The 144,179-nt window shown below is 41.4% G+C and overlaps 4 protein-coding genes across 4 annotated transcripts; 2 read left to right on the top strand and 2 right to left on the bottom strand.

Annotated features, from left to right (window-relative positions):
• The first annotated feature begins 35,690 nt into the window (after positions 1–35,690).
• Positions 35,691–57,672, top strand: LOC308377064 (solute carrier family 41 member 1). Its single transcript, XM_080853612.1, has 11 exons — positions 35,691–35,852; positions 39,518–39,844; positions 49,019–49,126; positions 51,969–52,040; positions 52,465–52,609; positions 52,878–53,024; positions 53,515–53,659; positions 53,832–53,911; positions 55,259–55,393; positions 55,813–55,961; positions 56,396–57,672. Exons 2-11 carry the CDS (start codon positions 39,542–39,544, stop codon positions 56,567–56,569), a joined length of 1,458 nt encoding a protein of 485 aa, XP_080709738.1. The 5' UTR covers positions 35,691–35,852; positions 39,518–39,541; the 3' UTR covers positions 56,570–57,672.
• A 1,395-nt stretch (positions 57,673–59,067) lies between these two features.
• On the bottom strand, positions 59,068–67,206 carry LOC308376895 (carbohydrate sulfotransferase 11-like; the record flags this gene model as incomplete). Its single annotated transcript, XM_080853387.1, has 3 exons — positions 59,068–59,913; positions 61,276–61,358; positions 67,113–67,206. 3 exons carry the CDS (start codon positions 67,204–67,206, stop codon positions 59,068–59,070), a joined length of 1,023 nt encoding a protein of 340 aa, XP_080709513.1.
• Positions 67,207–86,249: 19,043 nt separating this feature from the next.
• Positions 86,250–114,403, top strand: kntc1 (kinetochore associated 1; the record flags this gene model as incomplete). Its single annotated transcript, XM_080854351.1, has 61 exons — positions 86,250–86,366; positions 86,490–86,610; positions 86,946–87,055; positions 87,210–87,288; positions 87,620–87,697; positions 87,819–87,853; positions 88,177–88,287; positions 88,743–88,836; positions 88,958–89,010; positions 89,119–89,237; positions 89,319–89,373; positions 89,467–89,565; positions 91,281–91,324; positions 91,467–91,529; positions 91,637–91,712; positions 91,882–91,995; positions 92,109–92,275; positions 92,540–92,651; positions 92,911–93,054; positions 93,181–93,237; positions 93,439–93,507; positions 94,384–94,503; positions 94,919–95,062; positions 95,186–95,281; positions 95,521–95,628; positions 95,990–96,082; positions 96,204–96,338; positions 96,460–96,579; positions 96,831–96,903; positions 96,985–97,055; positions 97,161–97,495; positions 97,740–97,912; positions 98,029–98,129; positions 98,290–98,431; positions 98,904–98,960; positions 99,114–99,277; positions 99,786–99,890; positions 100,175–100,303; positions 100,386–100,499; positions 100,594–100,703; positions 101,275–101,494; positions 104,622–104,711; positions 104,847–105,015; positions 105,261–105,319; positions 105,433–105,649; positions 107,601–107,674; positions 107,757–107,967; positions 108,410–108,522; positions 108,808–108,863; positions 109,692–109,770; positions 109,879–110,003; positions 110,176–110,311; positions 110,814–110,909; positions 111,040–111,096; positions 111,198–111,252; positions 112,047–112,110; positions 112,462–112,591; positions 113,024–113,113; positions 113,227–113,381; positions 113,789–113,879; positions 114,330–114,403. The coding sequence occupies 61 exons, from the start codon at positions 86,250–86,252 to the stop codon at positions 114,378–114,380; spliced, it is 6,645 nt and encodes a 2,214-aa protein (XP_080710477.1). The 3' UTR covers positions 114,381–114,403.
• A 719-nt stretch (positions 114,404–115,122) lies between these two features.
• Positions 115,123–116,091, bottom strand: LOC308377247 (hydroxycarboxylic acid receptor 3-like; the record flags this gene model as incomplete). Its single annotated transcript, XM_080853831.1, has 1 exon — positions 115,123–116,091. The coding sequence occupies one exon, from the start codon at positions 116,089–116,091 to the stop codon at positions 115,123–115,125; it is 969 nt and encodes a 322-aa protein (XP_080709957.1).
• Positions 116,092–144,179: the final 28,088 nt, after the last annotated feature.

The following is a 144,179-nucleotide window of genomic DNA, read 5'->3' as shown; positions in this document are numbered from 1 at the left end:
CATGGGCACCACTGGTCAAAAGTTCTGTTACTGTGAAGAGCGAAACAAGTAAAAGATGACCTGATTTCCAAAGGACCCCGTATGCTCTGTACTTAGTAACACTCCCTTTGGCAAGTATCACAGCTTGTAAATGCTTTTTGTATCCAGCTCCATAAAGTTTTTAGTTTTTCCTTGCAAAAGACTTCTAGTTCTGTGAGATTCTTGGGCCATCTTGCCCTGCTTTTTGATGATGTCGGTGGGCCATGCAAAATCTTCCGTTTGTGCCTGTTGATTGTAAATTGTTAGATGTGTTTAGGATCATTATCCTGTTTTAGAGGCCATCCTGTTTTTTACAGACAGTTTGATGTTTCCCTCCAGAATTTACTGGCATTTAATTGAATCCGTTCTTCCCTCTACCAGAGAAATGTTCCCTGCGCAACTGGCTGCCGCACAAGCCCAAAGCATGATCACTCCACCTCTTTGCTGCAACACAGGCCCAAAGCAGGATCACTCCACCTCTTGGCTGCAACACAGGCCCAAAGCAGGATCACTCCACCTCCATGCCTAGTAGTTAGGGAGCTGTTCTTTTTACGACATTCTGCACCCCTTTCCAGAGGACTTGTTTCCTAAATGCATCAGAAGCCTGCTAGGCCTCTCAATATGCAGGGGACAATAATCAGCAGTCTCACTGAACATATAATCTGCTTAGCCTCTTTATGAGCAGAGGACAATCATTTGCAGTACCAAGGTCTACATAGATGCACATACCTGCTCACAAGAAGACTTAACTTAAGACTTCCCCTAAACAGAACAATGAACATACAGCCGCGGAAAAAATTAAGAGACCACTTCAAAATTATCAGTTTCTCTGGTTTTACTATTTATTGGTATGTGTTAAAGTCTCCTAGTTCGTCTTCTCTGATGAGTCCAATTTCACAGTAGGTGCAAGACTCTGTGGCTTGTAGGCCTCTCCAGGTCTCCGTCTAACTATCAGACGACCATGTGTTGGGCAAAGCTGAAAATTGGACTCATCAGAGAAGACGAACTAGGAGACCCTCCAGTCCGCTTTGGTTCAATCCTTATGGTCTTTTACAAACCTCAGCCAGGCAAAGTACAACGTTGTCCCGGAAGAAAAACTTGCTTCCTTTTGCTCTGACAATGTTCCCCAACTCTGAGAAGTGTTTTTCTCAGCAGGGCAATGCTCCATGCCACACAGCCAGGCCAGTAAAGGTGTGGATGGAGTATCACCAGATCAGGGCCCTGTCATGGCCAGCCCAATTTCGAGACCTGAATCCCATAAAAAAAACCTCTGAAATGTGATCAAGAGGAAGATGGATGGTCACAAGCCATGAAAAGAAGCCGAGCTGCTTGAATTCTTGCGCCAGGAGTAGCATAAAGTCACCCAACAGCAATGTGAAAGACTGGTGGAGAGCATGCCAAGACACATGAAAGTTGTGATTTTAAATCAAGGTTATTCCACCAAATATTGATTTCTGAACTCTTCCTAAGTTAAAGCATTAGTATTGTGTAGTTTAAAAATGAATATGAGCTTGTTTTCTTTGCATTATTCGAGATCTGAAGACACTGCATCTTTTTTGCTATTTTGACCAATTGTCATTTTTCTGCAAATAAATGATCTAAATGACAATATTTTTATTTGAAATTTGGTAGGAATGTTGCCAGTGGGTAATAGAATAAAACAAAAATGTACATTTTACTTTAACACATACCAATAAATAGTAAAACCAGAGAAACTGATAATTTTGAAGTGGTCTCTTAATTTTTTCCGCGGCTGTATATAGGAGGTGGCGAGCACCATTTCACAAAAATCAAACAATACACAGATGACAAGACAGACCCTGAAACATAAACATAGTATTCCTCTACATGCTAAAAAAAACCACCTTAACACCTCTGGCCCAGACCATTCCCAGTGTCCCTGCTGCCAGTCCAGGCAATTAGCAGTGTAATTCAGCTAACAACCAAAATAAATGTTCTGCTTTTCTCCAAGTGCTTCTTTGTGTCGGACATTGGTAATACATTTCAGTATTCAATTACACCCCAACTTTGAAGCAATCAGCTGTGGGTTTGATTGTGTGTGCAAAACTATGTGTGTTTGTGTGCACTAGCGGTCGCTCACACAGGGCCGGAGTGTGACCTTCCTGTGCGGTCGCACCACGAACGTGACAGTGTTCCTTTATTTATTTTTTAAGTGGAAATTAGACCATTAACACTAATAATGTAGATGTGGTTTATAATAAACACACTTGGCAAGAGACCCATTTTCAACATATCAAAGGGATAGGATATCATATAATATAGCACCCGGGCCCCATGACCAATCACACTCTTTATATATGTTATGATGGAATATTCAATGCTATTGGAATCAGAATGGAATAAGAAACCCTCAAACGATGGTAATGAGCCATTGGTTTGCCCGTGTGCATTTATCCCCGCAATATCACTACCCTTTTTTTAAGTAACTATGACAGGAAGCATTACAAATTCTGACAGAAGAGAATGAACAAAGTACAGCAATCATTATATGTGCAGTGAAATAGAACAGTATGCAGAAATACTGGATCTGTTACGCCAAATTGTCTGCCTCATGTTGGGCTTTTTCCTCTGCTATCTGTAATGTTCCTCATCTTCAATGTGAGCCGCAATGAATTCAACAGCTGCATTTGGCTTGCACAGCCAGTCTCAGTCTGAGCATGTGTTCCCTGACATTTTGCTGAGTCATTCTTTATGAGGAACACATGAGAGAACCTCTCCATGCAATGCTGCTACATGATGCAGCAGTGTTTATGGCTAACACTTGAGATTTAGAATGTTCCCCTTCCAACCCCCCGCGATCCGTGACAGCTCTTGAAATGACAGTTACAGGAATTACAGGATGCAAGAGAAGACAATTAAGGCCATCTGCCTGCAACCCCTGTGGTGTACAACATTCCTGAGGCAGAGAATTAAGAAGACATATAAGTTGACTTTGACATATTCATGAACTAAAGACTGGTGGCCTTGCTATTTGGATGGAAGATGATTTTGACTGCTTACCAGTAATGACATGACACATCAGATGTTACATATAATAGTAATATTTTCTCAATTACATTATATCCTTTTTTTCTGCAGTGTTAAAAACCAAAGTAGTTTCTTTATGTATCACATGAAACCAACTGTACAGCAAAGTTACCTGTTTCTAAAGCTACTGTCAAATTCAAAGATTCCAACCGTTGTGTTGATTCCAGCAGTTGTGTTGATAACTCTCCAAGCACAAATACAAGATTCTCTAATTGTGCAGGCGGTGTGTGTGGCGACTTCTGTAGTGATTGAGAAACTTTGCTGCTAATTCACAGAATTAACCAAGTAGCCCATCACAACTTGCAGCTGTCAATATCTAAAGCAAAATGAAGAAAAACCCAGTGAGTGAACACGAGTCCCCTTGTGGGCAGTTATGTGGAGCATGTTGTATGTGCTCATGATCTGTCTCAGTTTAGCTCCTCATGGCGTGGCTAAGCCAAAAGGTTACCCGAGTACAAGATCCTACTGAGTAAATCAGCCCTGGTGTCACCCTTCCTCTGCAAAGTCAAACAGCGCTGTGATTAATGAGAGGCTCAACTGTCAAACGCCCTTGTCTACAACCTTAGCAGGACGCCATTAAGCAAGAGTTTGAGCCTGGACTCTAGAAAGACGTGAAATAACTTTGCATATTCTTGGTTCAGTGCTAACAGGACGGTTCCCCTGCCACACTGCATGGTCTTGGTTCAGTGCTAACAGGACGGTTCCCCTGCCACACTGCATGGTCTTGGTTCAGTGCTAACAGGACGGTTCCCCTGCCACACTGTGGAAGTGCCACTGTAACCTGTACCTGTTTGAGCCAGAATACAGCTCTGATACAACAGATCCAGATCCCACGTCAACATTACTACTGCTGCTGAAATAATACATTCTCCAGAACGAAATGTCTTGAGCAGCTAGTTGTTATCATAGTTATATGTTTCTACAGAAAATGCATGAATAGCACGCTGAATTTGGTCTTCAAAATTATGAACCTAGAACCTCGTTTAAATGGGAGTAAAACATGAAATACCTAGAAACACAACAACAATGACCAATGTACTGCAGGGGCAGGCTTTAAACAGGTACTGGAGCACAGGTTCAACTCTGTTTTGGGAACATCTGGTAACAAAGACACTTTTGTGTTCCATAAATACGTGCTTCCCTGTTATGTGGTTGAAAGGGCAGACAGTTTATTATGGCAGCATATCAATAAACTGGGCTGAGGATTAAAGCCCAGCCCAGTTATGTATCAGATAATTGAAAGGACATTCCATAGTACAGAGTCTTAAAACAATATAAAGTGTGCTTACAACAATACAGCAATCAGCATGCACACAAGGCAATGGTTTAAAGTGCTAGACATTGTAAGAGAGGAGTGAAGTATGACGTCATTTGTCCATTCGTATTTTGTGTGTTTAACCTATCCATACCTGTTTGGTTAACATAGACCTTAAGAGGTAGGTCAGACCATTTACTGGTATTTAGTCATTGACACAGCTTGATTATATTGGTTAAATCATGCAATGCTTTACAAAGTCAGTTCAGTGTAGACAGAAGTCTCATCTGCAGATGGATCCCACAGCACAGTATATAAAACAATTACTAGCTTTAATTAACAACTTTGTATTTCAACAGAGAAATCTGTACTAAATGCGCAGATGGGATGCAGATGTGTGTGTGTGTGTGTGTGTGTGTGTGTGTGTGTGTGTGTGTGTGTGTGTGTGTGTGTGTGTGTGTGTGTTTGTGTGTGTCTGTGTGTGTGTGTGTGTGTGTGTGTGTGTGTTTGTGTGTGTGTGTGTGTGTGTGTGTGTGTGTGTGAGAGGGGGGGGGGGGGTGTTCCTAAAACATTGACAATACAGGACAAGTTAAAATGTTAAAGTTTGATTTATTACCTGCCTCCTTTAAATTCTGCTATAACTCCATTTTTATTCATTGAGCAAGTTGTTGCTAATATTCAACTACTGGATCCAAAACTCTGTTATTCTTACAGAACTGAGAAATTATGTTTAATAGACAGTACAAAACTGGAAATTGGTGCCAGCATAAAGATAAGCGTCCACCATTAATAACATACGGCTAGTGAGGCTTAGTAAAGAGGCTGATTTGTGTGTGTTTTGTTCCAGATTATCTCTTCTTTACTCAATGGGAGTAGTGCTATGTAGTATTGCTAATGTTTGGCTCAAAAGGAACACCTTATTAAGAGATCCAACTCCACATCATATGATGTTGCTTTCTTTTCTGAGCCAAAACTGAAAGGGTATGGAAACAGAAATATGGGGAATGGTCTGTTTGCGGTTGAAGGAGAACCCACAGAAGTTTATGTAAATCCTCCATGAAGCTGATGAGGTGCAGCTTGAATCTTTGAAGAGGCTATTTGAGGATGACACAACGGCAATTATTCAAAAGAGTGGACTCTCATTTTTCACATTTGTGGCTTTTCAAAGCAATGCTCATGTAACTCCTAAAGCCTAGAGGTTGTGCCAGATGCGTTGGAGTCACAGTCAGAGCATCTTTTTATAAAACAGACCTCAACCTGTATTTCCCACCATTTCTTTTGTTCAGTTTGTTTGCCAGTGCAGGTCAATAAAGAAGCTTTAGAAGCACAGGTCAGTTAAAGGTGTAAAAGGTAGGAGCTAGAGCCAAAGGTGTTAAATATTAATTCAAAGGTACCAACATATTTATCAAAACTGGTTGGTGAATTCCGATAGGTGCGTGTGTGTGTGTGTGTGTGTGTGTGTGTGTGTGTGTGTGTGTGTGTGTGTGTGTGTATGTGTGTGTGTTCCGATGGGTGCGTGTGTGTGTGTGTGTGTGTGTGTGTGTGTGTGTGTGTGTGTGTGTGTGTGTGTGTGTGTGTGTTAGTATACATGTACAGTATGTATGTATGGATGTATGTATGTATGTTTGTATGTATTTATGTATGTGTGCATGTATGTATGTACAGTATGTATGTATGTTTGTATGAGCTTTTGAGCTTGTAACATACATCTCATTAAAAATATATTAGCTCATATGAATGGCTCATACTAATTTACATTTAGAAGTTAGCTTCTGAAATACCTCAGCTGAGCTGGGGTGTCTGCCAGACTTTCAACTTCTCCTGATGGACATACATTCTGAGTTGAGCATAGTGCAGAGTTGAGACTTGAGTCTGCTTTTTATTGAGCTCCATAAGGAATATTAACTTATGCATCTATGGTATTTTTCAGTTCATTGAAAGGTTTTACCACCGCTGAGGCTAAGACAGGCTCTACATACTGTATGTGACTGTATGGCAGTCAAGAACGGCAGTCAAGCTTAGCATCAGAATGAGGCGTAAAGTGGCCAAGGCTTCAAAAGCCCAAGCCCAAGCCCAAGGCACACACACATACAGTGTATAAATTATGAACCTATTATATACTGCACAATAAGTGCATGGAATAATTTACATATTTTGGCTTTTCAATACTATTGTCTAATTAAATGTGCAAACAAATTGATTTAGAACCCTTTTTCCTTCATAGTTTTTTCTGTGCCTTTGATGGTCACAGTGGATTTCCTTTCCTTGACTTAGTTCTATGTGTGTCCTTACTCTTGGTTGGCCAAATCATTTCCATGACTTTCCATGACACTGGAAACTGAATAAAAAAAAAAAACATCACAGAATAGAAGGCGTAGAGGCAAGACAGTGGTTGCAAATCCCCATAACACGAGCAGTGAGGGCTCTCCTCTGCCTTGAACAGAAGGAAAAAGCTGAGCTCAACCTTGGCTTCTTTCTTCCCACTGTAATGGCGCTCGAGCCTCCAGGGGAGTTCTGATCTCTTTAATCAAGACTGGGATCTCTGTTGCAGAGACACGAAGCAGAACAGAGTAATGCGAGTGAGCCAGTGTGCCTGCCTGCGGAACATTACCCAAAGTTGTGTAACCTTACACAAAAGGCACACCAGCAGGAATAAACAGCTCTTCTCTCTGACTTCCCAGAATCACTTGCACACTAATGATTAATTTCCTTACCATTGGAGATACCTAATATGCTTTTAATTTCCATCCTATGTTGTCTCGGAGTGAAGTTTTGGAAAGAGAGTCCAAGTTTTTCTTTTAATGGTAATCCATGTTATTAGCCCAAGTGCTGATTCTTAAAAGCTCTTCCTGATTGTAAAGCTGCACGCATGACTCAAGCGATACACATTGTATTGTAGGTTTTAGGCCCAATTGTACATTTAAGTTACTGCCGTTTGTGAGTAAAAAATCTGAGTATACTCACTACATTCACTTCTACACTGGTGCATGTACAAGCAGGGGGTTGACTTTACCATGTAAGACGATTTAAAGTCAAGTTAAGCAAACACAGCTTTACAATAACACTCAAATTTGCCTAGAAGCCATAACACATTACTGTCCTTGAATTACGGTCCAAAATGCACACTGGACTAAATGTTCACCTTAAAACAAAGACTGATATCACCTTTGAGGCCATGAAACCTTGGTCTAAAATGGCAGTCCATGATTGTTCCAGCACAGCAGGCCCCTGTGTTTTTCATGATGGTACATCACTAAAGAAGAAGCATGAAAAACTTTGTGATAATTTTTTCTTTACCTATTTTCTTTATTCTTGATTTTTAAATAAATATCCCTGCAGAAAGTTTCTCTTCCCTAGAAATATGGACACTGCCACTGACACCAATTACCAATTGTACAGTGTTAAAATACACGCATTGTGAAAAGGGGGTGCGCTAAGTGATCAATCCCCAGATGGATGTGTGCTCACTCTTTAGTCTCATCATCGCAAAAATACTTTGTGCTTTCTCAGCGAGAAACAAAGGCTCCACTTGTCCCAGGAATAGCAGCAGGACAAAGACAATGTTGAAAAGCAGACTGTCCATTTGATCCTAACCCAGTTTACGTGCCTCCTCCAGACCTCATCAGACTGGGCGCTCCGTGCTTAGGTGGTCGTTATGGCCACAGACCTACCCCCGTCCAGTGAACTGGAGCATGGAATGGTGAGAAGAGTCAGCGGACAGCGACAGCTTGGCACAGAGACAGCCAGTGGGAACAATAGCAGTCTCTTCTCATCAGATAGCAGCCACGTTGAGCTGGATAACACTGCCCATCACCCACGTACATGCATAGTTCTGATGCAGAAAAGTCATGGCACCAGCCAGGGAACATGTTTTGTCTGGTTATCAAAATACTTCATTAGGACGAAATGTATGGATGAAACTGTTTATGTGGCTGGTGTAGAACTAGTGGGAGAGCTTGTCATCTAAAGCCACCTTTCTCTTTGCTGCTAATATTGACATCGCATCAGTAAGCAATGCAGAATGCAGGGTGTTCACCTGTCCTTCTACTGGCATTCTATTGGTACACTCTGGGCCATTCTTAACTGTACAATGTCTTTTGCAATATCAAGTATTAAGGTCGGGTCTAACAAATCAAACATCTTTTAAATGAATGCTGTTTAACAGAATTTTCCATGAACAGAATAAAATGATCAACTATGGAAACAAATATTTGTATTCAGCACCCTGAAAGATACATCACATAGGGGTCGCTCCAGATGGACTACAGGAAGCTGGAGAACTGGATAGACTGTCATAACCATGGAGGTCAATGTCCGTGGTTGTTGTTATGCTAGCAAATGCAGCTTAGGAAATGCAAAAATATGTGCTGACATATCATCACATTTAATGTTACAAACATCTCATGACCGCCCGGTGACCATATAGTTACCAAAAAACCTAGCGCCTAAGACTAGCATATTGACACAGAGTTACAGCCTATGGAAGCAATTGAAACCAGCCTATGGAAACAAAGCACATTTGTGCAACTGTCAAAGACCACCCAAAAAGCATTGTTGGTAGTGATTTTTCGAAAAAAAGAATGAAGCCATGATCACTCCCTTAGTTACACACAAATGCATACAGTCACCACTACAGTCACTACCACCACATCTACTACAGAAACACACAAACACACATCCACACAGTCACTATCATCACCTCTACTTCACAAACCAACAAACACACAGACACTATCCCCACCTCTACTACACAAACACACAAACACACAGTCACTATCAACACCTCTACTACACAAACACACAGACACTATCCCCACCTCTACTACACAAACACACAAACACACAGTCACTATCAACACCTCTACTACACAAACACACAAACACTATCCCCACCTCTACTACACAAACCAACAAACACACAGACACTATTCCCACCTCCACTACACAAACACACATCTATCCTCACACATGCCACATATTGTTATTATTGTTCCTCAAATTTAAGTTGGGTGATATTGCACTGAGAGAGAGAGAGTGAGAGAGATAAATCACGTCACACATCCATATGGTATACATCTTGGGCAGACATGGTCAGACTTAATATGAGACTGCCATTCTTATTTGACAGAGACATATTTTGTTGCTGGTTGTTGCCCTTCTCCCCTACCATAATGCCTTGCAGGAGGCATATACATAGGCCTAATAGAAAAAAAACATCATGCTTTTACTCATACACAGAACTATTTTCATGATTATATTTACAGGATCACGATTTGCAGGGACAGCATGTTTCTAGCTTAGCCAACATATTCTGACTACACTTGGCCAAGAGAGCCTTAATGGTTGCATCGCTCATTCGTCCATATTCAAAACCACAGAGCATGCTTTGGCCAGTTAGCAACCCTCTATGCAAAATCAGCAGCCCTCCAGGATCTCTGTTAAATGAGGCTGTCCCCCAAATCCTCACAGGAGGTCATTTAGGTTTTGCAGAAGAATGGCAGAGCCCAACCCCACATACCCCATCTTTGCCTCTGGGCTCCCGCCTCCTGCGGTTGACTTTATGCTCTTCACGTTTTGGAATGTGGACTGGGTCTCTCTCGTTGGGGCGCCTCTTTGATGGATGCTAAGCGGATCCTTGTGGATTTAAAGGCCCTCTGCTGTTTTCTTTTTTTTTTTTACCAGTGCTGAAGGCGTGCCACGACCAGACTATGTGAGGATGAAACCGCAGTGTTAAACATGGCGCTGTGTGATTTTGCATATTGGACATGGAGTATATTACGACATTGTGTATTGGACATGCAAAGGTTTATTATAGAACTGAAATAAGGAAAAACAGTGTCTGCTGTAAGGCTTTTGTTGTTTTATGGTACATGCTACATAATAGATTATCATTAATTGTTTCAGAGGCAGATTCTTAATATTATACCTTTAACACTACAAAAATATTTGTGGTCTCCTTCAGCCTTTAAGGTATTTTAAGTGGTTTTCCTGGCCAGTCAGAGTCCATTATTGCAATGCATGGAAAATCCTGTCATTCTCCTGTTGGTTTGTTTCCCTTTTCAGCCTTGTGTGAAGCCCTCGTTTTTGGGCTCAGTGCCATATGTTCCTACAACAGCTTCTTTTTACAGCTCAGGATTTGATATTTAAGTCCTGCCCTTCTCTCTCATTCACTGCACGCATTCCTGCACTCTCTCTCTCTCTCACTCACTTTATCTCTTTCACACAGACATGAACACACACACACACACACACACACACACACACACACACACACACACACACACACACACACACACACACACACACACACACACACACACACACACACATACATGCATTGTGTAATTTTACTACCAGAAACCTGTTACTACCATTTGATGTTGGTGTTTTACATTTTTCGTGTTTGCTGGCATTGTATGTTGAGTTTGTAGTTGTGTTACCAGTTCATGATTTCAACATTAAAAGTGTGCAAGCACATATTTGATACACAACTTGTACAAAAAGTATACAAACTGTGTGTGTTTGTTTCCACACAATCACAGCTTTCACAGCCATAGCCTCTTTCAGAGCTAGGCTTGTCTACACAAGCAGTAAGCCCTCTTAAGATATCGCATACAATATAGTGGTGACATACTTGGTTCAAATTCTATCAGAAAGAAAAGGCATCTATCTGTTTGTACCACAGATTCAGAGATTCAGGTGAGGTCATACCTGGGTGTCCATAGGCATGCCTCTTTTCTTAAAGGTTGCCCATGACAGAGGTGGCCATTTAAAAAGGAACATTTCAAAAGTGAATAATGAAAATAAAAACTGATTTCAAGTGAGAGTAGAAACGTGAGGAAACTTTGACCTTTTTGGGGGGGATGGGATTGGCAGTGGGGGATTGGCCTCTTGGTAGCTGTGGATACGGTAACCAATAACAAAAACAAGTGCCAGGAAAGCAAGATATCCCTACCCCAGCTTCAGAGATGGAGAATAGTGGCTCAGGGTTTCATAACATGAGACGAGAGGGATCAGGGGGGGTGGGAGCATGGCTGCTAAATCATCAGGGGCTGTGGAATGCCTGTAAAATCTGTGCATTAACTGCAACAAAACTCATTCTGCTCTCATTATTTACAGGCTTGGGGAGCCAGAGGTACCCTATACTGGCCTGGCCAGGCCTTTCTGACCTCCTTGAACATGACTTGGTCTGTTACAAGTTGGAGAAACTACATACGCTTGTAAATAAAATGAAAACACTCAGAGTGAGGCATTTGTCTGAAACGATGCGTTTCTGTTTTTGGCCTGGAGAGGTTCATAAATATATAACATTTAGTGTGTAGAGTGTTGCACTTTCACAGGAGTGGTGTGTACCTGCTGTGCACACCTCAACAGGAAACATATAAAAAACACATAACAAGTTTTACAACTCTGTTTTTTTTTTGTTGCAGAGATTGATTACATGTGTTTGTCCTATGGTTGTACAATAAGATTTAGCCCAGGGCTGGTTGTTGACTTCAAATGTTGGTTTTGTAGAACCCAATTATTGTTTTGCATTTATGATTACTGGATGTCTGGCGGGTATTTAGCAACTGTAAAAAAAAAAATGGTAACTGTTTTCATCCATGCAAGAATCTGAACCTGTGGTTTCCTGAAGTCAGCTTATTTGTCCAGAACAGTTTGTGTATTCGGTGGAAAATAAAAGTAGGAACAGAGCCTTCTTTCACTGCGCCCTGAGAGAGTGTGCTTGTTTGTTTATTTCTTCTGTGTAAGAGGGACAGGAAGAGAGAGAGAGGGAGAGAGGGAGAGAGAGAGAGAGAAAAAGAGAGAGTGTGTGTTTATGTGCAATGTTTTCAAATCATGTCATAAGGACACTGGCAAACACATAACTCTGAATTGCTTATTATAAAGTCTCTCACATGTCAGACCTTGTGCCTACAATGCATCCGTTCAAAACACCCTACTACTTTTATAAATAGTACTTTAACATAAGTTTATATTCTACTCACCATAGAAACACTTTAGCCCCTGCACCCTGCACAGCAAAGCAGGGTCAGAGGGTTCACACGGACTTCCAAGTTATCTCCTGGGGCCCATTAGGTGGAGCTGCATTCTGTGATACTCAATTAGATCCAGATTACTTGCAAAACCCCTGAACAAGGTCTCAAGAGTGGCATTAGTTCTTCTTTTGGTGTCGTAAGTATGAAACCCTGTGGAACAGTTTGACACAGAGGCTATGTCAGTGTTTAGACGGGCAGATTAGTTCCACTTTACGGGAAATACATTACAAGCTGGGGATGGTCATTTGACAAATGTAAATTACTTTTCAAAATGTCCCTTTTTAAAAGGGAAAAGACCTTTCCAAAGCATCAACATGTGCGTAAATTACAACAAGTGTACACAACACATCTGACTCAGGCAACACCCTTTTCAAACTTGCAGACATATTTAACCTGCTCTGTGTGCTTCAGTGCTTGCACGCATGCATTGTTCTTGTCTGTTGGGGTGTACTCTGAAGTATTCATTCATATAGATGTTGACTTTTGTCACTTAATGAAGTGAAACTTATTTAAACCAACAAAGCCACTCCTCTACTTCTGTTGAGAAAAGTTCATGTTATGATTTCACAGCAAACATTGCAGGCATTCATATACTGTAGATGACTGTGTACAACTGCTACCTAAAATGATCGAGTTACACCTTTCCTCAGAGGAAGTGGGCACACTTTAGTTCACCTCAATCCATGACTGTGTAATGGGTGTGTTTATTGAAAGCTACTACTTCAAAAAGCCTAATAGGAGGAATTATTGAAGATTGCATTAATCACGGCCAATCACTGCCACCTTTAGTCAAACCAGCTCCTGCTTGGCATCGCTGTCTCTCTTGAGGGTGTGATTAATTGAAGTTTAAACATTCCCAATCAAATGTAAATAACTGAACTCTAACTCTGAGACCGATTAAGCTCTAACAGAAGAGCTCTGTGACACAGAGGATTAGTGTTTGTGCTGTTTATTTTGCATGACAAACTGCGCAAGTGTCCTTGAGCCAGGGTGCCACTCATGTCAGCTCAGAGGGCCTCTGCAATGTAAACTTGAGTAAATACGTGGTCATAAATGCTAACACGCTGACAGCTGTGCAGAGATGCTCCCCCCGGATGAGTCAGTGTGCAATGCCAAGCTCCCATTGTATGAGCGCAGCATTGCAGCAAAGTTGAGCAATGTCAAGGGAGAAGTGCGAAAACAAGAGCTAATTAGCTTTGAGTTTATGCCAAAAATAATACATTGTTTTTTGTCTGGAACTCTGAGGAAAAGTGGGACCTCATAGTCAAGTCCACTGTACTGTGGGCGTTGACAGTCCAGTCTTTGTCAGGTGACTGTGCACTGGTGGCAGCTGACTGGCACACATGTTGACAGATGGTACTCAGCGAGCAGAGCAGAGCTAAGGAGAGGTTTTGTGACAGTCAGCTGATACACAGAGGGGTGGGCCATCAACTTTTCAGAAGCTTAGCACAGGCAGGTCGGCCCAAGTTTCCATCAGGTCACTGACCGCAGGCCAGGAACATCAGCAGAGTGGAGCCAGGACCCGGTGGCTCTATCTCACTGCTACACGGCCTCGTTGATGACCCCTGTCTATATTTATCATGACATAGTGGCAAAGTACATTAACTGAGACACTTATATTCCCCCTGCTACTCTTTGGCTGCATGTTCACAAGTTAAAAAAAAAAAACTAAAGAAATCCTTTCAAAAAGTTGAATGATAATGTTGTGACATAGTGACAGAACTGCTATATTGTGTTCTTTGTGGTAATTTGATGATATTGTACGTGTTCAGGCAGCAAGCATATCGTAAGACAAACATGACCAAAAAGTTGCCAGAAAATGATCTTAGAGTGGATTTCCATAAAATAGCAAGCACCTCAGATTATATTGGACTTTCCCATATTTTGTGGTTTGGTTTCACCAAGATTTGCAAGCTAAAATAAGATATGCTTGCAACCCAAGGAGGTCATAATTTTAAAATTATAGACTGGTTTTGGGCAATATCAGTGTAATAGAAGGCCTATCATTGCGATAGTGATTCTCTTAATCATGGCCCTGTGTTACTTGAGACAAAAGAAGGCTGTGGAGTGCTTTGCTTGTTGACATATTCATAAAAAAAGATACCTGAGATTACATTGGCACTGGGCAAACCTTGGCTACTCCAGTTATACCATTGTGTGCTGCAACCACATGTGCACACACACGGACACACACACACAGAGTCAGACAGACAGAAACATGCACGCGCACACACGGACACACACACACACACACACAGAGTCAGAGAGACAGAAACATGCACGCACACACAGAGACCCACACAGAGTCAGACACAAACAGAAACATCCACACATAAGCATGTGGCACACTCTCAGGCCAGTTACAATTCTAAAAAGTTCTATTTGTCTGTATAAAAGGACATGAGGAAGTAAGACAATAGGAGGAGGGTTAAGGTGTTCAAAGGAACAGTCAGTGTTTAAAGTGGTGACACCCAACAAAGCATAGCTGTGACTCACTAGAGGCAGATGAGTAGGTCTGAGCTGCATGGCCTGACCTGGGGAAGTGCAGGGGGACATTCTCTGGGGATCCAAGCCTATACTGTCTGAAACATTTTTGGAAAAAGATCAGGAAATGACAACTGCAAGTTGAATGCTAGACAAAATAAAGATTAATAACATACAATTTGTACTTTGGATGGACAGTGTATTTATAGACATTATGAAAATATTTGACTGTAATACTAGGGAGCTGTATCAAGCCTAGGTGACTCTCAGTATGGTTATTTAGGGAACTGCCTTGCTTGTCAAGCAAGTCAAACTTAGAGCTGGTCCAGGCCAACAGCACTAGCGGTAGCATAGATCAAGTCACTTGAGGTAGGCCAGTTTGTTCCAGGTGCCTCTGGTCCACTGGTCCGCTAAGAGGAGCCTCTTTATCATGACTGCCATACATGTGGAACTCTGGAATGCCAAGAGCCCCTACCTCCAGACATCAGAGCCACTGAGGTGTGGAGCCAAGCAGAACAGTCCACTGCCAGAGTAATGACTGGACTTATGTGTTGGATCATCTGCCCAGCTCCCCAGATCAACACTGTAAAGATGTCTGAATTAGGCTGTGCTTATATATCTTCAGATGGCTCTCGAGGAACAGAGTAATGTACACTGCAGAGCCGCCCCTGTAGGTCCAGTGCAGTCTTTTGTGGTTTGATCAACTGAGGCTGCATGTCTGAGTGAAGTTCAGAATAGCAGACAAAAATATAGCTGACATAATTTCAAGGTACAAAAATGTAGACTTTTAAACCATTTTATTTTAGTCATTTGTGTTTGTAACTACAGAAAATAAAAATACATCTGAAGAAATGGTTTGGAAATAATCTGTTCATAAGTTTCGTCAAATAATGATGATTATTTTCTTTTTTGATGACAGAACATATAAAAGAACACGATGATTTTAGCAGTTCAACAAGTGTGAAAAGTTGAAATAGATGGTCATCAGGTCAAACCGTTGTCATTTATGGCAGTGACAGCTTCGCAGTGAACAACCGAGTGAACACATGCTCTTAATCTGTGGATTTCTAAATAGGATTTTGTGTTCTGATCATGAACTCAGAAGGGGTGGGAGTGGGTGGGGGGTGACTTTAAACCTATTTTCGGATGCACTTCTGCTCTGCATAAATGAGTTTGTAATAAAAAACATAAGTTAATGTATTACAAGGTTCCAGACTGTAGGACACATGCAGCACAACATGTCTGTGTCCATGGGGCAGTGGATTCAGACCATGTTTACCAGGATACACATTGTATGTGCCAGATTGATTTTCTGTCAAATAAATATATTTTAGTCATTGTGTCTGGAATAAATTCTGTCTTCCATGGTGAAAGTATTGTGTGTCATTCAGTGAGTCTCTCCTGTCAGCTTTGTCTCCTCTTGTGCTGCCTCCTTGCTGCCCCTGCTCTATGTGTGTGTGTGTGTGTGTGTGTGTGTGTGTGCGCGTGTGTGTGTGCGTGTGTGTGTGAGTGTGAGTGTGGGTTTGTGTGTGTGTGCCCCTCTAGTCAAAACGCTCTAATGTCTTTTGTCAAATTACAGAATCATTTCCATTTGTTCTCGTGCTCAGAGGATATGAACAGTGGCTTTTTTCATTCTTCTTGTTTGGAGTAAAGGCACTATCCTTCTTAAGATGCCAACACTATTATACCTTTTGGAATGTGATACCGGTTTTTCTGTTTTGTCTCCTTTTTATTACACACACACACACGCTCACACACTTAAATGTACCTATTCTTGTGTACACATGACTCATTGATGGTTTGTGTCTATACACTGTCCAAACCAAAGATCCTCACAAAGCAACAAACAAAGCAAGACTTTAAATGCTCCTGCAATGTCACTGTGGTACCATACAAGCTTTATGTGACACATAGTGTCTGTACTCTCCTTCTCACCGGATGACACCTTATAGCTTCCCCTTAGTCAGCATGCCAATCTTTGTGTTCTGGCAGAGCTCTGAGTGTCTCCTGGGCTCGCTTTCATTTGATCACAATACATTCACTATTCATCCTTCTAAATAACCCAGAACTTAATGGACATAGCAGGGATGTTGAAAAATAATGGGGAACATTATGGGCCTGAGAAGAAAGAAAGTAGAGAAGACAGAAAAAGTGCCAAAACGGTCTGCCTGAAATGCGGCCAGAAAAGCCCTGGGAGGAATCTCTGGGGGTGAATGTAAACCACGGAGGAACGCAAACACAGAGGTTTTCGCTGGCCTTCTTAACATATTATTTGTGGTCAAACCTCGAAAAAATCGGGCCCCCTCAGAACTCTGGCTCCAAGGGGATGTGTAAACAGGCCTGGCCTGTGGCTGGTATGGAATGGTGGTGTTTGGGGTTGGGGTGGGTGGGTTATGAAGTGGGATGGAGGATGGTGGCATGGAGAAGGGAAGCAGGGAGGAAACCAAACATCCTGGGAAATGATGTGGCATTTATATACATGCGTTTTTATGTACCTTTGGGATCTTGGTCAATTTTAAACTTCATTTGGGAGCCACCAGAAGCTATTCTTTCATTGCTCATTTTCATTGGGGAACTCTCCTTCAGCTCACCACACTCAGTATGAGTAGAGTAGTGTTATACAGTCTATTGCACTTGGGTCCACCCATGATGGCTTCCCTGTATGTTTAAATGCCCAGTTCCAATCCCATGAATACACTTCATGTACCAAAGTAACCAAAGTAATTTATGCCAAGACACAATAAGAGTTGTAAATGTATGGTAAGTACACACATTCCTATCTGTCTCACACCAATGTTCTCTCCTGTGCTGTTTTAAAGTCCTGGGCTCAGATGAGATGTTTTTTTCTGGTTTTCTACAGGACCTTGTAAAATAATCAGTATTACATTTGGCGCCATCAGACTGGCAGAGAAATGTTGCTTTGAGACAAATCCCAAACAGCTTCTTAGGCTCTCTTTTAATTCATGCTACCTACATAATATACAAATGTGAAAGAAGACTTCATTGTCCCTGATCCTGGAGCAGTTTAAATGAATGTGTCAACAAGGGAACAAGAATAAGAGCGCTGAAAATCTGACTTCCTTGTCTTATCTTTTTCACTGAAGCATGTACTGATCTGATCTATTTCAAAAGGCGATAAGTGAGCGCTGCACTGTCATGCACTGCCGTGTCCATAACTGTGAGTGCCTGCCTTGTCTGTGGTCCAGCACACTGCTCTGCCAGTTCCCACAGCCATCATCGCTTGCCAACACAGCCCACCATTAGGCCTGCCTTTCTAATGTACTCAGCATCTATAATGAACTGCGCTCTCTTTTCATAGCTTTTGGCACAGACTCTGGGCCACTACTGAAATTAACTGAAGCACATTCAACAACCATTCCTCTCTTATTCTCTAATGGCTGGTACCACACTAAGTTTATTAGACATTCAAATGGACTTTAAATTGTATTCATTACTATTCCAGATGCAGATGGAATCAGTAATTCTAGGTCTGTTTACTATGTTCAAGCCCAAAGGGCTGTGATGGAGTCAGTAATTCTAGGTCTGTTTACTATGTTCAAGCCCAAAGGGCTGTGATGGAGTCAGTAATTCTAGGTCTGTTTACTATGTTCAGGCCCAAAGGGCTGTGATGGAGTCAGTAATTCTAGGTCTGTTTACTATGTTCAGGCCCAAAGGGCTGTGATGGAGTCAGTAATTCTAGGTCTGTTTACTATGTTCAGGCCCAAAGAGCTCTGATGGACATGGACATTTTCAAGTAATGACCCATGAGTATATTTGGTTTGGTTAACCCACACTTGCAGTAACACAAGTAGGAAACTCATTGATTATTAGGCCATCCGTACCCAACAGGGAAGCATAAAGTTTGTAAATGTCACATTGTGTAGCAGCCTAAGGCTTTCATAGTTAATTTAATATTTCTATTACACTGTGCACTTCATATACCGTACAGTTTTACAACAATTTACTCTGTTAAGAATCAGTTCTGGGAGGCCGTGTGAGTTGATCTATCTCAAGGAACCCAAAATTTGGAAATGCGCCTTCTTGGTGACTAGTGCTAGTGCCCAGGACAGTTCATACGGTGTAAGTATTGACTTATTTTTGTTACGTCATGGCTTTCCTTGTTATTGCTGTAGGGTTAGACACTCTTAATATTAGGGTTTGTAGTTGAGCATCTTATACCACAGGTGTAGCATCACATTGGCTGTATTGTTCCCTTAAGGTGCCTAAGAAGAGGCTATGGCTTGTATCCCAGCCTTATTGTTAAACCCTGATCAGGATTCATATCTCTGGAGGACTATGCTATCCCCTTACTCATTCCTGCTCATATCTCAGGTTTGACCCTGGTCAATGGGGCATCATTCTCAAGTGTGCTTTCCCACCCCCACCTCATTTAATGCTGTGTGATCTGTGGCATGACATATGGTGTGATTTGTGATTAGATTTGATTCAGATTATTTCTTTAGGTTAGAGAGGACTTCCCTAAGGAATTTAAGCAACCCAAAAAGAACAGGGCCCATTTTATGGTTACGGGTTTGTTTATAAATGACTTGTGGATTATGAGTTGTTGACAAATACATTTATGTTGAAAGTTCAAAGAATATTTGTTAAGAAGTTATTGTCGTTTTATTGGCTTTCCTTAATGGGCCATCAAAATAAAGCATCACATTTTCAATAACTCTATTACACCTCATCGGATGTTCTGGCATTTTTATTAGAGGCCCTTGTTGGAAGGATGATATATATGAGTTGAAGCAAATCTTGTGAAAGTCATTGGCTGACTGAATTTTAGCCATGCTCTGCCAAATCCAGCAAAGGCTGCCAGATCCCTCTGACAACATGGTGATAGTTCATGTCTGTTATTCTCATGGCAGTTTGTTTTTGACCCATTGTTCTATTTTAAGTTAGTTTCCCAAGCAGGGGAAATGATAAGAGTTTCTTAAAAATAAACTACTTGAGAACATTACATCTGACTCTTGAATAAAGAACTGCCATTGTAAAAATTCTAACCTCATACACCGTTAGCCATGTATGAATGTTGAGCAAACTGTACTGTCCTTACAGCTAACAGGATAACATCTCAGTTACGTATGTAACCTTGGTTCCCTGAGCATGGACCAGATGTAACAGATGGGACATGACTCTGTCAGGGACCAATCGAAGCACTATATACGGAAGGCTGAGATGTGTCCAATCGTCATCCTGCGCCCGCCCCCTCAGGAGTAGGGTTGGGTACCGAGAACCGGTAGCAATACGGCACCGGTTCCATACAACCGGTACCTACCCGGACCGAAATGCAACGCAGATTTCGGTGCTTCCTTTCGGTGCCTGAGCAGATTTTTTTTATTTATTTATTTTTTTTTATTAAAAAATTAATAATTTAACAAAACTAGCGATAGCTAACGAGAAGTAACTTTAGTGGCGTAGATCTTTCTGAGTAAGATCTGTATACTTTTTTGTGTTGCTAACAGATTTCGTGGGGCACATATAAAACTGCTCCATCTCCCAATGTAGACTCTCGCCTGTGTCGCTCACGCTCATTGCTGATAATGTAGCATTCCATATGGGACTAGTGGAAACGGGATTTGTGTTGAGGAGTTGCCATGGTAATGGGTTGACTTGTGTGTGGTTTCGGTTTCAAGATAAGTGTGGTTGTTCTAAGCAGAAGTTGGATACGCATTATTAAATGGAGAGCTACCGTCTCATCCAAAGATATTCCTTCTCAATGTGAGTTCTTAAGAGAGCACTAACTCGGACGCTACAATAACATTGCAACAGTCTAATGACAGCGAAGAGCAGGCAGCCTTGCACAGAGCAAGCACAAATAGAGCTAGCCATCAATATAACGGAGAAAATGCCAAAAGGTAAACGATCAAAAGTGTGGCTGTATTTTGCACAAAAAGATTCAAACAACGCGACGTGCAGCATATGCAACAACAAAATTGCGTGTAAATGGGGGAGAGAACTCAAGAGGCCCTGAACCTAAACTCTTAAAGGGGCAGTACACATTCACGAAACCAGTGGGTTTAAATAAATGCAAACAAAGTAATATTTTTTTTACTCTGAAGGCAAACATGCTCATATTTCTGCAAAAGAATTATTGAAGTGTGAAGTGTGTGTACAGAGTGTGTTATGTATTTATTTATATTTATTTAAGTATACTGTAAACAGTTGTTATAAGTTAATGTATTGTTCATAGTTTGAAGTTAAAAGGTTTGAAGCCAAGTGTTTTGTATTTATTTTTATTTATAGTATACCTTAAACAGTTAATATATTGTTAAATTTGAAGAAAACTATTTGCCTAGGCAATAAATAAGCCTTTAATGTCTTTAATAAAAAATAAAAAAGTATCGGTTCTGGCACCGTTTAGGCACCGATATCGTTTTAAAAGTATCGGTTGTGTACCGGTATCGGAAAAAACCCAAACGATACCCATCCCTACTCAGGAGCCCTTAAGTAAGGGAGAACGATTACGCAATGTCTTGGAAGACTCTGAGCGTAGAACACAACCAAGAGTAAGACACTGTACACGCAACGCTTGTTACATCTGGTCCCTGCTCAGGGAGCCGAGGTTTCATACGTAACCGAGATGTTCCCTAATCGCAGTTGGACTGCGATGTTACAGATGGGACCGTGTCCATTCATGCGTTTAACAGTGTTGGCCAACAAACACACACCAACTTTATTGGCTTTTGCCATTAGAGAGGTTCAAACAGCAGTTGGTGGTGCACATTATAGGGTATTTATTCAGCAAAAGGTTAAGGGAATCACTGATCCCCTGCCTATGGAATAACCCATCAATCTGGTTCATTCACATGTTAATACATAGAGGGTGATGAACACATAAATAAACACACATTCACAGGCTCCGTGGAATCACAGATCGCCTGCCTGCAGAGCCTCTGTAGGCAACTAGGCTCTGCCACATCTTACATAAAGTATTTAATGAAGGTGTGGCGAGAGCCCCAGCTCGCAGCTTTGCAAATGTCATCAACTGAAACTCCCTTGAATAGGGCCCAGGAAGATGAGACCCCCTGAGTAGAGTGCGCACGCAGCTTTTCCGGGGGATCTAAGGACAAACTCGTATATGACAAAGTGATAGCCTCCACTAACCAACGGGAGAGGCTCAACTTTGGTAAAGGTTTGCCTTTTGCACGTGCACCAAAGCACACGAACAGCTGATCAGATTGTCCGAATGTCCCGGTGCACTCTATGAAGCAACGAAGAGGGCGCACCGGGCACAGTTTATGTAAGCGCTGACGTGAATGGAGGAGGCGAGAATACTGCCAACTCAATTACCTGATTGCGGAATTGAGTTGTCACCACTTTAGGTGTGGATGCAGCATTAGGTCGCATCACCACCCTGTCACCAGCGATCGAGAATTGAAGGCACGATGGGCTGACAGACAGGGCTTGCATATCACTGAAGCGCTTTGCTGACACTAGTGCCAGAAGCAGCGCAGTCTTTAAAGATACAAACTTTATGTCCACCATCTCCAGGGGCTCGAATGGAGGCCCAGTGAGAGCACGCAACACAATAAGCAGATCACTCCGGCCATAAAGCGTGGCGCTAATGGGTGGTTGCCCGGGGAGATGGCCGCCAGGCGTACTTTGATAGTAGAAGCCGCCTTCCCCTCAACAAACAACTGCTGTAAGAATTCTAGAATGACGCCCAGTGCGCAGTTGATGGGGTTGCGATGCACCAGCGATGCACCAGCGCTAAAACATGCGCCACTTGAGTGTATACAGAGATCGGGTAGACGTTGCCCAAGCGCTCTGTATCGTAGCCACCACTGAGTCTGACAGAACTGTAGCTAGGTGCCGGCTCCTTTCAGGTGCCAGGCTCTGAGCTGCCACAGCTCTGGTCGGGGATGCCAGATCGTTCCGTGCACCTGCGAGAGGTCTCTCCGAAGAGGCAGTTCCCAGGGAGGTTGCACCGACATTGTGACCAGATCCGCCAACCACGGCTGATTGGGCCAGTGGGGGGCCACCAATATGAATTCAATGCCCTCGTCCGCTATCCTGCACACCACTTGCTGGAGGAGAGGGATTGGGGGAATGCGTAATGACGCAGGTTCAGCCACTGTTGGCTCAGTGCGTCTATGCCTAATGGCGGGTCGTCGCCCCCCAACGAAAACCACAGAGGGCAGCAGGAGTTCTGCCTGTTGGCGAACAGGTCTACCTGAGCTCTTTAAAACCGAAGCCATATCTGGTCGACCACCTGACGGTGGAGGCACCAGTCCGCTGCTTGAGGGTTGCCCCTCGATAACAGGTCCGCCCCGTATTTGAGGTGGGCTGGAATGTGAACTGCCATGAGAGAACGAATATGGTCCGCTGCCCACAGGAGCAGGCGGTTTGCCCAATGATATAGCGCTGGGGAGCACACTCCCCCCTGGCGGTTAATGTATGCCATGGCAGTGTGTTGTGTTGTCTGTCCTTACGTGGGCAGAAAGTGCCGCAGCGCTAGGAAGATCGCTTGCAGTTCTTATACATTTATAGGTGACAGCGACACAGATCACAGTTCACAGATTTCCTTTCGCAGATCGCACCCCAGCCCTTCTTGAAGGAGTCTGTGGTCAACACTATACGGCGCGTCTCTGTGCCCAGTGGGCCGCCACTGAGAGGAAATGTGGTGTTCGCCAGATAGCCAGGGTTTTCCAGCATCTGTGGTTCACCGATATCATGTGGAACTTGTCCTTGGTAGAGCTGAGTCTCAAGGAAAGATACCACCTCTGAAACGGCCTTGCATGCAACATTCCCAGAGGAAGAGCTAGAGCGGCGGCCGGCATCATTCCCAACAGTTTCTGGCAGCAAAGAGAAGTGACTCTGTGCCCTAGCCTGAACTGCTGCACGCATGCCCTGATGGCATTTATTCGGTCCTGAGATAGACTGACCTTCATTGAAGTAGAGTCTAGCGTCATGCTTAGGAAATGAGCAGTTGGTTGTGGGCACAACACGCTTTTTTCCTTGTTCAAGACAAATCCGAGGCGATGCAAGTGTGTCACCACCAGGTAGCACTCTCGTATCGCCTCTGCCCTTGAGCGAGAGCATAGAATCCAATCGTCCAGATAATGGAAAAGGCGTACGCCTTGCTTTTGTAATGGGGCGATGGCGGCTTCTACACACTTTGTTAAAATCCTCGGTGCCAGGGACAGGCTGAATGGGAGTGCGTGAAATTGCAAAATCTCAGATATCTTTGATGTCTGGAATGAATCCGTAGTTAGGTAGCATTGCCCAGGTCAATCGTTTTTTTTGTCGTCAATATTTTAGTTTTGCCACGAAAACGCAATTGCAACTTTCAAACCCTATTTTGCCGTGTAAGGCCGCGTTAACACTAGACTTCTTTTTTTAGAAAAAAGCGCCGCCTTTGGCGCCTTTTTACATGCAACTCTATGGTAAAAGGCAAAAGGTGGACGCCTTTTCAAAAAGCGGTCGCCTTTTAAAAACTTCAAAAAAAGCGCAACCTCCGACGCCTTTTTGAGTTCAATTTTCTTAACTTTTCAGAAAAGCGCCGGGTGACCTCAAGCGCCTTTTTGACAGCTGACCAATCAGGACGAGGAGGATACGTAGTCGCGTACCTTCCCTAGTAACCTTCAACCTTAGTTTAAAAATTGCCGACCAAACGCCGTGGATCATCGTATTTGAACCTAGAAGTTCTTAGTTTGACTTTTTTTGCTTAGATTTTTAGGAAGTTACCGAGAAATAGACACTGTACAATTTAAAAACCACATTATTGTAACTGAAAAATACGTCTAAGAGGATTTGCGAGGTGTCTGAGCTACCAATCTAATGTTAGCATGCTACTAGCCGTTAGCGATTAACTGTTTTTTTGCAAAGCATTTGCCCCAATAGTTTTTCAACTTGTCAGTGGGCACTACTTCATGGCCCCTTAGCATATCATATAGAATGGAAACTGTGCACCTGCTTCCTGGCGTTGAAGACTGTCCAGTGTGTTGTGTTTGGGCATATGCTTGTAGTGTGGTAGATGAGTCTTGATGTAATTCCTAATCTGGAGGAACCTGAAGAAGTGTGCAGACGGTAAATCGTAGGTCTGTTGTAGTTGTTGAAATGACATTAGGTTACCTTCAGAGTACAGATCCCTTACAAACACAATATTTTTGTCTTTCCATCTGGAAAAGGCTAGATCCATCAAAGCAGGTGTGAAAGCATGGTTGTGACAAATTTGACTGTCTATGTAGACTTTGGGTATATCAAGAAAAGATTGAATTTGTATCCAAATTCTTAAGGAGTGAAGGATTACAGGGTTATTTATATAGGGAGGTGTTTTTATTTTTGCTGGGTTATTAAGAAGTGCTGGAAGGGAGGTGGCGCCACATGAGGATATTTCTATCTGAAGCCATGAGGACACGTCCCCTTGACTACTGGCGGTTGGCATACCATCTTTCCAGTATAGTAGCGCATTCAGATTAGCGGCCAAATAGTATAGCTTAAAGTTTGGCAACCCAAAACCTCCTTCTGCCCGACACCTCCAGTGTCATTCTCTGTGATAAAGTGAGAAATCTGAACTTGAAGGTGGTTAGTAAACTGTTCGTCCGCTAAAAGTGTGGGGTCAAATCGCCACTGATTGCGTTGAGCTCTACCTACCCCTATTTTGAGTACCATGGATATTGGCGCATGATCTGATATTACACTAGGTTGGTATGTTACAGTTTCCACATTTGATAACAGTTTTGAGACGAGTAAAAAATAATCAATACGGGAGTATGACTTATGCACTGGAGAGAAGAAGGAATAGTCCCTCACTGTTGGATTTAGGCATTAGCCATTGGATTTTGGCATTAGCCTCCATATGTCCACTAGGTTGAGATTGTCCGCCAAAGTGTTTAGGCGAATACAGGAGTTTGATTTTTTAAGGGATTTGGAAAACTGTTTATCCAGAAGAGTGTCTAACACGCAGTTAAAGTCCCACCCTAGTATAATATTAGTACTGGAGATGTCTGGAATCAAATTAAAGACCTTCTGAAAGAAGTCTGGGTTGTCAAAATTAGGTGCATAAAGGTTGACAAGTGTTATTGGAACAGAGTTTAGGGTTCCAGACACTATAGCTATAATGTAGTTATTAAGCATTTTGGTGTATTTGGACAGCCTGACATACTTTTTTTATTCCAAGATGCATAGCTCTTGATTAGTTCAATCATGTCTAATTAAACTGTCTAGCTCGCTCCACCGAAACTAATATGGTTATGATTACTTAAATTTGTATTTCATGACACATCGAAAATTACGCAAATTGCGGTAGCCTACAGCTGAACTTGAACTGATGTTTAGACTGAATGGCAATAACAATGAACGTCACAAGTCACTGGCTAGCTAGCGTTACAACACTTGGATTTTTACCAGTATTCCTCACTTGTTGACAAATTGTCGTGTTTGTCTTCCTTAATGGGTGTGCTATGCAACGAGTAAGATATTTGTAGTGTTGTTGCACTGGCTATTGGCTTTATACTGAGCGTCGTGGAGTTCTTTGCCCCGCATCGTCCATTATCTTTGTAGAACTGTACAGCTCGTCGGCCGTTATCCCTTACATATACCCGCCTCTGTAAAATCCTTAAAGAACTACCGGTATGTGACAGGGAGTAGGAAAACTTTCAATGATAAGGTACATCTTTTCTTCTAAACTACACTTAAGTGCCTGGGGCAATTCACGCAGTCATTAACGTTTTCTCATCAGGAATTCATTCTAGGCTAAGAACAGGATTTAAAGATTTACCTTTCTCATTGGCACGTTTCTCTTCTTCTTCCTTTCTGTTCGTCTTAAATTGCACCCCAGATGGCTATTGCCTCGTTATTATTCCGTTCTTCAAAGTTTCTTGAACACACACACACTAACTAACGAAACACCTCACTGTGCTAGCATGTTCTGACAACCCCAAGGAGGTACGTACCCATTCCGCTTATACCCTAATGTTAGATGATTTTTTTTATTGGCAAAATATTGTTTGTTGCGCAAAAATGTTTTTTTGTTGTTGTTGTTGGGCGCAGTTTTTGGCGCCCCCCTCTGAGTGGCGCCCTAGGCGACCGCCTATACCGCCTGTAGGAAAGGCCGCCCCTGACAACGTAGCACGTTGAATAGCAAGAGCTAGCAGGCTTAGACTGAGCGTGATAACCAGCTAAGATAGTAACTTTACTTAGACGCTGTAATTATCCTTGTAGCACTCAGAGCTAGTAAGGGTCAACTCACCAACTCAACCGAGTAAGAAAAAGCACACAAAGGGAAGAACAGCAAGAATGAGCGTAGAGAATATATGCCGAGGTCTTGACGCCAGTACGCGAAGAGTTGGAAAAGAGAGTGCATCATTGTTCTCCCTTACTTAAGGGCTCCTGAGGGGGGGGGGGGGGGGGGGGGCTCAGGATGACGATTGGACGCATCTTGGCCTTCTGGCGTTAATATATAGTGCTTCGATTGGTCCCTGACAGAGTCACGTCCAACTGTGACTAGCAGGGAACAACGACAATCCAACAGCCGAGTGCACCTCTTCGCAAATGTTACAGACATTATGTAACCTTATCAGTGTCATCCCTGTCTCATGGACCTTTGTGGTTTTTCTGGATGCCGAAGTCATCTACCTCAGTCCGGTCCTGGCATGCAAATAAACACATTTATCTCATGCCAAAACGCATTGGTCAGTCTGGTCAGGCGCCAAAAGTTCTTGGAAGTTTGCAACCTTGCAAACTTATCTCAGATAGCTTATAATAAATGATACTGTATAATGTGAATTATGTGCTTATGTCATTTCGGAAACAGCATTTCATTCAATTATACTTCACATTCAAACGCTTATCAAACAATGTAAATCGGCTGGAAACGCAAGCCGTTTTTGTTATTCTTTTTGTAATGTTAGTGTTGATCTCCGATGTCACACACACACACACTATACAGTCACATTTGTTAGTATTGATCTCCGATGTAACACACACACACACTATACAGAGTCACATTTGGGTAGAATCCTGTAATATTACTCTTCTTGTTAGTTGCTGTTTTTTTGGCTTCTAATGTGTTGGTTCTGTATCCTTCAGCTTGTCAACAGATGCATGTGTACTGCTGTCCATGAGAGGGGCTCAAGGTGAGATCTGTATTTACACCAGTGGTGTGATAATGAATTACATTCTGCAACGGTAGGGGGGAGCCCAATGCCAACTCTTACCAAATGGGGCTTTAAAAATGTTAAAACAGTTATGAAGCTTTGCCTGTTAAAGGTCTTTCAGTCAAGATAGTGTATCTTAAGTGCTCCACACACACTGCTGAAACTTTCATTCCCTCCCACAAGTAGTTAGTACTGAATATTTCACGGCAGTTTTTTTTCATCTGGATACAAAGAGCGTTGTTTTGTTATCACACAAGCAGGTGCATGAGTTTTGACTTTATTGTCAATGAAAGTTCCTGTCACTGCCAAATGTTATGTAATAGTGGTTTGCAATGGAGGTTTTGGCCAGATAAGCACTGTCCCATGGCAGACAGAGTGAGGCTTAGAACTACAAGCACGTGTTCGCCAGGTAACTCGTCACAGAGACCTGCTCTCACCTATACACAGGCTTTTAACGTAACTGTGGACAAATACATCTCTGGGTCAGTGCTGGACAGTGCAATTTTTTGTGTTTTTATAAAGACTAATTACTGGCATTTCATGAAGACTGTCAAAACTATTTTGTGTTGTATAGCATTTTAGCTCTTAAATCCTTTTTGTCAGATGACCACTACTCTGGACCACTACTTGGGCATCACTTAAATGATCAAGATTAAAATCTTTTTCTACAGTACAGTCTCATAGAAATATTTTACAATTCAATCAATTTTATGTTTCTGAAGTTACCTTCAGCTGCCAATACAGCACAAAACATTAATGCTTGCTCCACATCAAAATCATGCAGTGGAAGAAAGAATAACTTTGACTGCAACGCAGACTGACCCTTATTCAAATCCATCCAATATGGCTGTCACTGAGCAGTCTATATGGGGTCAAGGGGCCCAATGGAGTGCAATTTCTTCATTAACAGTACTTCATTAACACCCTGCTAATGACAGGTCATTCTAATCTAATTATGCATGAATTCCTGAAAGCATTCCTTCATTTCTTATGTATTTCTTCCTCAGACAGATCAAATTAAATGTTCTCTTAAATAACAATAAGACAGCAGGTGATAGCCCAGCATATTTCGTGAGATCGATTCCTACTCATTTCCGTTTTGTTAATTTTCTTCACTTCCTAATTGTGCTGCTGTGCGATGAAGGTGTTCCACTGTTGAATTCAGTTTTGGAAGACTGTGATTGGTCTGGAAAGGGTTTTATAAACAAAATAAAGGTTGCACCAAATGTTTTCGTCACTCTTCTTAATGCTGGTTAAGTGTTGCTCTATGACATCAGTCTCAGGTAATCAGTCTCTGGTCTTGGGTGTTGGCTATCCTGACCTGCAGGTGTAGACTGGCATGGATTTCAATTAGGAAAACTTGCTGAATGGTTGGCACCTTTGGACTTAGAGAGGGTCCATTTGGCTGCCGGGATTTAAATGCTACCACATGCATAGCATAGGGCCCTGATAGAGCACAGATGTGTGAAAGAGAACGTACACTAGTTCCCTTCGGACTTAAACTTTACCAGCGTGCTTTTTCACTGTCCACCACACAGTGGAAGGCTATTATAGGACCGTTTTAAATGGACAAGATTGCTCAGCAGTTAGATCCTATGGCTTTTGGCTTCATGTTCAAGGTATCCATAGAGCCAAACACGTATAGCTATTTCAAGTGATGACCATGCGTAAATATCCTTCCCCATCTGGTAATATTGTTTGCATGCGAGGACCCCTCAGAATCACACAACTGGAAGACCAGAGTGAGAACACAGGCTCATGGGGCCATAATTACAACTGATTCAAGCTCTGCAGAGAGCAAGATATCAATCTTTAATCAGACCCAGGAACATGGGGGTTTTGTGTACAGATTCTTGGTGAAGGCTGCCAATAAACTTACAGACAGCTGGCATGCATGGATCCAGACTAACACAGACATAACACAAAGCACAATGGCTCCCAGAGTGGCTTATGTAATACATGGCGGAGGGAGCCAGAAATGTGTGCTGCAGAGCCTGTCATCAGCTTCCACGTCCTGGTTTACGTTTCCTCCCGGAGCTCTGAGTGCTCCCCTCTGTCTTTTTCTCTGTTTGATGAACGTCACAGCAGTGTGGTGTATGCTTCCATGGCAGTAACCAACACCACAGCCTGCCTCAGTGCCATAGTGGGCAGAGAAAATCAAAAACAGGACCAATCTTAAGGGATAAATAGTAATCTGAGGTTGGCCATGACAGTGTGGGGTCTGTAGGACTGCGTGTTTATACGTTACGTCAGGGAATCACAGAAAATATCTCAGCTTTTTTCCCGGCAGCAGCCCATTTTGTTCAGTAACACTACTTTAATTTTGGCTTTAGTATGCAAATTACACATTTTCACTTAATCAGCATGAAGCTTATGGTACATAATCATGGTTATGGTTAGTGTTTATTTGACAGACTGAAGCTGCATGCAGAAGCGGTCAAATTACATACAAATATTTCCTCCAAATTTAATTTGTTTCTGTTGTATTTGTCTTTCACAATTAATTTCCTGTATAGACATTTATATATAAGGCAACACATAGTACACTTAACTCCTGAGGGTACAAAAACTAATATTTATCATTAGAACAACTGCTTGTGCTATGATGACTGATTTTGTCTTCAGATCGATGAAGGCAATAACTTAAACTCAATAAACCCCTCCAGTCTCAGTGTATGAAGTTAGAGCACTTCAGTTTGAGTTTGATTGGTGTATTTGAGCCCTTACATCTGATTCAGTCTTTCAGTTTTGGCCCAAATCAGGGTTTCAATTAGTATGGGAAAAGGCAGGCTTGTGTTGCATTGTTTGCTTTAATCTCTCCCTCTAATCTTGTTTGTAATCTGTGAACCCTTTGTAACAGCTAGATGGGATATTATAGCCCGAGGGTTTTGGCTAGCTGGATTCTGTATTGCCAGAAAATGAGAAACAGCTCCCTCTGTGCTGCTGCCTGCTTTGAACACTATAGCCGATCAAGTCAAACAAGTATGCTTTTCATTGACCATTGTCAACAAAATCCAATTTAGTGTGGACATCATGGTTTTCTCCCTCAAACAAAGATATATTTACCAGAACAAAGCAATGAAACGGTTCTGGAAGTGATAATGGCGTCTTCACAAACACACAGGCTAATTCTTGGCTTAAAAGGCACATGTGGTCTTGCACAAAACATGGACAAGTGCCTTGTTGGATTCTAAAACATAAAACTAAAAAGGTTAATTGCCAAAAATACACAAAATTATATATTTGAATGATGTTCTTTGGCATATTGTGTCTTAATAACACATGCAAACAGAACTCTGAAAAGACAAACATAAAATGCATTGCAAAATAAAAATTAAGTCTGTGTGAAAACAATAAGCATTAAAACATAATTTTACACAGCTGAGTTGGTGCCATCCACAGGAACAGGGATCTTTATGCACAGCGCATGCATGCTCTGCAAGTGATGTCCTTCAACAGGGTAACAATTTTGCATTAATATCAGTAAACACATCCTACTTTCATGATTTAATTTTAATTTGTCTAGTTTGCTGTGTAGTTAGCAATTAACCCATCACCATAATCTGTTTCTGTGTACAGTTCTGTATAGGTTCATGCATCATTCTTGTGTCCTTAATATATTTAGTGTGTGTGTTTTGCAGGCATGCCTGTGTGTGTTCACGCCCCTGCCAAATGTGTTTGGGTGTGTACACACATGTCTAAGGGCAACAGTGTGTAGCAGAGCTAGGTTTGTATGTTGCACATTAACAGTGGTGGATTCATGGGCATATTAACAAGCAAGAACCTTGCCCTCCCTCGCCCACCATATCTTCTTAATCTCCCTGGTCTCTGGTGCACACTTACTCTCCAAAGGTGTGTTTGTTCCAGTCATGATATTATTGCTAATTTTCAATTTGTGGTTTCTGTGCCTTTATAACTATGGAGCTCCATATAAGCTATGGAGCTACATAACACCATTCATTCCATAGTTTATTTGAAATCAAGGGTGAGGCAAAAGCTTTAACAATTTAATATCTTCTTGATATATAATAATTATGCAAGCAATCGGAGAGCATTTAAGTCTCAGACACATCACTGAGCCTTACAGTAATCAGGTTTGGTGCTGATTTACAAAGGAACAGAACTTATAATTTTCATTTTGTGAAATGTTTGGAGAACAGGAACCAATCCATCAGACTTCAGGGTCAGTTGCATCAGAATTCAGGACATTGCATGCTCAGTCCTGGTCAATATCTTTCAAACCTCAGAGCTTGAAGCATATGAAGCCAAGCATGCACCGGTATTTAAATATGAGCCTTTAAAGGCATGTGGTGATAGAAAGCATATTGCCAGAAGGCCTACATCAGAGCTTTGCATGTCTTATTCTTTGGACCATGAAAGACAAAGAAATGAATGACAAAGAAAACATTAAAAGGACTTCATTAACAATGGAGTGATCCACTTCCTGCAGACACTTGGCAGAGGCTGTGCGTCTACAAGACCCCTCATATCTGTGCATCTACAGACCCCTCATCTATCTGTGCGTCTACAAGACCCCTCATATCTGTGCATCTACAGACCCCTCATCTATCTGTGCCTCTACAAGACCCCTCATCTATCTGTGCGTCTACAAGACCCCTCATCTATCTGTGCGTCTACAAGACCCATCATATCTGTGCGTCTACAAGACCCCTCATGTATCTGTGCGTCTACAAGACCCCTCATCTATCTGTGCGTCTACAAGACCCCTCATCTATCTGTGCCTCTACAAGACCCCTCATGTATCTGTGCGTCTACAAGACCCCTCATCTATCTGTGCCTCTACAAGACCCCTCATGTATCTGTGCGTCTACAAGACCCCTCATCTATCTGTGCCTCTACAAGACCCCTCATGTATCTGTGCGTCTACAAGACCCCTCATGTAGCTGTGCGTCTACAAGACCCCTCATGTATCTGTGCGTCTACAAGACCCCTCATGTAGCTGTGCGTCTACAAGACCCCTCATGTAGCTCTGCATCTACAAGACCCCTCATGTAGCTGTGCATCTACAAGACCCCTCATGTAGCTGTGCATCTACAAGACCCCTCATGTAGCTGTGCATCTACAAGACCCCTCACCCCTCATGTAGCTGTGCCACCCAGTGCCTTGTGGACATTGCTCCTAGATCAGTAGCATTCATTGGGATGGTGGGCTGAGACTTGGCTTTTTCTTATCTTTTATATTTTCTGAATGAGTGTGCAAAGGCAAAAGTACTATGAGCTGTCGAAGTAGTCTCATGATTTTTTGGTTAGTTTTCCCATCTGATTTAATATTCTTTGCACCCTTCTGATGGTCTTCATGTCCTGAAGAGAACTAAAGCTTTCTCAGAGTATTTCTGCAGAGTGGGAGAGAGACTTGGCGCACACAGACAGTAAACTGGAGCGATCATCAATCAACCACTGTAAAGTTATGTAATTTCACTCTCACAGAAAGGGTGGGAGTCATAGCACAGTAACAGCTGGAGCATCTTACTTCCACACTGCAGTTTAAGTAGGCTGAAAAAAATCAAGGAGCACAAACACCCTTTCACATAACCCACAACAGTTTAGGCCTCCAGCTTCACTTTCCAAATTACCCTTTTCCTCATCCTTTGTGCTCTGATTATGTGAAGTCCCCATGGGTATTCACCTCATGCATTAGCTCATCACATTGGCCCAGCAACATCATGCAATGTTGTGTGGATGTGCTCTGGATTTACTCTGAGCTTTGTCCTTGACTTTTATTGGTATGAGTGAATGAATGAATGAATGAAATTAAGAGCATTCTAGCATTCCACAGTGAGCTCCTGCTGCACATTTACCATTCATGAAAAAACTGTTAATTGCTCAAATCAACATACAAGATATCTACAGAAACAGAGAACTTACAAAATGCAGATGAAATCACTACAATTTCACCATAGTGGATATAATGTATGAAGACTTTTTTCGCAGATATTTTGCTTTGTTCATTTCTTATGTTGAGGTGGAGTGGGTATGCAAAACATTCTTTGTAAATAACCTCACATAATGGTTGCTATACCAAGTCAAACAATTCTTACTTCTAGGTAGCATGTAGCCTATGTCTTTTTCAGGTGTTCTTTATTCCTGTTTATCCACTGTCAGAGCAACTGTTAAGTCTGGGTAATTTGGGAATGGGAAGAATAGCTCTTTTGTGTAAACCCGTGTCATATTTCATTGGCACCTTAATGGATTAGCTTCTGCTGGTCTCCAAAGGAAGCCATTATTTAGTCATAGAAATCTTGCATATCCATGATATTGATATTATGTATCATTGTAACATATTTAATACTTTGGAATGACACTGCCATTCTGTATTAAAAATAGATAGTGAGCTACTGTCATATCACTAATTTAGTTTTTGGACAAAAGTAGTGTTACATCCCACAGTGAAATAACAGATATAACTACACCTATTAATATCTGTGGAATATCAGACTCTGCATTTTCCAGAATAAGACAAAATCGATCTAAACCAATAGCCTAGGTTCAATTTCACTATTGTAACTCATCAAGAGAGTATTGTGAGACACAGTGGTCAAAGGAGACTTGAGGGAGTACGGAAACACTCGGAAAAGTGAAAGTAACGTGAGGATGGAAAAGCTGTTGATGTGCCCGGGACAGGTGTCAGCAGTCTGTCAAAGAAAGCAGGAGGACTTTTATTTATAGCCTACGTGCATTTTCACCCCAGCAACCAGGAATTCCACACTGCTAATGTCAGTGCTGAAGTATATGTGAGGGAGAGCGAAATAGAGATTTTTTTTTAAATTGTAGTATGTATTGTAGAAGTTTGTATCATGTCTTTCTCAACAAGTCCTGTAAATCCCTGTATGTGTAGGCTACTGTATATCAACTATAGAAGATAGCACTCATGAATATGGAGTCTTATCACTCTAAGGGGCAGTGTTTCTTTGGTCAACCAGGAATGTGCCTAGAGCCCTGGGTGCAAAATACAGCTGAACATTTTATCCTAGCCAAGCCTACTCTCCATTTACTCACTCTGCGTGTTTGAAAATGATTAATGTCTACAGTATTATATCGTTTTAGTGTAATTCTATCGGTTATCAATTAGAAATAAATAGCACCTGTAACATGCACTAGAATCACTGTAATTTCTCTGTCTTGTGTGAAGGCTGTGATAGGCAAGACTTACAGAGCTGAAAGAAGAAAATCAAAATCGTGGAATCTAGTGCACGGTTTACAGGGCTTACTTTTATGTTGTATGCAATACGAGGGTTCCATCTTGTGGCAGAAAGAACGACGCAGTCTACATCAATGTCATTATGACAACTTTCAGAAGATAGTCCCATGTTAATTTACATTAGAAATCAGTCTAAAAGTTAATCAGCCATTCATCAAAAGGAGTGACTCAGATTGATTGTCTTGGATAATCATTAGGCCCTACACCAATCTATGAGTTAGTTGTAGACGAAAAACCTATATCTCCAAAGCTGACTAACAGAAATAGAAATTAAAAGTAGGCCTAGGCCATTTTTACATTGTGTCACATTGCGGTGAAATATGAAACTTGTGGGGTGACGAGATGAACAAAAGATAGCCTACAGTTGAATAATGGGAATGAGAACCACCTGATGTGTGGAAGCGTTCGCGTTTCAATAAATGAATAGTAGGGCAATGACACTTGCCTTTGAGAGTTAGCAAATGACATGTGGAACAGCTCGGGCGTTTGTCGCTGTTTGCAGATGCCGTCAAATAAGATGGTGACCATCTGTCAACTGAGGTGAAATTTAAGATGCCACTTTCTGCCCCACACACACTCGGGTAGCCTAGTCCTTACTTCATACAGCATTTAGACTATTCTTAGTTCACTTCAAAGGTTTCCTCCATTTTGGGACCTACTCATTCATAACAACAACAATTTAGGGTAAGTTACGAGCATTTAGTCTAAGTTAACATTTTTAAATGAAGTATATAACATTAATGCAATTCGGCGTCATTTGTAATCTTGTTCAATATGCAGAGCAATGTTCAACATGTAGCGTAGCTATTTGCAGTGTCCTTTTAAAAACAAGACTAATCCAAATATAAGCAGATAAAATGCCGTTTACAGATACACATTTGATAACTTAGCCTGCAGCTTTCATATTTCTCTCCCAACTCGTGATGCGCTCATTTGCTCACTCGTGGTCCTGTGAACAGGTCAACATTAATTAGCCTATAAATCAACATGCAGTTAAAATACAAACGAGTTCGACTTCCGATTTTATCTTGCGGCTCCAACTTTTAAGTTGAAATGGGAAAAGCTTTACGCGTGTAACGTCACTGTTTGGAATATGAACATGGCGTCTCACTGAGCGTCGTGTCAGTGTAAGCTAATATGACACTTTATAAACATGTCCATATAATTAAGCCTTTTTATCTTTTGTCAACATGATTTTCACTGAAAGAAATCACGACCAACAAGACAGTTGCTGTAGGGAGAACGCACAGATAAATGTGTTTACTTCTCACCCCTCAATAATCTATCAACTGACTGATGTAGCCGACCTTTTTGGGATAACGTTTACGTTACTCGAGCTTTCGAGGCTTTTGAGTCGCTTCACAACTGATTCATCGGTCGGGTCCTCACCAAACACTGCCTGGAAATCTGTTTGTTTACGGGACCAAAATGTTAGCAGTCGGAAAGGTTGGGTGAATTGATCTCGTTTTATTTTATCAGATTGACAGAAGACGGTCGTGGACTCATTATTACTGAACATGCTCACTCGCCATTAGCATCAAACCTGTAAAATCTCGGGAACTTTGGCACTGAGTTTTAACTGGTAATATTGTCTCATCCTTATTTTATCAGTAATCGACCTTAACCCAAACCAATAGGCTACGCATGACTTTTATGCAGATTAGTCTGTCTTCCTCAACCACTTGTCCACCTGCTGGGAATTACCAGGTGACTTCTTTCCCTGAAACCACCACCAGCCTGTACAGTGGCCTCCTTGCAGCCCCGTAGTGAACAAACTGTTTAGTGTTTTATACCGAATTCAGGTGAAAATAGATTAAAATGTGTACTAGACATATGCTCCACAGAAAATGAGAAGCCTATACTGCTTAAAGGCACCCAGTGCAACTTTATGTAAACATTCAATGAAACATAAACATTCAATTTCTAGTCTGTTTTACACGTAGTTAGTTTCAATAACTCCATACCATTACATATCGACATTCAAGGAGCAAAGATGAGACGTCGTTGTGTGGTGAGAACTGATAGAACATCGTAAACAACAACAATCGTCGGTGGGGAGAAGCCATTTTTCCATTGACTGGAAGCCTGCTTTATTTATTGTAGGTTAAAAAAAATAAAGAAAATGGCGGCGATTGTTGTTGTTATCGATTTTCTATCAGTTCTCACCACACAACGACGTCTCATCTTTGCTGCTTGAATGTCGGTATGTAATGGTATGGAGTTATTGAAACTTACTACGTGTAAAAAAGACTAGAAATTGAATGTTTATTTTTAAGCCTCGAAAGTTGCACTGGGTGCCTTTAAAGTGCGTATGACACCTTAAAAAAAAGGTAAAAGGCATATAAGTATCAAAACTATACATAAAACGTAGTACTTTGAAGTCATGTTTAAACCCGAAGATTGTAAAAAGAAGTTTGTACAGAGTTTCAAAGTGTGGTTTTCGCGACTCTTATCGTAAAACAGTTGCCGGCTTACCTGAAATCTGTCAGGTGATCCCGTGACGTCAGCGTCGGTAGACTTCATTCTAGAATTAGTGATGGAGGGTGAAGAAGTCTGCGATTTCGAGCAAGTTTCTGTCACAGACTCGAGCGAAGATTCAGAAATTGAGGAAGACTATGATCTGGATCAGTTAGTACACGAGATTGCGGGCATTGAGCCTTACAGATTCGAGCCCTATCTGGATGACGAGCCAGCAGAAGAGGCAAGGTCTGAAAACGATGACAATGTGCAGAGGTGGAGTGGCCATCGGGACGACCGGGAGATTGCCAGGTCGTCCCGGCAGGCCCAGTGGCGTAGCGTGGGGTGTGCGGGGTGTGCGGACCGCACAGGGCGGCCAATTGAATGGGGGTGGCCAATACTATAATTTGATGACTTTCTTTAGATTTTTTAGTTTGTAATTTTTTGATAATTGTTGTTTTCCCAAATGGCCAAATTCAGAATATAGTGTTGTTTGTTTTGTAGTGGCACGGTCTCCCTAGCGTCCACTTTGCAATGTATTAGTTCGATAGTTTAAAAAAAAATCTCCCGCGACCTGCGCTTGTGGTGGAACGTCTTTGTGTTTAGTGATAACTTTTACTTTAGGACTGCATTCTGCAACATTGTCAAGCAGGGTATCCTACGCTTATAAAGAACATTATATACATAGATGTTTCTTCTGGTTGTTTTCGTATTTCATATCATCATAACAGCTAGATAACTATCATTTTATGTAAATGGACTCTTCCATTTAAATCGTTTAATGTTAGATCCTTAGTTATCCTTAGCTAGCATAACTAGGTGACCACAGCAACTAGCTCAAAGTGGATACGTTTGTCCTCACCGCCTTCTTTACCATGCATTTAACAGATGAATAGCCCTAATTTTTTAATATTTTTCAAACTCTATATATCTGTAAAGAAGATTGGAGGTTTATGAGGATGTAGTTTTTATGACGCTAGGACAGAAATCGCGGAGCTTCAAAGGCATATTGACAACAATAACAAAACTTCGCACCAGTAGGAAATCCTCCTTGAAAGGAGGCGGCGAATTTGGCTACCGCACAGGGCGGCCAAAACCCCCGCTACGCCACTGGGCAGGCCAATGAGCTCACGAGAAGCAGCCTGAAGACTGTACGCAGCCGTGGGAAGTTCATGAGCGGCCCATTGAGTTAAAATAATGTCAATCACATCGTGTTCCCGTGAAAATCGCCATGTTCTCCAACATCTTAAAAATTCATGTAGAATGGTCAAAGCAAAGCCTCATGGGAAATGGCACCTGCGTATCGCTCTGCCTTTGTACAGTGAACGTAACTTGGGCCAGATGGGCTCGTTGTGAGCTGGTGGTGGGCCGGTGCAGACAAAATTTTCCCGGTGGATTTTTGTGTCCCACTCCGCCCCTGACAATGTGCATGTGGATGGGGCGCACGGAAACACGGTAGGCGAAATTCCAAGAGATATGCAGAGACTGCAAAACACCGAATGGTAAGGACGGCTTTGACCTTGTTGACAGTGACCAAGTTCAAAAGAGTCCCGACATTGCCGCCATTTCCCTTTTATAACGCGGGACGGAAGTGAGTTACTTGCAAAGTCGGTAGCTCAGTGGCGCGGAATTCAAATGTTGATTTTAACAAGTATATGTATATATTTTAAGTAAACATATATATCGATTGTGTAATACCTCTTTTGTTTTATTTATTTGGGCTACTCAAGTAAAAGGCAGTATCACTGACATGGCACAGTTTGCCTACAGGATATTAATTAAACTCTCAGCCGCCTATTGTTTATTGCAGACACTTTAACGTATGATCACTGAACATATTCTTATTTGTAAAGTTTGTTTGTGAAAAACTTTGCTGTGCGCCTTTTCTATAGTGGGAAAGTGACTCAGAAACCACCATGCCTGGGGAGGAAGTCCGCCAAAGGAAAGGGGGGCGGTCTAAAAAGTCCAAAAAGGGAAAGGGCAAAGGTCAGGGTGGCGCCTCCAATGAGCTGTTGAAAGGTTTTGATGCCCAAGATGATACCCAGATGCTGCCCCCTCCAATGCAACCACCCAAAAAGCCTGTGGAAGAGAAGGTCAAGAAAACAGAAGCTAAAGCTGATGAGGAGTCATCTATATCCATCTGTCTTCAGGTGCTATTCCCCTACCTGCTTGCAGGGATGGGGATGGTAATGGCTGGCATGGTACTTGACTCTGTACAGGTAAGTCACTTGATTTGCTTAATGTTTGTTAATTGTTTTATGTGCTCACTGGTAAATTGATTTTTCAGGTCATCTTAAAAAAACATTTTTCATGGTTTGCTGTAACATCCCCCCCCCCCCAATAAAATGGATAATGAACCCTGTTTACATTGCAACGACAGGCTTCTCCATGTAATACAGGTTCATTCACATGTCCCCAAGTCATCTTTGAGTGCCTCAGCCATAACCACTGGGTCGCTTTCTCAGCAGCCTCAGTCAACTCCACTACCAATTCCACATACTTTAGCTTCTTCCTCTGAAAGGCTTCCTCGATCACATCTTCAAAGGGAATCTTCAATTCAATAAAGTAAACAATGTGTTTCTCAGTCAGAAAACAACACCATGTCTGGTCTCATAGCAGTCACAACCAGGGGCGGCCTTTCCTACAGGCGGGTTAGGCGGCCGCCTAGAGCGCCATCTAGAGGGGGAGCTCCAAATAATGCGCCCGAAAGAAGAAAAAAACACACAATAATCATTTTCTTTTTTTCCCCCGGACGCATTGGCGCCCCTTCTATATCTCCAACCAATATTTTGACATTAAGAACTAAATCTAACATTAGGGTATATGAGCCACAAATCAAAAACGGAGGGGTATGTTCTTCATTGGTATTGACAGAACGGCGTGCATGATAAGACGGGCCGGATTACAGAACACATCAAATTGCTCTCTCTACCGTTGTTAAGACAGGTGAAATGAATGATGTTGTAACCTTGCGAGGTGCAGGCATATGTACTTATGATGTACAATACACATTAAGGGTTGCTACAATATGTTATCATGAAAACACTAATGAACACAGTATTTCAGAGATGAAACTAATTTTGGAGAAACAGTGTATAATGAGCAGATAGACAACACGTGGGAAAAAATTAATACAACTTCTTCAGGGGGTTATCAAACATTATTGTGAATGACGAACATTAACATGGATTTATGGGAACAGCCGCTCAACAGCGCCTCGTCTGCTGCAACTAATTACAAAACAAACTTCCTCCAACAATGTCACGTAGGCCTAAGCGCAAATTAACTCATTCTTTTAACGACATTGAAGCGAAAAAGTAAATTTCGCCACAAAGCTAAATTTAACAAATTATGAGAATACATACCGTAACGTGCCGGCATAGTCGCCCCATAATTGCGGCGGGCGCATCATTATGTGTGATGATGAACTAACGATATACCTGTGCCTTACTGTTCTTATTGCATGTCGTTGTACTGTGTTGGGACTGAGTTTATACAGGTGCGTGACGGTAACACAGTCTATTTGCTGCGATCGTTGTTGTGTTTATGTGAAATAATTGCAGTCTTACAAGGCAAAATAGCGTTTGAAAGTTTTCCGTTTTCGTGGGGGGGGGGGGGGGGGGGGGGGGGGGGTGGGGGGGGTAAAGCTCGCCTAGAGCGCCAAATGTGCTAGGGCCGCCCCTGGTCACAACAATACAATGTGGCTTCTCATGGATTCTGCTTCTTCACTGTTCTTTGTTGGAGCAGTGTTCTTGACTGCTGGATCCTTAGACTGTGATAAAGTCATCATTGGAGCAGTGTTCTTGACTGCTGGATCCTTAGACTGAGATAAAGTCATCTCCAGGCTGGTCTTGGCACATTTGAATTACAAGCTGGTCATAGGTATCTCCAAACTTCCTTTTCCATACAATATTATTGTATTTAGACAACTGGCAACCCAGGCCATTTCCTAGCTGCCTTATTTATGATTATCTCAAGTGAAATAGCAACTTTATACACAGTCAAAGGCTACCCTGCAAACATCACAGTTGACATTTTGCTTTGACTAAGACTCGGAATTTCTCAGGGACCTGAAAGTAATTGAATCTCTTCCACAACGCACTATGTGGCACTGATCCAAAGGCATTAGTGATGTCCAAGAATACCACAAGGAGGTCCCTGCCGTCTGTCCTTGCTGCCTACATTTGATGCCCAATTATTCTTCTATGTTCTAAACATTAAAAAAAATCCTGGATCACAGACATATGTGACAAACTATTTGCCTTTAGATAGGAGAGCAACCTTATGTTTTACTACACTAAAGAAGATCTTTCCTTTCACATTCAGAAGCCTGCCTTTAGAAGACTGCTTTACTTAGAGCCGCCTTCTGTAGCGTAGCCAGTCTACTTTTCACTTCTGCCTGCAGTATACCCAACACCTTCCCCCTCTTTTTTCTCTTAACCATGTACAAATACCAGTACACCAATACCTTCTCTCTCTTCACTTCTGCCTGTAGTACACTTACACCTCTATGTCCTGTCTGGTTGCTTCTGCCTGCAGTACACCAACACCTTCTCTCTCTTCACCATCTACCAATACCAGTACACCAACACCTTCTCTCTCTTCTCTGCCTTTACCATCTACCAATACCTGTACACCAACACCTTCTCTCTCTTCACCATCTGCTTGTTTCCATTGATTCTTCAGCTGCCCCCTCTCTCCAATCATCCTTCCTATTTCAACCTGTTGTCTTAACTTTGCTTAACCTTGCTTTTCTTTCCTACCTTTCTGACCAACTCCATATCTTTCCAAGCCATAGTTATAGATGACCTCATCCATGCAATTATATTAATCCCTCTGCTGTACCCTTCCAAATCCTTCCAAAATCCCTTTTAAATCATCATTGATGCAACTCCATTTCTTAATTTCAGAAGCCCTTGGCCATTTTCTACATGGTCTTTCCCTTGTTGTCAGCTGCCCTATTCACAGCAGTCACTGGGTCTTTAGACAGGTGATTTTAATTCAAGTTTAGTTCAAATATGTTAAATTCCTTGTGCTTTTGGTTGGGGTCTTCTCACAGTGGCCAAACCTCTCACTGCAAATCTGTCACGTGCAAGTACTCATACCCAGGGTGCGATTTGTCCAAAAACCAGAGGGGGGGATGTTTTTTTTTTTTATCATGAACAAAAAAAACAAGCAATACATAGGCCTAATTCTCTTCATATACATGCATCATATATGTCTATGATATGATAATCGCTGCTAGACGCTCAGTTCTTGTGCTCCCTCTCATTCACGCTAAAATACTGAAACCGAAACTGAAACTTTGAAACTGAAACGCAACTGTTTTGGACAGAACTCGCTAATTCAGTGAACAAAAAAAAACCAGAGGGGGGGTAAATCCCCACCATCCCCCCCGGCAAATCGCACCCTGCTCATACCCAATAACCTGGGTTGTGCCCAATTTGATTGAGATGGGGGGGTTATGGCAAACCAACATAATTTGAAGGATGGCTTCAGGGAGTAGTCCTTGTAACTTGCTTTTACTATGACTGTTTCATTATGTCCCCCTATATAAGTATTTGTTTAAATCGAGTAACGCAGTTACAGTTACTGAAATATAAATGAGTTCGTTACCCGCGTTACTATCTTTTGTGGAAAATGAACACTTGCAGACAAGAAGACAAGATAGACCTACTTTAGCTTCTTCTGATCTGACGTCGCAGGACCAATGCGACCGCACATGAAAGAGACTCTGCTACCCAGATCCACGACCGCTTACACACACAAACACACACACATTGCACCTGCATACAATCACGCACGCATGCACACACACACAAAGACACGCACAAGGCTGTACATACGCAACTGTTTCTCCCATTTTCCAGGACTGCTAACACACACACACACACATTGCACTTGCATACAATCACGCACGCACTCACACACGGATATACAACCGCAATTATTTCTCCCATTCTCCACGGCCGCTAACACACATTCATTGCACTTGTATACAATCGCGCATACATATGGAAAGAAGGCTAGGACACCGATCGTGGTTTCCAACATTTATTGCTTAACCAGAAAACGCGTGGAATCTATTACCAACTGTATAGGGTGTTAGTGGCCTCAGTCATCTTGGCTGTTGGGGCAACGACGAAAGAAGCGCCACCGGGACCAGTGGGAACTTATAAACATTTCCTACCTTGATCAGGGTGGGGATTGCCAGCGATTAGGATGTATTAGAAAGATATTATTCTAATTATATATTTAGCATATTGTGAATACTGTGTGGGTGTTTCAGGGTATTTTGTGAACTGAACCACTAATTGATTATTTTGTATCCCCCTACTTTTTATATGGTGTTAATACTGTAAGCCATCACTTTAACTACATTGGGCCTAATGTAGTAAAAAAAAAAAAAAAACACTGTTAAATGACTGAGACAGTTATTTTGTGTTAAGTTAAGTGTTAAAAGGGACTTTTGTACTACTGCTTGATTTGAAGGCATGTTGCCCTGTTGTTTAAAATAATTAGGTAAAAAATATATAGCCTATGTTTATTGGGTTTGACTGTTCAGTACTGTTCATATTCATTATATTAAACGCAGATATAAAAGTAACTTAAAAGTTACTTTCCCTAGTAACTAATTACTTTTGATATACAGTAACTGGGAAGTAATTCAATTACCTTTAAAAGAAGTAACTAGTAACTGTAACTAAGTACTAATTTTCAGTAACTTGCCCAACACTGCTTGCAAGTAAAGCAGACACAGCCTCTGGCATTAAGCTACTGCCTGCCCCCTCCCTGTGGTGGTAAAGTGTCATTCATTGTGTCTGACTTTGTTGTGACAAGAAATGCAACACACTTAGCTTCTGAAGCCAGCTGCCTTGTGGTGATGACCAACATATTGTTTTCCTCATGGTGCCCAAAGGGTTGTGCAAACACTCAGGGCAACAATGTCAAACCAGAATGGGTAGAGGTGGACTGACATCAGTGTCAAACCAGCATGGGTAGAGGTGGACTGACATCAGTGTCAAACCAGCATGGGTAGAGGTGGACTGACATCAGTGTCAAACCAGCATGGGTAGAGGTGGACTGACATCAGTGTCAAACCAGCATGGGTAGAGGTGGACTGACGGTACTCGGTGGCAGAAATGAGCAAGTGTGACAAGTCAGAGAATGCTTCATTTGGGCATTCCATTTCACACATAACTAATTAATCTTTCTAGTTTCATTGCTGCTGTAATGTAACCTGCTGTAACCTTATAGAGCAAGCCAAATATTGTATAATCAACATTCTACAATGTTCCTGAAACATTGTTTGTTCTTGTACTGTGAATTTGTTAAATGATCAGTTGAATGAATTGTCTTCGACAGCAACTGTATATCATCCAAAGTGATATTTAATCAAATTCAAATGTTAACAAGTGAGCTTATTAGGCAATTTTCAGTCATTGTCATCATACCAATTTTTAAATAACATCAAACCATACCTGTGATCTGGGAAAATGAATGAGTGCAATGATGTTACCGTGCTTTACACGTTTTTGATTTTTCACACCATTTACGCAGTCTAAAGTTGAATAAAGACATTGTGTTAAATCATTAGAACAGGAGCCTGTTGGCAGCTAGTCAATCGAATTGATTCCATTATTAGTCTTCTCAGTGGTAATGTGAACTCAATAATGCCACTCCCCTGTATAAGTATGAGCTGCTCTGGTTCTCAGCTAACCCCACCTTTATTGATGCGCAGTGAGTCATGTGCCTTTACACTCAACTACACACATCTTTTTAGTAGCGTGATGAAATTGCTGATGCAGTGTGTACTAGCACAGAAAATGTATTGGATGTGGTTTTAAACCCTTGTGCCTTGTAATCACATTTAAAGTCCCCAGTCTGAACAGTATGTATTGCTCAGTGTAGAAAGCCTTTTAAAAATGTATCTTTCATTATGATAATACAGATTTATTTGAGGACCTGAAATCATATCTGTATTGGTTCAAGAGGAACCATGTTCAGTATACAGTGTAGCTTTAGGGAAGACTGGGGCAGAGCAATCCTGCTCTGTACTTCCCTGCCCGTCCGTAAGGTGCACTTTAGCTGAATCATTGCTCTTGTGGGGGCGTCCTCTACCTCTGTCCCTGCTTCTTGGCAGCCAGTGTAAGCTATCAGACACAGCTTTAAAACCTGCTGTGTGGGTACTGTCTGCCTCTACTCTCCTTCTTTTGTTCTCTTTCTCCTTCTCTCTCTCCATGACGGTTTCAGGGGAAACACTTCCATGATGCTTGAAGTCTGCAGCAGGACCTCAGAGAGATGAACTGAGAGATTCTGAGAATGAGTCAGGAAGGAAGCAGAGCAGTGACAGGAAGAAGCTTTGCATAGTGCCATTTACTGGCCAAGGGAGGGGCTAAAACAGATCACCAGAAGAAGAAAAAAGGCAGCCCTGTGACATGTGTTTCTGTCAGGTCTTACAACTGTTGACCAAAAGAGACCAAACCAAAATATCAGAACAGACTTTCTGTGGGTGAAACTGGGAAAATGGGAGAGGGGAAAAAACAGTGAGAGATCAAGCTGATAATGATGCAGTGTTTTTGTGCGCTTGTAAGCAGGCAGAGAGGGATGGATGGAGGGAGGTTATCACTATCAGAGCAAGGCACGGTGGAACAGTGAGTCACGACAACAGTGACGAACACACTGCTCCTGCTGTCTTCCGAACCAGAGTGTCTCACTCTGACTAGCCCTCCCCATGTGGGGAACACTTCAGATTTTTTACCCAGCACGAGGACAGCCTTGAGATGGGCAGCTTTCCCACCAAGGGCATCAGGGACGCCCTAACTGGAAGGGGCTCCCCTCTCCTCACCAGTTAGCCTGGAGAAGAAACCAATGGGCAGCCCATTTCCAAGAGGAACGTAGTTGCCTATCTAAAAGGGATACAATACACAGAAGATTGAGTCTTGCATCTACTGCCTCAGGTTCTTCTGTGGAGCTCTAAGGATATCTGTACTGTCAGAAATGAGTGACTGAAGGATTTGATTGTTTCTTCTGTCAGACAAGTAGAGATACGTTGGCACTTATTAAGTGTCACCTCTCTCGTGTTGCACAACTTTGGGTGAAATATAATTTTTGAAAACTCAATCTTCTTTGGGGCACTTCATTGGGAGACCGTCGTGTTTCCACGAATACTTGGTGCGAAACATAAAAAGTCAGTTGGTGCCTTCTAGTCACAGGATCAACAGGGTCACTGGCACCCACTCCATTGCGTCCCACTGCTACTGGGAATGGGGTAAGTGGCCATGGTGGTCACACAGCTGGAACTGGAGCTGTGCTATCAGGGCCAGAAGCTGAGGGGCTTCACGTGTAAGCTGACCCGCTCTGCACATGGATTCCTGCCCGAGAGCTCCTGCCTCATCGCTGCCCAGGTTCTTGTGCCCTTCCTGGTGGCTGGATTGGGCATGGTGGCAGCTGGTATTGTCATGGATATTGTGCAAGTATGGTTTCTCACAGAAAATATATTTTTAAATAAACTCTGAATGTCCACAGAACACTTCACTGGTGTATGTTTGTAAAAGAGCCTTACAATGACTTACGGTTCACTTACGCAGGAATTTTAGCATTAACTAACTTTCAGGATAAACAGTACTACCTTTCCATATGTCAGTCTTTTAAAATCACAATCAAGTTTTGTGATAGTAGCGTATCATTGAGACTTTACAGTCCCACTTTAAACTGTATGCTGTATAGTATTTTATGACCATTGTTTGTGATCATGCAGTTTTTTTCCCATAGTTTAATGCCAAAGAGGTATTAAGGATTTTTGTCTTAAACAGCTACCTGCCAACAAACCTGGTTTGAAGTGACAAAAAATAGCATAGTTGGCACTGATAAAAGCTAACTAGATTGCTAACTGATTTATTTCAACTGTCCTGCTTTTCTTATATTTTCATGGGGCTTCCAACCCAGAGCACAAACTACCTAGTGAATAGCTGGATTTATGAACATGTTTCAGTAGCTGTACGCTATGCCATACCTTCTTTCATATAAGGTGTCAACTTCCCATGCATTGGGTTTGTGTCCTTGGTCATTAAAGTTGCAAAACGAGTACTTTACGAAGTACACTGCAATACAGTGCGTAGTGCACACTATGAACTTACATCTGTAGTGCGTACCGTCGCTTATTACTGTTGTCCCAAATGGAATACTGACAGACGCAAATGTGCCTGCCTTTTACCCATGAATCTGTGGGCCAGCTTCCTCTGGCCAACTGGACATTTTCAACAAAGATGGCGGACGAAACTCTGCTGATGGTCGTGTTTTGTATGTACATTTTTAGGGCATTTTCTCGCTTAGGTTCTTCAAAAATTACCTAGAAATAGACACTGTACTATCAGATAACACAGTTATTGTAACAAGCAATAATGTTTTTTTAGTGATTTGCGAGGCGTCAGTCAGCCAACTTTCCAAAATGAAAGCTGCCGAAAGGGTCTCCTCCTCTTCCGCTATGTAGCCAAGATGGCGCCCGTTTAGGGTGAGAAGTGTCCATCATTTCACACTGCATTTTTTGACCGTTTGCAGTGCGCAATCTGGTTACTTTCAGTGCCCTAAATTCTGCTGGTTAGTCAGTGTGAACACCATACGCCCTGAAAGTCAGTGTTTGAAGTGTTGAACTCCGCGGTTTGAGACATAGCCATAGATAGGTGTTCTTTAGTGACACAAGTGTGTGTGACTGGAAGGGGTCTCAGCTTCAAACAATGCCCTCGGATGGAAAACAGAGGACAGCTGGTAGTGGTGGAGGACCTGGAGATCGGGCGGAGGGGTGGTTGTGAGAGGCAGTGAGAGTTGTTGTGTCAGACACTCAGCAGCAGGAGAACTAGGCCAGCTCCCAGGGCAGTGACATAAAGTGACAGATAGCCCGGCACTCGAGAGGGCCTAAAAATACTCTGCCAGCATGACACTGCTTACGAGCTTTCTTATCTAATCATTTTTCTGCGTGTCTATTTTTGGAGTGCTTTTAGACAGTGAGTCTGTGTTGGATACTCTGTGATTTTCATTCATTCATAAGCATGGATTTGCATTTCGTCTGTTAGTTTTAGTTCTATGTGTGATCACCACAGGAGGGACATTAACCATGCTGTTATTGTTGCTAATAACAATTAGTAAACAAGCATTGTGGATTTCATGATCATCATGCTGGCTACACTTCTAAATAAGTGTCTGATTTGTTATCAGTGAGTAAACATGACTACACAGCACATGAACTCTTAAAGATACCCCACACAGCCTTTTATCCATTTAGATCAATGTTGCTTTTGACAAGAATACCAACGGCATGTTCATTTGTAATAGTGCGTGGATGCTAGGTCATTGTAAGCTTGCTAACTGCACTCTTCTGTACTTTTTTTTCTTAGCACTGGGAGGTTTTTAAAGTCATCACGGAAATATTTATCCTGGTTCCAGCATTGGTCGGATTGAAGGGCAACTTGGAGATGACCCTAGCAGCTAGACTGTCCACTGCTGTAAGTCTACCAAAATGCATTAACATTACTCCTTTTAAAACTGTTATGTCTTCAAACTGTTATGTCCTTCAGAACGGAACATTATTAACATATGGAAAGTCTGAAAATGTTGTATACAACTATTTATGATTTTAGCTGCAATATACAGTATTGTGCAAAGGTTTTAGGCACTTTTGTTTCACAAAACATTTGTCGTTTTTTATTCTTTATATTATCATTAGTGTGTCAATAGGAAATATTATATTATTAATATGAATATATTAACGTATTTCAGTGAGACATTTATATCCTGTTAGAGAAAGTAAAGTAAAGCAAAGAGTAGTAAACATTTATGCTACAGTATATTTTCAAGGCTAAATAAGTGATATGTCTGCCAACGTTCAAAACTGAAATACACTACTTGCATAAGTATTCAAACCCCTATGCCTTTGAGTTCCAAGTTAAAGCAGATTACACATTTTTCACAAATGATAAATTGCTAGTTATTTGACCATAACTGATCAAAATTAGGGGACACCTGTGAGATTTCCTTCTGGAACAACCTTACCTGACCATTCTAACAACTAGCTAACTATAGCTTTCCAGCAGCAGGATACAGCAACAACGCACAACTGGCTGGTGATAGCTGCAACACGTGCCACATGTTGTACTGCGGTCAGCAGCCATGGCCCCAAGTTCTCTCTAGCTGTTCTTCCTCATCTCAACATCATGCCAGTTCGTCCATTGCCCTCTTCTTGTTTGTGTACAAAGCTAGTCAGCCTCCTCTCCGGCAGTGTAGCCTTACCCCATGCTTTTCAACAGTCACCTAACCCAAACGCTACTCTTCCACTCTCATACCTGCTCAATAACGTCTCTATACTGCCACCTAACCCAAACGCTGCTCGTCCACTCTCGTACCTGGCCAATGATATCTCCATGCTGCACTGCGCAATAGTATTGATAGCTTTAACAATTCATTCTCTAAACTCTAAAGTCTGTCCACAGTCACTGTAATTGACCACCTGCCTAAACTCTTCACAGGTTTTTCTTCAATAGAAAGAATCACCTTACAATCAATATAAAACCCCTTGTCCACCAGTTTCCCCATATAGATAGAAACACTCCTACATTTGCTAGATTTCTCTTTCATCCGTGCCTATGTCAGACTGTCAAACTGGTAAACAGCCGCCGGGCATATGGAGCAGTCACCATTGTCATGTCATCCATATTGGTTTGAATGGGAGGTGATAGGGTCAATCCTTTAGTGTTTCACTAACAACAACATGTTTAAATGCTCTTATAGATACCTCCATTGCCATGGTGAAAGCTAATGGTGAACTGGTCCACCCAGCCATGAGTCTCCGTATGCTGCGTTGTAGTTACTGTAGTTTACTTCTGCCTGCATTACACTAATACCTTCTCTCTGTTCATAATCTGCTCATTCCCATTACTGTCTCCTTTTTGGAATCATCCTTTCTATTTCAACCTGTTATTTTGACTTGGAAGGTTTGACCTTGCTTTTCCTTCCTCCCTTTCTGACCAACTCCATACCTTTCCATGCCATAATAATAGATGACCTCATCCATGTGATTCAGTTTACTCTCTGCTGTGCCCTTTGAACCTTCCAAAATTTGGATGGAATGAAGACTAAAGAGACAAAGTGATTAAAATACTTAAGTGAGGAGCAGACTCGATGAAAGTAACCAAGTGTTTTGATGTCCAATTGAGCATCATTGGATCCATTTGAATAAAGTGAAAGTTGCATCACATCACCCAGCTGCTTTGTAGAAAAGCATGTTTCCCAAACCAACTATCCGAAGAAGAGGCAGAGTCCACCACTGTCCACACATCACCCCAGAAAATATAAAAGTTTAAGGTGTAGGTGTACACAATCTTAAGAGCTATCCATAAAACTAGACACTGTTGGAGGGTGGCAAAAAGAAGCCATTGTTTTAGAAGATCCACATGAAAGTATGTATGAAGGAGATGTTGAGAAGAAACACCACACCACCATCCTGTGAAATATGGCAGTGATAACCTCATGCTGTGGGGATATTTCTTGACTGCAGGAGCTGGGAAACTGACTTTTATGGAATGGAGGATGAATGGAAATACATTCTACACAATATCACAAGAAAACCTGTTGTGGTCTGTTGTAAATCTAAGGCTTGGGAGAGGGATTACCTATCAGTAGGACAATTACCCAAGGCACAAGCTAAAGCAGGACAAGTGGCTCAAAAACTTTAAAGTGATCATTCTAGAATCACTCAGTCAAAGCCCTGATCAAAGTCCTACTTAGAATCTGTGGCACTACAGTCAGTCAAGGCCTGCCATCTTATCAACGTACATGCTCTGTATAAATTCTACCTAAATGAATGAGGGAAAACACTGAACTACTTGCAAAATTGGTACTGTCTCGTTTCTGGCTGTTATTTCAGCAAGCAGGTTCTCTACCAAGTATAAATGAATATTTATGCAAGCAGACATTTTAGTTTTGAATTACTTTATTTTTAATTTTAGTAGAAAAAGAAACTAGAACTAGAAATATATTACATCATTAGTTTTCACAATGTCTACACTGACTGGGGAAAATATGTGTATTTATCTTCTGTGTAACAGAAAATGGTGATGACTTTCAGGGATGTTCAATACTTTTGCAAGCCACTGTATGAAACATGTGTCTGTGACCTTCCTCAAAGTACTGCAGCATTGCTTGACGAAGTGCATGTGAACATATGAAAGCTATACAACAAGCTGCATGAGAGAAGAGAGTAAAAGCAATCCATGTGTTCAAATGTTCCAGCTTTCAGCTTTGTATTGATCGACTAGCTTCCAAATGACCTGATCTTTTCCCATTGACTAGGCAAACACTGGACAAATGGATGACCCCAACCAGCAGTGGATAATGGTGTGCAGCAATCTGGCTCTAATACAGGTGCTTACAGTTTTGCATTACAGCATGAAATCAGCTAATGACCTTGTAATACTCATGTTCTCTCCCACCCATTAGAAATGGACTAATAGCATTAAACTCAATTGTGTGTATTACAGTGATGTATTATAGATGCAGATACAATACAATATAATAAGTATTTTAATTTGAATAATGATAATAATAAAAAAGAGTTGCCATTGCCCCAGTGCATTCATTTATATCTCTGTAAATTCCAAAGTGAAAATAGGCTGAGACAATAGAGCCTAAATCTTGATTCTTGAATCCTTAATCAGCATAAGATAGGATGGAGACACTGGACCTAAACAGCTTCACTAAAGAAAGTCTGTGTCAGTTCACAAACTTAAATGTGATCTGTGGTTAAGCTCATTCTCTCTCTCTTGGTGGATGGGTGTCTGTCTCCCAGGTCCAGGCCACAGTGGTGGGCTTCCTGGCTGCTATGGCAGCAGTGGTGCTGGGGGCGTTCTCTCGAGGAGGGGTGGAGCTGGACCAGGCGGCTGTGCTATGTGCTAGCAGTGTGACCACTGCGTTTGTGGCAGCACTGTCCTTAGGTACTACACTCCATAACAAAGCACTGTCCTTAGGTACTGCACTACATAACAAAGCACTGTCCTTAGGTACTGCACTACATAACATAGCATTGTCCTTAGGTACTGCACTACATAACAAAGCACCCAACAGTTGATAATATATGACTTTTTCTCTTATTCTAGCATCCTTGAAACTAACTGTATATGTGTGCCATCCACTCTGTTTCTGTGTCCTGTGCTCTGCTAAGGCTCTGTCAGCAATGCTCCCTGTCCTTTCCCCCCTCCCCAGGTCTGGTGATGATCGGGGTGATAATCATGTCCAGGAAAGTGGGAATCAACCCAGACAATGTGGCCACCCCGATAGCGGCCAGTTTAGGAGACCTGATCACCTTGTCCTTACTGTCTGGAGTCAGCAGCACTCTGTTTGAATACAGAGGTGCGGCTTTGTGGATGCCATTTTAGATGTCTGCATTCTTTGTCTACATGTACATTTTATCAGAGACCTCCATGAACATTGTGTGAACAGCCACACTATATATAATATTTTCTTTCAAATATAGTAGTTGAAAAAGTATAATATACTTTTTTGATAAGTCCATGTTATAGGATGTACTTGTTGTTAGGGGTTAGAACTTAGGTATAGAGTTATACTTAGTAATATGTGTTAGTATATGCTTACTTGAGGACATAAAGTGGCACTGAAATGAGATGTAGTAGACATAAAAATGTTAAGTATAATCATAAGTAAAGTGTAGCTGTAACATCCATTCGCCAGAAGAGGTCAGTATTGGTGTGACATACTTAATATTGGAACTTTTGCCTCACTGTGTGCTCTGTGTGTGTTTCTGATGCTCTTCTCCCTGTCTGTGTGCTCTGTGTGTGTTTCTGATGCTCTTCTGACCGGTGCGCTCCCTGTCTGTGTGCAGACGTGTGGTACCTGTCCCCTCTGGTGTGTGTCTTCTTCCTGGTCCTCATCCCTGTGTGGGTGGTCATTGCACGGCGGAGCCCACAGATCAGGGAGGTCCTCAGGTCTGGCTGGCAGCCTGTCATCGTGGCCATGTCCATCAGCAGGTGCTGGCACTGGGGTCAATGGGAGCACATCCTCCCCAACATACAATGTTCATCTTACACATCTGTCAAAATAATCCTTACACATACACAGTATGGTGTAAATGTTTTTGAGTATTGTCATGTTTGTCACTAGTACTACTACTAACTTTGTTCTTTGTACTGTGTTGTTCAGTTTTGGAGGTCTAATTCTTGACAGGACAGTGAGTGACCCTAAATTTGAGGGAATGGCTGTTTTCACACCTGTCATAAATGGTAAGGGCTCTTGTAGCACTGTTCATATCTGTTCATAGCCAGCGCACCAAGCATTTTGAAACACCCAATTAATAGTGTTACCGTCAAAACGGTGAAAACAAGATATTATTTAGTGATAGTTGAAAGCATAACAATGACAGAAATGTACAATGGCTAGCTAGATATTAATATATCATTGAGTCGTCATTCTAGCTGGGTAATGTTAGTTTGTTTTGTTTACTAGTGTCAATGGTTGGTGATAAAGAAAAGTCATATTGTTAACCCGCAGTGCCAAAAAGGGACCTGACGCCCAAGAAATAGAGCCGTGACGTGTTCCAAAGTCTGAAGTTGCAGGGTGTCACGCGCCGCCAGCGGGCTTAGCCCCGTTATGCAATAAATCTGTGTTTCCCTCAGCTCAGCATGGTTTAGTTATTGGTCTCTCCACATGGGGCTTTCAGGGGGAAATTGCTCTCTGGTACTTCAGCCAAGCTGAAGAATTACCCCTATCTGCAAGCATTTTCAGTACGAATAGGATTTCGATTGCAGTCATTGCTCTCTTCTTTTCTAGTCTTTCTGGTGTTTCAGGTGATATTACAAAGGAACAAGCTGGCAAATCTTACAAAGCCTTGCAGTTGCATCTGTTTAAGACTGTCTGGCCAAATGTCTTTGCCCACGAACTGCATAGTCATGTCTAAACATTGGCAGTGGAAAGGGGCACGCAGAATGGCAAAAGAGCCTCCAGTGGAATGACTGCTAGCCACCAGAGCTCTGGTTTAGATTTGCCCTTCCTCTCCTCGAAGCAGCACTGTTTGTGTGCTGCAATTGTCCCCTCAGACATCTCATTGTCATAACAGCCAGGCTTGTTGTGTTATCATCTACATTCTCTTCTTTTCTGTTGTAATTATCTTCATATTTATCTTGGTTCAGTACATATTATCGGAGCGTGTAAAAAAACTACATTCACACTGAGCGACTACACTTGTCTGGCATCCCTCTACGATTTTCCACAGCACTGGCTTCAGACTTGGCAAGAGTGCATCGATGTGATTAAATAATTTATTTGATAAATCATTAGGTTGTTAAATATTTCAGGCTGAGAGTAAGGTAACGGGTAAAGCCATAAGTTGGCCTTATGTTGAAAGCTGGAAAATCCATAAATCAACAGAAAATTGAACTCTCTGTCAAGACGGTATGGAAAAATGTATGCTGTGCAATGTAATCCATCACACCCAACCAAATGCATATGCTAAAAACACATGTCTTCCATTCCCATGGTTTGTGGTTTGAATTGGGAGTGCATGAATGCATATTTGGCTAGCCCTCTATCTTTTTCCTCAGTCTGTTCACTGTGGTCTCCCTTCCTTACAGGCGTGGGGGGGAACTTGGTTGCTATTCAGGCCAGCCGCATCTCCACCTATCTCCACTCCTGGAGCCTGCCGGGGGTCCTGCCATACAACATGAGGCAGCACTGGCCCAATCCCTGTGTCACCTTCTTCTCCTCAGGTAGGAATTGAAGATCATGAAGAATATTAGTAAAGAAATGCTTTTGAACTCACAGTAGGATATCATCATCTCAGCCAAGGTAGTTCAGCTGCTATATGAACTCGTATCACTTATATGCCAGCATCAATATTGCTTGGGTATTTGATCAACTTGTTGTGGTTAATTATTTAGAAAAATAAATTAACGTAACCATGCTGGTATGAGTGTTGGTTCACAAAAGTATGCCTTAATGGCACAATGATGGCACTATAGAGCACACTCCCTAATCTCAAAATTAGGTTGGGACCTCCTATGACATAAGTCATGCCTTTAGTAAAGTGCATAAACTAGCCTTTTCTTTAAAGTGACCGTTTTCAGGATGAAAGGCTTTCCTAATGTATTACTTCTGTTGGGCTGATTCTATCTCTGTGTTCTCTCAGGAGTGAACTCTAAATCGGCACGAGTGCTGTTTCTGCTGGTAGTGCCTGGTCACTTAGTGTTCCTGTCAGCAATAAGTCTTCTCCAGGGAGGACACACCGCCATCACCATCGCCTTCACCTGCTGTTACCTCACTGCTGCTCTTCTTCAGGTTGGTATCTGTTCAGGCCACCAGCAAAATCACTCCTTAAATTCTGCAGAGATCCATAAGTTCCAGCACAATTCAACTTGACTGGCCTGAGATTTGATGATTGAGCGATGAACTGGAGAATGTGCTGAGGGACACATTTTTGAGAGAAAGATTTTATAACTGATTTTTGACCTTTGAGGAACAGCCAACCCCGTACAGCTTTTGCAATTGGCATTTACTAGCTGGATGCTGTCACACACATAACCATTTATAAACCAATTAGTCCAAAAAGTAAATAGTGAAAGTCTGCTTATTTTGCTCTGGCTTCTGTCTTAAAAGAATGGTCCATGAGAGCAATAGCTCTCTGTCCTGAAAGGACTCGAATGCATGCTGAATTTGAAGCTGTTGATAGTGTTAGGTGAATGGCCTGATGGAGAATGGATGTTTCTTCCTAGGTGGGGATCCTTCTGTACGTGGCGGATCTGATTGTGAGGTTCATGTGGAGACGGAGCCTGGACCCAGACAACTTCTCCATCCCATACCTGACTGCACTGGGGGACCTGCTGGGGACTGGCTTCTTAGCTTCATGCTTCCATCTGGTCTCGCTGGTGGAGGGCCTTGGCTTGTGAGGAGTTAGCCCCCCATCCATGGGTCTCCCCATGTGGCCTGTCTCTGGCCTGTCTCTGGGGCTCTCTGATGTCAGGCATTTTATGTCTCCCAGCTGACTGACAGTTCAGCAGGACGTCAACCCACTGGGGGATCTGACCACACATGACTCCTTGTTGGCTCATCAACAGGGTATTACTTGACTTGAAAAATGTATGTCTACCTGCGCTGGTGACCACTAATTTTCCTCACAAACTGTTTTGTGTATGAAATTACCTGGAATCATCATAGCAATCATCTCATTATAATGCACACACACACAGACACACACACACACACACACATACACACACACACACATATACACACAGAACTGGATCGTATTGGATTAGGACTGGACTTTTTCTTTTAAAAGTATATTTTGTGCCACGTATAATATGAATTAGATAACAGTATTTTTACAGTATTCATGGAAGTGGGTGCATTGGCTATTTGCAGGGTTTCAGTACCACATTGTGAAATGACATTCTTAAACATAAGCATGGTATACAATAATGGTAGAGCTTTCACTACGCCTGTAACCCTAGCCTGTGGTTGCCACCTCCAAGAGTTGAACATATTACAGAAAATAAAGAAAATAATAGAATTTGTGCTTTGCTGTGAGTAGCTTCCACATAAGCGTTATAGTTTCATTCACTATAACAACATATTATATTTCACTGACAAAATTGTGCTGAATTTGAAACCACATTTAGTGCCACTTTTTATTGTATATCCTTACTTCAGTCCTACATTTGCGGAATTTACTTTATTTCTACCATCATAAGGAAATTGTTCCATCAAATATTTATTTTTTTCATAAATAAAACAAAATACATTTTGTTGAAAAATTCAGATATTTTTTTTTAAATACGGCAGCAAACAGGATGCTCCACACTAACCTACGATCACATGAATACTATGTTCACATGGTTTGTTTTTTGCAGAAGCCTCCATAGCAATGCTTCAGTGAAAAGTCAGACATTCTCAAACACATGGGAATGATTCATGTTAAGGTGTGTTTAATTGTCTTGAATGTTCCCTGTATGATTGATAACAGGACAATAAAAACCTCCTACCATCAGCACCATTTTAGTAAATAAGTTTCTCAGCAGTTGTCATTCATGTTAGCTTGTATCCAGTTCAATGAGACTTAAAGCTGATAGAAATATCTGAGCTACAATGACTATGAGCAAGGAATCTAAAGTAAGATTTTCACAGATTCTTATATTATGAAAAACTTTCTCCAACTCCATGAATTTTCAAAATGATTTCTCCCAGTACTGGGATGCACACAGGCTGTCAGGAGTTACACCCTGGGTGGACACTAGGCCTCCTTCCTCTACATGGGTCCACATTACTAGTCATACGTAGTGCACAAGAAGTCACACAATAGTTAATACTTTGCACACCTCTTCAAAATCAGTCAGTACTGGATTTTAGGTCTGATAGATCCCAGAGGCCCCAGACGTTGGTTACTCTGCCATTGGTCAAGGGCTTGAAAAAGTACAGGTGTGGATGAGAAGATTTCGGAACAACACGACAACCTTTTAGGCATTGATGTTTATTCAGCAACTTGATCACTTTTCAAACTGGCCATATGTAGGTAGAGATAGCTGTTCACATGAGATCGCATAATCCTCTCATCTGGATCCTTAGTGACCAGCAGGTAGTTTGCTCCTCATACTGCCTTCTATAGTTCAACAAGGAAGGCTCTGATGAGGGTCTAAGTTTGTCCAAACCACAGCTATGTGCTGTTTACACAGTCTGATCATGCTAAATAAAGAGGGAACTCTGTGAGAAGCAACCTTTGCTATTTTATTCATTAGTGTGGAAACCTACCAGTTACAGCAAGTCTGCCACGGTTCACATCATCTCAGTGTTTAATTTTAACTTTAAACTCAATGTTAGAGAGTGAAGTGCCTAAACTCAAGTTTTTTACAGGATCTGAGGCTGTTTATTATCTTCAAGTAGTCGACAGAGAGAGCAGGGTAAAATTAAATTCCGTTCAAATTCCATGGTGGTCCACATTGATTTCTTTCATTGAAAACACATACACAGAACCCTAAGAAATATCATTAAACATGATGATTTCATTTAATCCTCATCCACAATAAATACATTTGACAGTAACGAAAATATAAAGTCGAGAAACATGCATGGAATGGAACTCAAAAGAAAGCTGTGTCTTAACAACTGACTGCCTTTGTCTTCTGAGGAAGAATCCCGCTCCACACTCAGCTGCCACATAAGGCACTTTAGGTCCAAGAGGCAACCATTTTGTAAAATCTCATGTTGCAGATTCTGAACTTTGTGCCAATTTTTTCAAGCTATGCACATTTTCACAACAGAGATACCCCATTAAGCAATTGTTCTGCAATTGTCCCTTAAGTAGTTAAATTTGGGGCATCACAATCAGTAAAAAAGCACAAAACATTCCAAAGAAGTAAACATTGACATTGGTTGGAAAATGTACCTTTCCTCACATTAACTTCAAGTAAGCTGGTGTGGAGTAGTTGAAAAGCAAGAAGTCCATCCTGTAGAGGTTGAAGAGTTTCCTCTGGTAGAAGGGACTTATATCCCGAAAGAACTTGGCAGCCATGTCCCCCGTGGTGCGGGTGGTCTTAGCTGTGGTGGGGAAGTGTACCTCAGAGTCCACCCCAGCCAGTTTGAGCACATAGCGAGAGTCCTGAGCCAGTGTCTCATATTTTCCCACAATGTCATAGTGGATGAGGCATGGGTGGCAGAGCGAGTGCACCCGCTCCCAGTGCTCATTAAAGGGCTCCTTCTGCTGTGTCCGTGGGTCCACCAGGTAGTATACAAATTCCTCAAAGGAGACGTCGTCCCCACGCTCCAAAGACCCGCGCTTGGGGTCAAGCCTATGACGGCGTATGATCTTGGTGCCGTAGCGTTTGTGGAAGGCCGTGTTGTAGCTGCGCGTGAACTTGTTGCGGTAGGCTGACACCAATCGCTCAAAGGGCTCTCGCACAAAGATGAACTTCAGGTAGCTGCGCAGGCGGCGGTTGATCTCCGCGGCGGAGAACTCAGACAGCGTGCGCAGGTTGCCGGGCACGTGCGCCTCGTTGGCCGGGATGGCCAGCGGCTCGTGGTAGCGTCCCTTGCCTGTCAGGACCATGAGCACGCGCTTCCAGTTGGTGCAGGCCACCTTGGGCACGTAGCAGTACAGCAGGCCATGCTCGTCGTCAACCACCAGGTGGCGCAGGTCCTCTGGGGTGAGCACGCGCCTCTTGCGGGTATGAGAGCGACAGACCTCCTCCAGCATCTCACGGCGGCCCAGCAGGGAAGCCTGCACAGCAGACTGTTCCAGCTGCAGACAGCAGGGGTAAATTAGATGAATGACACAGAGGATCAAACAAGTGGAGGCAGTTTTTAGGGGTGAAAATGACGAGAACAGTGTTGACAAGACATTTCCCACAGATTTCGTTCAAGTTTTACATTAAGGTGGAGATATTGATACTGTTAAAATTCTGGATACGCAGTTAAACATACCATTAGCCTTTGACAAAACACTTAGTTGACAGCAATGAAGCTCAAGGGTCCATCCACAAGCAAGACATATAACAATATAACAAACAATATTTAACTCACAGATCGGGCAGTCTGTAAAATCATTGCTTTTACTTCTTCCACTGAAACAACTTAAAACAAGAATGATTACAATTTACAAACATTCATTGAATCCTCAATCCTCAAGCAGAGGGTGAGGAACTGAATAATTGTACCTTCCAAGTCAAGAGATACTCCTAATCAGTAATGTGATAATGTGCTAGAACTGATCACCCTTTCAGTGGTATTTGTGTGATTACCCATGTTTCTTTGCACCATTGTAATGAATGTAGGTCGTTTAACTGAATGTAGCCAGCATTTTTCTAGAGATCTTAAAGTAGTAACCAAATGCTCTCTTTATCTAAGGCCCTTTTAATGAATGTAGCCAGCATTATTCTAGAGATCTTACAGTAGTCACCAAATGCTCTCTTTATCTAAGGCCATTTTAATGAATGTAGCCAGCATTATTCTAGAGATCTTACAGTAGTCACCAAATGCTCTCTTTATCTAAGGCCATTTTAATGAATGTAGCCAGCATTATTCTAGAGATCTTACAGAAGTCACCAAATGCTCTCTTTATCTAAGGCCATTTTAATGAATGTAGCCAGCATTATTCTAAAGATCTTACAGTAGTCACCAAATGCTCTCTTTATTTAACTGCATGGAGAATTTGCTCAGTCAAGAGTAGAGGTTGGTTGGTTAGGTATTGTTTTAAACATTAGATCAATCAATATGTCCTGGATTCCTGAGGCATACCAGGTGTGTAGGTGTGTGTGTGTGTGTGTGTTTGGCGATGGGGGGGAGGATGTGGAAGGAGGAGTTTTGTTTTCTTAGTAATTTCAGTTTTTCCCCCTCCCTTGAACTGCCAAACCCCCCCTCACACACACAACTACCATCAAGGCATGCTGGCATACCCCACGGGCCACTCTATGAACCAGACTGAACCCACAGCCCCAAACACACTTCTACAGATCAAACATTTCACAGCGCATTCATCCATTATACATTTCACTGCGCTTTATAACATCAATATTTAGTACTACTGATGGCAAAATGCTCATTTTTAAGAAGTTTAGTTTAAGGGATGTAAAATGCTGTTATGAATGAACGTTCGTTATGTTACCTGATCATTGTTGAGCAACGTCTGTAGAGGGCTTCTCCGGGATTTTCCTGTGAAGTTCCTCCTTGCCCCACCAAGAGCAACCTCTACCAGCACAGACAAATGCATACAGGCCAGGTAAGAAACACACAAAAGAAAGAATGGTCAGAAACATGCAGACGAGTGGACCAAGTCTACAACCCTAATTGGCTCTTTACTTTATGTGTGTCTGGATTTCAGCAGCAGCATTATATATTCATTTTCAAGAGTAACAAATCAAGCTCCAAGCACCCTGTACAGTGCACAATGCAATTTAGTTGAGATCAAATTCTTCACCATTTTTCATACTCTGCAAAAGAAAATACAATATACTCCAGTGGGAACAGATAGCCCAGTTGTGGGCTTGCAACTTGGATGACATAGTTATTAACTCATAAAAGACTAGAGTATTTTGCATTACTATTTAATGGGAAACATATGGAGGTCAGTGGGGTCTATATTATTCCACCAATTACTGACTTTCTTGACTCTGTCACCTTGGTGATCAGCCATAAAATCCCTCCCTCAGATTTACATTCTCTATAGGAACACTTTGTTCCCTTCAGCAGCCCAAGTCTTCTCCCCTCCTCTCCCCTCCCATCCTCCTGTCCTCCCGCCCTCCACCCCTTCAGGCCAGATGCATGCCTGTGCTGGAGCTTGGGCTGGTGTGGAGCACATGATTGGTTAAGCATGTGTGCCACCAGTGTGAGAGGAGTCACTCCACCCAAAATAGAAAGACAATGACAGAGATGGCGACCAAGGTGAGGAGGTGCGTGGTGGAGGGGCTTAACGGAGCAGAAGGTCTGTGACGTAGTCAACAAGCGGAGCAGGGGAGAGAAAAGGGGTGGGGGGAGGGGGTGGAATGCACTCACTGCCCTTTATGTGCACATATGAAGGGGTGGACCTGGAGCCGTATAGCTAAGATTCACAGCTGTTTATATACTGTAGCACTGCATCACTAACACAGAGATGACACGGAGATGCTACATTTTGACTGTGGAGCAGATGTTTAGCTAACATGAATACATTGCCAAGAAAACTAAAACAACCTGGCAATAGATATCTCACAGGCAGATACATGTCTATTCTGGTCCTGACAACCTTTGTAAGAGCTATTCAAGTTTTGGTCAGTTTTCCATTGTTCCAGTCAATAGCTTGCTGACCCAATTTATGAGCTGCTTCTTCATCGTCACTACTTCTAACAAATTCACAGATCCAGCAAGAATATAGATAAGAGAATACTACTTCTTGACAGATAAACCAAGTTCCTTTAGTTGAGATGAGACACAGTTTCTCCAGACTGTGAACTCTGTTCATGAACTGCCAAGTTACGTCTGGCCCCTCGAGACTATGCATTGGTAAATGTAAACTGTTTTCTTAATTACTTCCATCATGTCTCAAATGTTTATATTATAACCTGCCATCCGTGGTTTCAGATTCAGAATCTACAGGACTGCAGACAATGCTAGTTCAGCAAAGGTCTCTGGGACCTGAAAAGCCTTGCACAAGACTGTGTAGAAATACCCACACACAGTGATCATGCAATGATGCCAGGTAAACACCCTATCTATCAGTGATGAGAGCAGGTACCGGTCTTGAATATATGAGATTGGCATTTGAACTTATGTTGTGCCAGGTACACAATGTCTGAATCCTAACTGAAGGCTAGACAGGGCCAAAGCATGTAGACTAAACTGTGACTGGGTGTGGAAGCATTCCTTAGGGATTGCAGACAACCACACACATAGATGACATGAGCAACATTAGGTTAACAGACAATTATTAGTCAATATCAGAATATTTGCAGAGAATCACCCTGCCCCAGAGAGAATCCAATTGCATTTTGTTCAACAGTTTATCCAACACTGGAAAAATGGTCACGGATAGCTTTGTTGTTTTAAGACGACTGTGTTGTACCACCCTGGCAAATCCAGGGAGACCAACAACCCACTGAGAGGACACAAAAGTATGGTAAATTGAGGCTTCTGATCTTGATGAAAGCTTACAGAAGAAACATTTTGTTTGTTCACTTGATACTGAAACTGAATGCTGATGCAATCTGTGGCATGAATAGTTCAATGAGAAACAGTTATGCAGACGCATTAAAACCTTGGTTATAGCTTCGTTATGAATTAGAGCTAACAATTTAGAGGCATGTTATAGTTATTAACAATCTTTCTTGAACCAAAAAGGGTTCACTGGGACCATGCTGACCTTAGGAAACCTGTACTTGTGATCAAATAAGCTAACAAAACAGTTTTTACATTTATGTCTGACATTGCATTATTTAGTATGTATTATTTTTAACTCAGTCTAGAATTAGTTGACATACATTAAATCCAATAAAACATGTAATACATTCAAATAATCGTGAAAAAGCTGTATCAGATGAACACAATCAGAAAAACCCATTCACAAATACCAGGTCAATAGAGGATGCAATTAGGGATAGTTGCTTATGAAATCATCAGGGTTATCATCCATTAGAACAACGCAGAAAAACCTTGCTCAGTAAACAAGGCCTAAATGTGCTGACAAATATTTATCTTATCTGATAAAATTAAAAGGAAGTGGGGAAAAGACACTTACTTGTCACTGCTAATAATCATATTATTTTTTAATACTGATGACAGAACTACTATGCTTTACTAACTGAACCATAACTAACTGAACTGAGCATGGAAGTCAGACTTAAAGTCTTAAAACATTATTTCATTATAATTCAGACCAAATGATATTGTCTGTGTGGTGTATGACCTTGATTTTCAATACAGCTGTGAACAACAGTTGTATCGTAGAGGAAATGACATACACCCCATAGGTGGCTTCACAAATCTGGAACTTCCCAGGTAAGTCCCTGAAATATTCAGTCATTGTAACTCACAACGAGTTGCCCAGATAACTCAATTAGTTTGCACGATGAGCACAGCCTTAGTATGCACAAAGAGCACAGCCTTAGTATGCACGATGAGCACAGCCTTAGTATGCACGATGAGCACAGCCTTTTAAAGTCAGCTGAGACAAAGTGGCCTGGACAAAGGAAGCCTGCTGGAGCCCTGAACAGGATTACTGCCACTGACCGCAGTTAAGAGTCACCCCCCATCTCAAATCCATTAGTTATAATAAGTGCTCAAATATGATATGTCCAGTGTGGGATAATGGGTCTGGGACTGTGTTGAGGATGTTTAAGATCAGGCAATCTAACCTGTGATGTGAAGGCATGCCATATTTCTTCTAAGTGAATAAGAGCTGAGACACTCTGTAGATCTTATCTTTCATCCTCTCCTTATACGGGGTTCATAAACCCTCTGAGCAAACACGTCAGTGACATTTAAGATGAAGAGGCCTCAGCAGAGATAAGGCATCACCCACATCAGGCTGCTATGCTGCAAGTCATGCAAAAATTGCAAAGTGCTGACTGACATAGTAATACCGACTGATTTTTACTTCTGGCTTTGTCCATCAATGGCTCCTTCGGGGGAATTGTGCAAGATCTCTCTTGTCAAGCACGAGGGCCTGTAATATTATATATCAGCCTCTTAAGGGGGTGAACTGAAGAGAAATGGGAAATGACAGAGTAGAGCATATGACAAGAAAAAAATGAAATGATGCTTCAGGTGAAATAGATATGCACTTCTAATGTAGTTGGAACTTATATAGATATTCACTTCTAATGTAGTTGGAACTTATATAGATATTCACTTCTAATGTAGTTGGAACTTATATACAGTAGATATCCACTACTAATGTAGTTGGAACTTATATAGATATTCACTTCTAATGTAGTTGGAACTTACAGTATATAGATATTCACTTCTAATGTAGTTGGAACTTATATAGATATCCACTTCTAATGTAGTTGGAACTTATATAGATATCCACTTCTAATGTAGTTGGAACTTCAAACAGACCTTGTGTCCGTGGACATGTTTAGTTGTTTTAGTCAAATTAAGCCATGTGCTAAGTTCTAAACTGAAAGGGTTACCCACTCACTCACTGAGCTGTGAGTGATCAGAAAATCATCTCAGTTCAACAATTCATAAATCATCAGCAATGTCATCTACTTCCATGTTAATTGTACGAATAGGTTTTGGATGCAGACTTTGCATGTTTCCAGGAAACAAGTCTGTGGCTGAAGCTACAGAGCCTATCTCCATTCTCACCACTCACTGTCCTGCCATACACACTACGTATTTCCATGAACAACACTCATGGTGTACTGTGGACAACATGCATAAAAGCAAAGAGCTATACTGTGCACTCTCATGAGTATAATCATGTTATTCTCTATCTCAGGTGCTCTAGAAGAGGGCATGGGAGTTTGAGGGGTTCTATGCAGTATCTTGGTAGTCCCTTAGGAAGCTCTTCTGTGGATGCAGATCTCTTTGCTCCTAAGATCTGTTGGAACCATTTACCAACTTGGGTGTTATGGTCCTGAGTTCTCCCATCATGCCTTGCTAATAAGAACGTTATGGCTGTATTGTGTTCACTCTTCCGCCGTTTATTTTCCACAGGAAGAGACACAACTAGGCTAGGTGACTGCTTCCAAATAGGTAATTATGTAAATACCATCAACATGAGGGCAATGTGTGATCATATTCATTCAGGCAATCTGTGCAGACATGCATATCTATTCATTTGCAAACTCATTTGTAAACTCATCAGGGGGAAGCAGTGGAGGAAGCTTTGTGGTTTCATGAGTGAGCAGTAGTCATGTGAAAGAAAGGGGAAGAGAAAGAAAGACAAAGAAAGAATAAAATAAAGCTATAGATGGGGTGAAAAGAAATATGGTTTACGTCATAAAACTATTGACTGATGGCATCTTTGACAAATCTTTCTGATTCCATTTTGACTGAAAGAAAAGTGCCCATGTCAGTCTAGGATGCATGGTTAGAAAAACTCCCCAAGGGTTTTCACTTTTGAAGGCCAGGGGCCCAATCAGGGTGAGTTGCACTCACTAGTAACAAACCAAAACGATTTACGATAAACCTTAATAGTCAATGTGAAGTGACAGCGCCTGTAATCTTATGTACGTTATCAAAGCCTAGTTTTCAGAATGAATGCTTAGTTGTCTGATTTGTTTGTGTTTTGTGGTCCTAAACCCAGTCTGTTCCATAAAACACATCCATCCAACATGCCCAGACAGTATAGTCACACTTCTTAAAACATCTCACTTGAGCAACAAATCATTTTTCATACTCTTCACTAATTAGGCTATTTTACATTAGCAGGATGACAATTCACCTCATGAGCTCTTGGTATGGCCTCATAGGCCGATACAATAGGCTTACACTCTGAAGTTTCACCCATCCTGATTAAATTACCATCAATCACTGACATTAAGGATGCCCCGTTTTACAACTGTTAATAGACATTTGGCCCAGATCCTTGAAAAAAGGCGAATTGTCTGCCTTACAAGATTCTGAATAATCTTGACCAACTTCCCCAACAGTAGGAAAAACAAAAACATTATCTATGACGGAAACATGGGTCAAAAGCTGACATCTTCTTCTTACGTTACACCCACATACCATGCCATTTGACTGACACATTAGCGTGGCGACACTTTTTCCAAATGTGGGGTTGACATTTTTATGGGGGCCAGTTTTTTTTCACTTAGTGCAGGTCGCTTCTGGCTACTGTATGCTCATCATAGCCAATGAGCCAAATTGTACACACTAGCTGTAGTTAGTCTTTGGAGTTAATAGGCCTATTACGTTTGGAAATCAGGATGATACATGGTAGAACAGACAAAGACAACAGCTAAACAGATGCTTTGTTTAAAAAGATTAAAACTACATACGAAACATAGCCTTACTTACCAGATCTAGAACTGTTCTGGAAATACAATATAAGAAAGAAAAAGGAACCCAGGCACGTTGCCAGAAAAAGTCGTCCCGCTTTGGTCTTTCTCATCCTTATTCTCCGAACGGAATGAGCCCAGCCGTGGTCCAAAAGTGCCTCATGCGAAGCAATCAGTCCGACGCTGACTCACGGACGAAATCTCCATGTAGAAAAGTAGTTTCTTGGTGACTCCAACTAAACTTACTGTTCATCAGTAAAAAAGCCTATTCTCAAAGGGAAAAAGTTAAGTTGTATCCAACAACATACATTCTCGATGAATGTAACCGGTGCTGAGGAGGAATTGTTAATAGGCTGTATTCGTGCAATAGCCTACAATTCGTCTTGGTCTGTGTAAAATCAGTTTGACAGTTAAAATATTGCTAAATGTTGCCGCCTCTCATCATTCTTATTAGTTGTCTTCCGCTGTCAAAATGTGACTTCCCCAAAACATGGAGGGCACCGTTTCAAAGTTTAAACCATGACGTCAGTCCCCCCTGCTAGTCAGAGCCACAGCCAAGGGCTCTCCCTAGATTAAGTTGCCATGACCCCCTCAAAAGCTAAATCAGGTTATGCTTAAATGTTACAAGATATAAAGGACAGTGAATGATAATAACTTAACATAGGTTTAATAGCAGCCTTGCGTAATAATATGTTCAAGAGCAGAACTGACAACACAAATAATTAGATGCCGGCTATCACACTGAAAATAGCGGAAACAGAAATGTCTATCTAGTCCGTGAGAGCGTAGACCTGCCTTTTTGTAGCGACATCTGGCGGCATTGTTTTCTAAAACGCGAAATATTGACTACAATAATTTTGTAACACAAAAGAAAGTAACTCTGAAGACAACAAAAAACACGACTCTGTCACATTAAATGTATCTTTATTAGGCTATACGACACATGCACTATAAAACGGCATTCCTTTGAAAACAACAACTTATGGATTCAAGGCCCAGTCATGTCTATACCATTGCTGTAAGGCTTCACTTTTCAATGAAGTGGCAGGTAAGTTCATCCAAGAGTTATGGAAAGGAGGGGCTGTGTGTGAGTTTTCTCAAGAGGTTGTGACAACTCCTCAACTCTGTCCCTATCTTCCTACCTATCCTACCTATCTATATTTTTTATTCAGGATAAGATAACACAAGACATCAGAATCCAGAAGAAAAGCAAGTTTGCACTCAAGACAAGATACTGAATGGAATAGAAAATATATGTTTATGTGCTTTAACAATCTTAAGCAAAGTTTTAAAAATAAGTTATTTGTTAGGGTGGTGATGGTAATGACATTCCCAGAACGATTGGGAGTAGTGGCACCATTCGACATTGCAATCAGACTTTTTAAGGTAGGTGGGTAGTGCTGTTTCTGTGCAATGCCATCTAGCAACTGTTACATATACTAAACCTACATTTACTGCTACATAAATAAGTGTGCTGTAACTTATTTATGTAGCAGACAATCTCTCCTTACACTCTCCTAGAACATGGAGGAACGGGGACTGGGTAATATTCCCTTGGCTGACAGTTCTCTGTAATGCTTAGGGAAACGATCCCTCAGCAATCTCTCCTCTAGCTGGGAAGGTGGGCGGCTGACCGGGACATTGAGAGAGTCAGTCAACACAAAACGCCTGAAAAAATTGAAAGAACAAAAAGCTTTACTGAGAGTCATCCAAATGGAAAACACATTCCGATGTTAAGCTTTCATTTATTATTCATGTTATGCATATATGTACTGTTGTTTTACTGTTAAAGACAATTTAGCAGTCTGTGGTCATGTATGCTTACTGCTTATTACATATTACAAACTCACCCTTTACTGGGAATGGATGCGGAGTGAGGTCTGAGGGGTAGAATTCTGTTCTGGCTTTGTGAGTGCTGCGCCCGCCTACTGGAACAGTCACATCTCTGAGAGACAACAGGCATCTTGAGTCTGATCAGAGACATGACCACGCACGCACGCACGCACGCACGCACGCACGCACGCACGCACGCACGCACGCACGCACGCACGCACGCACGCACCACGCACGCACGCACGCACACACACACACACACACACATACACACTCTCACACACAAACACAAACACACACACACACACACACACACACACACACACACACACAGTCTGTACATATCATAACAATAAGTCAATAAACAACAAAACATGACACTTTTAAAGCCCAGTAAAGAACAGAGCAGAACAGCCTCGACTGGAGAGAACATCAGTGCGTATCAATACTTAAACCACCAGTGAACACGATGGATTCCACTCTAAATCAAACCTGTATGGCTGATAGGTCTCTAAGCTCTGACTATGAGTGGGAGCCCTCTGGGTAAGCTGAACCGGCGTAGCTCCACGTCGGCCTGGAAGGCCCTGGTCCTGATCACAGGGCGGCTGGCGAACTGCACCAGGCCCCTGCTGACTACTAAAATGAGACCATTCCGATCCTAGGAATGTAACAGAGATTAGAACAGTAAAATGCAAAACATCAGAATGAATGCTATTAATACATTTTTAATATCTGAAGATTACTTTATTATATATTGAATTGGTGATTGAGAATTATTTTATGAATGCTAAATAATAACATATGCGCCTGTGTGTGCATGAGATTTGCAATATTTACCATCGGGTCCTGTATTGATATTCCCACAGAAGGCATGGTATGGCTGCCTAACCAGCTGCTGAAGCCTTTTTTGCTCAAGGGCTGCCCTCTTCTCCTGGACCTGATACTGCCTCTCTCTCCGCACCCTTTGTAGGCTCATCTGTCTGGTGAAGAACAAGGAGAAAAGCAAGTTTGTGTATTTCCAACACCACTCTCATACAAACATTTTCACTGTCATACTACGTTTTTAACCTTGTTAACATGTCCATATGGTGTTTTTATATATGATACACGACATATCATGACGGAATCAAACAGTCTTAACACCATGACTGAGTATTTCCACCTTGGAACTGCAGTGTATCAATGAGTGTGCAGTGTATTAGTCTCAAACACATGGAATCAGGCAGCCTAGTTTCCATACGTCACATACCAAAGGAACCAAACCTGTGAACTTGCAGGGTGGGGCCCTATATATCATTGGCACAAGGCTTCGTCCAAACAAGAGCTATCAGAAGAGATGCAGACAAGGCTTATTTGCATATTCATAGCTCCTCAAATACTAAATGAGGCAAACGTGTAGAGTTGCAGGCTATTTTAAGGCTACAAAGGGATTGATTTGGTGAAAAAATATGTAATTCTAAGGAACACAGATGAGTTTTAGAGATTTCATCAGGGCCAGGCGATGAACTTTAAATCTGCCACTCAATGTGACTCAATGTGACTCGATGGAATAATGTTAAATTATGTTAGAAATTGCCCTCTCTCTCCCTCTCATACCGAAGAAGCTCATGGTCGATCCAGTTCTTAGCACTCTCATCAGGCTGCTTCTTCTTGGCTTGAGGGGGATTTGGTGGTAGAGGTTCGTTTGAAGCCTGTTTTTGGGGGCTAAAAACTATTTACTTTAAAACTGTGAAGACGTTTCACTTTCAAATGTTCTATTCATAATTTTCTTTAAATAGTATATATTTAAAAAATAACGATATATGTGGTATATAACGATATACCTGATATCTGTATGTGGTAATATCCAACGGCCTGCAAATGAGTGTGAAGACATACATGTTACTGGACTGAGATTACAACATTATTTTGTAGAGGATGAATGTCAAGTAACCAACCAAATTTAGTAGAGCCTTCAGTAGAGACATTTTAGTCAAACTCTCTGCAATACAAACCCACCCCTTACACAACAAACCTCACTTTTATTGTACTAAACATTGGAATGGAAATTATAGCATTTATTTGAACTATGTTGCTTCATATTATAGTTATAAGAATAATATCACAGGTGATGGGTTATCCTAACAAACATAATCCGTTTGCCTTTCGGCATTCGTTGTACTGCACATTTCAAGTGAGTGTAGTGGGACTTACCATTCCTAACATTGGGAAGGTGATGAGAGGTTCTGGAAACTTCTGTCATGGACACTGGGCGAACCAGTGTAAACTTCGAGACATGATGAGACAAAGAAATGATAATGAGGTTAGTCACATAATATACGGTACCATTTGCTGCATTTGAATATTCAAATAAAAAAACATGTCCAAAACAATGAAAGTGATGAAACACATTTTCTTTTTTGAATAGTATGATTTAATATGATGGATGGTTCTATAATTATTTGTATCTGTTTATGACACCCTTCTTAAAGTGGATTTACGGGAATGCTGATTTCCTACCACAAAGCCGTTACACAACATGCTAAATCACAAAGCAGTAAAACTACAGCAGTTGAATGTCCAATCATATCTATTGTTGATATAATTAGGTTGTTTACCAAAGCAGATTCTTAGAACACTCATCATAGTTAAATGTCTGTCATTCTATCAGTTCATTTTTTTCTCATGAGCACAAAAGATGCCCAAGGGGCCATGTCTTTAGACACAATAAAGAAAGATAAGCTCCTTGTCTATCAAGAACACGTTTTAAAAACGATTCACATTCACATATAATACATACTGCATGTGTTGTCCGTGAGCATGTAAATATTGTTCTGACAGCAGTTTGTATACACTGAGATGAGTGAGATCCTGTTTTGCTGTTGCTTTACCTGATTCATTTCTACGTTTGGCTGCACGAGAAGAATAGAACTGACTGTGTTGACTAGGATATATATGATCTTATGATATGTTTTGGTGGTAGATTTCCTGGCATGGTGGATCATGGGTTTCAAAAAAGTACCTTATCATAACACCTCTGCCCTGCTCTGATTCTGCTGCCTGTATATCTCAATCACTGCCATCAGCGTTTACATCTCTAGCTCTTACATCAGCATCCAGCCGCAAGGCCTACCTCCTCCTCTTCTGATTCATCGGTGCTGGAACTAACATCGTCTCCTCCCTCGCTCAGCTCTGGGCTGCTGCTACTGCTCCTGGTGCTCTTGCTGCTCCTGCTTCTCCTGCAACTGCTGCTGCTCCTGCTGCTCGACAGCTCCTCAGAGCTCTCCTCATCCTCACACACCTCCACCTTCTCCTGCTCCTCCGCCTGCCTATGGAGCTTCTCCCATCCTACAGCTATCTCAGCCTGGCTGATTGGCTCATGCTCCTCTGGCCTTGGCTCTCTGACCACAGGCTCTGCATGTAAATCTACCTCCTGAGAGCAGCCAATAGACTCCTCTTCAGCGTGGTCCTTGGCTGGCTGCTCTGGTGAGACATCAGTCTGTGTCACATCTGCACCTCGACTTTGTTTCTTCCTCACCATCAAAGGAGGCCCAGCTGCATCAGTCTGTTTCTCTGGCACGTCCCCCTTCCTCTGGCGGTAATCCACTAACGTACACAGACCTATCCAGCAAGACCACAAAAGCTATTACAAACATTACCACACAGTTCTACCACATATAAACAAGAGATTTTAACTACTCTTCACAGAAATTGCAGCTGTCCATTGTCTCAAGTGCATCAACATGTTCTTTTCACTTAGCAGTAGCATAAGTGTGGGAGAATACTAAGCATACTGTGTGGAAAATGAATGACAAATAAGTAGGAAAGTAATGCATCTGTTATGGCTCTCTGCTCCCAAAACATACAGTATGTGCACACAGAGACACACTGACACTCACACAGGCAAACAAATACGCAGACACACATACACTATATAGCCTGCTTTGTACAAAAACACCTACAAGTTGCAAGAACTATATTTGTGATCTGAAAGTAAATGACAGTGAGTGTGTGATGGACAAGGAAGCATGGAACCCACCCCCAGCAGAGTCTCTTTCATCCTGTGTCTGAGTGGGCCTGGGAGGAGGGCTGGGAGCCCTGTCCGCCATCTTCTTCGCTGGCTGTGGCTCGGGTGCTGCCTTTCTCTCCTCTCTATTTGCCCTGTCCTTCTAAACACATGCAACTACCTTTCAGTTTACAACTCTTTCATTTACCAGTGAAGCCATCACATAGCTTTGCTTGCTATGACTTTTTAATTAAATGGTGATAATAATTGCGAGAGGCTCTTTACTACTTCACTACTGTCCCTGCACGGTGAAACTCTCAAACTGAGTCATGACAATAGCTACCGTCTTAACATCTTGATTCAGTATTAGAACAGGTTTCTGTTTGTTTGATGATGTACTGAAAGGCTTCCATTACCAAAATTGCTTTTTGCTTTGACGATCCGTCCCTGGGTCCATTGCCTTGTCTCTGAGGTCCCAGATGGTCCTGCTTGGGTGCCTTAGCTGCTTGGCTCTGTGTTGCCTTTGCCTTGACATGGGAGGCCTTCTTCACCAGTTTTGGTGTTGAGGGGCTTGGCTTTGAAATTGACCGCTTGCGATTTGGAATCTGTGGAATCTGTGGAAGAAAAAGCAAGAATTTACAGAAAACCATCTTGGATAATGACCGAAAGTTGGCCTGAAGTAAACAAAACACTCCCATGTTCTATATATGGTAGTAGTCACATTCACACTACACACACACAACATACAAATATATGTATGAGAGACTGCCATCAGCAAGGTGAGTATTCCTAATATACTGTTTTCAGACCATAAAATGCACCTGTTTTTTAGCAGAAGGTGTGACACTGACGGTGGACGATTTTCCAGTCAGCAAATCAGTGAGCTGCTTTTTTGTTTCTAAAACTTTAGGTGGAGGCGGCAAATGGGGAAGAGGGTGGTAAGGAAGAGAGGAATGAGGAGGGGGAGGAGGAAGATGAGGAAGAGGAGGGGAAGGAAGGGGATGAGGAGGGGGAGGATCTGGAACAGCTGTAAAAACAGGCAAACACACATTTTACCTGGACACCTATCACATTAACAAAGAGACAAGCTATGTTTTATAGCAGAGCACATCGTTTATAAAGAAATGCAAAGTAAAACAGTGAGTACTTGCAGCAGTCTCATTTTACCCATTTGACTTCTCTTCACTTGAGGTTTTGCTTGAGGTTTCATGTCAGAAATAGAGATGCAAATGTTGGCAAAGCGTGACGCTGCTATGCCCTGATCTCCAGGGCAGTTGTCCGAGTCAGCGGGTGGAGATGTCTTCTGTGGTAAACATTACATCAGTATCAATAACACCTACAACCAACTAACTAAGGACCAGGAAGATCAAAGATCAAAGGCACAAGTAATATAATCTCCAAAGGTGTTAAATTCATGATAATCAAATGCAGAATTACTGATTTAAGTGAGTTAAGTGTTATATGCCCTGTCATAATCAGCTGTGATGACTGAGAAACAGTTTTTAAGGGAGACAACATAATTCTGTGTTACTGTGTGACTTCTGCTTGAAGCAGTCAGGTCCTCATATAGTTTGGTGTGACTGGAGTCTAGCGTCACATCCGGTGACTCAGTAGGCCAAGCTTCAGGGAGGGTTGACATATCCCACAGGTCTAATCCCTCTGACTGGGAGAGGGAGGAGGAAAACTCCTGCGTTAAAGGCCTTTCTACAGGGGGAAAAAAAACAAGATTTTCTCTTCACACAAAAATGAGCTTTAAATAAAACATTCACTTCCAAACTTTACTGAGCAATTTGTATGCATTTCCTACCCAGTAGCTTGTTGATGTCTGTGAGAGACTGCCCAGGCGTGAGCAGCAGGGTTTGGGAAGAGGCTGCTGAGAAAACAGAGTCACAACTCTCCAGGGACTGGTAGGTGAGGGATTGGGCGTGAGGAACTTCCCAGTTTGACTCGAGATCCTACAGAAAAAACACACAAACTAATGCATACATATACACATTCATGCAGATCTCTGTAGCAATGTATGTCTGTATGTATGCACACTGTAACTTAGTACCCTTCACCCATCTAAAATGTAAGTCCCTTGCTCTCGTCTAGAGGACAGCCACTGGATAAGCACCAACTTATCTAAATGCCATAATTCAGTACTATTCACCCTCTCAACCACTCCTCTGTTGAGTGTCTGTTGTCTTTGCCTTCTATCTGCAGCATGAGATTGCAGTCAAGACTCTTTTCATTCATAGAACATAGGTGGAGGAATGATCCGTACCAGTGTCAACCTTGGTTCATTTAAAAAGTGTTTAAAAACTCACCTCTCTCACAAAAACTTAAACTTTCTAAACATCATCTGTCTAATTAGTTATTTGGTCGAAGCATACTTAAATATAATAACAGTTTTGATATTTTGAATTGTTGTTATTTTAATTCATGGATTGCTTTACATTTTTAGAAAAAAACTTGTCTGATAAATAAGTATAACTTTAACTATAGTACTGTATACACCACCAGATAGAAAAGGTAGTGAAATACTTCTCAAATGTCAAGACAGAGACAAAGGCACACTCACAGATCATGACATAGCAACAGGAAATTGCTTTGATTGCATCTGAGTGTGTTAATTCCTTTTCTCCAAGTCTGTCTCCCTTCCAGCACCTGTAGGAGTGTGTTGTGGATACCCCGCTCTTTAGTGAACACAACCTCACCTCCTCACTGGTCATACTGGAGGCTTCCTCTTGTGGTGGGCCACTATAGTCAAACCCTTTATACGGCTCCTGTGGATAGAAAGTCACCACAGCTTGGGATTCAGACTAAGGGAAGCTTTACTACACACATTTGTCACTGAACCTTACTATACAGGTTCAATCTACATATGTAAAAGCTGTATTGCAGATTATAAATGTATGTATCTACAGTGTCCAGATGATTTATGTATCTACACTCTCCAGATGATTTATGTATCTACAGTGTCCAGATGCAAACATTCATATGTTTGTCCATACAATGTAGCTCTCCATGTTGATTGGGTCGTCATGCTTTCCGTCAAATGTCAGTTCAGGTCTCTCATAGATGAAAGAATCTGTGAAGGATTTAGTAAAAGCACTGGAATGAAAAAAAGGAAGAAACACTAACAGAAAGAAAAGCTACTTCACTGCTACACGACTGACTGACTGAACAGAGTTACATAGACCTCATATTCTTGGAGCTGATTTACATCATAAGAAGAGGTGGGTGATAGGGAGAACACTCTCAGTGCGGAGTCCTGCAGTTTGTCAGAGGACTGCCTGATTAAAAGTTAATTCTGTAATTAACTTCTGTAATTAATGAAAGGCTCTTACTCAGAAATGTTCAGGGTATTAGTTCCCCGACTTTTCTTCACTATCTGCTTCAGGACAAGCTCTCCCATCTGAACGTGCCTGACTCCACCTGCTGGTGGATCACAGACTTCCTGTCTGACAGGAGGCAACACGTGAGGCTGGGGAAGCAGGTCTCTGACTCCCGGACTATAAGCACTGGTTCCCCTCAGGGCTGCGTTCTTTCCCCCCTACTCTTCTCCCTGTATACAAACAGCTGCACCTCCAGTCACCAGTCCGTCAAACTCCTCAAGTTCGCGGACGACACCACCCTCATTGGACTCATCTCTGGTGGGGACGAGTCTGCTTACAGGTGGGAGATTGACCATCTGGTGACCTGGTGTGGTCAGAACAACCTGGAGCTAAATGCTTTGAAAACAGTGGAGATGGTTGTTGACTTTAGAAAGAACGCAGCCCCGCCCATCCCAATCACCCTGGAAGACTCCCCAGTCCACACTGCAGAGTCCTTCCGCTTCCTGGGCTCCATCATCTCCCAGGACCTCAAGTGGGAGCTGAACATCAGCTCCCTCACCAAAAAAGCACAACAGAGGATGTACTTCCTGCGGCAGCTGAGGAAGTTCAACCTGCCAAAGACAGTGATGGTGCACTTCTACACCTGCATCATCGAGTCCATCCTCTCCTCCTCCATCACCACCTGGTACGCTGCTGCCACTGCCAACGACAAGGGCAGACTGCAGCGTATCATCCGCACTGCTGAGAAGGTGATTGGCTGCAATCTGCCATCTCTACAGGACCTGTTTGCCTCTAGGACCCTGAGGCGGGCAGGTAAGATTGCGGCCGATCCCTCCCACCCGGGTCATAAACTCTTCGAGGTTCTCCCCTCTGGCAGGAGGCTGCGGTCCATCAGGACCAAAACCTCACGCCACAAAAACAGTTTTTTCCCTACTGCTGCTGGTCTCATCAACAAGGCCCGGGTCCCCCACCTGTCTTGGACTCTTGCCCCTCCCCCACTCCCCAAATCTGAGTTATGTTAACTCACATCTCATTTCACTCCTTTACATTGCACATTCACTTTTGCACACCTGCACTGCTTTCTTTTGCATTTTACCCCTTACTTCACTTCTTTATATACACTCTATTTATATATACATCTGTTTACATACTGTGTTCTGTAGTACTTATGTTATGTCTAGTACTTAGTGTGCTCCTATGTTTTTATGTTATGTTATGTAGTAGTACTTACTTATTGTGTGTGTATGTTTGTGTTTTTATGTTTTTATGTTTACTGTATGCACCTATGCACCAGAAAAAATTTCAAGTAGGCGCATACCTACGTGACAATAAATCTGTTTCTGATTCTGATTCTGATTCTGATTCTGATATTCACCTACAGTTACATTCATTTTCAAATTTCAGCAGATGTGCCTTTTCCACACAAATCTGATAAATGTATATTTCTAGTGAGCTCACACTGTAATCCACATGTAGGTGTTAACAGGGAAAATGTAACCTATAACCACTGATTTACTTGTGCCACGATTCACCAAATGAAAGTTTAGAAAGTGTTGGTGATGTAGACCAATCAAATGTAGCTGGTAAAGCGCTCACCAGCCAAGGAGGCCTGAGAGGCTGAATTGGGAAGGAGGACACTGGAGGAGGATAAGAAGTGATGGTGGGGCAGCTTGTAGAGGTGCAGGCGGAAGCCAACAAGTAGGTCACCACTGGGATTGAGGAAACAGGCAGAGCTCAGGGAGGTGTCCAGCTGCACCTCGGCCAGCAGAGTGCGCCCTCTGTCCCACAGTTTGATCAGAGTATCTGACCTACGAGGGGGGGGGGGTGGTTCAGTCACAGAGAGACCAAAGACATTCAAATAAGTCTACCTTGATAGATCAGATAATCTTGAAAACAATATCCATTATTTATGCCAGGCATTAAGAGACTTAGAGTGGTAACAGAACAGTTCACTGTAATGTAAGAGCAATGTAACTGACAATATCATAAACACATGACATCTACTATTTAAAAACGTTCAAAGTGAAAGGGCTGTGGGGGTTTTGCCAGGACTCTTATGACTTACCCACAACTTAAGAAGAGATGTAAAGAGGAGGAGGAGTCCACAGAGAGAACCACCCCCTTATGGTCTTGTCTCAAGTAGGGGTTGAAACCCATGTCACCATCTTGAAGAAAGGATGTGTGTTCTCAAAAACAACTGACACACTCTTGTCCCAATGACAAGGTTACACTCACGAGGAGCAAACCTCCCCATCAAGTGCCAAAAGCCCTATTATTATTGGTTATGTAGCTGAGACATAGCTAGTATATCTACTAAAGGCTTTGGTTTAATTTTGCTTTGGTTCTTTTTCTTTTACCAATCTATAGTGTTTTCAGAGGGAACATTGACGTAAGCCGACATCATGGGGACCTGCCTTTACTGTGTGAGCCAGGGAGCTGATCCCACTTCCTAGGATTCTCTTTCCCATCTCCTGAGTCTGCAAAGCTGACTAGCCTCACCGCTCCACTACGGAACCCCACGAAGAACAGGTCCTCCTGCGGGCAGATCTAGGCTTAGTTTCTGAGCAGGCCTCGGTCCTCACCACATCTGGACATTTCTAATGCCGTTCCTTACCATCCAGGTGAATGCGGTGATACCACTGGGGACACATATCTGGTGTAGAGCCTCTAGTGCCGGCAGACTCCAGGCCTGGAACTGTCGGCTGTCCCCCTCCTCACACATGGTCATCAGGCAGTTCTGCTCCATGTCATGAGACAACCACACTACCTGCGCAGGACACATGTTGACAAAATGTCAAATTGAAAAAATGCCAGGCGCTAGAATTGGGCATATAAGGCTTGATATCAGACACAGGTACATGATTGACATGATGATAAACAGTATACAGTCCAATGGAGGCAAAGCATTTATACTGTATGTATTGCTACTTAGACAATATTTAAAAATACTTACAGGATCTTTGTGGACTTTTAGCTCATAGTACATCAAGTTATGTTTGGTGATATCCATGAAGAGTATGCGCCCATCCTGTACAGAGAAAACATATTGATACAATGATATGAACAACTTTATTTGAGGACTAGACAAAGTCTATATGGCAAAAGACAAAATAAGTTCCACATTACCGCCATGCCACACAGCAGGAAGCTGGTAGCATTTGCACAAACAGGCCCCTCCACTGAATGGTAGTAGATGATGGAGTTAAGGAAGCCCAGGCTTGTGCAGCTTGCCTTCACAGAGTCAGTCTTTGGTAGGTGTACAACTTCATCTCTAAACAGCATGTGTGCACACCATTTTAAGATGATGTTCAGTTCCTCAAATTAGATTCAGAATCAAATCACCAACAGGGCTCTGAGGGTGCCCACACATTAGCAGTGGCATGAAGATCCACTCCTGATCAGCCCAAATTAATACTTCACAAACAGGAATGTTCATTCATATAAAAAGGCATTGCTGTTGCAATGAAAACTACTGCTGATCAAATCAAAGTGTGCTTTACAGTAAGCTAGTTTCAACTAACAATCTTCCTGAAAAATATCAACTTTAGCATTAGTAGTATACAACCATGTTCCTCAATTCTCATCTTTAGAATTAGCAATATGAGAAATATGTTAGGAAAATCCCACAGCTGTCTGCAAACTGAAGACAACATAGCAAAACAATAGTCAGGCGTAAAGTAACAGAAAACAACGTGAGCAATGACTCAAAAGTATAAGGAGACAACACACTCACAGGCACAGTCGACTCCCAGCTCTGCTTTGTTGGAATGTTCTCACATCACGCACAGCTACTCTGCATGCAGGGTCTGTTCTGTAAACATCGAGTTCAGAAAATACAGAGTAAAGGAAAATGCCTGAAAAGATTTTCACTAACATCTACATGAAAAGACCATGCCCATGTCAGCTTAGTCTCTGAGGAAAACAATATAGAACAGATCACTGCATAACTGCACATCACTAACCCCTGACCTGGCTGTATACATCCAGACCTCCCAGGAACTTAGCAGCAAAGCAATGAGGCCATTCTGACGGTCATAGGCAAAGCTAGGCAGCTCTTTCAGAGGTGAGAGGAATGGGTGAGGCGGCATCAGGCAAAGCTTCTTACCAGTGGAACAGGAGAAGATGTGCAAACTGTTGACAGAAAAAGCAGTGTCATTCAAATCTCTTACATCATACTGGTTATACAACCCGTATACAAGTTATTTTATTACAGTACCTGGTATATTGCAACACTTAATATGCTGTTAGGGTAATCATGCATTGTACTGAATACATGCAAGACCACATTGAGATGTTCCAAAGTAACACAACCTACATGATAAATGTTTATAACAACAGTGTTAAGTAATTTCATATTGTTCTGAAATAACCTTCAAATGCCTATACTTAATAGATTTTTCCCAAACCTGTTGCCATCTCCTAATGTAAGAAGCCGGTTGGTCTTGCTCGGGGCCTTACACAGCCTAAACGACAGGGCTGGATAGCGTAGGAAGCCCCAGAAGTCCAGGAAGTGGTTGAGGTGGTAGAGCTGCACACTCCTGAAAGACCACGAGTACAGTAGGTTCTCTTCAGTCAGCCCAAGTCCTAGCACTCCTTCTAAATGTGGAATGCTGATATTTTCAGATGAAGGGAGGGAAAAAAAGAATCATGACATTTCTAACTATCCTTGAACAAATTCCCTTTAGTGTCTATGGTCCACATACTGTACTCTATGCAGCATGCACATATGAAATATGTTTTCATTTATTCTACATTGTGCTTGCTAACCATTTGAACCCACCTAAATATCTGAGTGAGAGAGTTAAGGCACCAGAGGCGAATACTGCAATCAAGAGAGGCCGAGATGAAGATAGCAGGTGTGGCAGGATGCAGGATGAGACTGGTGATTGGTCGGCTATGTCCATGGAACACATGGATGAGAAGACCTGTCTCACTCCAGGCTTTGACTAATAGCACAGTGGGAACCACAGTTATTCTGTCCTCATTTGTATAGCTCAAAAGTTATTAAAGGTTATAGATGGCTTTAACAGTATAATATGCTAGTGATCTACTGACAACAGTGATCATTTGAAGTCTTTGATTTAAATCATTTTAGAAAATACACAACTTAAAGGTATACTGGCACTACCAGTGGAGCTTACTCCGTAAGTCAGTGGAGGCGGTCAGCAGCATCCTGGCATAGGGACTGAACACTGAGGCCAGCACCATGCCACTGTGTGCGTTATTGAGCCGTGCCCGCAGCGTGCCTGCCATGTCATAGCACAGGATGTTCAGGCGGGAGAAAAAGTAGAGGCGCTGCCGCGGCACATCCAGCTCCATATGAGTACACCATCGCCCCTCCTCCAAACGAAACTCATGCCTACGCATCCGCCGTCACCACATTAATGGACACATAGAAGTACAATGCAGCAGACTGAGGACATGCTTTAAATGGAATAAAGTGACGGAGAACTATTAAGATTAATGATTTTTTTTTGTGAATTTGAGTACCTGAGGACGAGGCGATAATTGGACATGACCAGGACTTTTAACTTGGTACTCTGCACCCGTGTGAAGCTCCAGAACTGGGGACGAGGGAAGGCAAATAGTTACGTTTGGTTAGAATGCCTTATTGTTTGAGCTCAGTTGGTTTTAGTATACGAGTACCCTGATTATAACTTAAGGTGTTTTTGGTAGCAATATAACTATTCACTGTAAAATGGTAATGGACTAATAATGGACCAATAGCATGTTTGTCTTGGTGAATAATACATGTGCCAGGTAAAATGTAGAGATTTCGAATTCTTCCAAGGGTTCTAAAATGTTACAGCCCACAGGGCATTTATAACAGCTAATAGTGAAAGAATGACATGAACAGAATATGCAGTTGTATTATGCTGTACCCGCACACAGTCGCCACCAGTGATCAACTCATTCAGCACAGGATTGAACAGAAGGTGTGAGACCAGGCAGCTATCCTCTGTGCAAGCTCTTTCAGTCTCCTCAAAATTCCTGTTATATACCTGTGATTGGCAAACCCAATGAAAAGAAACATCGGTTGTTGAGACAGATTTGCTACTCAAGTCATAACTGCTTTTTAACTGCTGACTCTACCTTTAATCTTAATGAGCGAAATGGGCATACCCTCAGTGAGCGGTCCTTTCCCAAGCCAAAATACACATTGAACTTCTTGCAGAAGACAATTTTGATGAGGATATGGAACTGGAAGTTTGGAAAGTTTAACTCTCTGCGTACTATGAAAAAAGAAATGATGAATATACTGCCAAATACACTGTTATTATTATGAATATGTCTCTGAGTAAGACAACAATTCCAAGTACTCACATGAATTTGAATGGCGAGCCAATGACCAGCTTGAGCAACCCCGTGAATCCAGGAGGATGAGTCTCTGTGTTCGGCTGTTGTAGGTCACTGGGGAAAAGGAGGCCAGGCAAATCAAAGTAGACTATTTGAAATCCCCATCATCTGTTCTGTGAACCCCATCTACTCTAACACCCTTTTAGCAGACTGACCTGCGCTCATCTTTATAGATGCATGTGATTAATTCAGCTCACAACAGGTATATCTGCCTCCACATATGGGCTGGTTCAGCACTTTGCAGCTCAAAAAGCTACTACTCAACCCATCTCTAACAAGGCAGTCTCACTTTCCACTTTTAATACACTTGTGTTCAGTTTTTAACCACACCCTTTTATACGCTCCCTTAGAACAATCCGCTACACACAGTTTCAAGTGCAGCTAGTCCACAGAAACCATCTAACTGAATGTGGAAGCTCTGTGGAAAACAACACCAACCGCTTATTTGTCTATTATTTTTCTGAATCTAGCTAAATGTGAACAGGTATCACCATCAATTTATAGGTATTCAGAATAAGATTAACATCAAGGCCTAGCCTACATGAAGCCCATAACCCTACAGCCTTTAGGCAACCATATGACAACCTCTGATGTGAACAGAAGTAAAAATATTGTGTGAATATGATAAATAAGATTGATAGGCCTAAAATGTAATGAAATGAATAGGTTGACACTGACAGACAGGGTGAAAACCAAGCCAACCAACCAAATTGTACAGATTGTTCAAGGGGAGAGATGGAAACAAGCCCGTTCTTCTTTTTGATATGCATCAGAAACAATTTAACACAAAGTGGCAAAAGTAATGAAACGTCAAATCAGCGTTGACAGAAGGTAATTGAACCTACCTTAACTTAACTTAACTTAAGAAGGTAGCCTACCCTTACCTTAGCCTACATGTTTAGTGTGGGCCTTCAACATACCATCTTTAATGTCCGGTCGTGGTTTTGGTTGGTTGAAGTTTTTTAATACACGAGGACCGAAAATAAGTGAATGAAGAGGCTTAACGTCATCCTGAGACGTGTGCGACCCAAACACTTCGTTGTAATGTGATCCGTCACCTGCATTCATCCTTGGGCCTACAACACGGTGACGAAAATCACTCTGTTAGATTGACAATAGGACTAGCTAAAATAGCTATCAGGACATGTCATTCGTTATTCGACTGTTGAAAAAAGTACCATACCTTTGGCATGTAGAATCACTTAATGGTTGCTTAGCAACTAACATGTCATGTAGCCCAGATGTAGCCTCCCAATCCATAGCGGCTTGTATTTTTTTTAATAATACAAGACATGCAGTTGTTGTGTATGTCTGATTTCTTCTCGCACTTGTCTCGAAAGACTACTCGACAATTCTGCGTAATGCGCATTCACATTTTAATACACCCATTACAGTTGGCCTATCATTGTTAACTTGTGACAGTGTTTATGTCTCCCCTAATAGACACCATATCCTCAAGATGGCGATCATGCCATGGATATAAGAGAGAGTGGCAAATTCGAATAACTACGTAATCCGGGGTATATAGGGAGATTCAGGCATCTCTCAAGCTTAAACAAACAAACACCACAGATCCCAACATTCCAAAGATTATTAATATTGTATTTATCAAAGAGAAAAATGGATAACAAATCATTAAGAAAAAAAAAGAAAAAAAACTTAACATTTAAGCCAAGGTAAGAAAACAGGGAGAGACAGGACAGCGTACAAAATACACACCCAACAAAAAAGCCTTTGTAATTTAAAGGAATTAACTGTTTTTTTCTGATAGGTGCTGAATGCACACACAATCTCTCTCTCTCACACACACACACACACACACACACACACACACACACACACACACACACACACACACACACACACACAAAGGTCAAATTTATACTTTAATACTTTCTCACGCGGTACATAGGTAAATGTAATAAGATAAAAGGCAAAACTGATATCCTACATGCAAACTTTTATGTTGACAGCAGAGAACAGCAAATCCCTAAGTAATGTCACAATCTGCTCAGCTTTTCATTTTTAAGGCATGACATTTGTTACATAATTATTTACATGTAAAATTTTGCAATGAAACAACACTGGAGTCTTGCCTTTTTCTATAGAGCTTTAAGAATTTGCATAAGAAGATTATTAAACTTCTCCGATGGAAAACAAGTAGTCCTTCAAATCCCTTTTATCTAACAACACTGTCGAGCGTGAAGTCTTTGACAAGGATTTAGTTTTACCTCTTTTTCCAGAACAATTTCTGTGTAACTCTATACAACATTTATTTCCTTGCTACTTTCTCTCTGTCTTTCTCACACAAACACATACTGAAAGAGAGAGAGCGAGACAGAATCACATGCTCTTTTTTTCTTTTTTCTTTGTGGGCTCTCTTGGCCTGCACACAACATGCCAACCAAAGTGTTTTGTACCACACTTTGTTGTATTTACACCTACCAGAGATCAGATCACAATGTGAGTCAGAAAACACTTCCATCATAATGACCACATAAAGCGATTTGTATATTCACCGGTGTGTTGACCTGTATTTTACCTTCCTTGAGATTGGTTCCAAGATTAATTATATAGGACAGGTGTTATCCAGTTTTTAAGTGGATGTCCTTAATGACTTGGTGAGGCGTATAATGAAGGACAGACCATATTGTGTTGGCATTTCTCTGTGAGCTTCCGGTGATGAGGTGATCAGCCTCTGGCAACAATTGTCCTTCCTACTGGTAGGACGTTTTTCCTTATTTGCAATGGCAAGCATCTTGTCCACCAATGGGTCAAGAGAATCCCAGATGATAACATGTAATTGGATTGTTTGCCAGAAAATGCCAGTTTGTATGAACAAATTCCTAAATGAGTCACATGTCTTCAATGTCTTAGTTCTAACTAACCTAGTTGTCTCATTTAGTATGTAGGCTGGACAGATGTAACAGCTTATACACGTAAAGTAACAGTGTAACTGCAAAAGGAAAGTGAGAAAGATGTTACATAATGAAAGTTTTTCATTCTGTCTGTTGTCATTGAGTGTCATGATCGTTGTCCAATCAGAAACCCCTCAGTCTAGACTAGGCTGTCGTGTTGTTTTGTTGGATCTGTAGTTCGTGTGGAATTTTAAATCACAGTATATTTGCGCCAAATATGCTTATATATGTTTAAAGATGTGTTTATATAAAATAAAATTACTTCCAAAATGGCTAACCACTGCCTAATGTGATACATTATTTATACTTGAGTAGAAACAACCTACTCATGTATATGAAGACAACATGTGCCGCATGGTGTGATGGGATATCTCGCTGACGTATGGCGCGAATTTTCAACGTTAGGTCATGAAAAGTAGCAGTCTTTGTTGAGCTCAAATACGATTTCAATTGTTAGTAAGCTATGGCGTTGGATAAGAGCATTGCAGGCACTGGTTTTATTTATTGTCTCAGTTCACGATAGAAGTAACTTTAGCTTGGTGGTTGCGACTTACTTTAGCTTGGTGGTAGCTACTCTAGGTTGTTTATAGTTAGCTGTCAGCGGTAACGTCAGCTCACCCAACTTTCAGTTAGCACTGAGAACTGGCAATTAGCTAACGTTAAACAAACCGCTAGCTAGCTATTTTCAGTTGGGAATACATAACATCTGCAGGGGCTACTGATTTTGGAGAACAACTTTCGCTATGTGGAACAAAGTGGAACTCCTCATCAATGATGATACCAACACCGTTCGTTTGTCACTTGGTGACAGCGCCTTGTACCAGGTTGACACACTGGTCAAACTGTCCTCCTCGGAAAACGTAAGCTGCTCAGTATGAATTGTTGTGAATTGAAGATATTTAGAAACACGCATTGATCATGCAGTTGGTTGACTGACAAATTGACAGCATTGTCTTGTTTTCTGATTAAAATCTTCATTGCAGGTCGTGTCTAATCCTAAACTATTTGCCTCTCTGACTTCCACGAGTTGCATCGTCATCTGCGATACATCTGTGGTCCTGTTTGATCCAAGTTTTCAGACTGTTTTACTCCATCTGTACTTTGGTAAGTAATGCAATAATGTTTTATATAAGCTGCCACCAACTTTTGTTTTGCCATTGAGGTCTTACTACAGGCGTTTATTCGTAGGCTAAGTAGTTTATACAGAGGTTTATTCGTAGGCTAAGTAGTTTATACAGAGGTTTATTCACCTATACAGTATAGGTTATTCACGTGGTGGCCACCATACTACAAGCACAGGTTGACAACAGTAACCTTCTACACTGTTTAGTAGCATCCTACCAGAGATCACTTAGTCTGGTCTTACGATGTCTTTTCTGCTGGTTTCTCCGTTTTGTCAGTCTAATCCAACATAATAACAAATCGGTACTTGTTTCCAGACACGTCAGTGGATGCAGTATGCTCAGAGGGCAGTTTTTTGCTTGTTGGGGAGAGAAATGGAAATCTCCACCTCATCTATGTTCCTCTTCAAAAGATAGTCATGACAAAGGTAAGAAACAGATATTTTATTTGATATGTAAAACATGTATTTGTACATATCAACTAGGATACTGTCCTGCCTATTGTTACTTAAGGCAACAGGCTTCTTAGTGGGATAACAAAGTGTTAATCAGGAGGTAGTCATGCTGTTGTTTTTCTAACAGGCATTGCAACAAGCCCCTTCGAATGGCGAGGAGTACACCTTCAAGAGTCTCATTCTTCAAGAGATTTCTGATACTCCAGGTGTGTTACCATATTATTGTGAACATGGATACATTAGTGTTCTGGACAGCAAAGTTAAATATGTGGTAATTTGGGGAGTCACTCTTAAACGCTATAAGGTATTTAACACAGAGGCGAGACAGGGTTATCTTAAATGTAATTGGTGAATTATAATTTATTTATTCATTTAATTTTGTATTATTATTACTTATTTATAGTTTTCAAAGTTTTATTGCATTTGATAAGCTTTCATGGTTGATGATCTTAAGAAGGATGCAGTTTCTTTCTTAAAATTGGTTTCTATACAATATGTGGGAAATAATTTTAACACACGTAATCATCTGTTGCCCAGGGATGTTCCTACTCTTCCTCACAGTTCAGGAAGGAGTTGTGATCATATCTGGCCTTGACTTGGGGAAGGCCCAGAAAGGTATGAAAACTTATGAAAAGTAATATCGAAGGAATGCCTTGTTAAAAAGAGGGCAAAACAGGTTTCATTCTCTATCCCTTAGGTATAATTCTAAATCTTTTGCTTTGTTTTGTTTTTGTAGCTATTGACAATGTGGACATTACAACCCTGAATGAGGTATCCCGCCTACTTTTTGAAAGATTTCATCTATATATTGTTACGTATATTAATTATTGTTATATTTATGTATACAGTTTGAAATGCAAAGTTGGTAAGGCTTGCTATAATGAGCAATGAAACAAGTTAGTTGATCTCAAAAGTCTTCTGTGTTATAAGGTAAACAACGTCCACCCTTTAGTTTGTTTTGATTAGTTCTGAGAACTTCTTTTTGAAATTCAAAATGAGGTCATAGTCATTCCTGTGATTTTACACCATGTGTCATGTCCTGGTTGTTTTCATTCTTGCTTTTTCTCTGTTAACAAATGTGAATGATTTCAAAGCTCCAGGGTCTCATCAGGATGGATTTCTGTTCCACTAATGACATTCATGATGGAGGCTGTACATCTGCAGTGAGGGCTGACCTGGACAACCGACTGCAACTTCTTATTGGGGTATTCCTACTGTGTAGCCCATATGCACATGCACTATGGTAGTGTTTAATAAAGAAGAAGTCATGTAAATGTTTAGCCTGGATTTAGCCAGTTGCCGCAGCCTCTTTGGGAACCATATGATCATATTGCATGATTATTTATTATCAATTATTCCTCATCTGGCCTGGGTGGTTCAGGGCAAACCGGCAGGAAGGTGGCTTTTGCTTTTGCATTCTCAAGACTCCAGCTTGATGACTTCATAGAGGAGAGTGTCCCATTATTGGCATTTTTGTTCTGCGCTTTGTTGGTGGTGACTTCCTGGTTTCGGTGCTAATTTTGATGTACTTATGTATTATGTGGTAGATTTGAGTTCCTCATACTATGTGACCTTATTGGATAGTGTGGGCTCAGAGATTGAAGTCTTATGCATTTATAATATATTATTCTAGTTGATGAAGCTGAAACTTGTTTTTTAGGGGAAAGGAGGAAATTCTTTATCTCAATGGAAGATTGATCAAAGTCAGTGCTCTCTGTTTTCCACCTCTGCTTTGGACTCCACTTTAATACCAGGTAATTACTGTTGTTGATGGTTGCCTTGCCCCCCTTGGGATAATCTGTCTCACTCTTATTCCCTGTCTCACTCTTATTCCCTGACTCACTCTTATTCCCTGTCTCTCTCACTCTCTGCTAGGAGTTAGGAAGATTCAAGTGATGGATACAGTAATGTATGTGTTAAATGAAGAGGTAATACTTTTTTTGCTTTCTGAAGTCTTGAATACTACAATGAGCATATTAATCATGTGATAAGCTAATGGTCCTGGCAGTGCTTGACACCTGTTCTCTTGTGTGCAGGACATGTTGAGTGTGTGGGATGTGCACTCGTTTGTCATGCTGTGCTGCTGGCCTGATTTTGCCATTCAAGACTTTCTTCTCAGCACTGAGGGAGATTCTGCATCCATCACATCGCAAGTGTCATTTTGACTGATCTTCTCCACTGTATTAATCTTTGTCTGTTTTGGATGACTTCATCTTAACTGTATTTTCTTACACAGGCAAGAGAGCACCAACACGAAGATTATTACCCTGGGCACTGCAGATGATAAACAGGTCAATATTGTGTCACTCTACACACTTAACCAGCTACTTACTTCATCACATAATGTGTAATTGCCAGTTCTTTCCTCCCTCCCATGTTTTCAGATGAGAAGACTAATGGTGCAGTCTCTTCCATCAATGGATGTTGTGTACTCTATGGAGGTCTCTGGGGTGGCTTCTCTGGTCCAGAGTGGAATGAACATGGTAAGGATTTGGGACAAAAAAATCTAATGATAATGAACCAATTCTCCCCGAAAAAAATGCAATTACAAATGCTTTGGTATTCACATGTTGATTTCTATTGTTTGCATTGGAACAACGCAAAAAAGCAGAGAAGAAAAGCCAAATCTGACATTATTCCACACAAATCTCCAAAAGTGGACTGGACAAAATGATTGGCACCCTTGTAAGAAATTGTAAGAAATAATTGTATTTCAAGAATGTAATGTTCCTTTCATCTTTATTTAAACTTACCTGTGGCAAGCTACAGATGCTGGTAATATAGAAATCACATTTGCAACCAGTTCAAATGGAGCAAAAGAAAGAAGAGCAAAGAATTGTCTGAGGATTTGAGAACCAAACTTGTAGAAAAGCATGGGTAATCTCAAGGCTACAGGTCCAGGTCTCCAGAGATCTTAATGCTCCTGTGTCCACTGTGCACAGTGTCATCAAGAAGTTTACAGCCCATGGCATTGTCACTAACATCCCTGGATGTGGAAGGAAGAGAAAAATGGATGACAGAACTGCAGACACAGGGTACAACGAAATCAGCTCGAATTATCCGTCGCCTTTTGAATGAAATGGGATGCTATGGTAGGAGATCCAGGATGTCCCCAATGCTGACACATAGACATAAAAAAGCCATACTGGAGTTTGCCTAAACCTTCCTGGGGAAGCCAAAATCATTCTGGGAGAACGTCCTGTGGACAGATGAGACCAAAGTAGAACTTTTTGGTAAAGCAGTTTACAGACAACGAAATGAGGCCTTCAAAGAAAAGAGCATGGTCCCGATGTTTTGGGGTTGCTTTGCTGCCTCTGGAACCCGATGCCTTGACTGTGTGCATGGCATCAGGAAATCTGAGGATCATTCATACCAAATCATTTTTGGGAGCAATGTAGGGCCCAGTGTCAGAAAGCTGGGTATCCGTCAGAGGACATGGGTCTTCCAGCAGGACAATGACCCATAGCACACTTCAAAACGCACCCACAAATGGTTAAGACAAAGCACTGGAGAGTTCTGAAGTGTCCAATATGAGTCCAGATCTTAATCCCATGGCACAACTTGGGCATGATCTAAAATCAGTAGTTGGGAGAAGGCACCCTTCAAATGTGAGAGACCTGGAACAGTTGGCAAAAGAAGAGTGGTCCAAAATTCCAGTAGAGAGGTGTAAGACACCTTATTCATGGTAACAGGCAGCAATTGATTTCAGATATTTTTATTTCTTTATTTTTAAGGGTGTTCTACCCATTAGTAAGTGGTAGGTGCCAATAATTTTGTCAGGCCCATTTTTGAAGTTTTGTGTGGAATAAAGTCAGATTTGGCATTATTTCTCAGATTTTTTGTGTTTTTCCAATGCAAACTAAATATATAAACATGTGAATACAAAAGCATTTGTAATTGCAACAATTTTCTGGGAGTAGTGGTGCATTATCTGACAGAAGTGCAGGGGTGCCAATATTTTTTGTATCCGATATGACCGTTGAACAAGTTTGTTTTAACTGTAAAGCCACATTATGCAGGTTTTGCACACTGTGTGTGTGTGTGTGTGTGTGTGTGTGTGTGTGTGTGTGTGTGTGTGTGTGTGTGTGTGTGTGTGTGTGTGTGTTTTGAAGAGGTATTGCACAGTTTTTTGTCTATATCTAATAATCTGTCAGATGGAGATTTAAACCCTACATAAGCATCTTTAACTTTTCTGAAGGACACAATTTACTTGTTGGAGGGGATTGCAGAGAACCCAAAGAGGTGAGAGTGTTCAAACATTTTATGTTTAATCTCTCAGCTTAGCTCAGCTCTTTACAGAAGTGAACTGTCACTCTTGCTTAAAGCTACTACTGACTGACTGAAATTGAATATTACTTAACGTTGTCCTGTTTGAATGTTACAGTCCAGACAGTGGTATATCAGCCATAGTCTTAAGATGCTTCACGGAGGCCTTACCTGAAAACAGGTACTGTGAAATGGGAATTCTTAATGGATGAAAATACATTTTTGTTTGTTATTCAGCACTGCACAGTCAAAAACACTGTTTTCAATCTCTGTTTATGTGTTTTAAAGATTCAACAGGCTCCTGCACAAACACAAGTTTGAAGAGGCGGAGCAGTTTGCCTTGACCTTCGGACTGGATGTAGAGGTAAATGCTTTATAGAAATGTGAGTGCTGGGAGTGAGTGAACCTGCACAAACATTCAAGATGCTCAAAAACGTCCCTAGTGTTGTATGCATTGGTTATCAAACATCAACAGAAGGTCTGTACATATTCTTGTTTCAAATGTCTCATCTCTATGTTTCCTTCATACTCAGTTGGTATACAAAGTGAAGCTTGATGCTATTGGGGGAAAACTGGCCTGCCAGCAGGACCTGACAAGATGGTCTGACCTAATAGAAGAGGCGAAGACCAACCTAATGAAGATTACAGTAATCATCAGTGCATTACTACTTTCTGTGTTCTTAAATAATGCCTCTTTGCTCTTAAATCACGTAAACATACATTGAATCAATGCACTGATAGGCGTGTTTGTTTTGCTTAGGATGAGCAGTTTGTAGTCCAGTACTGTCTGACTGCACTGTGGCCCACCATCGACGCAGCAGAGGGGATGCTGAGCTACGCAGCGACCCGTTTCCCAGCTACAGAAATCCAAATGGCGCTCGCCAAACTAGCAACCTTCTGCAGCCTCCATGGCCCAGACAACTTTAAGTATGCTCTCACGTATTGGTCTCCACACCCATCCGCAATAGTACATTTGTCACATCAGTATGCCAAACATGCCTTCAAATGTGAAACATCCATTTTGAGGGGAACTATTTGTCTGGGGAAAAGTCTTCAATATTGTTTTTCTGACTGCCACTGTGCTGATAAGTGTCTTGGGTACTATTTCATTTCCTATATGGAATTAGAGCTCATTCCAGCTGTTTTGTGAAAGTCTTTTTAATTTGTATGTTGATGTTGATTTTCGTGAAGGGGAGCCCTGTGGATTGAGTTCCTGAACAGTGATGACTACCTGTCGTACATCTTGGGCCTGTTAAGGTCAGGGAATGTCAGTGGTGCACAGCATCTGTGGCTACGACATGAGGTACAGCCAGTGATTCATACACACCTTGTTATTATTGATTGTATCTTTTTCAGAACAATTGAAAGGATCTCAGCTGTTGTGGTTGTTGCTCTATATTAACCGTTTAATTAGTCAGTGGTTAACACACAATCATATCATTTCAACAGGATTTGTACTTGTCTAATTGGCTTGTTGATACTTTCATAGCCATTGATGGCTTACATTCTTGGATATGTTTCAGTGAATTAGTATAGCATTGTTTAAGATGCTCTCTTTGCAGGGTGAGTTTGTTCAGCAGTTTGATGAGGACACTCTTCAGTGTCTGCTGGGTTCCATCCCTCTGACTGTCCCATCCAAGGAGCTCTGCCTCTGGTTTAAAGCTGTCGTTGTCCCATTCGTATGGAGAGTTCTTCCAAAGGGCCAGGTACTGTGGACTCATTTCATAATCTACTGTCGCCGTCAACACATGATGCATATGCACAAGATCCATAGAATGATTTTATGCAGCCCACAGCATCTTGTGTTTAACATATACCCTTTGTGTTGACAGAAAATATTTGCAAGGTGGTTGGAGCAAAGGGCCAGGAATTTGGAGTTGACAGAGAAGGTAACACATTTTTTAAATGATTTTTGGCTTTACATATAATGAGAAATGTCTGAAAATGCGTTTGCTTGATGTCTGGAAAAGAGAGTTTCTGCACATTGTCATGTTTGCAGCTACAGTAAACTATTTTGAACATTATTTTATTCTGTCTGTAGATTGAGTTATATGTGTGTCTTTCTCTCTTTTTACAATCACTTTATGTAGAATGACTGGCCCCACAACGGACTGAAGCTGGCTGAGCTTGGTCTCCCCTCCTCCATGTCGATGCCTCTGGTATGTTTTTAGCTGAGGAGTGATGGATCAGATAAAGAGCAAAGACACAGCCAATCACTTTAACTTCATTGGGCCTAATGGAGTAAAAAAACACTGTTAAATGACTTAGACAGTTATTTTGTATTAAGTTTATTGTTAAAGGGGAATTTTGTACTACTGCTTGATTTGACTGTTCTGTAGTGTTCATATTCATGACATTAAACGTAGATATAAAAGTAACGTAAAAGTTACTTTCCCTAGTAACTAATTACTTTTGATATACAGTAACTGGTGAAGTAATTCAATTACATTTAAAAGAAGTAACTAGTAACTGTAACTAAGTACTAATTTTCAGTAACTTGCCCAACACTGGTTACCAGTGGCAACCGTCCCCTAGTTGAACACATTTCCTTCAGCCAGCTGATATACTCACTTCATGATGTGACAGGGTTCAATGTTGGCACTTCTTCAGTTGTGAAAATCCGCGTATATGTCCGCAAATATATTGCGAAAACTCAAAAACTCATCTTGCATTTTTTCAGCTAGAGCGTAGGCTATGCTGTGCAGCATGTTGCCCACCTACTCATTCTTCACTCCCATATGTACACAAGCGTCTAGGCTACCATTTACCCTGCCGTCAAAGTTTGACAGACTCCTGAAAATGAACGTGACTCTGAATTCTGTTGAATAATATATGCCAGTGAGCTAGTTAAAAATGAAAGGAAAGCTAGTTCACTTTCAGGTCTGCTACAGTTAGCCTGACAAAACATTGTTTAATTATATTGATGGCTTTATCGGCAACATTACGAATGCAATGTGACATATTTTTCTTTACTTCACATGGGAGATATCATTTTTGCCTGGGCTAAGTGTCTTCCCCCTCTACCTTTTCCCTAGGAGGAAGACAGTGGTATGGACGAGATGGAGCTTCTCGAGTCTCTTGTGGTCAATCTCCGTCACTTGTGTGACCTCTATGTCAAATACAACTGCAAGCTCACACTGTCTGAGTTTGAAATGGTACGAAGCCTTTGTCCTCTCAAACTCCCTCTCTTTCTTGAAGATAAACATTGGCATGAATTCATCTCCTAGGATGTAATGGTTGTATTTATGAATTTTAAACCATTTAAACCTCTTGATTTGGATATAACCAAAAATAAGTCCCCAAATGTAATCAGATTGCATGTGTATGTTCACTTACAATTTCTGTTAGGGGTTTAGGGTAACAGCTAGATAGTTACTTACTTATCTAGGAGCAAGTGCCAATGGCAGTAAAATGAAGGACCAGAAATGTTTGAATAACTTTGTGCTCCCGTGGTGGCTAAATGCAAAAAATGTAGAAGCCCTTAAACATAGTTTGAGTTGGTGCAAGCGTATGAATATAGAGAACGTTGCTGTGTGTTGAGGATCATCTGTGCCTGTGTTGTTTGTGTAGAGTAACACCCGCAGCATGGCCTTCCTGATGCTGGATAAGGTCCTGGCTCCTGAGCTCATCTCCTCTGTCGTTGAGAACAGCGTACGTCCCTACGCTCTGGAGCAGAATCTGGACCTCAACATGACGCTGCTGCGTTACATTAAGGTGTTCTAGCTGTCTGTCTCCCTTAAACTCATCAGTCAGCAACAGTGTAGTGTAACCACTTGCCTAGTTCTCCACCAACAATGGTCTTTTGTTTTCATGTCTGTCTGTATTTGTTTTCCCTAGGACCTGTCAGACTCTTGCAGTTCACAGACCACAACTCTCTTTTCAGAGTGGGAGGAAAAAGCAGTGGCTATTCTGCGCTGTATGACCAACACAGATGTGAGTGACTTTTAAACTACCAATCCCTCTGCTATTAAGAAGACCATAGCATTCCTCGAATTGGCACCTGCATGGCAAACACTAATGTAGGCATGGGCATGGGTGGCATCTGGGCCCACTATAGAAGGGTCCAGGAAATGGACAAACTCTCTGTGCTTTATAAATGTTCAAAAGAAAGTTCTGTAATCCTCTATATATTACATCAGATTTAAAAAACATTTTTGGTTGTCTTATTTCAGTTGGTGATGGACGCTGTTCTGGAGATCATGTTCAAAGCTGTGGTGCCCTGGAGTGAGACTGTGGAACACCTGGTTCAGCAGCACCTGGAGAAGGAGCACCCTAAGTTAGTACCACTCCACAGGCACATATTCTAGTCCGCACTAAGGAGAAGGAGCACCCTACGTTAGTACCACTCCACAGGCACATATTCTAGTCCGCACTAAGGAGAAGGAGCACCCTAAGTTAGTACCACTCCACAGGCACATATTCTAGTCCGCACTTAGGCAAGGAAGCATACCATCATGATCTTAAAAATGTGAAAAGGATCTGTGAGAGCAGAAATGTTGCTTAATTGTCAACAATTTTGTCTTTGCATCTGAAGTGTTTTTTCATTGATTTTTTTTTGCTGAACGTCAGCTAGCCTGCTCACCCTTTTCTGTTGTGGTGTGTCAAGACCTAAGGCTAAGATGATTCTGTGCCCACAGACAGGACCTCCTGAAGGAAAGCTATCGTTGCATGGAAACAAAGAAGCTGCTGAGCCACTATGGTGTTCGAAACCTTTCCCACTCCACAGACATTATGGTAGAGTTTCCAGGATGGAGATATATATCATATTGGCTTGAGCTACATCAGAATGCAGTTATGTCAGGAGCAGATTTGTTTGTTGTTGGCCCGCTGTGTTTACGATGTGCACTCTGTGCAGATGCTCGTGAGGCACATCCTGAAGCAGAACCTGCCCACCTCTCTGGATGATGCCCTGTATCTGGCCAAGGCTAACCAGCTCAACCCCTCTGAGATTCACTTCCACTTCATCCTCCAGCTCCTGGACAAGGCCAAGGTGTGCAGACATCACCAAGAGCGTCTCTTTCCTCAAAGCCACTTTTAAAGTGATCTGAAAAGTTTGGTCTTGTGCGATGAAATGGACTTAATCTGCTGTCTCTGTGACTGTGTTCCCTCAGATGGATGAGATAATGTCACTGTTAAAACGAATGGCCCCTGTGGAGGCTAAAGTAACGATTAATCGCCTCTCCAGCTGGGCAAGAATATTCTTAAGCGACAAAGAGCATATTGATGAGGAGGTGAGAATTTCTGTTTGTCAATTTACGTGTATAAGCAACTTTGCCCAAAATCTGTGGTCCATAAATCCTTCATTTCCTTTATTTCTTAATGTTATCTAAACATGTTGGCATGCTCAAGCTTGGGTATTATTGGGGCAAGATCCCTTCAATGAAACCACACATTTCCAAGACTTGACTTGTGTATAGAAATGAACACCAGTATAAGCATCTGTATCACAAATGAAATTAACTCTGGTTCTGTTATTGAACAGCATAAGAAAAAGAAGATGTTGGCCACAAAGATGGCAGTGGAGGCTCTAAGCTACTTGGAGAGTATCCAGAAAAGTAAGTTGTTATTTATGTTAACCATGTAAGATCTAACTCCTCGCCAAAGAGAAAGCATCATACAAAACTTCTTTTTCATAGCGGAAAACTCGGCACTGCAAATGGAATGTCAAGATGACCTCCAGAGATTCATGACCATTGCTCTCCTCCAGGTATGATCACACATTCACCTCAACAACTGCGATATGGACGCTGTCAATTGAGAATGGCAAATTGTGCTGCTTGATGAGACTTACAAGGATGTCTTTCTTTTCCAGGATAGCTTTGACGTTTTTCTGACACCAGATGAGTTGGACGACCCCAAGGTGTGCAAGCTGTTTGAAGAGCAGGTGTGCAAGGCTTATGAGAACCAGAAAGGCATGAAGCGCTCCCCCTCTTCCGGCCAGGCTGAGGACGCGGCCAAGGCGTCTCATGACACTGGGGCGAAGAGCAAGAGCCCGGTGAACAGTCTGTCCAGCGCCAGCACCTTCTCTGAAGCCAGCCTGTGCCGACTGGCCCGGCGCCTGAAGCTCACGGAGCAGGAGCTATGGGCTGGCATGGCACGCAGAGCCCTGGAGAATGGCAAAGTAGAAAAGGCTCTCAAGATCCTAAGGTGAGGGACAGGTGTCAACATGGCACATATCTGATTTTGGAGAAGAGAGGACACTGTACTATAGGAACAGACTTCATTGAATATGAAGGCATTGGTATTATAGACCCCTTTTTTTTGGTTCTTTGTCAGTATCTGCATGTTGCGTGTGGAGTTTCTGATGTTTCATACTGGAATAGGAAATTCTTACCTGATTGAAAATGCTTTAGCTGTTGATAGTGATGACTGTTCCTTATCTGACCCTCAGTGAGCTCTACCAGCAGTATCCAAACTCCGACACAGGCACGGTTCTCTTCTGGGCTGCCCAGCGGCTGTGCCAGAATCTGGGAGATGATGTTCCCATGATCCTGCCTGAGCGCTTCAACCTGCCAGCAGTCATTCATCAGCTCTCCTGCCAAGCCGCAGCTGTCTGTAGCTCAGGTTTTGCAATATTATATTTCTTAATCAGTTATTACTTGAATAGAAGAGGCCTACGGTAAAATCTGCTTGTAAGTGTGTGTGTGTGTATTGTGTACTGGAGTATTTCTGTTTCACAGACTTGCTGCTTGACTGTATGGAGCAAAGCAAGAACACACAGAGAGCTGCAGAACTGTATCGCCAGTGTCAAATTGATGACAGCTATGGCTTCGACGCTAAGGTACCTTTGAACATCGCTATGCATAATCGTGCTGACTTTAAACGTCAACATTCAAGTGTTATTGTGTATTTTTTTTTAATTGGAGAACGATTGGAAATGGAAAGTCAGTGTGGTGCAGTTACTGTTTGATCTATGTTGAGGTTTAATGTTGTGTCTACAGAATTGCAAGCCTGATTGTGAACAGGAAGATCGGCTGGAGTTGGGGTTGAAGGACTTCAGTGAGGATGGGATAGTCCTTGATCCTATCACTGTCTTGCCTCTTCAGTACAACATTATCACCTGCCTCATGCCACTCTTCTCTGGTAGTTACATTTACCTTTAGTCATTTGGCAGATGCTTTTATCCACAGTGGCTGGCAAGTGAGGACCAAGTCATGCTACAAGAAGTTAGAAGAAGTTCAGAGTGTAATGTAGTGACTGCACATAAACAGAGTTGTGTACTACTAAGAGATAAGGAGCTAAGATCTAACCAGGCTTTTGCAGCTGGTACCGTTGTGGTGAGCTGTTTTTCTGAGTCTCTTGGGTGTCAAGGTCTTTGTAACTAACACCTCTTCCTTCCATGCTCCTTAAGCAACGTGTGGATTGGCTGGATTGTGTGTGGCTCAGTCAACTTACCTCTGGTGCCTCTATCACCACTGATGTTACAAGGCAGATGCCAAAAAGCTCTGTGTTTTGGGGCATTAAATACTGCTGTGAGGCCACTGAAAAAGCACTCTTGAATATGCACGTTTACTGAACATTGTGTGAACTCTTCCTCATTTTTTTTCATTTTTAGATTCTAAAATGTATCCTCTGGAAAATGTCTCCCTGGCTTATTGTACGGTCAGTGAGGGTAAGTCTTGCATCGCAGTTTGTCCCCATAATGTATGTCACATGGTCAGCTATACTCTCAAGTTAGTAGTAACTTCCACCATATACACACAGCCGGATGTTTAAGTTCCAATGAACTGTGAGGCTACTCTGTGTGCCTGTTCTCCTGCCCCAGATGAAGACTTTTTGAAGCCCCTGCTGAGCCCCCTGGGCAGCATGCTGCAGAGCCTCCAGGAGTGCAGTCAGTTGGAGCTGGGCCTGGGCCTCCTGCTGGACTCCTACATGGTCATCCTCCACCACGTGGCAAGCTACACCTCAACCGCTGTCTTCAATGACAAGGTCAGATGGTCACCGCTGGGAAAGCCTCTTGGAAAGTGTGCTCATAGAGATTCAGATGGCACATGTTCTTCTCAACCTTTGATGCAGGTTCACACAGTCAGAAAAGCAGTACATTTCACGCATCACACCACACAGATATGACTCTGTGACTTTCACAAGACTTGCTCATCTTGGAAATGTATCCCTGTGTTTGTTGCACACTTAAATAATGCGCAGGGAAAGATGCTCACTGCTAGAGAATTTTGATTAAAGCTGATTGAGCAAATCAGCTTACATTACAATTTTATAGCTGTGAGCATCTGTACTTGTAGAGCACATCTGTATTTTTCTGGCACGGTGAAGATGATGATGTATGTATAATGGCTTTAAAATATCCAAAAACTGCCCATGAGATGACTTGTCTGTCTGTCCGTCCCCGTCCCCCCCATTTCAGACGGGGAAAAAATGTCCTTCAGAAATTCCTCAAGTTGTTTGTTTGTTTGTTTGTTTGTTTGTTTGTTTTTAACAGCACCATGATGAGAAGTGGCTGGTCAAAGTAAAGGAGCGCATAGGTGTTGTGAGGCAGAAGGCATTCTCTGCTCTTAACGGGATCGTGGGGTCACTGTTACAGAAGGTATAGAGCCAAATTGTTCTGTTTGGATCTTGGGGTCACTGTTACAGAAGGAATAGAACTAACTTGTTCGGTTTGGATTCCATGGAACAAAGGGTTTCTGATACTTTTGTAGTGTCCCCTACATTTGAAATTGAACTGGAAACAAGTGCATAGGGTGACCAATAGCTCTTTAGAAACACAGGATGAGAAGAGATAAGGCTGTTGTGTTGAAAGTTATTTGGATATCTTCTTTCAAAAAATGTAAAGGAATTTTATGAAAATATAGAATGCTTTCTGCATTTCAGGTTCTGAACTGGAAATTGGTAGACTTTGAGTTAGCCATTGGACTCTGTACTATCCTGCCAAAAGCTGAGGTTTTGGCCATATTGTGGAGGATCATCACTAATGCCTGGCAGAACTATGATAAGATCTCGGTAATGTTGCAAGCACCATATGAACATTCTTTATGCATGAACTGGTCCATACAGATTGCTCACCCTGGCGTTTGTGTTTTAGGATGTTGCCAAAGTTGGAGCGCATATCTGCTCCATATATGAAGATGAGGAGAGACACAAGTTCCTGTCAGTCATAACTGATGCTGAGTGGGGCAGCAAACTCGGAAAGCTGGGTGTAAGCAAGCAAGCAAACAACATCTACTGAAGACATCTTTCAATCTTCCATCACACTCCATATGCACGTTGAACGTTTGAACTGTTGTTTCCAGGTTTCCATCCAGTCTGTGTTCAGGCAGTGTCCTGAGACCAAGAGGAACCTTATTCCTGTTCTGGTCAAGAGCACAAACATCACTCCGGAGATCATACTGCAGTACTGCAGGTAAACAAAATGTATTTTATTTAATAATTTAGAAAGATATCAATATGACATATGACATCCTACCATCAATATTTAGTTTAGACATTGGTATATTCAATATTCAAATTGAATGTGTGATATTGTTTATTGTGAAGTAATTGTTGAAAGATTAAATATTGCCTCCTTTTTTTTTTTTGTACAGTCATTGATTTTAACCCATATGCTTTTTTGTCAAATTTAGCAAATACTTCCTCACAGTTCTCTTGGTGTCTGTTCAACTTTTGTGCTAAAAAAACTCTTGTGTTCGTACATAGTCCTGGTTATATGAATTGGAAACAAACATAGGGGTTCAGACCAAGCCACAAACAATCCTAGCCAATCAACAGAGTGCTTCAGGAGTTGATTGGCTGAAAGGTTGATATCAACATTTTGCAAAACTGAAACTCTGCCTGTTATGGTGTGAGTGGAATGTAATGCTGGGTTCAAGTTAAATAGAATTCATGCCATGTTAATCATGCAATAAAGTAGCCATTTTAACTGGTAATCGAGAAGAGCTGTTTTCTTCACCATGAACTCTTCCTCTGTCACGCAGCACATACGGTCTGTATGGTGAGCAGGCCATCAACCTGCTGATCACCACCCTACTGCTGCAGGAGGATGAAGAGGTTGGGGCAGGAGAGGCAGGACCAGGAGAGGCAGGACCAGGTGCAAACGGACCCCCTGTGGACCCTCTGGAGCGCGCTCTACAAGTCATCCCACAGCTGACCTCCACCAGAGACCTCTTTGTCAGTCTCAACGCAGTCATCCCTAAGGTCTGCCCACTTCTGCCCCTCTCTTATGACAGAATGCAGAGGATCATGTGATCATATTTAAAGCTTTAAAGTTGAAATAAACCAATGTAGTATTATTATTATGTATTAATGACAATATAACTGTATGCTTTTAATATTTTAGGTTGTGTACATATATATGTACATGTGTACAGTAAGCATACCATGTATGCAGCACAAGCAAGTGGAGGTTGTAAATGGAACACGCTCATTTGCCATGCATTGGCACTATTTAGTGTGTTCTCCAGGCCCTGCTCTTCTCTAAGTTAGAGTATTGCAGTATTACTGTAGCAGGCCTGCCTGCATGTGTGGTTTGACCACTGTAGATGGTCGAGAGCACGGGGGCACGTTTGGTGTTTTATCAGCCAAAGAGGACCTATGCAACTCCTCTGAGTACCCTTCACTGCTACAATCTCATTTAAATCTCTCTGTCTTCAGGACAGCCACTGGATCAGCACCTACGGGTTTTAATTTTATGACTTTACTATTCCCCACTCTCAACCACTTTGTTCCTCCAATGAATGTTGCTTGGCTCTGCCTGCTCTCCTCAGCAAGAGATCACAATTGAAACACTCTTCATATTTGCTACCTTGGTGGTGGAGAGACCTGGAGAGTGGAGAGTGCTGTTTGATCTGGCGCCAGGCGTTAGTATATTCAAGAAGGGTTTAAAGACACACCTCTTTAAAACTCCTCCATTTCCTCCATTTCCTGTCCTCCTCTGTATCTATGTTAAATGTTCAATAATTTCTATATTATTATAGTTAGCCTAACCCTATGAGCACCTAGTGAATCCTAAAATGATTCAGTAGTCAATGTTGGATGGAAAACACTTTAAAATGTAGGCTATTTGCAAAAATATATGAAATGTAATACTTAAAAAACATTTAACATTTCATTTACATTGTACATGCTTAAAAAAAGCCTGTCATAAAATAATGTTATTAAACGTATATCTGCCTTTTTTTGGAAAGAGGCTCATCGTTCTCGTCGTTGTAGTCAGCCTTTCTTTTTCTAGCAGCAGAGCGCTGCAGCATGCTAAAAGAAGGCTTCTCTGGCTTGTCTTTCTTCTCCATGACTTTCACAATCACGGAGAGATAGACAGTGCTATCCAGGTTCTATCCCGAAATCCTCCACAGCCCGGGGATCTCCTCTCCGCCAGCGTTTTTGACTGGGGAACAAATGTCAGACATATCGTCTGTCTGCCAAGTTCTGAGCGCTGTACTCCGCTGTGCGGTCCAGATCGACCTGCGCATCCTCCGGTTCCTCAGGGTGCCAAGGCATTAGGAGAGGGACAGGAGGGATCGGTTGAGTCCTCAGTGGTTGGTCAGCTCTCTGTGGTCCGTAGGTCGTAGCCTGTCTAGGCGGCCTGTACACCCGACACCTTGACCCCGTGAAGACCTTCCAGGCCACTCTGACTGGATCAGTGTCCCCTGGGGATGGCCTGTAGGGTGCCTGAATGATTTTAATTTCTGTGCGGTCATCAGGAGGCACGTAGGAACTTTCATAAAAATTTGCATCTATGAGCTGCCGGTAGAGGACTTGAATCCTTGCTGCAATGCAGTTCAGCTTCTCCTCAGTCAGAGGTTCTTCCAGTCTGATATTAGTGATCAGAGCTTTGTACATTTGTTTCAACCCAGCTGATGAACTGGTAACTAAAGAGCACAGAAATGGTAATTCACTTTTTATTCAAGCAAACTTAAGATTGTCACAATGACCATCTGGTGACCTGGTGTGGACAGAACAATCTGGAGCTCAATGCGCTGAAAACAGTGGAGATGATAGTAGATTTCAGGAAGAACCCAGCCGTGTGGGGAAGATTATGGCCGTCCCCTCCCACCCTGGTCACAAACTCTTTGTGACCCTCCCCTCCGGCAGAAGGCTGCAGTCCATCAGGACCAAAACCTCACGCCACCAGAGCAGCTTCTTCCCGTCTGCGGCTGGCCTCATTAAAAAGGCCCTGGACCCCAGCCCCCCAACCCTCTTAATTGCACACTAGTCCTGCATTTTCCATTTGATATATTCTGTACATTTTGAAATACATTTTATATTTAGTTTTTCCTATGATTAATAACTTAATATGTGTATAATAACTAATATGTGTATTGTTTATTGTGTATGTTTATTGTTTGCACCAAGATCCCACAAAAAATTCCTAGTAGGTGAAAACCTACTTGGCAGTAAAAACCTTTCTGATTCTGATAATGTTTTTAGCCATCTGTGAAGGAGAGCCGTTCTCTCAAGTTCAGTTCAAAAACATTTGTGTTAACCATACCTGGATGATCAGGATTGATCAATGAGTGAAAGCAGAATTTTAGGATGTAGCGATCATTATAATCAGCATATTCCATGTTTTTTTAGAATTCAATTATGTCAGTGGAAGTTCTTTAAATCACCATGGAAACAAAACTACTCTAAATAATGATGATGCTGAAAATATTAACAGAAAAAAATAAACCGGCTAGCTAACTGAACTTGTATTTAGAGTTATGGTTATGGTGTTTTGCAGAAGCTTTTGTCCAAAGTGACTTACTAAACCTACAACAACAAAAACAACAACAATAATAATAATACAGTTATTATTAATAATAATAATAACAACATTTTGACATGTAATTCATTGGGTGAGGTCATTCCACCACCAAGGTACCACAAATTAAGAATCTTGATTCAAGGCAAAGGGAACTGATGTTAATCAGAGGAAGGAGGTGGCTGAAAGGGAGAATGGACCTGAATGATATAATTCAAATAGGCAAGTGCTGATCCAGTGGCTATCCTGTAGACAAGAGGAAAAGGTTTATATGTAGTTCTAGCAGCTCCAGGGAGCCAGTAATGGGTAATCAGCAAAGGAGTTTCATGTGTCCAGTTTGGCTGATCAAAGAACAAACACACCGCCACATTCTGGATCATCTTTACCATCTTACCAGACGTGCTGCGAGGCCTGATACAATTCTTAAAGAGTAGTTTGACTGTTCTGCATCTAGACCACTTCCTTGTCTATGTTCTGCGTCTACACCACTTCCTTGTCTATGTTTTGCGTCTACACCACTATCTTGTCTATGTTCTGCGTCTGGACCACTTCCTTGTCTAACTGCCTTTCTCCATGTCACAGCTCAGCCCATACAACTATGAGAAGATTGAGAGGATTCTGAACACCCTGGAGGCAGCCAATGAGAGCACCACCCTCTTCCCCCTCAGCCAGGTGAGGGGCTGAAAGTTTGCATCCTCAGGATGGAAAGTTAAGCCAGTAGATCACGTGTTCAGCATGTAATTCCTGTTTTATATGAATGAATGATTTCCTCTCTTTCATATCTGCCTTGACCTCATGTGTCCACAGATGACAGGCCTGCTGCATCACCTCAAGTCGTACCAGCGCATCTCGTCTCCGAGTGACCTGGAGAGGACCTACCTGTTTGAGAACTCCTTTGAGCTCACGCCCCTGGCCAGAACACGGCTTCCCTTCCACATGTTGCTTCAGACTAGTCACTTCTTCTGGAAGATCATCTGTGAGTGGCACAAAAAACAGTCATACTGTTTTCTATGTATGTCATCTCACCCAGCAGTCCTATAGTTTAGGCGCTTTAATGAAATTATCCAATTCAATTTTATACATAAAGGGTGTTGTGGAGGGAAATTCCTTATTCCATGTGTATTGAGCTGATTGATTAATATTTCTAGATCAACATGACACAAGGTCAGTGAGTTAGCATCGTTAGTACCCATAGTGTCTTCCTTTTGTATCTTCCTACAGCACCAGAGCTAAGTGAGGAGACCTTCCCAACTCTGTTGCTAATATGCAAACTCATGAAGGTAAAGTTCACAACCTTGCTGAAGGACACACAGTTGTATTTTGCAATTTTAATATGTCATTACAGATATCAGTCCGCTAACTTTTTTTCAATCTGGCCCTCATCTTTGTGCAGGTCAGTGTGGATAAGTTGTACATGCTGGTTGTGAATCATGTCTTTGAGAAGAGACTCAAGCCGATGATAGTGGAAAGAGCTAATAGAGGGCAGTGCCATACCCAAGATGATGAAACGGACATAGTGGTCAAAGCCATCCGTGATTATACACTCTGTATCCAAAACCTGGAGCTGGCAGCTGCCACTGTCCATAAAATTGCCCAAGAGCTTCCAGCAGGTTAGATTTTCTAAAATAAATATACCACTGAGTTATTTATCTGGGGCCGTATTCACAAAGCCTTTTATCTTACCACTAGGAGTGCTCCTAACTCGCGCTAAAACCTTTTACGTAGGAGTAATTTCTTAAAAGTGATTCACAACGGCTCTGAGACCTACTCATACTAAGGATAATACCAACTCCTAAGCTTAAGATAAAAACTCCGTTGCTATGGATGACGTCCATTCTCATGCACGAGTTTAGAAGCGATGCGTACGGTGATTGGTTGCTGACAGGCGCTCTCATTCAAAACTCAGTCCTAACATCCCCCTAACGATCCCACTAAATCAACAGAAAATAAGAGAATAACCTAGGCTTCAAATGAAGCCATATTCAATAGTTATGGATAGTGCACTTAGCAGAATGCACACGCATGATGACAAGTTTGTGCATCCAACGTGAATGACGCTTTGCACGTTAGAGAAAGAGAAATTGCCGAAAAAAACACGGAAATTGCATGAAATCAAGGAAGTAATAATTAAAGCTCCCTGCAAACTATTAGGTAATCGGCATATTTCCAGCCCTTAAACACTTCAAATATCAGTCCATACGGCTCTTTAAGTCCTCCTGTCATAATGGACGAAACGAGGGCGAGACGTAAGAGAAAGTCGAACTGGTCCCAGGACCAACTGTCCATGTTGGCCCAGAGTGTGCTGGAGAGGAAGGGAGTTATAAAAGCTAAATTTGGCTGTGGGGTGACCACAAAAAAGAAGCGTGAGGCATGGGAGGACATATGTGTTAACATAAATGCTTCATTCCCTGCCGTGTGTCGCTCTGTCGATGACTGCGAGAAGCGGTGGTATGCGCTCCAGTCACAATGTAGGATGGAGATTGCGGAGTGGACTTTAAAAGAGCCGTCGCGGCTACAGGTATTGTGTCACCAAAATAGGCCTCATGCGTATACTTGCATGTTGTAGTTCAACTGTGCTCCCGGTTGTGGATTGAGGAAGGGTGTCAAAAGCCATGTCTTGCATGGTTGCCACTGTCACCCAACAAGTGGCATCCAGCAGGTACATGGTGCCGCTCAAAAAGCTGGCGCAGAACGCGCTCTCCATTAAAATGCGCGAATCGTGAGTAGATCCAGGCCACTTCGCAACAATATCCATGATTGTGAAATTTGGATCAAACACTATCTGTGTATTAATTCAATGTACCTTTTTGCGGTTTACAAAGACGTCCTCATCTCTGGATGGAGCAATTATTTTAATGTGTGTTCCATCGATGGCACCCACGACACCGGGCATTCCTGCAAACGCCATGAAATTGACCTTGATCCTCTGAAGTAGGCGATTGTCCATAGGGAACCGAATAAACTGTTGTACAATGTGTGGTCTACAGAGTGCGGTGATTGTTTGATGAATGAATAGGCTTACTGATGATTGCGATATTCTGAAGTCGTCTGCGTTGCAAAGTTGCATTTTCGCCGTAGCCGAAAAATCTTAATGTTATCAAACATTTAACTTCCGGACTGATTGGGTTGTTTCGGATAGTTGGAGACGTGATTGCATCCCGCACTAATTCTAGTAAAATGTTGATGCCTTCACGGTTTAAACGATATCTTCTCAACAATTCAGAGTCGTTCATTGTCTCCAACACGTTACGTCTGGCTTCAGCCATTTTAAGACTTTTTGTGAATAGGTCTTAGTGACTTAGGAGTCCTCATGAGGAGTTTTAAGCTGTCCTAGACTTAGGTGCTACTTTTAGGGATAAAATATTTTGTGAATTGCTCTTAGTAAAAAAAAATAGGAGTCCTAAATTTAAGACTGACACGCCCATTATTTTTAGGAGTTTCTCCTAAATTCGCCACTTATGAGCTACTTTTAGATTCTTTGTGAATACGGCCCCTGATCTAGATTTGAAATGTTTTGAAACTGTATGTTTTTTTTAATATGTATATGTATATTTACCTCAGGAACGGAGAAGACAGCATTTTTAAAATTTTGCTTGGAACTTGGGCACAGCTTGCTGAAATCCCAGAGTCTTGAGGTACTGCTTTTGAACTTGCCCTTGGTGCAGATGGGATGGTGGTTGTTGAGTATTTTTTAACATTGCTACTTCATTCCATCAGGAGGAAGTGCGTCTGCGAGGAGAGGCTGTTATCTCAAAGATGCTGCAGCAGTATCAGCGCTCGGCCATCGAGAACATGGTGATGTCCAGCCAGCTGAGCTCCCCTGAGCTGCTGAAGCTGACTGGGCAGCCAGGACGCCTCCTCGTGGCCCTGTTTGAGCACAGCAGTGTGGAGGAGCGCATGAAAAACCCAGCTGGACACGTCTACCCTGGTGAGGAGCAGGCCCACCTGACTGGAGCCACTGGACCTGAGACTTGCACATTTGCAAATGTTTTTGCCGTTCAACGTACACCAACTGCCGATACACATTGAGAGGGACTTAGAGACCAGCTGTCATTCAGCTCCAATGAGGGTTTCATTTAGAGCAGCTGATGACATGGAAAGGGTAGAGGTCCAGCAATGTGGAAAAATAGGCTACGTTTTATTATATACGCCATTATGTTACCGGGGATAACCAGCACTAAATTAGTAGCCAGAAGACAGCATCTGCAACGTGTTCGTATAGAGATGCTTTGTAGATTTGTCTTAGTATGATGAGTAGTGATTGCAGGGAAAACTATATTTCATTTTAAGAGGGATATTTTGTTCTAAAGGGGTGTTTATTTACCCATCCTGTCATTTAACCAATGATATCTGTGTTGACCTTTCCACAGACATTCATGCAATTGTGAAAGACATTGCTGCCATAAGTGGAGTTGATGTTCTGCAAGTCCGGAATTTTCTGCTGGAGAAATGGCTCTGTAAAATGGACTCTTCTACACCAAAGGTAAAGTTTGTATTTTACTTTTGGCAGGTGCAGTAGTTCTACAACACAACCCTTGTCGTTACCAAGATGATATTCAAGTTGTGGTACATCCCCCATAGGTAGGAATTAGTATGTTTATCAGCATATTTGATCAGCAGAATGTACCTTTCAGGTGAATGCACTGGAGTTAATTTCTCTTCATTTCAAAGCAGCAGTTCCATCCTGTTCCAGTGTCATCAGCTATGGACATGTGTCTTCATATAATCCGTGGTAATCTTTAGCTAATTCAGACCTAACCTGTTCCAGGACCACAACCACCAAGACTATGTCGCAGACATCCAGAGTGATCCAGACATGATGAGGTACTGTAATAACTACTATATGTTGGAGCACACACACAGACATCAGAAACTCTAAAGCAGATAAACTGCTAACCCTGTATTGGGAGAGTTGTTTGTGAAGGCATGTTTTCTGTTGGACAACTGTGTGCTTCTTTTGCTTTGTGACAAAGCTTTTAAACTGGATTTATGTCTGCTACATTTTACACAAACTGTCCATTACCACTGGAAATCCACACAGAACAATGTATGTCTGTGTCTTACAAACAATCGAAGAAATGGTTAGAACATATTGCACAAAATCCAAGAATAGGACTAAATAGTCCACTTAATGAATATAGAGGCTGTTTCCCCCCAGGGCCTGCACCGCCTCATTCTACACTGTAACATTGTTTGAGGGAAGAGTGCCTTTTGATTAAGTGAAATAAAAACATTTTAGTAGACCGGCTCCTTGAGCGCTGATTCTTTTACCATCCTAATCTTCTGTATCCTTTAGCTACTGCCTCTGGCCTGTCAATCTTCCATGCCTGTAAAACGTACAAATAAAATGTAACTATTTCTAATGCTCAACAAATCGAAGGTTGGGGATAAAAGGAATGGCAGTGTCCAACTCAGCATAATAAAAACACCATTATTGGATTTTTCTCATTCATGTCTATGATGCGCTCACAAAATAGATACAAAAATATTGTTCCATTTTATTTATTAATGTATCACAAAGAATGAAATGGAACTATTTTTAATGCACAGAAAATCTAACAAAAACACCATTGGATTGTTCTCAGTCATGTCTATGCTCAACACATCAACCCCCCCATCCATTCTCATCCTTCTGCTTGTACTCTCTCTTAGAGTGGTCTATCTTCTGCGTATGCATCCTATGGACATGAGTGCTCGCCTGCTTTGCCCGGTTCTGACTGCTGAGTCGTGGGTATGTAACTCCAGGCAGTCACAGCTTCAAATCAGTGTTTACAACCCCTGCGCTTTAAACACAGCCTCATTACACGTGTATTACAAGTGTGAAACTCTCTTGTTCTAGCCGCTGGGAGGCTCTGGGTCACGCCTCACCTTTGAGCATCGGAGTCGTGCCCTCTACTGCCTCAGTCACATTGCTGACGGGGCAACACTCGAAAGCCTCCTGCAGATCCCCAAAACCAAAATCAAGTAAGCCTCAGCTCTTTCAACACAAAAGCACTCCTGCTTAGTGAATGACCGCTCTATGATCCCATGAAGAGACTGTGCCGTGTGGTTGCTAATACAGTGATGTTATTTGGTTATGTCATGAAGAGACTGTGCCGTGTGGTTGCTAATACAGTGATGTTGTTTGTTTGTGCAGGCAGTACACCCAGTGCTATGTGTACCTCTCTCAACTGGAGAAGCTGAATATCCCCTACACGCTGGAGCTGTTCCTCAACAGCCCCAAGGATGGCATGATCAAAGGCCTGTGGAAGAATCACTGTCATGAGCCTAAGGTATTTCCCCTCTGAAGTGGCGCTGCATGAAACCCAGAGTATCCCAGAGTTGTTCTCAAACTTCAAGTCATGACCTCCACATGTTTTTTTTTTAGTAGGCCATGGTGGCCCTTGAGGCAGATCTGCTTGGTCTGAGTGGCAGTCTTTTCTCAAAGCTACTGCTATACTCATTGTAGAGCAGTTTGCTAATTGTCAAGAAATGTTGATACATCCATAAAATCTAGTAGGGTACCTTTGTTGAGCAATGCTTTATGCTTGTCCTGCCAAATTAAATGAGCAGGTATGGCAGACTGTGCTTCAAACTCCGATACTTTTTCCAAAAGCCGTAATACTGAAAGTGATGTCACGTTTGCACAAAAACAGACCTTGCACATTTGATGAAATAATTAGTAGCTCAATCATTCATTCTGTAATTGGAGCAGCTGCACACTGTCTGCTGTCCATTTCCAAATTGTAAATATGTATATAAATATGTATGCTGATGCTGGTCCTGTATATCTAGGCTGTTTGTCTGGTGGCTGAGCTGTCCCTGGAGTACCAGATATATGACCCCCAGCTGTGGAATGGCATCTTGCAGAAACTGGCGGTGTTTAACATGGTGAGTTACCATCTGGCTCTCCCTCTAACAACAGGCTCAGCAGATGTGTGAATGTGTGTTATTGTGAAGTTTCTGTACAGATGAAATATATTTTGACTTTCATATAAACTTTTTTTTCCAATCTTTTTAGACCAGATACTTACAGAAACTGTTGGAGGCTATTGGAGCAATCCCTTGTCTTTGGGAGGTAATGAGTCACATCTCCTATTGACATTCATCAAGCATTTAACTCCCCAGTCATTGTTCCAGTCTCATATTCATTGAGAACCTGATCTGCTTTATGTCTAGGTGTCCAGTCTGCTCAGGACGTGGAGGAGTGTAGTTCTCACCCCTTTCATGACAGGTACAGAGAGCGTCATGGCTTTTGGTGCATGTCAAATCTCCCCATCGTTGAAATAATTTTTGTACTTCAAAAATAGCAATCAACCAAACTGCAACATGTTCTTTTACCAGCGCTTGTTTTGTGGCCGGCCGAGGGCAGTGTTTGTGGTTGTAGTGTTAAGTGTGTCCTACAAATGCAAAACGGCCAAAAGTGTTACCAAAGCAATGGAAAAACATCAGGCTGGAAGGTTTAGGCGTGTCTGAGCTTTAGGGGACAGAAGAATACATTGGAGTGGTAAATACATGGAGAATGCCATTAATCTGACGAGGCACAGTGATGCCATGGGACAAGAGGAGTTAGATGGATGGTTCATGAAAGAGCAGTTTACTACCACACTATGGGGTGACTGGTTAAATACCATAATCTCCATTTTCATGCATTTTCAAACCAATCCAGTGGTATTGTGTCTTAAGGCCGTGCCCTTTGGCTCAAGTAACCCTTTCACTAACATCTTTAGGTTCTCTCTGTGACAGTGGGAGAGGTTGTAACAAGCAACCAGGTGTTAAAGGAATGAAGGATATGGCAATATGGTTAAACTGTGGCCAAGCCATGCTGCGTCTCATAGCACTCAATGCACAGGGCTTGCTGTGAATTCAAACCATTGCGGTCATTTTGAGTGAGAAAGTTAGTGAGAGGTCCTTTTATAAGATGCCATTCAGCCCTCTGGAAGTCTGGGAATCCATGGTGTAGATTTGAGCGTTTTCTTCCATACACTAACTCAACCGTTTTCCACTGTTTTTCTTTTTTTCTTTCAGCCTCAGTGCCCCTCAACCCAGAGCAGCAGGCCACCTTCTACAAGACGTTCCTGCTCATCCTTAAGTAAGTGTGGACTGAGCGGCGCTAATTAGCATTCCAGTAATGGAGGGGAGGGCAGGCAGCATGGGCACCACAGTCAGTCTGAGCCATCAATGGACTCCGTGCAAACTGTGTTGATTTAAAGGAAATGATTCATGTTTAATGATGCAGTCATAATTCATTTTATGCTGTATGAATATTTGTGTTGCTTTATTATGGCTCAGTGTTAATTTAATGGGTTTTATAATGTGCATTAGAAGAAACAAGTATTCATTTACATACTGCATTGAACAGTTTGTGAAAGTCAGATTTCTTGAAAAAGGAAGTACTTTGCTTCAACTTCATCCTGTCCATTCTTCGTGCATTCTCCCAAAGGTGTCCATTTCTGTTGAACCTTGATCTGATTGGTGTTGCCAAGCGCTTTGCTCAGTTCAGTATGCCAGCCTACTCCCTGGGCACGCTCCTGCTCATCCCGTGTGCCAAGAAGAGGGAGCAGCAGATTCAGGTGGGCATACCGTTGCAAACCAACCACATCACACACTGCTCTCCACACTTTGGGCATACCAGTGCAAACCAACCACATCACACACTGCTCTCAACACTTTGGGCGTTATCTTTTCAGTGTGCATGGGATGTTGACAGATTGAAATTAGAAATTATTTAAGCACTAACTGTAAAGTTGATTGAAATGTAGTATTTCAACATCCGTGACACTTTTTGCATTTAAAGCATGGATAAGAATTTCATGCCAAGGTTGGTAAATAACACACAACAGTACAGCTAAGGTCCTTTGTCAAACATAGGCTTTGAACGGTGACCTTTAATCACTGCGTACTCCAAGAATAGCAGGATAACAATGCATTCTCCAGTGAGAACTTTTGCCATATTCTTGGGATGGCTGTAAAGGGAGGTCTGGTGATGTTGTTTTGTATTGCAGTGTTTCATGCTCTCCTGTGATCCGGTTCTGATCTTGGATCAGGTGAAGACACACATGTGCACTGGAGAGTTGGCTGGAGTTCCCTCACTGGTGAGTTCATAGCCATTTACTTCAAGGAAGTGTTTGTGTAGGTTAGATGAGCAGATTTAAACAGAGTTATGAGATGACATTTGACATTTGTGAATAATTCCCTTTAACTGCAGGTTATGGGCACCGTGTTCACACACCTCAGCCAAAAACAACAGTTTGACAAATTAGTCAAGACTGAGCATTTCCACGAGTTCAAACAACACTTGATCATAAAAAGCCATCCTAATCAGGTGAAGGACTTGGTTGACTACCTTGTTAACCATAACAGGTGAGTGTCTGAGCTCTGTACTGATTGTTGTTGTTTTCCCTTTTTATGGTGCTCTTATTTTGACCTGGAGACCCCTAGTGGTGCAGTGAACAGTTAAGATGGTTAGTCTGTCTTTAGCCTTTAATCTTTCTAATCGTATCACAGGTACATCTCATATATATCAAACCCAGAGAAATTGATCATAGACTGATTACTTTCTGTTCTGTTGTGGCTACCAACATTTTTGTTTTAGCTCTACATGTGTGTTTCAGTTGTATAAACCCACAACACTTCTCTTTGTACTGATTGCCTGTAGCGGTATTGTTGACATGTATACATGTTGCATTTATTTTTAGAGCAGACAGTCAGGATCTCAATAGTTAAAAGCTAAAGCTAGATTGTTTTTTTGTTTCTTTAATGTTATGTAGGAAGCAGGATGCCGTCAGCCTGGCTAAGGGTTATCTGAAGTCCATGGAGCACACGGTTGGTAAACAAGTGTCACCTCCTGATCCTGTCAAGGTAAGCCACGTACAGAGGCAGTGTGTGCTGAAGATTTATGACACAGATCCCAAATTTAAGCAGTTCAATACCATATTTACCAGTGTTTAGTAGCCACAATATCCACATTGAAAAAAGAAATGGTATTATATAACAAAAAAGCAGCAAATTCAGTGAACTGATTCTTCATGTCACTTAACACTACTTTCTCTAATGATCATGTTAATGGCAGAAAGTAAGACGAGAGACCATTTTAATGACTATAAAAAAACAGGATCAAAGTCATCTTTCCAACATAGTTGATAGTGGGGCAAATTGAAAACCGTTCCTGTTAAGGAATATATTGTCCATCTGATTTTCTTTCAATTATATATTGAACTTTTTTGCTACTTGGAATGCAAGACTGTCTGTTCTGGTACATTAGCATGTCAACATGCAGATTCATTTGAGGTGAATTCTTCCCCCCTTTAGGAGTATATGGAGAGGACTTTGGATTCACTGGGAGGACAGAAAGACATGTAACCCTTATTTACACATTATCTTTATTTAACTTGCACTTTGTCATATTAAAGCTGTATATCTACACAGTAACTCCTTTGTTCTACGCTAAATTTATTTTCAGTGGTGTGTTGAGTGAAAGGCAAGCTTTTGTGGAAACAGTCTTTGAAGGGAAAAGTGAGCTCTCTTAACAGTCTAATCATTGTTGTAAACTAATGTGCTTCCATAACTGCCAGTGTAGGACTGTACGAGTCAGGATATGTGAAGAAGCGATTCACATGACGCTGTAAATTAATTGCTGTGTTGAGACATTGTGCTTCAAAGCTGCCTGGTGATTTTCACTCGCTGTAGCTTTAAACTTAGCCTAACTGGGTGTTTATTTCAGCACAGATATATATGTTTCTGGACTGTACTGCACCAGGTTATATTTTTCACTTGTTTGTTATTTTCACTTGTTTATCACTTCAGTTTTTATTTGTAAGTGCTATAACATAAACTACATAAAGGATTTATGATCATATTATTACTAAGCAGAGACTTCTCCATATGAAAACAAATAAAAAGAGTGATGCAAATCAAATGAGATATTTATTTCAGTATATCAGTCGGTGTCAGTGTAAGCATAATACCTTCAGATGCAGTTACATCGTCACTGCTGTAGCTGGATGCTTTGCTGCAGATTGCTGTGTACATTTTCTTTTTTTTTTCTTCATTTTTGCTCATGTTTCCAAAGCCCATTTTTATGTAAAATATCGATGTAGACCAGTCATGTTTTAAAATGCAGTAAATAATCCAGTAGCACTGTAAATAGCCCATTTATATGAATTCTCTGGTCCTCCAGAAGCTTCTGTCTTCTTTTATGCATGACTTTGGTCACCATCTCATTGAGGGTCCTTTTAAAAGTGGGACTAGAGAAGTAGTAGAGGACCGGATCGAGCATGCTGTTGAGATAGGTCAAGCTAATTGTGATATAGAAGGTCATCTCAAGAGCCTCAGTGCCTTCTGAGTCAGTCGGCTGTGTGTTCCTCACCCAGATCAGGACCCGTGTGATGTTGCAGGGCAAAAAACAAACGGTGAACATCACCATGACCAGAGCCAGACACAGCATGATCCGCCTGATGTGCCTGTCCATACGCCTCTTACGCAGCTGTGCATATGTGTGAGTTGTACAGAAAGTAATGATGCCCAGAGAGATGAGAAATTCCACAAAGAAAACCACATTGTGGTACTTATTCTGGTTGCTGAAGCTCTCACACTTTGTAGTTTTATTTGTCTGAACGAGATTCGTCTCCATGAGGAGAGAAATGTTCAACGTGATGGTGATAATCCAGAGAAGCACTGCCACACACGTCGCCTTCCCCGGGGTCATGGAGTTGAGAGAGTGGTAAGGGTGCACTACCCGCAGGTAGCGGTCCACAGCAACAGCGGTCAGGAAGAGGACACTGCCGCCGCGGTTCATGGCCAGCATGAAGAGCGAGATGCGGCAGAAAGCATCGCCGAACTTCCAGTCGATCCCAGAGAGGTAGTAGCTGGCGCGCAGTGGAAGGGCCATGTTGAGGAGGAAATCGGCCAGCGCCAGGTTGAAGAGGAACACCGTGCTGGACCTCCACGGTTTCATGTGATAGAAGATCCAGAGGGCCAAGCCATTGCCAATGACGCCAAACACAAACTCTAAAATGAGAAATGGAGGTAGAAGTCGCACAAGAACCTGTCCCTTGTTAACATACGCACACATTTTTCATATATAAAAGTGACTGGTACACTACAACAATTCCCCCAGAATTGAAGCTGATCTTATTTCAAGTGGTTCCATTTTAAAAAGGCAGAGTGAAAAGCCTGAAGAGATGAGAGCTTGTATGCCTCTACATCTGAGAAGTAAGTTGCAGGGTATTTGACCGGCAGTACTGCTCAGTGCAATTCCGTGGCTTTAAGTCATGCTCAATTTAAGTTTGTGCACAAAGCAAATAAACGGCTCATGAACTGTACACAAGCAGCTGCTGTTTAGAGCCCCTGGGCCTTTTCTTGTTTTTTGTTATGTCTTTTGTTATGTCTGTTTTCCCCTATTCCTTTTTGTTAGACATATAAGTTATCTTTTTTGAATTGCACGCATTGATTATAGTGACAAAACACAAAAAATTGGTGGGGACTTTTTAAGTCGGATTCCTTTTTTTTTGCCGTTACATTTGCCGTTGTTTATTTCATCAGATTCAACCATTTGGATTTTTTAAATTATTATTATTTTTTAATAATTATTTTGGGCTTTTAAATGCCTCTTTGGACAGGACAGTGAAGTGTTATGACAGGAAGTGAGGCGGAGAAGAGGTGGGGAGAGGTCCGGGAAACACCAGCAGGCCAGACTTGAACCTGTGTCCGCACGGGCAATGAAAACCGTAAATTGGGGGCTTATCGGCTTGCGCCACAGTGGCCCAACCCCGATTTTTTTTAAATTTATTTATTTTATCTAATTTCTAATATTGATATGTCGTCACTTCGGTCCCCTCTTTTTGAAAGGCAACTTTTTAAAACTAAGAACCAGACTGACAACCTGTACCCCAGTAGCCCCTCTGTGGTCCCTCCTCCATCTTGTCCTGTAGCCCACTACACTGCTCTTCCCTTCTCAGGCTGGGTCACTACTCTAGGCACAGTAGCCTCCTTTGTTTACTGATCTGTTGATGCTGCAGACCATTAACCCTGGACCATGTGTCTGCACCTCTTCTGCCATTTACTGTAAATCCATCCTAGAACTTGTCTAACAAGGTTTGTTGTACTGGACAACAGCATTATCCTCTCCAAAATACCTGAACATGCATGTTGCAAGTAATTAGTGAAAAGTAATATTCATCAAACTGATGGAAAGGTGTAACTACTATCAAAGAAAGTTCTTTCTCGTCATGCCTTTGTCATGCATGGCTAGATTTTGAACCAGTTCCCTTCTCTTTGATTGAGCAAATGATGATTGGAACAGCAAGATGACTTGGGTTAATATTCTTTGTGTGCAGAATACATGGGCATGATTCCTAATGACTTCCAGACAAATAAAAAAGGAAAAATCATTCCAACATGAAATAATCAATCATGGCAAAAAAAATTCAATTCATACAAAATAGAATCTGAAGTCTGAAACTTTTAATCTTTGTACCAAACATACAGTAAAGTTCAAAGCGAAGTTCAAAATACAGCAGAACAGTGGTCCCTGTTTCTCATTGGTGCTGTAAGGTACTAGGTCTGCCTGATGGCAAAATGCTTGGAAGTTTCCACTGATGTACAAGGACTCCACATTAGGGTGGGAGTGTCAGTGGAGTGACACTTGATGTCAAAATAAACAAGATTGGACAAGATAATACAGATGAGAAGTTTGATGCTTTTGGGAAGCTTGCAGTCAAGACCTCCAGCAACCACGTCTTCATTTGTAGAATCTTCATTGTAAAGAATGATCGAGAAATGTTTCAAATATTTTAAGCACAAGCACAGATGTTAACACATCCCCCAAATATATATAAAATAAAATAGCTCAATCTTGCATAAATGATTGAAAACAAACAGATTAACACCCATCTAGCCTCAGACAGTGGACAGTTTATTCCTGATCTACAGTATGGCGGGCATTTTAGCTGGGAACTGGATTAATTAAGGAATTGTAATAGAAAAACTCATCAGGTATTTCATACTCTTTATTAACATATAGAGACATTGAGATGAAAAATAACAGTGTCATTTTGGTGGTCTTTGCAGTGAAAGGGTTAATGAGATGTGACCTACCTGCAGGCTACCATGCATAAATACAGTCAAGTTGAAACTAGTCAACTTGATCAACAATACTTTCATTTCAAGACATTTTCTCCAAAAGCGTTCTTTAACTGGTGCTTCTGTTGTCTTCTTTGTCACTCTATCATTTGACTGTGTTACTTGAATATTGTTTACCCATCTGAAATGAAACAAAAGGCTTTGTTTTTTAAATGAGACCCATATAGCATGTAATCTTGCAGAAGAACTCCCAGCCACACACTGCTTTTGGGGGTGAAATGAAGATGGGCTCTGTGGGTGCAGACGCTGGTTTGTGTGCTAGACTAAATGTATCCTGCTGTTGCTGAAATGAAAGACCCTCTGGAGCCAGATAGAAAATATGCGTTGATTTGTCCCTGACTCGGGAAAACATCGCATCCATTATAGACTTGATTTTTTTACTCGCTACCTGCTATAAAACGATACAATGGTATGTTGAGCAACACATTATTGTATATTTGTATCATAAAACAAACTGTCTTGGATCCAGGCATAATATAGTAAGTAACTTCGTGAATGAAGCTGTGGTGTAAACTACCACAAGGAATTCATTTTAAAATGTTATCATTTGTGATATTAACATTTTGTCTTAGGCCGTTTCAATGTATTGTTCCTGTGTTTATTCGGGAGTTTATTCTTATTGTGATCCACCACGTAGAGTATTTCCATAATCTGTTTTTCAGTGGCTCATTTTTGTCAATATGGTACTTCTTAGGATTCAGACATGCAGAATAGGCCACGGCTAGGATACTGAATGTTCAGTTGAATGCACACAATGCATGCAGTACAGCACCAGGATGTTGGTTCTATTGTTACAGCAGTGGTATGTGGTTCCCTTGTTATTAGAAAAAGATTCAAAAGACACCTCCAGGGTAACCTGTATTATACTCTGCTAGAAGCTGTTTGTGTGAATGCATGTGCAGCACCACACATATTTTGCAAAATTCATCCAAACAGATCAGTCCTAGGCCATCCAAGTTGTTCCATGAGATGGAACCTGAACTGTAGGTAAAACAGTTTAGACACAGCTGAAGTCTGTTTTTCTGCCTTTAGCGAACAATAATATGACCATGGCCTCAGACTTTTAGACTTGCCATTAGTACACAGCTACAAGCATTGGAGCTTTTTCAAATCTTAATCTTGTATAATATGGATGCAAGATGTTTTGATGACCCAGAACATACAGTTAAACATACCATTTTAGTTATACACAGGAAAAGATGTTAAATACATTATACTATTGGTTGGGTACTTCCCACAGAAGCCAATCCTTTCATTGTCAAAAGCAAGTACTCATAACCGGGATCTGTAAAGACCCTACTTCACAGTACAACATGCAAGACAACATTTCCACTGCCAAACCATAGAACCTGAGTGTCAGGATACAACAAAGTTGCCTTCGTGAGCATTTCACTGGGGTTTTCAAGCAGATGCCTTCCTTCATCAGTGTTTCACAACCTCTCCAGCTGGGGTACAAAGTTGTGTCTAGGGTCCCAAACACACACCCCACACTCATGAGGGGTTAGGACACATGCCACTACCAGAGCCAACCACCACAAGATTTCACATATCTCTGTGTTAGTTCATGTTAATTCACTACCCCCAAGCAGTATGCAAGCACCTCAGCTACAACCACTTTTCAGCAGCCTCAGATATCTCCAGAAAAGCTAATTTTAGTGACTGTCCTTGAAAACCAAAATCCAACAAAAGTGTTGTGGTTGATTTAGCTTCAAAATCTTTAACCCATCTCCACTGGTTGTGTGTACTTGCCAATCTTGTTGCGTTGCTTCTGCGACCAGCTCTAGGTACTTGAGCTTCTTCCTTTCAAATGCTTCCTCAGTTGCATCTTCAAAGGGAATTGTTACCTCGATAAATAGGTTGATTGCTTCCCTCACTCATCTCTTATATTATAGGATGGAAGGAAAAAGTAGCAGTGGTCAGATGTTCATATCACATTTATATTTTTTTATGGCATTTTAAGAACTAAGGGATGCGTTCTAGAATGTTAGATTGACAAACTAGCCACATAAAACAGGATTTAGCTCTTAATTACCTGTGATTCATTTCAAGGTTATGACCCCTGGTTGCTTTCAACATTCTTTCAAGTAATACATTCTACCTACTTTTCATTCATCTTTGTATGTAAAAAAAAATATACAGACCTCTTTGAATCTTAAATATACTTTTTCCTTGGCGCAAACAGAAAATGCAGTGTGCCCTTTTTAAAAGCTTTGCTTTGCTGTGATGCAAGTGTTAAAATTGATCTGCTTCGGCTGTCTTGAGGGTTTGCACAGTAAATTCACCACTTTTTCTAAAAAAAACTCAACACACAGTTGACAACAGCATGTGTATTGTAGACATCTCTTTTTCAGCAACAGCAGAATTTCATTTGTTTAGTCATAGGGTTTGTTTTCCTCAGGATGGAATCATGGAACTCTTAGGACACTTCCCTGACTCTGAGAGTAAGGGCCACTTTGGCACTCAAGCTGGTGCAGTCATTACCTTCAGCGATGATGAAGGGACAGTTGTGCTCCTCAGAGTTGAAACCTTTCTATATTTTGTGGCACAGCTATTTCTTTCACACTTTAATAGCTGCAGACCTCTTGATAAAACTGTATGATGTAGCCCAACTTCATCCCACTTTGAACCTATAGATGCTTAGGCCTATAGCAAACAGTGTTTGTACCTATATGCTTGAGCCTATAGCACAGTGTATTTACCTATAGATGCTTAGGACTATAGCCAAAAGGGTTTTAACAAATAGATGCTTAGGCCTATAACAAAAAGCATTGAATTCATGGATGAGTGAATGCTAGAGAAACCAAACTAGTGTGGTTGTCCTCTGCATTTTGATGTTAAACTAGCACAGCTATTTAACATTCAGAGTTTCTGGTCTTGTCAGACCCAATGTGATTGTGTACTGTGTAACCAGTTGAGCTTAATGTGTGGGAACACTGTGATCCTCTAGCTCAACAGGCAGAGTAAGGGGCTTACTAATCTCCCCCCACATTGATTCATTTTCAGTCCTCTGACGATAGACGCTTTTGGAAACATTTTACCATACACAATCCCTAGAGATGATTTGTTTCAAAAGCTCCTGCTTTTTAAAGTTTGACTCAAGTTAAAGTGCATTCTTCGAAATTTTGATTCAGGCTTGTAGAACAGACGTTTGACAGAGAAATGAATAATTGGTATCATGCCCTCTCCCCAGAAAATGTTGTTGTATTTTTCATCTATTTGCAAAAGAGATCATATTACTTTGAGGGATACCTACCCCACACACCTCCCTTACTGCTGAATGTGTTTGGCTATTTTAGAACCCAGACAGTGGTAAATTCAAAATTAATTATGCATGAATTTGATGCATAAATAATTTAGATAGTGGGAGGGGTGGGGACAAAAATGTTAATCATAGATTCCATCAAAGGAGAGTGTCAAAAATCCATGACGTGTACCGAAGATGAGAAAAGAAATGTTTATTTCCGGGTCAGTGGGGGTGTTAATTAGGATAGCATTTCTACAGTGGAGAAAGAAAGCAGACTAAAATGGCTATTATGTCAGAATAGAATGCTTCTGTAAACATATTCCTGAGGGCATTTTCAATGACAGGCTGCCAATATAACAACGTGGTCTACTCCAACTACCTACTCACTACATACCAGCCTCTCTGCAAGAGGCAAAAACAGTAAGAACTCTTTTTTTAATCACTTCCTGTCACAATGACCAAATCACAATTCACAACACCACACATTTGCTGGATAACTATACTATCTGTAGGTCAACCACCGCATGGCCCTTTGCCCTCATACTGTATATAGTACACTCGAGAATCTCATATTGGATATTTTGGTTACACTATCTATGAACAAGTATCCATAAAGCATGATAAATACATGGATTCAAAAAAACATAATAATTCATAACGCATTTGACATAAGTCTATATATCTTTGTATAAATAGTCATGACTACACACATAAAGTGTTATATTGTTGTATAAACTGCATAAAGAGATTAGATGTTGATGGTTTTGTGTGCATCCATTTAATATTCACTGTGCTCCTTAACTCCCTGGAGGTGATCCTATGACTGCACATGCATTACTAAGGCATGCAGATTTCAAAAATAATTACTTTATTATTTATGTTACATGCAGAAAGAAACAGGGCATTGCAAATGGTGTAAAGAATAACTAAAAACAAGAAGATGATATGGGAAAAAAAAGTACAAAATGCAAAAACTGTGTTGTGTTGAAAGGATAGGGGGTTGCAATAGCATCTTTTGGAACATGAGAGTATCTTGTGACAGCAAGTGTGGTTATTAACTAGGTCCCACCAGGACTTCCACTCTCAAAACATTAATCACTGCAGGAGCCAAGTCTGTATTTGCAGAATGCTATGGTGTGCAGTCACTGTAGCCAAACAGCGGGACCTGAAATGGATTGCAATGCTTGGCTGGACAAAATGGGCTCATCTTTTTGAAGGCTTCAGGAAAAGCTGATTTTATCTTCTTCCCTAGTTCTGCAAGTTATACACGGCTCCTTTCTGTCACTCGATATCTTACGTGGTCTAATGTCAGAATTAGAACTAAACCCTACGTGGCTCAGACAGCTCTCTGAGCATGTTGTTGTGATTCAGAGGAAGTAGTCGTGTATTTGCTTCTTATCAGACTTCTTTAACTCACGGAGCGACTCAGAGCTGGAGCAGCTGCCTCCATAGCACTAGCTTAAATAATGATGCTAATAGTGTTTAATGTGTGTGTCACCGCTGAACTGGGAGAGACACCATCTGGCTCTTGTGTCCTGTTTGTATGTGCTATTAAAACTGTGTTAGGAGACACACTGCTCCAGCGCCACTCTTTGTTCCAACAGATGTAAATGTTTGAATGACGAGAGATGCAGCGTACTCAGAAAACTAACATGCCTGCTTTCTATTCTCAATGGAGAAATATTTTCACAGTGAGGGTTTTTACAAAGAAATTATTACTTTTGCTGAGTATTTTGACAACTATTTTCACTTTCATTGATCATGAAAATAAACACAATGTTTTTATGACATGTATGTTACAATACTTGTCCTTCCATTCCATCGAGAAAGGCAGATTTTATTCAAAGTGTTCAAAGTTGTTTTTCTCAAACAGAGTGAGTCTGTATTAATTCAGTGTGTTTGGCCTTGACTGCAGACCTCTTCCCATCCTGGTGTTAATGTGTAAAGGCTTAATTATTCCACTTTTCCATAATATTTCCCATCACTAACCATTTCCCCTTTGTCAGGGGAGATGTAAGGTAACCCAGACGATCAAGAGGGCCCTTACAGCATGTCTGACCTCATGTTCCCTTGTTTAGTCAGTTAACTTGCATGTTTAGGGAAGGAACACTGACTTCCCTTGCAGAACATACTTTTAGAAAAATCTGGAATGCCATTTATTAGTACTGTATGTTCACAAGCATTACTTTTCGCACTGAGGAAATTAGTAAAACAAGCAAGTTCTCTTGCTGTGTCAATTATCCCTTTTTCATAGACTGTATGCATTGCCCTTTCACAGCCAATGCTTTGACCTTTTCTGTTGTATTCCTAAAACCCCTCTTTAGCATTTAACCAGCTTTTAAGTCAGCATTACAATCATCTACACCATGAAATCCCTCAATCAATCAAGCACAGACCAATTAAACAATTTCAGAACCCACTCAAGGATGGCATCACTGTGCTTTTGTTTTGCAAATGGCATATTAGGGGAGAAATCCATGAATACATAATTTTTCCAAATGGACCCGAATGATTTTGTATTTCAATACTCATCTTCTTGCCTCGCAGTTCTTAAGTTGTAGCAGAACAATTAGTCTGACCCATTTGACTGATCTGATTTCTTGCAAAACTTTGAAATATCATTCAGTTGTTTTCTCCTATTCTGGGAGACCACCAAACGCACAAAAAACATTTTTGACCAATAAGAGAGCAAACTCATATATACACAGGCACACAGACCTTATGTTCTCTAGGTGAACTTTGCCATTTACCTGTTATAGAATGACTTGGAGATTGCTATATTGCTCATAATACAGGTTCAATGTTTTCACTTGCATGGTTTGCCAACAATAATGATGATTGATGAGGTCCGGCATAACAACATACATGTAAATCGATGGTTCAGTTGAACAGCCAGGTGATATTTTTGGGTGTCAATCAGACACATTTGCCACAAAAAAATGGCTTGTTGAATTGTGTTTATAAAGTAAGCCTAGTGAAATGGTACACAGCACAGGAATGTCCCCTTAAACTACACATTCATTAGTGCTTTCAATCTGAAAGCAAAACCAGTTTGCTTCTGCAATAATATCACAAAAACAAAGGACAAATGTAAAATAGATTTCACAGATACACTAAAGGTTTAAATCTGTGATTTTCAGGGAAAAGCAGCAAAACAGCAGCAAAGCCATCAAAAAGACACTAGAGGGCAATATTGTACTCAGTTCAGCAACAACAAAGTGCGTCTGGTTGAAGGGCAAGGCACTGCATCCCACCATACATGTATCAGTTCATCTCTATGCCTTTACATACAGACACATGGCCCAGCTATTCCACCATGAGATTTAGGCTCTGTGCCTCATGCAAACTAATGACTGTCATGATTACTTGTCTACTGGGACACAAACACTCAGACATGAGCGCGATAACTATCCTAAACGCACACTGACAGGATGAATATGTTTCTGCATTGAGTGTATTTTATTTTTTTAGCACCATTTCTGTAACTATTTTGGCTAGCTTGCAGTTCATAGATCAGTGCATGCATTGCATAATGAATGGTAATGGCTGACATATCTATTCATATTTAATATACTCAAGAATATGGACAAGTATTCATACCTTCAGCTACTATATCTTCATGGCAAGAATATGGACAAGGATTTATTCCTTCGGTTCCTTTTCTTGTGTTGAGGGTTTGCCGGGGTTGATTGCATGCTGACAATTGTTGTATGAGCTAGAATATGGATTCTGTTTCTTTATACACGCAGATTGGACTGTGTCTGGATGATGTCATTCAGTGATGTTACTAAGTACAAGAAAAGAAGATTTTAGGACTTTTAATGAAAGGTACTCTGCTCAATACTCTCCTATGGTGTATTGGTTTGATCAAAACAAACATTTATACAAATCCCTCAGCCCTACATGGATTTAACTCAGAAAAAAGGTGTAGTGATAATGTTCAATTATACATTTTATTTTGCAATGCAGTACTCTCACATCTAGCTCGAGATCCCACTCCCACACACATTAATACTGAATGGAGTATTAATTGTCAGTATGTGAATAGATTTATTTTCCCAATGAGAAAAGCTATAGGCTATAGGGTAGTATAATCTCCCTTCTGTGTGCTAGAAGTTTATATATTCTCCTTGAAAAAAGTCAGAACGTACCAATCTTAACAACATGTGATTTAAGACTTTTGAAGTCACCCCCTTTAAATACTGTTTTAATGTTACATTATTGATGAAATATAATCCAAAGACAAAACTAATTTTTGGCATATCTTATTTCTTTATTTTGGTCTCTAGACACTGGAGAGGTATCTAATGAAAGTTCTTCTTATTTTTTTGGTATGTAACATTTACAGGAATTTCATTGATGTCTATCTTTCAAAACCTTGGTGTCAAGAACAATTGACCTATTTTGGCTACCGAGCAGTTTGGGCTATCAAATCAAGTTCTTTCAAGATAACTCCATATCAAACCATGAAAGAGATAGGTTGGGTGCTTTGGTACAGCTTAGATGTCAGTCCATTCTGCTTGAGGACTCGTCACCTTTGCGCTTACCAACTAATTCAGCAATGGTTGTTTTGAAAAGGAAAGAGGATTGAATGTTAAAGGAAACTATTTGGTTTAAGCCCAGTGCAACACCTTCAAAGGATATTTCAGTCAACAGGGCCACAGTCACTGCACTGCTATGTTTATTTATTTATTTCCTCAATAATTTTGCGGTGAATTACAGGAAAATGGCTACAGCTGTAATCACAAGATAAGTAGGAACTAACATGGCAGGTGTTTTGGAGGAGATAAGGAGGAGCCATTGTAGAGGAAGATGCTGATTCCAGGAGGGAATGTTTTGGGGCCCGGCACCTTGTTTGATTTGTTACCTCCAGCCCTCCTTGAGGCAAGGAAGAGATATGGTGAGGTTTTAAAATTACTCTTTGCAAAGTATGTTTACACATCCTCCAGATGTATTCAGGAGGCATATTTTTAGAAATGCAGTTAATGTAGTCATTGTCAGTCACATATTTCACTGGGTTTTGCCACATTCCTTTTAATTCTCTATCCAGCAATCTGACCTGAAAAAAAAATACACATCACTTTACCCTGCCATTGAATCTGAAGACAGAAAAGCTTGTGTATGGAAACAGAGAGAATTTAATATTCAGTTGTGCTCATACACATATTTTGTATTCACATGAGCCCTTTTCCAATCCAAACCCTCAAACCCCACTGCCTTGCACACAGTTCTGTCTCAGTGATGGAACACAATGTGTGGACAAAAGCAACCGCAACAACATGTCCAAAGATGCTGAAGCGTCACACAAAAACTGTGTAGCATATAACAATATGACACAATACAAATATATGATTGTGAAAAGATTTATTTTCATTTGTTAGGTCATATAGCATCGCTTTAAATGTGGTAACTAGCACCAATCAAAACCATGCTTCTCCTCTTTCTCACTCTCCTTCCTCCACATTTGTGGATTGTTCAGAGTGAAAAGCTTCGTTTTAATAGATCCCTTGGTAGCAGTCACCCATAGAAAGTGCCAACTTTTGTCTTTTCATCCTACTTGAAATGAAAGAAATTACTCATAGAGCTTGTGACATGCTTTGATCCAAGTGAGGAAAACAGCTCATTTGACTTCAGTAATGATCTCATTCCAATTTAGACAGACTCATACTTTCCTAGTTAGCCCCAACCAAATGAACATGTTATTCTATGTTACAAACAGAGCATTGTGCACCTTATCATGAAAAATTGTCACAGGATTATGTTTCTTTATGGCAATAGGTACAACCAATTATAATCTTCTACTGCATGGGTAATTATTTTGGTTTTGGTATTAAACAGCAGAGTACGGCTGTATGTGTTCTCCCAGAGACAGTTTGTTGCTTTAATCTCCGCCGCTTGTGTGAAGTTTGTGTTCAGGCAAGCATCTTGAGGGTGCCTGCTAGAGGGATTCCCTGCTGCACTAACCCCAAAAAGTCATCTTGGCTGAGACTTGTGCTACTGATAAAGGGAGAAGTGGGTGCCGCCGCTGCACCTCCCTCTTTCTCACTCTTTCTTTCTCTCCTCATCCCCCGTGTCTCGCCTTCTCTCTCTTCCCCCTCACTTTAACTTTCTCTCTCTCTCTCTCTCTCTCTCTCTCTCTCTTTCTCTCTTCCCCCTCACTTTTACTCTCTCTCTCTTTCTCCCTTCCCCCTTACTTTAACGCTCTCTCTCGCGCGGCCGCTCTCTCTTCCCCCTCACTTTAACTTTCTCTCCAATTCACTCCTTATGTGATTCTGGTGCAGTCTTCCTCAGCTTCATCACTAGTATGTCTCTTGTAGTATGCCTTTTGATTGTGCAGGAGGATTAGACGTTCTTACAATGATGGATCTGTGCCATTGTAAAGGGGACAGTGCCATAGGTTCTGCCATGCTGTCACATTTACATGGGTGTGTTTGCCATGCTGATTAATTCCTTTTATCACTTATTATATATATTCACCTCTTTCACCTCCCCTCCAATACACTCCTGCACATTTCTAAGGAATTTCCTCTCCCATTACTTTCTCCTTTGGTGTTAGTAGCACGGCAAGGCACAGTTAGCGCTCAAAGACAGCGCTGGACAATCACATGAGCTGCCTTTGCGTTTAGGTTTAAAAGATTCAAATGATCAGAAGTGAATTGAACTGTTTCTAAAGAGTGCTGTTCAAAAGTGAGAGCTAATGTTTCTGTTCTCACATGCCTGTCATATGCTACACCCCACATTTCTGTTGCCCCCTGTTTAAGCTACCTGCTGGTCACAGGGTCTGTGATCTCTGTGGTTTTTGAAGGCTTTATTCAGAGCAGTAACAGTTTAATCAGAAAGCCTGTCCGATTTCACAGTGCCTGTCCAGTTTAATGAGATTGGCTGAATGTCCTGGACACCTAGTTACTGGTGTTAAACGCCTCATCCTGTCAGACACGGGTCACGCCAATGACCCAGAGCTTCAGCACTCAAGACATATTAGAATGAATATAAAAGCTAATTTCAACACATTTGTGCAGGGATCTGGCCACAATGTATGAGCAATTATTTGTAACCTCTCCAAGGGGGGAGAGCTTATACTCAACAGTTAAAGGCAAATGTAGGAATACAAAATGTCTTTGTTTAGCTTTTGTTCTTGTGTCACAGTCTCTAATACGTTGACACAGGCAAGGACATTGAACTACAATATAATGAACTTCTCCTCACAGACCACAGCGAGTAGTGTCAACAAGGCTCAAAAGACTGTTTACCCGTTCAGTGAAGTAAACTCATTAGAAGAAAGACAAAATACAAAGGTTGGACAATTAAACATGCACCAAGCATGTGGACAAACAGAATAACAGTAACATACCAAGGGAATCTTTTGAATTAATATTTTAGTTTAGTGTTTATCTTGTCCTGCCAGTGTTGTTTTAGAATAAACTAGAAAATGCATTTCCTGAAGGAAATACCAGTGCATGAAATGCAAACGTTAGGAAAGGAAGAAGAAAAGAAAGAAGAGTGAAAGAAGGAAAAAAGAAAGGAAAGAAGAGTGGAAGAAGGAAAGAAGAAAGGAAAGAAGAGTGAAGAAAGGAGAGAAGAGAGGAAGAAGGAAAGAAGAGTGAAAGAAGGAAAGAAGAAAAGAAAGAAGAGTGAAGAAATGAAAGAAGAGTGGAAGAAGAAAAGTAAGAAGAGTGAAGAAAGGAAAGAAGAGTGAAAGAAGGAAATCATAGTTGAAGAAGGAAAGAAGAAAGGAAAGAAGAGTGAAAGAAGGAAAGAAGAAAGGAGAGTGAAGAAAGGAAAGAAAAGTGAAAGAAGGAAAGAAGAGTGGAAGAAGCGAAGAAGAGTGGAAGAAGGAAAGAAGAGTGAACAAGAGTGAAAGAGAAAAAGAGAGTGAAAATATTGAAAAAAGGAGATAAAAATGGAGTGAAGAAGAGAGATTGAGTGTGAGAGAAAGTAGACTGAGAGGGATAGAGAGAAAGATGGAGAGATGGAGAGAAAAAAAAGTAGAGAATGGAAGGTGTCTCAATGTTCCTAGTTACAGTTAAATTGAGAGGGACAGAGAAGAGGTTCCTTGGATTTGGCGCAGGTGTCAGTGAAGCACAGATGCAAGCCAGTTTAAAGACCCTATTATGATGTCATAATGGCCCAATGTAAGTCAATGGGAAAATTTAGATTCGTTTTTATTTAATATCTTAAAAAGTATAAAGTTTAGAAAAGTGAAAAATACATAGCATAAGTGTCCTCTGCAAGACCTACGCGACAAAGTTTGAATGAAGTTTCTACATTAAGCGGTTCGGGCTGAATTAATCGCAGAAAAAGGTGAGAAGAATAAGAAGAAGAAGAAGAAGAAGAAGCCTAGGAATAACAATACAGGGCATTTCATGCACTGTAATTAGCAAATCTAGATATTTAGGTTTTGTAATCCCACTACAACAGATTACCTGAAGATTACTTGTGGGTTCTGATTTTTTTCTGTGGTGTACCCTGACCATGGCAATGTTACACTTTATTCATTAAATACACCCTCAGGAGCGGGTGGAAGATCCATACACAGCCACAACAGCCTGGCACCACCTCCTCATGCTGGTCACCAACCTGGTCACACATTGGGTTTATGCGTTTATTTGAAAAGGGACAGTGTACATTAATAAACATTTCCAAGAAAATATAAATGCACCGGAATTAGCTAGGTTAGCTAGTTTTCATCCATTGTCCGTTGGCAGGGCATGAAAGACCATACTACCCCTCTCCTGCTGACTCCAGGTCCTTGTAGGTTCTGATGTTTTTCTGTGGTGTACCCTGACCATACTGCCCCCCCTTCTGCTGACTCCAGGCAACTCAGTGAGGATGCAGCCAGAACAGGGATCTAATGTCTAGATGTTTATGTGTAGACCTGCAGCTGCTGTGGAAAGGGAAGTGAGGAGGAGGGATAGGGGCTTGTGCGGTCTCCTAGAACTACAACTCAAATGCAGTTTCAGTTACATCACGCTTGTGTGGTCTCCTAGAACTACAACTCAAATGCAGTTTCAGTTACATCACGCTTGTGTGGTCTCCTAGAACTACAACTCAAATGTCTCCTAAAACTACAACTCAAATGCAGTTTCTGTTACATCAAGCTTTTTTTTTTTTTTTGCATTGCGCACCAGGAGCCAAATTAGCTATAGTAAAATGAAAAAAAATGTCCTGTTATTAGAGGCATAAGGGCTGGTGTCTCTGCACAACCTGGGCTCTATCTATGCACATACCGTAAAACTGTCCTTTCTCATGAGCAAAATATACGCAACGACAGCATTCATATGCATCTAAGTGCTATGTAAGATGACGTAGTCAATAATCAATCTCCTGTGATGCATGATAAAGTTTGAGGCTAAAACTAACAGCATATCTATCTTGTAAATCCAATGCTTAAGAGTGGCTAGTGAAAGATAAGTGTGTCTATTTGTCCTTCACATGACCGCATACCATCAGAATGAAGGGGAAGCTATAATACAAAAACATACATTTAATGAAGGGTAAAACGTGGATAATGCTGCTTCAATTGATTATCAAAGGTAATCAATAGGTAACATGGTTAGTGATTTAGCAAATAGTGTCTAAATCGGTGGAGGCTAATTTGAACCCATCAGATTTCAGATTACTGTTGTGATACATCGGCAATATTTGTTGAGGCCATTAGGAGAAATGGAGTTTTAAAAAGTCACATAGACTTTGGCTTTTCTTGTATTCAAAAATGTTTCTTTAGTAACTCTGAGATAGGATTAAAGTAAATGGACATAAAGGATGAAATAAAACGTCAAGATCATACGAGTATATATGCATTCCCATATCATGCATATACATTCAGTTCACTGATTTGGAATGAACATTAACTTAAAAAGACATTAATCATGAGTCTTCTAGTGAGAGGCCATGCACCTGAAGCCCTTGGTGTGTCTCAGCTGACACGGGTTGAGCGCGCTGAATCTTTCTGAGATGAAGATATCTCTTTATTCTGCCTTTCATCTCCCCTACTTGGACAGCAGTCAGGCTGTCACATGGCTCCCACTTGATCAGCACCCTCTCTGATGCTTTCAGGCTTGCTGCCGAAATATTTTGTCTCCAAGCAAATGAAAAAGAAAACCCTGCCAACCTGGATGCACCAGCAATGGCAATGTGAGAAAAAAATTGAATGTGGCTTAAAGTACTGGGAAAAATTGCAATAGCATAGCTCAAAATCACCCTAGCCTGACAGAGAATTCAGAAGGTTATGGCCGTGGCACAAACAGCCTTCAATATTGAGAGAACAGACGTGACTCATGGTTCAATGAATCACTTCTGAACTTTTGCAAAAGCCAGCACACACTGAGAACAGCACAGTCCACCAACACTTCCTAGATGGATCCTGGACATATCCAGATCCAATGTGTACGGGCTGGTTTCTCTTCTCCCGCGCCTAGTCCCTCGGAGTGGATTTGGCAGAGCCAGGCAAGAGTTGCAGATGGTCAGTAAAGCTTCCATGAAACACACACACACACACACACACACACATACACACACACATACACATACACACACACACACATTGATTGTACACAGATTGATACATTCAGACACACTCACATGGTAATATAACATAACAGACAGGAATTTTCACACTTAAATTCAATAATGCCTCCTTCAGAAAGGCTGAAAAACACTAATATGTATTTACAGCAGAATACCCAAACACTATGCTATATAGTACATATTTAATATAGCTGCTATGTTGGCATTCTTGAAACAATGAAACAATAATCTGTTTCATTTATTTGTATTTATTATCATTTTTAATTATTTAATTGAATTATACGGACAAAATGTATCACAGAAGTTCCGTGCTGAAAAACATTCTATAATTTTCAAGCCAACTGCACATGGAGGACATTTGTTCTACCTTGTGTTATGTTAATGAGCCTACCAGACTGTATACGGACACTGTCCTAAACAAACTAACTGTGAACAGATTCTTATCTCTATGAGCCTCAACCCAATGCTTGTAACACTTGTGTTACTTTCTCCCTGTTGCATATTGTGCCCTCAAACTTCATGAACAAAGTCTCAAAAAGCTAAAAATTGGGGCACCATACCTAAGCCTCCCCTCCACAGTTATCAGACGGAGGATTTGATGGAAAAAGGGGCCCCTTTGTGAGAGTCAGCAGCCTATAGAGATCTTAAAGCTGCAGGGGTGTGGGAGAAGACAGGAGGAAACTGTGCTCCACAGAGACACCATGTCGTGTCGCGTCTTACTTTGCCTAGGGGAAACAGATTTGAGTTGAGCTAATATTTTGAAAAGCTTTGACACACTCATACAGTCATATACTTTGTAGTTAACCTCCAGAAAGTAACTGGGGTGCACTCTGCAAATATGAGGATACAGAACAATTGACACAGACCAGGTGAGATAAGGTGTAATTAAAGCCCTTGAGACAACAATGGAATCACATTGGAAACAAGAGCATGTTTTTTTATGTCAAAACAAGCACTTTGAATGTGATGACATTGGTATAGCTACCGGTAAGGTAGTTCATTAATAGGTTTGTTATACACATACACAAACCTGTGGCACAAAAAAAAAACTCTTTCATGTTTCACAGAACTCCAATCAGATATTTACAATGAAGCATGATTGGGCTGGTAAAATCATTGTCAGTCACAGTCAGTGATAGTGGAGTAAGTTACAACAGTGATGCAGGGATACACAATACATGCACACCCATGTGAATCAGCTACTGTCAGGAAAGCCATGCAAAAGACCTGTTTAACACTGGTTACCACCAAAGATTCAAGTAGAAAATCTACAAGTGAGACCACAAAGCATTTAGAAATACTATCTTCCAGTTTCATTAAACATTAATTCTCTAAGGCCTGTTAAAAGTAATACATTCTTACATCAACACGCTTACATTCTTTATGTATCAATCAACAATTTAACTTCAACAATTGCACTAGGATGAACAGAAATAAATGAATTCTTGCCAGAGAAAAGGAACTGTTAATTTCTTCAGTTTCACTGTGCCTTAATTTGATATTTTTTTTTCTAATGTAATTAAGAATAATTGCCTGATCAATTGGGCTTAGCCTTGGAATGCAGTGTGGGCGATGCAATTATTTCAACCAGGGTGACCTTCAATTTAAAGGTTAAGCTTTTTTATTCTCTTCTCTCCCACCTCTTTGAGTAAGAAACTGGGGGGGTGGTTGTTTTTTTCTCTTGATCTGGCACATTCTCATATGTGTTACACACCCCATCATTCAGTCCTTCCACATACGCACAAATATCCTTCAGAGTTTAATTAGTTGTCTCTGCCTTACTCTAAGTAGCATCTGGATGTGTGGTGTGTGGGAGGAAACTAATTGGCACGTGGCACTTGAAGTAGTTCAACCCTTAGGCTTCCGAAGCTTCATGAAGACAGAACCTGAAGTGAAAAGAGAAAAAAAACTGACAAGAATGCAGGAAATGATTTCGCCCTCCCCTCTGGACACCACTGAGGATGGAAGACAAGGCAGAGGTTTCCTATACGTTTTCCTTTATGGCAAGTACACATGTAGAGGATGTACCAGTACCATTGATGCAGTGGCAAACAATTACTGTTGTCTTGGCTCAGCTCAAGAACAGGAATTAAATCTTGTGATGTTGTTGGTCTTTAGTTATTGGGTTTGGTACTGAGTGTGCTTGCCTAGACTTTGAGGTTGGGAGACAATAGCAACTGCCCGGGGAAACATAGGAATCGTTCAATTTGGTGACAGTTCTGGGACTAATTAGGAGAAGACTCTGGGAGAGCCCGCACAGTGATAAGTTGATGCACTGATGCACTTGAAAAATCTTTAATGAAGTGGTTGCTGCCGATTCCTGTCGGTTTTATTTTATCCATGTCTTATGACATGGCATTATTGCTGTACTGTGATAGACAAATCATTATTTCATCTATTCTTCTGGCATTCAGCATGTCTTTAATCGTTCGTGATTTTAACAACACAGCTTTGAAAATCTCAGACAGCAGCTTTAGAAGTTTGCCAGTTTATTCGAAGTTCAAGGGGTTTTCCTCCAAACTCTTTATTTCACCCACTGACTCCTAATTGGAGTCTTCTAGTGTATTCCTACTCTGGACTGGTGTAGCAGGCTGGACTTGAAAGGTGGGCTCACATAGCGTGTCGTGTGTAGAAGATGTTTTCCCCCAGTCAAACAGTCAGGAAAAGACTCTTCTGTGGGGCTCATTAGCTGAGCTCATAGCCAGTGCTTGACAAATTGAATCATAAGATTGCTCAGTAGAATCCTCCAGGGATGCCTTGACCATTAATGGTTGTTCAGCCATTTATGAAAGAAAAGAGCGTTTTTTCTGTCTTTGCTTACGTCGCCCTCTAGCTTTCAAGGATGTAGGCCTCAACAGGATATGAAAGAGTTGAAGGCTGCTCATAGTTCACAGCCACCTCCTCTGAGCACAGTAGACCAGTGAATGCTAACGGCAGCCAGCCAGCCACCAATGTGTAGAAAACAATAATTTTGTGATGTTGGGTGTGACAAACAGTACCTCATACACAAACCAGCTGATCAGGGATAGCAACTTCTTGGTCTTGAAATACTTGGAAAAGTAGCTTGCAGTAGATCTGGTAACCTTACTACAAGATACCCAACCATCCCCTTTGGATTTAAACTGAGTTTGTGGATTCATTTGTAGGTCTTTTAATCTCAAATCCGTTTTGTAAACATGGTGAAGCCTTCCATCTTTGTCGATTTAAGGGTATGTCCAAATCTCTACAGAAACTCTCCTGGAAGATCTCAGATTATGTGAAGGGGCCCATCAGAAAGGTCACATGGGATTACATTTCATGAAGGTTGAAATACAAAGATACAGAATCCAAATAAAACAATGTGTTGTGTGTGTGTGTTTGTGTGTGACAGAGAGAGATAATGTGTGTGAATGTCTGGAAAAAGTTTGAATTGGTGTGTTACAAAATATCACATAAGACTTTGTGATATCTTTAAAGTGTCCTCCTCATCATCCAAGGCAAGTTATAGGAGTATTGTATAGTTTATCCACATATGTATAGATGTGATACATCGAAGGATATCTGCCATCTCTGACCTGAGATCTGAGCAAAATGTCTTTTAGCTTTTTGCACATGTGAACTTTATTTACTATTACATTTACATTTAGTCATTTAGCAGACACTTTTGTCCAAAGCGATGTACAAGGGAGACACACATCTCCTGCCAATAAATGAGTGGACACCCACCAAAGAAACACACGGACCTATGGGTGAGAATGTTGGCCATATGCAATGTGATGTCTGAACACAAAACAAGTGTTGGAAAGCCATTGGTGAATGTTAGAAAGTCATTACTATAGTCACTTAACATTTATACATAGTACGAATATATACAATAACCCCAACTTTTAAATAACTGGTCAATGTCCAACAAATGTAAATTCCACCATGTTTAATTAAAGGGATCTGCTGCAAAGAATCAGACACGTGTTAGAAGATATGATAAATTACCCCCCTCAGTTCCATGCACAGACTCTCGGTCAAGTTCAACCCACGTTTGGTAGCTCACATTTTCACATCAATAAATTTGGTCATGCTCATTCTAATTCTGCAAGCCCATCTTTGACTCAAAGCCTTCCACCCTATGACAGCCTTCAGAAAAGTAGGCTGCGAGCCCACCACCCCCCCTAAACCCAGCGGGCTCCAACAGTTCCCAGACCTTGCTACTGTACTTGCTCCCAGAGGGCCTTATTACTGGTGACACCCAGCTCCTAAGTTGAGCTCCATTCTCTCTCTGCAAAGAAGACCAGCAAAGTAGCAAATGAAGAAAGAGAATGTTGTAGAGCCTTGTGTTAGCTCTGTAACTCTCCCATTGCTCTTAGTCCCCTTCTAACCATGGTTCATTCTGCAACGGACTTTGTAGAAAGAAGGGGAAAGAAGGAAAGAGTCTCTCTAAATAGAAAAGTAAGTTTGTGGCAAACATTCCAAAGGAAAATGTTAGTTCTCAAAGGTGGATCTTGGAATTATGTATCAACTTAATCACAGACACTTCTCCTAAAACTCCTTAGAATAAAACTGTTTGAGACAGAAATTTAATTGTCAAATCCCACCATAATTGACAAAAAAGATTTCCGAGCTATCTCTTTCCACAACAGCTTTGAACAGTCTTCTTGTCATGGGCTAGTTAAATGTACTTTAAGGTGAAATGTTGTGCCTCATGCCCAAACACAAAGGTTGTCTTGGGGAAGAAACAGAGGAGGTAATATTAAGATGTCTAAAAAGTATGATTTGTGACCATGTTGAGATATCTCCTTTAACACATTAGGAGAAATTTGGTTCATATAGAAATCTGAGTAGCAGGAAATTTAAGCTTAAATCTCACTTTTAATGTTGTTGTCTCGTACAATATATCTTTTTAGATGTTCTTTCCATATGGGATTTATGAAGTGATATGGGCTTTTCATAAACCTCCCCACCATACTGTCTTATATGAACATGTGACAGGATGTTTGAGGTTGACTTTTGAATAATCTTTAATTTCTACAGGAATGAGCCAGCCAATTCACATACTTCACTCCTAAGTAGGTTTCAGATTTGTTGATGGCATTAGATTTATATGTTGATATCCAAATATATTATATCAATGTGTATGCTGGCATGGTTAGCTTAGGGGTTTTACTCTTTTTTGCACATCAGAATTATAACAAATGCAAGGTGCAAAAGAAACATTGGCCCAGTACCTATGGTGCTATGAGTATTACAATATATTGTCCATTTAATGTGCACATTTAATTGAATTAGACAATCAAGTAGTTATCTACATCTAACTTATATAGACTGGCTTTGGTCTTTCTTCAAGGGTGGAACTGGTGAAAACATAACACTTTCAACGTATTGCATCATTAGAACCAGCATCATTTCATGAAGAACTCGGTACAGAATTATATTCCATACCCAGCTCTAACTGGTAAATATGACAACAAGATGAGTAAGAGCTTTGGGTGAGTAGGACCGGCATGCACTAATAAAATGTGACATTGCAGTGGCTGTGGTCATAAAATCTACATCCTTCCTCCAAATCTTCTCCCTGCTCCTCTCTTCCTATGCATTCAGAGAAAATAAAAAGCTCAAAAATGATAACGTTGAAACGGCTCTGGGGGAAGTGGGAAATTGGGCTAGTGGCTCCCATAAGCTCCAGCTGATGACAGGGAAAGTCAGCCATACACAGAAGAAGAAAAAGCAAAAGTTCAAACGTTTCAGGTGCCATTTCCCAATTACGATTATCGCCCCCTCACACACTGATGGGAAAGTCAGATATTGTCCGAATTATCCTCATATGTTTACTGCCAGTATTGCTTTTAAAAAAGGGCTGCCCTTCAAGGCCTTTGAAGATGGCCATGACATTTCAGGAGGAAAAAAACTTGAGGGAACTTTCAGTATTGTGATGGCCATTGAAAAGGACAACAGGCATATTCATAAGCTGCATGTATGTAGAATTTCGGTTTAAGATTCTCTGGTTTCCAGCAGCACAAGTTTTTAAAAATCAAGGTATTTATTTGTTTTGTGCACATATAACTGTGGTTCTATGTTTTCCATGTATTATTCTGTGAAACATCATCAGACATTTTCAATAATGAATGACCTTTCAATTTTGCCCTGTCTTTTTTGGCCTTTTCAACTTTTTTTTTATTTAGAAAAGATGGCTATTGATCGAAGTAGGTGATATTTGTTTAATTGTGCAACACCATTGGGCAAAAATAATTTGATCGACTCCTGTATAAACTCCCTACTCACCTCTGCCTCTTAAAATGGAACACATCACCTCATCCTAACTCCTTTAATATATCCATGTTAATTAATCCACCTGAGCTGTCTTGGTGCTTCTCAGCCTCCACCTTTATGAGGAGACAATTCCAGTAATTGCAGCTAGCTTTAGGGAGACTGAGGGCTCAGTGCTCGTGGCAATCAGAGTGATTGGACTGGACTCGGGCAGGATATGCCGCTTTGATGTGATTGGATGGTGCAGCCCTGAGGCCTCCTCCTGAAGGAGAGAAAGGAGAGAGGGGCACTGAATTCTTCATTGCAGTCCTTCCCAAGAGGTGTCTGGTGATTAACCTCCTGAGTCCTTGTGACCCTTGGTTACCTGGTAGACCTTCTCCTCAGACATGAGACATAGACTAGACAGTAGGTTTGTCCTGGTCAGTACATACAATGTTTGGAGACATTCAGTTTATATGTTAGGATGTGTCCCTGTGTGAACTATGTACATATGTAATATATATATATTCTTTATTCAAACATCACTGGGCTATACCATGTGAGGTAGACTATAGGCTAACATGTACTGTAGGTGGCGCACATACAGTATGATTTCAGGCACAAAATCAAAATAATAAGAAGGATTTAACCCTCCACATCATCATGTTTATGGTATCTGTGAAGCTCATCATCTTGAAATGATTCCATTTTTGGTTCACTTTTGTACTGCTTTTGGTATCATTTTCTCTTCAGCATGAAACATTTGAGGAGCCCAAATCACTTTGTCATAGTGTATGCCTGACTGTTTCATGTCATGGTGTGTGTCTGGGGAGTTTGTATAGTCTCTTGTGTCTCTGCTCTTTGAGGTGCAGACTGTGTCATTGTCTGAATAGTGCTCTTTTTGTCTATACTTATACTTCTTCTGATTATATTTTTTTATGAAAAAAATGCAATAATGTTTGGGCCCTCTCCTCACATTTCACACTCCTTTCCTGCTAGCAAGTACACTTTTGCTCTGTCCCAAAGATATCAGAGGAATAGGCATAATCACACACGTACCCATTCCCAGTCAGATTGAACTTAAAAGCAGTAGAGGAGAGTGTCACCGATCAGCAGGATCACCAGGTATGCAATGGGTGGCTGTGTGGTAACTGTGGTTTATGGGCAACACTCCGTAGTGACATGTTATGTATGGATTTATATTGGCGTCTTGATATAAACATATTTCTCGTGGTTTTGCGCACACAGGTGTGATGTGGTAATTGAGAAGTAACGTTACTCCCAATTACCAGGTTGTTTTCCTCTGCTTGTGCTCCACTGCCCATTAATGGCTTTCCTTCTCCCCCTATTTCATCAATGCCCATTTTGAGTCTTGCGCAAGTGTTGAAAGTGATTGCACACATCTTAAAAAACGAGGCAGGGATTTGAAGTGTGATATTTGAAAGGGGAGAATCAGACCCCTGAAGCGGCCTGGTAGCAAGCGAGTTATTCCCGTTCTTCCTTCTTCTCCTTCCTTCTTTCCGTAGTTTTTCCGTAGTTTTTCTGTCTTTTTTTGACAGCCAGATCCACTACAGCCTCTGTTTTTTCACCTGGGGAGTCTCTCCACCAGACACCCAGATTCCTGTGCTTCCACGCCTTCTAGCCTCTGGAGTTTGTGTATGTAATTTGTATGCTTTATGCATTTTATTGGCATTACGATTGTAGTCTGTCTGTCTGTCAACCTTGGTGCCCATCTTTATTAATCTACTGTCTGTACCATCCAGTAAGTAACCAATGTTGCTTGCCAGTCATACTTATCATCACTGATTCTTAATCTCATAGACTATTTATATGCTGTTGCCTATTTATTGATGCCTACTATTTATTTACTTATTTTATTTAGGGTATGTGGAGTGTCCACCTCTCCTTTTGTGTACTCTTACTGCCTTCTTTTCATTTATGAAAATAAATGAAAAATAGTTCTCTGTGTGTTACCCAGCCACGAGTCTAACAAACCTAGCTTGCCTGTGCTTCCTGTTGTTTTTGCTGTCAATCATTGCCCCTTTGTGGGCTGGCATAGTTGGCTACATTAGTGCCCCCTGGTGATGCGTGGTAATACGGCCCTCGACTACACGCCCTTTATACATGTCCATACAGACCATGACTCACCATGGCAACCTGGTTCAGGGTAAAATAACAATGCAGTTCAGATGATCATGGTGTGTGTCTATGTGTCTGTTTTCATGAGAGTGAGTCTGTCTGCCACATTGTTTTATTTTCTGTAAGCTCAAATACACATGAAGGGGCTCTACAGTAAATTGACGTAAACATAAAGTAAACATATAAACATTGTGCCTCACAGAAATGCCTTTGACCTTTTTCTCTCATGACCACTCTAGGTCTACTCCATCGATGAGGTGGGGGTGAATAACCTCTGTTACTGGGAAATATAGACAAAGGCTCAACAATGTACAAGGTTGGGAATATGTTGAGGGTGTGTGCAAGCATTCATGGCAACAGAATAGGGATCGGTAGGCTAAATAAGTAATAAACAATACATTTAAACGGGGCTTTCTGTATTCATTTGTATTAGGGTAGATGGCTTTCTGCCGCGGATTTGCGCGCGTAGCCTTCAATGTTTACAAGAAACCCATGTATTGACTCAGCAGCTTTAGTTTGTCTGTAGTGACTTCTGACTGTGAATAAGGCAATAATGGATGTCTCTCGTGGAATTTGTTTTTATTTCCGTCTTGGAATGAGGCACTGGGAAATATTACGCTTTCTCAAAATGGATGGGATTAACATAAGCAACTGCACGGTTGCCAGGTGAGACTGATGATGTCCAGCCCAAAAATGCTCAAAATCCACCTGGAAGCACCCAATCCCGCCCAATTTTAACTAAATTCTATTGCTTTCTATGGCCAGAAATCTGCAGAAAAACCCACCCAAATACCCTTTTTACCCGCAGACGGCCATCCTAAGCAGCTCAATTGGGTGGGAAACCGCCCAATCTGGCAACACTACTGATGGTCAGAACACCAGTTAAAAAAATAAAAATAAATAAATCACCAGGTTATCTCATAATTATGGGATAACTATCTCATAATTATGGGATAACTATCTCATAATTATGAGATAATTATCTCATAATTACGAGATAGTATCTCATAATGAGATACTATCTCATAATTATGAGATAGCATGGTGAAATTTTTATTATTGAGTGAATGCAATGAGCCATCGTAGTATCCCACCCCAAAACCTGATTGTTTTTAAAAACGAATTGCTTTAAATAGTTTTAATTTAGCAGCTGATAAGTCATGCTAAATCATCTCTTGTTTCGTTACAAATGGAACAGACCTGGGCCTAGTTTCCTGAACGCTAAAAAGGACTTGAAATCGGTCGTAAGAGGGATATTGCAGAGAGGTTTCCCGACGCCGCACTTACGGCAATGATGAGTCTATGATGTCGCCAAAATCCACGTAGGCCGTTAAGATACATCGTTATCGGGAAACGAAGCCCTGGTTAAGACCTGCTTTTATGAGGCAGAGAATTCTCACGCAAATTAGAGACGTGCTCTCGCCAGTCAGTCTTAGTAAATACCACAGAATATATAATTAGGCGCACTTTGCGCATCTCCTCCCATCTTTTTGCGGCGAACCCCCACCCTCCCTTATACCCTCCCATTTATGCATATTAATAAGACGGGAAGTGCAACTTGCCTAAGCAGCGGGAAATCTACGATATTACTTAAGTGCGCCTCGTTTGTAAATACAGTTCCAAGACTTGCGTGGAAATTACGCCTGAAGTGGGCGCAATTTTGTTAGTAAATCTGGCCCTGAGTGTTGTGACAAGGCAGAGCTACATCCAAGACAAAGCCTCAGTACAACAGAGTACTGACAACACAAGGAATAAGTGCATCAATGCTTTGAAGGCCATTTTTTTTCAACCATTCTGAAGAGGTGTTTAGATAACACAATGGTTAGAATAGAGACATTTGTGCTATATTTTAATTAATTTAAGGTGCATGTGAGTTCTGTTGAATTTATACATGTTGCCATGCACACAGAAGGAAACGTACAATGCATTTCCAAGGTTTTAGCCACAGCGATTCATACTAGGAATATAAAATGATTTCATTGAATGACAACATTCTAGGCTAGCAGCCTTAGTATGTGGTTGAAGGCTACCCATTTAGCAGGGGTGTCTTACATTATAGCACTGTTGGGCTATAACAGTTAAATTACAGAGGCTAACATTTTGTAATATCTCTCTCTCTCTCTCTCTCTCTCTCTCTCAACTATACTTTGGAAAAAAACAGGGTCCTGGATGGGGGTGGCTTGTAAATGTAACATATAATGATGAGCACATCCAGATAAGCAGACGAGGTATATATTGGCGGTGATGACATGTATATAAATTACTTTGGATGATGAGAATTTCATCCATGTCCCCCAGAAAAAAAATCTCAATTGCCAAAAAACCTGTTGTCACTGTACAGATCTTCTCTACACTGGACCAATTTCAAAGGAATAACTTATTACTCATGGAGACATGGTGGATGGAAAATTAATATATTCCTTACATTCTTTATCTTTGTGACCAGTCAAAATGTTTCCTTTCATGGTTAAATGGTATGTGACATAATTTCTTGTTCAGTCCCTTTTGTGGAGAGTTATTAAAATGTATCATGTTCACATAAACAGCTGTGCAAAGGAGGCCCAACTATCACACTTATGTGATATTTATAAATAGTACAATTACAGGCAACCTTGAGAGAGTGCATGGCATTTTTTATGAGTGAGGTCAGATATAATTACTCATTGATTGAACCCACTGACAGACAACAATGACAGGAGAGATTGACCCTGCTAGTGCATGAGGCCATTATAATGAATGATGAATCACAGTGCGTAATGCTAATATGTCTAAAATGTTGTCTATCAGAGTGTAAAGATATAGAATGGGTCCTGAGGCAGAGAGGGTGAGGGAGAGCAGACAAAGATTACACACCCTGAGGGATCGTTGGTATAAAAATTATGGATTGGTCTTAACCATACATTGCCAGAAAGAAGTAATGACTCGACATGAAATTGAAATGAGATTCTGACAGCTGACAAATGAAAAACCATGTCCTATGCCTGTCAAAATATATCCGCATAACTCTCTGTGCAGGTCTAGCACCCTCATACCATCATGGCTGTAACACCTTCTGTTATCTAGGCCATATATTACTGGTTACACTGTAGTAGTGTATCAGTTTAAATGGGACTGATATTTTGAAAACATACATACAGAAAGCTCTGAGAAAAGCTCACATAGATGAACTATAAGAACTATACATTTATTTGCAAGTACCATAGGCACATAGGACCTACATGACAAAAGAGCGCTTCCCTTTTCATGTTGCAATGGGAGTCACATATCATGGGAATGGAGGTGAAAGGTCCAAACTCTATGTGTGGAAATGTCACCCTACCTAGAAGGGCATTTTTCTCCCTCTCAAAGAGCATTGTTGATTTTGTCTGGGTGAACAACGTCATCTATTTACCTCGAGTTCTCTCATCAACGGTGAGAGGGCAGTTTACAAAAGAAAGATTTGTGATGAAAAATCTGTTGCACAGAGAAACATTGATTTTTATGGGGAATGAATGAATGAATGCCAAGGTAAAATGATAACACAGTGGCAGCCAGAAAAATGATATTGAACATTTGATTGTGTTTGCCATTAGACTTTGGATAGAGTGTGTCAGAGGGATTTGAGTGGTTAAAAGCCATTTATTTAAAAGCTATTTACCCAAATAGTGCAGCTTGAGGGACAGACCTTCTATTTACTACAACTTGTAACTTTGAATATTTTGACAGACTACTCCAGACATTCCTTTTAATGACTATTTGTCACCACTTTTGATGTGCCTGCAGGATAATAGATCAGTCCAACAGGACACATTTCTTTCTGCTTGTCAGAACCCTTTAGCCATCTTTATGGATTGAGAATCAAATCAAATGTCAATGGACATATTCAAAGCCATGTTTCATTCCTACTTCATTTT

This window comes from Sprattus sprattus (genome assembly GCF_963457725.1).
Source record: "Sprattus sprattus genome assembly, chromosome: 16".
In the NCBI taxonomy this organism is placed as follows: Eukaryota; Metazoa; Chordata; class Actinopteri; order Clupeiformes; family Clupeidae; genus Sprattus; species Sprattus sprattus.
The sequence above is the reverse complement of the archived record's forward strand: the minus strand, read 5'-3'. Positions and strand labels throughout refer to the sequence as shown.

Excerpts from the sequence above, each read along its gene's own strand:
- LOC308377064 (XM_080853612.1), top strand. The coding sequence starts at position 39,542 with ATGCCTGGGGAGGAAGTCCGCCAAAGGAAAGGGGGGCGGTCTAAAAAG. Across the intron at positions 53,025-53,514 it reads CACTCTGTTTGAATACAGAG|ACGTGTGGTACCTGTCCCCT; the intron begins GTGCGGCTTTGT and ends GTCTGTGTGCAG. Across the intron at positions 53,660-53,831 it reads GTGGCCATGTCCATCAGCAG|TTTTGGAGGTCTAATTCTTG; the intron begins GTGCTGGCACTG and ends TGTGTTGTTCAG.